The 144,179-nt window shown below is 40.1% G+C and overlaps 2 protein-coding genes across 3 annotated transcripts; one reads left to right on the forward strand and one right to left on the reverse strand.

Annotated features, from left to right (window-relative positions):
- Window positions 1-29,461: 29,461 nt before the first annotated feature.
- LOC125450585 (cysteine-rich hydrophobic domain-containing protein 2) lies at window positions 29,462-109,560 on the reverse strand. 2 transcript variants are annotated; one of them, XM_048526671.2, is made up of 6 exons: window positions 109,431-109,560; window positions 83,031-83,085; window positions 64,392-64,547; window positions 42,471-42,527; window positions 42,233-42,292; window positions 29,462-32,525 (listed from the first exon to the last, which is right to left on the reverse strand). In XM_048526671.2, the coding sequence occupies exons 1-6, from the start codon at window positions 109,526-109,528 to the stop codon at window positions 32,475-32,477; spliced, it is 477 nt and encodes a 158-aa protein (XP_048382628.1). In that variant the 5' UTR covers window positions 109,529-109,560; the 3' UTR covers window positions 29,462-32,474. The 2 variants fall into 2 exon arrangements, with proteins under 2 accessions (XP_048382628.1, XP_048382582.1); XM_048526625.2 differs by having other exon boundaries at window positions 109,383-109,560.
- Window positions 109,561-134,489: 24,929 nt separating this feature from the next.
- On the forward strand, window positions 134,490-136,295 carry gsx2 (GS homeobox 2). Its single transcript, XM_048526417.2, has 2 exons — window positions 134,490-134,906; window positions 135,413-136,295. Exons 1-2 carry the CDS (start codon window positions 134,534-134,536, stop codon window positions 135,751-135,753), a joined length of 714 nt encoding a protein of 237 aa, XP_048382374.1. The 5' UTR covers window positions 134,490-134,533; the 3' UTR covers window positions 135,754-136,295.
- The last annotated feature ends 7,884 nt before the right edge of the window (window positions 136,296-144,179 follow it).

Genomic DNA, 144,179 nt, shown 5'->3' on the forward strand with positions numbered 1-144,179 from the left:
GTCACTGTCATGTCATTACTTCTTCCACATAGTTCTGCATTATATTCTGCAGAATGCTGCACATTGACAAAATGAACCATTAACTCAATTATTAGACACAGGGTCTGATCAAAGCAGGAAAATAATTTAACACATTCAATAATTTGGGGATTTGATTGTAAGTATAGTTGAACAGTGGTCCCCACACACTGAATCTGAGACTGCTACAGCACAGAAACAGACTATTTGACCCAACATAGCAAATGTGGGGCTGGATCAACGCAGCAGGCCAAGCAGCATCTTAGGAGCACAAAAGCTGAAGTTTCAGGCCTAGACTCTTAATCGGAAAAAGGGGATTGGGAGAGGGTTTTGAAATAAATAGGGAGAGAGGGGGAGGCGGACTGAAGATGGATAGAGGAGAAGCTAGGTGGAGAGGAGAGTATGGGTGGGGAGGTAGGGAGGGGATAGGTCAGTCTGGGGAGGACGGACGGGTCAAGAGGGCGGGATGAGGTTAGTAGGTAGGAAATGGAAGTGTGGCTTGAGGTGGGAGGAGGGGATACATGAGAGAAAGAACAGGTTATGCAGGCGGGGACGCGCTGGGCTGGTTTTGGGGTGCAGTGGGGGGTGGGGATATTTTGAAGCTGGTGAAATCCACATTGATACCGTTGGGCTGGAGAGTTCCCAAGTGGAATATGAGTTGTTCCTGCAACCTTCGGGTGACATCACTGTGGCACTTTGCAGGACACCTACACTCGGTTCGCAGTAAACAACCGCACCTCCCAGTCGCGAACCATTTCAACTCCCCCTCCCATTCCTTAGATGACATGTCCGCCCAGGATGGACATGTCATCTAAGGAATGGGAGGGGGAGTTGAAATGGTTCGCGACTGGGAGGTGCGGTTGTTTACTGCGAACCGAGTGTAGGTGGTCTGCAAAGCGGTCCCCAAGACTCCGCTTGGTTTCCCCAATGTAGAGAAAGCCACACTGTTTTCAGCAGATGTAGTATACCAAATTGGCGGATGTGCAGGTGAACATTTGCTTGATGTGGAAAGTCATGTTGGGGCCTGGGATGGGGGTGAGGGAGGAGGTGTGGGGGCAGGTGTAGCACTTGCTGCAGTTGCTGGGGAAAGTGCTGAGTGTGGTGGGGTTGGAGGGGAGTGTGGAGTGGACAAGAGAGTCGCGGAGAGACTGCCCATCATGTTTTCATTGGCTTTCCAAATGAGCAGTTAACTTCAGTAAAACAAAGTACTGCAGATGCTGAAAATCAGAAACTAAATCAGAAATAGCTGGAAAATTTCAGCAGGTCTGGCAGCTACTGTGAAGACAAAGCAGAGTTAGTGTTTTGGATCCAGTGACATTTCTTCAGAACTAAAAGTGAAATTCTGTCCTCACTTTAGAATTCCAACACTAGCAATACTTATCAGGTTAGCAGTATTTAAGGGAAGAGAAAAATAGTTAACGATCTGATCAATTTGGTACAAGACTACTATATTTATATGATCTCACTGCAATCACTTCTGTTAAGAAATAGGGCTAATAAATGGTTTTCACTATAAACTTCAGCATTATTTCTAAAATTATTCAGTAAGCCTTGCACCATCAGTAGAGAGAGAAGCTGAGTTTAGATGTTATATTTTGAGTCAGAACCTCAAAGTCTGTGTGAAAATTCTGTCCATTAATTTTGCATTGCCTTTCACAGGTCTGAATTGTGGAGTATTTCCAGCATTTTCTGATTTTATTTCAGATATACAGCATCCTGCAGTATTTTGCATTCCCAGTGTATTCAGGTGTGCCAGCTTGCTGTCAGTTCTATTAACATAGGAGCTAGGAGCAGGAATAGGCCACTAAGCTCTTTGAATCTGCTCCACTATTTAATAGGATCATCGCCTATCCTCTATGTCAAAGTGAAATTCCCTCCTTTGTTTCATACCCCTTAATATGTTTAATAGCTATAAATGTATTAATTTAAACATTCTCTGCTGCTCCCTCCAATTCTGGACCACATTGGCCTGCAAGAGAGGGAAATGGCATTGGTGGCGTAACTAAATAGCTGGAGGTATGTGGATGCTGCAAGAGGTGGGTTTGAGGCGATCATCATTGTACGGTATAAGAGGATGAGTGAAGTATATGAATTGTTGGCTGAGTTTCAAGGATCTTTGCCGGGGAAATGATGGTGAAGTAGTCTACTGAGCAGAGTCTGGAGGTGCAGCAGGTTTGAGATGCCACATAATGATGTATTCAGTGACCTTGACCACCTTGTGAAGTGATTAACATTGCTCAACACTATTCCTCGAGCGTCAGGCCAAACTCTGGCCATTGATCTCCTATGATTTCTCTTCTATTGCTTTTGAGAGTCTGCGTTGTGAGTGTATTGATGTTTTAGGAAACATAGCCTCTCCTCTGTCCACCCTCATGACTAGGACCTCCAGTTTTACATTGGTAGATGTCAGGCATCATAATAGGAGAAAGATGTAAAATAGTTAAGACAATGAAAGAGGATTGACCTGACAGAGAGAGAGAGAGAGAGAGAGAGAGAGAGAGAGAGAGAGAGAGAGACAGAGACAGAGAGTACAGACAGGACATATAGCTTCTATTGCTGTAATTCTACAACAGGGGTTTTGGAAAGGCCTTGGTATGACACAACATTTGGATTTGTATGCAACCTAATTATTATACCCATTTATTATTATTAGAGTATTTAAACAAGTTGCAATTTTTAATATATGGATATGTTACCATCAATGTTTCACACATCAATCTCCAACATGTGGTAAAACAGCACAACAGAGCTTAAAATCATATACAAATGAACATCTTTGAAATAGGTACAAATCTATCACAGTGTTTAAATAAATGAAGTAGAACAAGTGGTAGAGTCATAGAGATATACAGCAAGGAAACAGACCCCTCAGTCCAACTCAACCATGCCAACCAAATATCCTAAACATATGGAGATAACAAGGTGTAGAGCTGGAGGAACACAGCAGGCCAAGCAGCATCATAGGAGCAGGAAGGCTGACGTTTCAGGCCTAGACCCTTCTTCAGAAATGGGGGAGGGGAAGGAGGTTCTGAAATAAATAGGGAGAGAGGGGGAGGCGGATAGAAGATGGATAGAGGAGAAGATAGGTGGAGAGGAGACTGACCAGTCAGAGGCGGGGATGGAGCCAGTAAAGGTGAGTGCAGGTGGGGAGGTAGGGAGGAGATAGGTCAGTCTGGGGAGGACGGACAGGTCAAGGGGGCGGGATTAAGTTAGTAGGTAGGAGATGGGGGTGTGGCTTGAGGTGGGAGGATGGGGTAGGTGGGAAGACAGGTTAGGGAGGTGGGGACGGGCTGGGCTGGTTTTGGGATGTGGTAGGGCAGGGGACATTTTGAAGTTTGTGAAGTCCACATTGATAGCATTGGGCTGCAGGGTTCTCAGGCAGAATATGGAGTCCCATTTGCCAGCATTTGGCCCATATCCCTCTAAACACTTCTGAGAGTGAAGAGATTTCAGAGAGTGATTAGGATTCAAAGTGTCCATGCAGATTTGCCTCAGGGCTGGGTAGCAGAGAATTAGAACAGTACCCATACAGTTCTTGGACTGAGTGTTAATGCAACCCCAACTCGCAAAACAACATTTTAATGAATGGTCACAGATCAAAGCTTTAGTTCTGGCTCTCATTTTGCACAGATCTGCCAAACATGTATTTCCAGTGCTTTCCGTTTCTTTTCCAGATTTTCAACAACTCCAATATTTTGCTTTTGTGGCAAAATAAAACATTCCTCTTCCAACTGAGGTTATTCAAGCCAATGTCAGTTGTAAGTGGCATGTCCTCTAAATATACCACTTTTTTTAAAGAAAAATGGCATTTTCACCTAAAAGCCGTAAAATATCTAACAGTGAAAATGGAAATATCAGAAAAAAGGCAACAGTTTGTGGATAAAACATATTTTTAAAGGAATAATGTCTTCTAGTCTTCCTCTTTTATACTTGAGCTCATTTCATAACAACACTGAAGTCTCAGAATTCCTGGCACTGGGAGAAATGATGCATAAAAATCTGGATATAGCGCAAGATATTGATGCTTTGTTTAATTCCTCATAAACCCTACGAGAAGAAGAATCACTTAATGTTTAAAACCACTCATTTGATTTTCCCTTGAAATGTTTTCAGTGGAATAGATGAATTCATCATTAACCTGTTCTTCTCTACTTGTTCTGACCACTTGTACCTGCCCTAGCTCGTCTGATGGTGGAACCCAGAACAAAACAGAATGTTGTTAAAACAAGAAAGTAGAAATTGCTGGAGAAGCTCAGCAGGTCTGGCAGTATCTGTGGGAGAAAGCTGAGTTAATGGTTGAAGTCCAGTCACCCTTCTTCAGAATATGTAAAGAATTGGAAGTTAGAAGCCATTCCATCAAAATTTGCTTCTTGTAGAAACTAGCAAATATGCTCCCAGGATCTGTATCTACAACGTATCCTATGGCAACATCATCTGTTTAGGCAGTCATGTGACATTGAATGTGACAAAAAGCTCCTATTAGAACCTCCCTTTATCTTTACAGCAATAAATGAAAATGTTATTTGATTATTGCTAACAATTTTGGAATGGATGCAAAGTATCAAAAAAATTACAAATGTATGTTAGAAGACACAAGACAAGGCGAGAGAAAAAAATGTCAAGAAAGGAAAAATAAGCTTCGTGGGATTGCAATAGGCTGAAATGTTGGTCTGCCAGGGCAGGCATGTTTGTAGATTTTGGGGAAAGGGTAGAAACAAACTGCGCACATAGGGTCTATGAGTTAAGAATCTCTGGGTCTGTGGATATTAACCAGGTTTTCTAAGGGAATAGAAATTCATTTAAGAAAAAAAATCATTTTCAGAGCAAAAGCCAAAGATACCTAGACAACTGAACGTGGAGGTGCCAGTGTTGGACTGCAGTGGATGAGGTCAGAAATCACACGACACCAGGTTATAGTCCAACAGGCTTATTTGCTCTGAAAACTTGTGTTTTCAAGTAAACTCCCTGTTGGACTATAACCTGATGATGTGTGATTTCTAAACAGCTGGAGGCACAGATTCCAAAGGCTTAGAAACAAGTCTCTCTTTAGCCCTGACCGAAGGATCTGGAAAACTGAAGGGTTTTATATCGATGTCAAATTGGACTTCAACTGTTAATTCTGGGCAGAATCCTCCCAGCTCCTTACTGATGTGGGCATTAGTGAATCAGTTGGGAAAATAGGTGAGATCAGCAGAAATGAGTTTCTTGACGTTGACAGAATAAAATCCAATTCTTCAAACAGGTTTTGAACAGTGAGATGTCAATCTCACTAGTGAGCTGCAAGAAGTCTAATTGCATGCAGGGGCATGTCAATGTTACCTAAATTCACTTCATTGACTTGCAGTTTCCCATTGTTACATCTATCTGATACAAGTTGGATGTCAATAATGCCTGACACGTAAGTCAGAGCAAACACCTGACAACTCACACTCACCGGTTGTCCTCCAGACCTCCAGCTTCGGCAGCAGTGCCCAACATCTCAGTGCATGCTCCATGAGCAGTAGCCACCCACAACCCCTATCCATGGGCAGGGGCACCATTCATGAATTAGCCTCTCCACACCCATCATGGTACATGTCTGATCCATTTACAATTTGGTTCTGTACTTCAATGCGTAACACCGTTGCCAGGACAATTTCTGTCCAAGGACAGGGACTCAACTTGAACACAGTACATCTCAAGGTTTGCTGAATGCTCTCTTAGCACTTGTTTACCTTGTGCCCACTTGGATGGTCAGGGCGTCTTTGCCTTTTTTCACTTTTCTGCCTCAGCCAGGGTTTAAAGGTTCATAGTACTTCTGCCTTGATTTAATATCTGCACTGACATAAAGCCAGGCAGCGTGTCACGATTGTCAGTAGTCATCAGTCGGGGGGAAGCCATGTCACTTTACCCATGTGTCTAACATCTGCATCATGTGCCAGGTGATGCAGGAAACCAATTATACATGCATGACCCCCCAACTAACCATTACTCAAAGTTTGAGAGGGCTAGTCCTTAATCAAATCAAGGGAGGCAGTCTTCAATCAGGGGGCCCCGGCACAATAAGACAAGGACAGTGTCTGGTATCAGTCCAGGGGCTCAGTCACAGTCAGTTGAGGTGGTCTATATCATAACAGTCTTGGGACTGGGTCACAGTTACGATGCAGATCAATCAGGGATTGTCTGTCCAAGTCAGTGCACTGTGGTCAGTGCTGGGTGTGCATATAAGAGGGTAGTAGTACAGGATTATTTTTCGGAGTGGAAGCCTGTGATTAGCAGTGTGTCACAAGAATCAGTGCTGGGTCCACTGCTTTTCATCATTTATATAAATGATTTGGATGTGAATATAAAGGGTATGCTTAGTAAGTTGCAGATGACGCCAATATTGGTGATGTAGTAGATAGTGAAGAAGATAACCTCAGAGTACAACAGGATCTTGATCAGATGGGCCAATGGACCGAGAAACAGATGGGCTTTAATGTGAATAAATGTGAGGTGTTGTGTTTGGTAAGGCAAACCAGGGCAGGACTTGTACGGTTAATGGTAGGGCCCTGGGGAGTGTTCCCGAGCAAAGAGACAGAGGGGTGTAGGTGCACAGGTCCTTAAAAGCAGCATCACAGTTAGACAGGCCGGTGAAAAGGCAGTTGGCATGCTTGCCATGATTGGTCAATGCATTGAGAATAGGAGTTGGGGCAACACGTTGAGACTGTACAGGACATTGGCAAGGCCACTTTTTTCCCCAGGGTAAGGGAGTCCAGAGCTAGAGGGCACAAGTTGAAAGTGAGAGGGGTAAAATTTAAAAGGGACTTGAGGGGCAACTTTTTCACACAAAGGGTGGTGCATGTATGGAATGAGCTGCCAGAGGAGGTGGGTATAATTACAACATTTAAAAGGTATCTGGATGGGTACCCGAATTGAAAGGGTTTAGAGGGATATGTGCCAAATAGGACTAGATCAGTTTAGGATATCTGGTTGGCATGGAGAAGTTGGGCCGAAGAAGTCTGTTTCCGTGCTATATGACTGTATGACTCCATAAGTCAAGGAGGTTCATCATGGGCCATTCCTTTGGTGGAGAAACTGGGGACCTCAATTGTGGGGACTGAGGCAGTATGTTTATGTGCAGAGGCGAGGCCGATTGTGACGGAAGGTGACTCACCATAAAAGGGGGCTGGTGAGATATTACAGCATGGAAGGGAAGGAAGTAACATAGGTGGTGGAGGAGAACATTAGCACTCAGCATCACTCTGGCTTCAACAGGGGTTAGTGCATTATTATGTTTGGCACAATGATGCAATATATCTCAGACGTGGGGTGGGGGGTGTAAACTGGGGAGTTGTATACTTCAATAAGTGGAAACCCGAAAGAACTGCAGATGCTGGAAATCAGAAACAAAAACAGAAAGTACTAAAAAAGCTCAACAAGTCTGGCAGCAACTATGGAGAGAAATCAGGGTTAAGATTTCGGGTCAAGTGACCCTTCCTCAGAACAGTCCTGATGAAGGATTTCAGCCCAAAACATTGACTTCCCTGCTCCTCGGATGTTGTCTGACTGGCTGTGCTTTTCCAGCTCCGCATTTGACTCTAGCTTCCAGCACCTTTACTGTCACCAAGTTGATCAAAACTACTGAATGGATAGGGAGAGCAATAGGAAGGGAATGTAACGATTTGGGGGTGTCATCTAGACTGACAGGCTGAGTCTAATCTCACTATGTGAAGCATGACTGCTATTTCCTTTCATTCTCATCCAAATCACAAGTGTGCAAAGGAAATGAACGAAGCTGTCACCACACCCAGAGTAGATGGAGTGAATGTTTCATTCCATGGGGCAAGGTCTTCCACTTTTGTGAAATTTGAGGCCCTTCAAAGCACAATAACATTAAACAGTCAGCACAGATGAAGACGCCTGTGACCACAGAATGCCATTAGAGCTTACAGCATCCCATTAACCTACTGCGTCAATAACAAATCCTAGCCTCAAGCAATCTCATCCACATCATGCAAGATGACAAAGCAGTTGCATTAATTATGGTGAGAATACAAGCCCAAAGTCACTCAATCCAAAGGTACAGGTTGGTATGTCATGTTATGATGTTCAGTGACTCTCCAATGAAACACTGGGGGCGGAAGGGTGTTTCTTTTTTGATCAGCTGCAGCGACATGGCAACAAAGTGCTCACCAGTGTACGTTCCTGGCTCTAATCTAAGAGCACCCACTGAAGAGTCTGTAGCTGATTTGGTGAAGGATGTAGCCAGCAGCTTTCCTGGTGCTTCCTTTGAGGAATTTGTGGCTTCTTCTTCAGCAGCACAGCAAAGGGCAAAGTCTTTCCTCCCACCTATCCCTCCTCCCACCTCAACTTCACAAGCTTCAAAATTTCCCCTCCCCCTACCTCATCCCAAAACCAGCCCAGCTCGTCCCTGCTTCCCTAACCTGTCCTTCCTCCCACCTATCCCCACTCCCACCTCAAGCCGCACCCCCATCTCCTACCTACTAACCTCATCCCATCCCCTTGAACTGTCCATCCTCCCTGAACTGACCTATCCGCTCCCTAACTCCCCACCTGCACTCACCTTTACTGGCTCCATCCCTGCCTCTTTGACCGGTCTGTCTCCGCTCCACCTATCTTCTCCTCTATCCATCTTCTATCCGCATCCCCCTCTCTCCCTATTTATTTCAGAACCTCCTACCCCTCCCCCATTTCTGAAGAAGGGTCTAGGCCCGAAACATCAGCCTTCCTGCTCCTCTGATGCTGCTTGGCCTGCTGTGTTTCTCCAGCTCTACACCTTGTTATCTCGAAGGGCAACTAATCTCTCCTACAGACAAAGCATGACCACAGATATGGTCACAGTCCTCTCCAGCTTATGGCAAGGGTCTTCTCCTTGTAAAGGATTAACAGAAAAATGTCAGGCACCCCATCACCTGTCTTAGCTCATAGTGTGTGCCATTTTCTGCTGCAATGAGACAAAGGGAGGGATTGAGTAGGATAAAAATGGCTGATACAGCTGTCAGTGTTGGTACAGGTGAGGAAAAGGTGGTAAGACGTCCCAAGGCAGTGAGTTGGCAGCGGAGATCATGCAGGGTTAGCAGCCTGGGTGCGTGAGAGCAGCAGTAGTGAGTGATAGACCATGAACGTTGGTGGAAGATGGATCTGCAGCTGAAACAAAGCAAGTTGCCTGGTATGGAGGGAAGGTCTCACGAGGAAAGGTTGAGGGACTTGAGGCTGTTTTCGTTAGAGAGAAGGTTGAGAGGTGACTTAACTGAAACATATAAAATAATCAGAGGGTTAGATAGGGTGGATAGGGAGAGCCTTTTTCCTAGGATGGTGATGGCAAGCACGAGGGGGCATAGCTTTAAATTGAGGGGTGAAAGATATAGGACAGATGTCAGAGGTAGTTTCTTTACTCAGAGAGTAGTAAGGGAATGGAATGCTTTGCCTGCAACGGTAGTAGATTCGCCAACTTCAGGTACATTTAAGTCGTCATTGGACAAGCATATGGACGTACATGGAATAATGTAGGTTAGATGGGCTTCAGATTGGTATGACAGGTCGGCACAACATCGAGGGCCGAAGTGCCTGTGCTGTGCCGTAATGTTCTATGTTCTAAGTGTGAGGTAGCAGAGAGAAGACAATGGCAATCATCCTTACAGAGCAGCAAAGGTCATTGATCTTCTTGCAGCACTTCAGGACATTTTCCAGACCACTGACTCTCATGGCATCTTCGTCATCATCTAGTGTGGCAAGGTCTGGTGGCCTGATCTCTTCCATCAGACTCAGAGGAAGGAGACAGCAGAGTGGTTCAGTGGTTAGCACTGCTGCCTCATGGCACCAGGGACCCAGGTGCAATTCCACCCTGGGGTGACTGTGTGGACTTTGTACATTCTCCCCGTGTCTGCGTGGGTTTCCTCCTGGTACTCCGGTTTCCTCCCACAGTCCAAAAATGCACAGGTTAGGTGGATTGGCTGTGCTATATTGCCCATAGTGTTCAGGGATGTATAGGTTAGGTAGATTATAGGGGAATGGGCCTCAGTGGAATACTCCAAGGGTTGGTGTGGACTTGTTAGGCCAAATGGCCCTTTCCACACTGTAGGGATTCTATTCTAAAATGAGATAACTCACCCTCTAGACCATCGCATCCACCAGGACATGGAGATTCATGTCAGAAAATTGGAGTGGCAGCTAGCTGCTATTCACCATCTCCAGGGCAATCCTTTATATACAGAAACCATAAAGGGCAGCTCCAGACTGGCAATGCAGACAATAAGGACTGCAGACGCTAGAAGCAAGAGTCTATATGTGTGAATCTTCTGACGAAGGTTTTCAGTCTGTAACTCTAACTTAGCTATTCCTATGATGCTGTCTGACCTGTTGTGCTTTGCCAGCCTCACACCTATAGACTTTAGGTGGACAGTGTCTGAATTGCTTGGCAACTGCGTTTCAAATATGATGTTGACACCTGGAATCCTGGCAGGTCCTGGTAGTAGTGCGTACTTGCCTCTCTGGTGAGCGACAAGATAGGACAAGTGTGGCACCTGCAGTGCATACGTAATGAATTGAGTTTCACAGAACAGTGCAAGAAATCTCACTCAGGCTCAAAGAAATAAATCCTCCACAAAACTCACCAAAATTGATTTCTGGTAAAATTCAGCTTCTTGTTTTTGTCAATCCACAGATGTTGCTAAATGTGTGGGGTTTCTCCTGGGTTTTGCTTTTATTTCAGATCACTGGGATTCACAGTACTTGCTTTTATTTTAATCCTTAATAGCTGCCTCTTTTATTTTTTCATGGGCTCACCTAATCTCTTTTTCTTTGGCTTGGCCTCTGTCTACTTCATGTCTCAGTCTTGGGATGGTGTTCTTCATTTGAACAAGTAAACAGCAATTTCCATTTACAAATAATTGAAACCTCAGAAATACTGAAGACAACAAGTAAGTCTAACTTCTCTATGATAGTACTATACCTCCCATAGTTGACAGATTTCATTCAAGTTTGTGACAGTTTTGGAAGGTATGGGCATGCTGGCTAAGGCTGTCTTTACATAAATATCTGTTTAGAGGACAGTCTGGGCAAATCAAATAAAAAATCCTGCAAAGCCAAGGATTGCAATATTCAAGCTCAATACTTAGACCAATGCTTTTTGTGTTCAGGTTTTCATAACGAGGGAATTCAGAAAGGTCAGGAGCATGTGGCTGGAATTCACTGTAACATTGGAGTTACATTAATCTAGTTCGCTTTTATGGAGTTAAGATTTACTTTTTTTCAGAAAGAAGGCACAGTAACATACAAACATGATTGAATAATTAGAACAGGCTTTTCTTGTTGTTGTGAACTGTATTTATAACTAGTGGGATTACTACCTATTATCTAAAAAAAAGAGCGCTTCGGTAGATTGTTGGTGCCACTTCGAACTACTGCGCTTGTACTGAGCCAGATATTAGAAATTCGACATCGTTCCCCCTTTAGTGAAAATAGGTTACTGTTATCTTACAAAGAAAGTCTATTCTAGACCCATTAACACATTTCTCACAATAATTTACAAGAAACCCAATTGAAATCACCCGAAAGAAATCAAAGCCCATTCTTTGTCGCAGTAATATTCACTCTTGGAAACATGTTAAGAGTGTAATGGATGGGTTCTGTTCAACTCTACTGAGGTGAGTTTTGTTGCTACCATAACACCATTTCACTTGATTCCTGAAAATGACTTGTATATAAACAGAGTACAGGTGAACGAAAGTGGCTGTTAGTAATGATTGTGTGCGAAGTTTTAGTGAGTGGGTGGTCGGGGCTGAAGCAGTTGCTCGTTCTCCTTTCTCCCCCCCTCTTGCAGCTGATTCTGCGCGCTCTCAACTCAACAACAGCAGCCTGCAGCTCACTTCATTTCTCACATGAGTGCCCTTCTTTAGCCTCTTTTCTCTTTCGCACTTTATATCGGCTTCATTACACGACCGATTCATTTGTAATGTAAATTCCGAAACTTAGGAAAGTTTTCCTTCGCCCTTGTCTGAAAGAATACTAAGAGGTATTCAATACGTATTAACACAAATCAGTGGTAACAGTAAAGCAAATCTCCTTAGCAACATAATCTTGATTGCAAAAGGAGAGCCCAGTGTCACGGCGAGAGCATTTAGGATCCAACAGCCCACATGGAATGGGCATTTATCTGCGCGAATGCAGCACAATACCTAGCAGGCAGACAGACTATGAAAAATTCAAAATTAACTCACAGAATTGTTACTCTTTTTCACACGTTAGACAATCGGCTATATTAAATCGATCGTGCAACTTTTCTTCTCAGCAACATAGTACCACACTCCGGCTAAATGGGAGCTAAGCTACTAATGAATGTGCCACAACTGCCTTTGCTTCCTAGCGTTTGATTTCCAGCAGAAGCAGCATTCAGGATATTTATACCAAAGACAAAACCTTCCACGCACTTCAAACAGAAGCGCCTACTTTACCTTTTATACGTGCACACCAATAACAAACTCTATTCCTTTGGTTTTATTTTGTCTTCTGTGCTCCCTCACAATGGTTGGGACCCTTATATTAGCTGGTGTTCTACTAGCTACTGTAAGGACAGAAAATAAAACGTGGTTCGTTTAACAAGCGTCTGCACTTTCACAACCTGGTCTACTCTGCAAATGCAGACACTCGGGTTTAAAGTCTCCAAACCGTGTCCCATTTCCTTTTAGAAGTCGCAATCATTTTAAGCACTTGGCGGAAGAATAGAGGTGCTCTAAGAAAGCATTCCTACGGATTACGTCTGGAAATAGGGATACCAGTGAGCAGATTAGTTTATTTTTCTGCGATTTTGGGTCACTTCGCCTTTCCTGAGATCACCCAGGTTTGAGAATTGCATGTTTAAATGAGCAGATTCCCGGTCAGGCTAATAGAGGAGGCAGCTAGCCACAGTGGGGAGAAATCTGCAATGAAAGAGTGAAGCCCCAGGGTCAAAAGAATTCACACACACAAAAAAACATTATTTCCGAGTAAAGCTACAGAAGGCAATTTAATTTCTGAAGGAGGATCTGGGCCCGAAACGTCAACTTTCCTGCTCTGCTGAAGCTGCTTGGCCTGCTGTGTACATCCAGGGCCACGCCTTGTTATCTCAGATTCTCCAGCATCTGCAGTTCCTACTATCTCTTAATTTCTCCAATCGTCCACTTTAAAAGTCCAACTTTAATGTACAACTGTGTTGACAAATATGCCACAAATAAATAAAAAGAAAATTCAATCAAGCGGACTGCCACTGGGCCACAGAAACTGCTGGCTTATACCACATTAAGCAGACTATATAACACTCAGCAATCACTGCTCGCCTCAGGCTGTGATGCTTTAAGTGTCCGAATGCAACTGAAACTCAAGGGTATCGGCACCCGCAAATTTACTTGTATTGCCTGTATTCAGTGTTGGGAGAAACGGGCTTGGGTTTGGGTGCTCAGAATCATAGTAATCCTGGTATAAGTCTAGACACAAGGGAAAGGTACAAGGTAAAAGAAAGGCGATCTGGATAACTGTGAAAATGAAACTCAAACAAATATACCCCCGGCGGGGCATCCGATTAAACGGAGTGATGATCACGCTGAAAAGGATCGGTCACTTTCTAACTGAGAACAGGATGAATTTCTTCTAAGTAATTATGAATTTTTGAAATTCACGACCGCAGAAAGTTGTTAATGTTCAGACATGGAGCACGTTCCAGACAGTGATTTTTTTTTGCGGCAAGGAAGTTTAGGAGGTAGGTATAGGGCAGGAAGTTGCATTTGAGGTATTTCAGCCATGAGCTTGTTGAATAGCAGAGGCAAAGAGCCTATGCTGGTTCCTATTTCTGCCATTATGAGAGGGGAAGGGGTGAGAGTGAAATGGATCAGGTATTACGGAAAACCTAGTCTCTTCAGAATGTTGAAAGGAGCGATTTCAGTCCCCCAGCCCTGCAAAGCCCAGTTGTACATCCTGCCCAAAATCTATCAACTGTGTCCACCAGGATGTCCTTAATATCAGTAATGGTCTTGCCCCATGAGACTAATTTCTCTTTATTCAGTTTCTGGTCACCTACATCTACAATCGTTTGATGTCCTCAATCAAATCAGCAGCATCTGGTTGCTACGTGTCTCCTTTTCACCACAAAAATCCAAACTATCTGCGTATTCGGCATGGTTGCTCTTTGTTAGTACTACTGCCTCTCAAGGATTGGGACCTAGGTTCGATTCTACACTCGGGCGTCTGTCTGTGTGGAGTTTGCGCATTCTCCCTATGACAGCATGGGTCTCCTCCCATAGCCACAAAGATGCGTAGGCGAGGTGGATTGGCAATGCTAATTGTCCCCAAGTGTTCAGGAATGTGTAGACTGGGGGATGGGTCTGGGTGGGATGCTCTGAAGGCCAGTGTGGACTTCTTGGGCAGAAGGGCCTGTTTCCACAGTGTACAGTGTACAGATTCTAGGATGGTCCAAGGTTTTGATTTATTGCTTGATTGAATTCCTCTTCTTCCTAGCATACGATGTTTTTGCATTAGATAACTTCTCATCTGAGTCCACTACATTTTCTGAAATGAAAAGTGTTGTGATGTTGACATTGTTCTAGTTCTATCTAGGTGCCTCCCTCACATCTTTTTCTGGTGCACGAGTAGTGATGCAGTTTACTGCTATGAACCAAAAAGTAGAAAATTGCGTGAACAATGCTTCAAACTGCCGCCCGTTCCCTATTTACACATGGCCCAACTTCATTTCTTTCCTTCCTTCCATTTCTGAGGCCAGGTTTTCAACAAAAAAAAAGCCACTTTCAATCCAAAAACTCCCACAGCTATCTTGACTACACCCCTTCTCGCCTTGCTACCTGTAAAGGATTTATTTCATTCACCCAGTTTTCTGGCTGCATCTATTCTGACAATGTCGCTTCCATACCAAATGCTGCTGAAGACTTATTCCATAATCGTTTTTTCCAATTCATTTTGGTTGGGCTTTCACCTGTGCTTGCTCCATTCTACACATTTGTTTTCAGCACTTCTCCCAACACCACAAAAGAACTTTTATGTTTCCACCTTCCACTTCACTAGACTCCACATTCAATGAATCCTCTTTCATCATATCTTTCCTTTCCATCATATGGTCATCACAATGCACATTAATATTCCACAGGAACAATTTCCTCTATAACACTCTGCAACTGCTACAGCACTTGCACTTGCATCACAACATCTTTCCCTGTAAGGATAGGAAATGCAATACTTGCTCTTTTATCTCCCCTGTTTACATGGACCTGGATACTAAACACTCCTTCCACTTGTTACACTTACTAAAAACTGGAGAAAAAAAGCAGTAAATTGAACTTGATACTCATGATGCAGCAGTTTCCATATTGACAACACTAAATGGAGATTGGATGAGCACAATAGAATATCTTTGTTCAGTCTCAAAACATAAGCTCATGATGGGGTTGGGGATGATTTATTAAAATAGATGACTGACTGCTTAAAGGGCACACAACAGAGGAGGAAAAAACAGGTTATTTGCAGGTTGATAGTTTGTCAGTGCTTGTGATACTCAATAATTTATAATCAGCTATTACAATGCACAAGTGATTTAAATATTGTGCTTCATCTCCTTATTTTAAGCTTTCTGACAATAGAAAGACAAGCAAAAATGTAGGAAACATGAAGAGGGCATTCGGTCCCATTAGACCATTCTACCATTCAACTAGATTATGAACTGATCTGTCTCAACACTATCTTCTTGCACTAATCTCTTGATATCTTTAATATTGAGGAATCGATAGATCTGTTTTATCTCTACTCAATTACTGATCCTCCACAGTCCTCTGGCTTACAGAATTTCAAACATTCACCACCACCATTAGGGTGAAAAACAAATTTCTATGTGCTTCAATTCTAAACATCATTTTGATGCTGTTGCCTGTACTAGACACATCCAGCCATTAACTTCCTCCCTACAATGATTTTGCAGAGCCCTGTACGATTTGGAATGCTTCAGTGAGATCACCACTTAGCATTCTAAACTCGAGATTATACCCTTTCTCTGCCAAGGTCAAACTGACATCCCAATGTCAATTATACCCTTCCTTAGGCTAGGAGACCAAAACAATACAAACTATTCCAGGTGAGGTCTCACCAAAGCTTTTATGCCAGTTGCAGCAAGAGTTCTTTCCTCTTGCATTCAAAACCACTTGCAAACTTCATGGAATTCACAGATTGTGCTGGATACCTAGACATTGAGTGAATTTAAGGAGGAGATGATCACTTTTGTAATTTATAGTGGGATGAAAGGTTCTGCAAAGCAGACAGGAAAGTGGGGTTGAGGAACTTGCATAGAGCTTTGGTGAGACTTGACTAGGAGTGGATTTGAGGCCAAAATGAGACCATCTATGATCATATTGAATAACAGAACAGGCTTGAGGGGCTGAATTGCCTACTCCTGTTCATAGTTTTTATAAAATCCTACATACTATTTTCCCTCATCATCGTTTTCTGCACCTACATGTTAGCTTTCAGTGTACTGTAGTCCTTTTAGGCATCAAAACGTCCCAATTTCTCACCTTTTAAGAAATACTTTTCCATTTTGATTTCCCTACCAAAATGAATATATTCATCCACGTTACACTCCAAACACAACGTTCTTGTCATCTGACTTAACTTTTCCAAATTTCCTTTGCATCCAACTCATCTCAGATTTTGTGCCATCCACAAATTTGTAAATATTGCATTTGCCATCCCCTTCCCCACTCATCCAAACCTCTGATCAGCATTGCAAATAAATCTTAAGAACTTTGTAACATCTAACTACTCACAGTAAGTCAATATGAGAATAATCCATTTATTTTTACCAACTTCTGTTAACCAATTTGGAATATGGCCCTTCTTGAGAAATGGGGGAGGGGAAGGGGATTCTGAAATAAATAGGGAGAAAAGAGGAGGCGGATATAAGATCGATAAAGAAGTAGATAGGTGGAGAGGAGACAGGCAGGTCATGGAAGCGGGGTTGGAGCCAGTGAGTGTAGGTCGGGAGTTAGGGAGGGGATAGGTCGTTCCAGGGAGGATGGACAGGTCAAGGAGATGGGATGACGCTAGTAGGTAGGGGGTGGGGCTTGAGGTGGGAGAACGGGATAGGTGGGAGTACAGGTTAGCGACGCAGATACGAGCTGCGCTGGTTTTGGGATGCGATCAGGGGAGGGGAGATTTTGAAGCTTGTGAAGTCCACAGTGATACCATTCGGCTGCAGGGTTCCCAAGCAAAATATGAGATGCTGTTCTTGCAAACTTTGGGTGGCATCGTTGTGGCAGTGGAGGCGGCCCAAGATGGACATGTCATCCATGGAATGGGAGTGGGAGTTGAAATGGCTGATGACTGGTAGGTGCAGTTGTTTGTTGCAAACCGAGCATAGATGTGGTTGCAGGCCATTTGGCCCACTGAGTCCACAAGGACCCTTCGAAGAGCATCCCACCCAGGCCCAACACCTCCCTCCTTATCCCTGAAACTCTGCACTTCCCACGGCTAATCCACCTAGTCCGCACATCCTTGGCCACTCTGGGCAATTTAGCATGGCCAATCCATCTAACCTGCAATCTTTGTACTGTGGGAGGAAACCCGAGCACCTAGAGGAAACCCAGGCAGACACGGGGAGAACGTACTAACCTCACAGTCGCCCAAGGGTGGAAATAAACACACGTCACTGACACCGAGAGGCAGTAGTACTTCCACGTTTCTTATTACTTTACTGTCACAACTTATTTTCACCTGCTTGATCATCTCTTTTTGGTCTTCCATAGCTGACTGTAAAATACTCCCAATTATCAGGCTTTATACCTTTTGGCAATTTTATAATTTTGATCTAATATAATTAATTCATCTAATTTAATTTCTCTTGTTAGCCATGATTAGGTTACTTGTACTCTGTATTTGAGTGCTTCAAAAGGAATATAAATTTGCTGTAAACCATGTATCAATTTTTCAAATGCTAGCCATTGCCTGTCTACTGTCATACCATTTAATATGGCTTCCCAATTAACTAATTTGACCTTCATATCTTTGTAGTTTCCTATATTTAGATTAAATACTCTAGTTTCAAATTGAACCACATCACTTTCAAACTTAATATAAAATCCCATGATATTTCAGCACACTTCCCTAGATGTTCCTTTACAACAAGTTGTTAATTAGTCCTTTCTCATAGCACAATTTAAATCTAAAATAGGCCATTTTCTAATAGGTTCCTCAACATGCTGTCCTAGAAAACCATCTTGTATACATTCCAGAAATTCCTCCTTGACAGCATTAGTGCTAATTTGGTTTATTTAGTCTATGGATTGATTGCAATCCCACAATTAAATTACTACCCTCATTATACAACTCCCATTTCCTGATTTATAATTTGTGCTGTATTTCCACATTATTTGGTGACGTATTTTATTAAAAATCCAAAAGTTTATTGCTCCTTGTTGTTTGTCAGCTGCACGAAAATGATTCTACATTTTGATTGATTTTTGAAACCTAATATCCCCCTCACGGATATACTAATCTCAATACATTATGAAATGTACACACCACTTCTTTATTTCCTCCCCTTTTTGCCCATCCTAAACACCAAATATCCTTGAATTCAGCCTTGGTCACCATGCAGCTGCTTTTCTAATGACAACCAGGGCAAATTTACCAGCAAATATTTGCTAGCAAATCAACATGCAAATGACATTCAAAGTACTCTTAATTCTTCTTATTTTCAAAACCACCAGCTACATCTGCTATTCTGCTCCTTCCAGTCACATATCACCAATTTCCTTCTTGCAACCTTGATCTCTTATCTTATCTCCCAAACTTATGAAATTTTTCTTCATGTTATCAACCCCACCCTGTATACTTAGTTTAAAGCCCTGTAAAGTGTGCCTTTTTTATATGAATGACCAGAACACCAGTCCCAGCAGGTTTCCAATGATGGCCTTGCTAATAGTTGTCCCTTCTTTCCCCTGTACTAGTGCTGTGCCCCCAGAACTGCAAGCCATTGCACAACACTAATTTGCTTGCGGTTCAGATAATATTCCAAAAATGATTGTTTTTAAGATTCTGTTTATTCTTTGGTATCCAGCTACTTAATACTCTTTAAGGAGAACGTCTTTCTGAGTCTTACCCATGACATGCATACCAACATGGATAATGACAATTAGATTCTCCATCTCCCACTGCAAATTTCCCTCTAACCTAGACCAGATGTCCCAACCTTAGCAGCAGGTAGCACAGCCATCTGGGACTCTTACTCTCAGCTGTAGGAGACTATGTCCATTACCCAACACCTACCACATCATCCCAGTAACTCCATTTGTTTTAATAGCTTCCTATACCACTGTGGGGTGATCAGTTGTAGCCTGCTGCTTTAATTTATACAGACAGCAAGGCACCATAGACATATTGACAGTTTGCAAAGGCACAGACTCCTCCACTTCTTCCTTGTTCATTCCCTTACCTATTTTGTTCACAGTCAATTCATACCTGCAGTACTGTGAATAGCTTTCTCTATACTTAGTGTGGAAAACATGTGTCTTAAAGTCTGTGCAGAAAAGTCCAATACTTTCCTGGGATAACAGTGTGTTCCTGTGAGGAGAGATTGAGTGGAGTGTATCAATACGCTCTATAGGTTAGAGTGATGAAAGATGATCTCATTGGGGAGGCAATGACCTAGTGGTATTATCACTAGACCATTAATGCAGAAACTCAACTGGAGACCATGTTCAAATCCCACCATGGCAGATGGTGGAGTTTGAATTCAATAAAGAATTGGGAATCATAGGTCTCATGATGACCATGAAGTCAGTATCAGTTGTCAGGAAAAACACATCTCGTTCACTAATGTCCTTTATGGAAGGAAATCTGCCATCCTTACCTGGTCTGACCTGAATATGACTCCAAACCCACAGCAATGTGATTGATTCTTAACTCCCCTCTGGGCAATTAGGGATGGGCAATAAATGCTGCCTGAGGTACAGGTGCCCACATTCCATGTTAGAATAAAAAAAATTAGATTCCAAGAAAGTTTGATAGGGTAGACGCCAATAGCCCATTTCTAGTGGCTTGCTTTTAGGATAAAGAGTTGGCACCATGTGGTTCTGACATTAGGAAAACATTTTTCACACAGAGGAATGCGAATTTTTTGAATTTCACCCTCCGAAGGGCTGTGGGATGTTCACTTGTTGAGCTGATTCAGTGCCAAGATCAATCAATTTTGGGCGGTAAAGGAACGTAAGCATTTGGGACAGGACAGGAAAGTAGAATTGAGAGCAAAGATCAGCCATAAGCTCACTTCACCAGACAAGGGGGCTACACTCCTAAAGCTTGTGTTTTCAAATAAACCTGTTGAACTATAACCTGGTGTTCTGCCCTTGTCCACCCCAGTCCAACACCGGCACCACCACATCATTAGCTTACGGCGAAGCATGCTCAATGACTGGTAATAAGACAGGCTGCCCATCTTCTAACTACAGCTGCCTGGTTTCTGGCCAGCTAACCATCTCTTTCCAATCACAAGAACGTAATGAGAAAATCCACTGATGCCACGCAGATTTACTGAAACAGAAAAGTCAAAACCCCTTTGCTGAATCGCCAGATTACTTTCATTATTGACAACAGTTAGTTCCAGGGTAAAATTGCAGACAAATAAAAAAGCTTAACTATCTTATGACTTAGTAGTGAGCAGTTTATGACACCTTTCAAATACCATTAGAAATCATGTCCTCAAGGCTGATTTTGCTAATGATTTTTGCGGCTGACTTAGGTTAGTGAACAGCTACATAGACGGCTTGAAATGCAGGACTTGAATTTAGCATGCTTACATGAGTGGCCTACCGGAAGACCCAATTTAAAACAATGACAAACAAATTTTATGCACAAAACAAAACTGGCAATCAGTTTTCAGTACCTTACTGCTCATTTTTTCAGCAGTGCATCTGGCATTCCCAAATTAAAAGTTTTGCTCTTGGTATATGGTCATTTGAACAGTGAAGTGGTTAAAGACTCTTAAAACCACTTCTGGTAAAAGTGGCCTTGCCGACCTGGTTGATTTTCTTTTAGCTCTTAGGTCAATTGATGGGGGTAGCCTGATTGTCCATTTGCAATGATCATGGATTTTTGCAACAAGCAACTGGCTTGTGTATGGAGTGTGGATTTGTTGCAGTTGTTCAAAAGGGAGCCAGACACCGATCCGCTTATGTGTGATATCACAATAATTGAAAGATGGGCAAATAGTTAAGGAACACCATTTTTATTAATCGTGCTGTTAAAATCTGAAATGTAGGTCCTCTAACCAAGAGTTTTAGCAAAGGATTAAGTGCCAATTTAACAACGAACTAATAGCACAAAGGTAATGAGAACACCTAGGATAATTCAGCCAAACACCCAATAACATTTATCAATATCCAACTCCTTCAAATTTACCTTCCATTTTGTCTACCCTTCTTTCATTTCACGTGCTCAAGCAAATTCCAAATGCAGTGGTTTACTTCCACATATTGTTGATTATGTAATTAATTCAGTAATAAATGTAGTGGATAGACTGTAAAATACTTTAATTAATAGTAGTTTCATACAGAACTGCAGTATTGCTCAGAGGACAACATTCATTAATGGTTTTTGTAAGATGTCTTGATGACTGCAAGACAAGTATATCAATTCAAAGGCAAAAATGTTATACTGCATGAAAATGTGATAGGTTGGCAAGTGGACTCAGATTAATAGAGACATTACATTACTTATATTGTGATCATGAGGGACTTCAATATGCAGGTGGACTGGGTGAATAATGTTGCCGGTGGATCCAAAGAAAGGGAATTCATGGAATGCTTATAGGATGGCTTTTTGGAACAGCTTGTGATGGAGCCCACAAGGGAGCAGGCTATTCTGGACTTAGTGCTATGTAATGAGCCAGACTTTATAAAAGATCTTAAAGTAAGTGAACACTTGGGAGGCAGTGATCATAATATGGTAGAGTTCAGTCTGCAGTTTGAAACAGCAAAGGCAAAATCGGATGTAATGGTGTTACAGTTAAATAAAGGTAATTATAGGGCATGAGAGAGGAACTGACGAAAATCGACTGGAAACAGAGCCTAGCGGGAAGACAGTAGAGCAACAATGGCAGGAGTTTCTGGGTGTAATTGAGGACACAGTACTGACGTTCATCCCAAAGAAAAGGAAGATTATCCGGGGAGGATTAGACAGCCATGGCTGACAAAGGACGTCAGGAAATGTATCAAAGAAAAAGAGACAGCCTATAAAGTGGCCAGGAGCACTGGAAAATCAGAAGATTGGGAAGGCTGCAAAAACAGAGGATAACAAAGAGAGAAATAAGGAAGGAGAGGATCAAATATGAAGGTAGGCTAGCCAGTAATTTTAGAAATGATAGTAAAAATTTCTTTCAATACATAAGAAACAAACAAGAGGCAAAAGCAGACACTGGGACGCTCCAAATTGATGCTGGAAGGCTAGTGATGGGAGATAAGGAAATAGCTGAAGACCTTAGTAAGTGCTTTGTGTCAGTCTTCACAGTGGAAGACATGAGTAATATCCCAACAATTAAGGAAAGTCAGGGGGCAGAGTTGAGTATGGTAGGCATTACAAAAGAGAAAGTGCTAGAAAAGCTAAAAGGTCTAAAAATTGATAAATCTCCTGGCCCCGATGGGCTACATCCTAGAGTTCTGAGGGAGGTGGCTAAGGAAATAGCAGAGGCCTTGGTTGTGATCTTAAAAAAGTCACTGGAGTCAGGGAAAGTCCAAGATGATTGGAAAAACACTGTTGTAATCCCCTTGTTTAAGAAAGGATCAGGACTAAAGAAGGAAATTTCCAGGCCGTTTAGCCTAACCTTGGTTGTTGGTAAAATTCGAGAATCCATCGTTAAGGATGAGATTTCTAAATTCTTGGAAGTGCAGGGTTGGATTAGAACAAGTCAGCATGGATTTAGCAAGAGGAGATCATGCCTGATAAACCTGTTAGAATTCTTTGAAGAGGTAACAAGTAGGTTAGACCAGGGAAACACAGTGGATGTTATCTATCTGGACTTCCAAAAGGCCTTTGATAAGGCGCCTCACAGAAGACTGCTGAGTCAGGTGAGGGCCCATGGTGTTCGAGGTGAGCTACTGGCTTGGATTGAGGATTGGCTGTCTGACAAAACGCAGAGTGTTGGGATAAAAGGCTCTTTTTCAGAATGGCAACCGGTGATAAGTGGTGTTCCACAGGGTTCAGTTTTGGGGCCGCAGCTGCTCACTTTATATATTAATGATCGGGATGAAGGGGCTGGGGTATTCTGGTGAAGTTTGCCGATGATACGAAGTTAAGTGGACAGGCAGGTAGTACTGAGGACGTGGGGAAGCTGCAGAAAGATTTAGACAGTTTAGGAGAGTGGTCCAGGAAATGGCTGATGAAATTCAAATGTGTGCAAATGTGAGGTCTTGCACTTTGGGAGAAAGAATACAGGCATGGGCTATTTTCTAAACGGTGAGAAAATTCATCAAGCAGAAGTACAAAGGGATCTGGGAGTGCTAGTCCAGGATTGTCTAAAGGTTAACTTGCAGGTTGAGTCCATGATCAAGAAAGCAAACGTAATGTTGTCATTTATCTCAAGTAGCGATGTGCTTCTGAAAGTTTATAAAGCTCTAGTTAGGCCCCATTTAGAATACGGTGTCCAATTTTGGACTCCCACACCTCAGGTAGGACATACTGGCACTGGAGCATGTCCAGTGGAGATTCACTTGGATGATCCCTGGAATGGTAGGCCTAACATATGATGAACGGTTGAGGATCCCGGGATTATATTCATTAGAGTTTAGAAGGTTGAGGGGAAATCTCATAGAAACTTACAAGATAACGTATGGCTTAGAAAGGGCGGACACAGGAAGTTGTTTCCGTTAGGCAGGGAGACTAGGACCCGTGGGCACAGCCTTAGAATTAGAGCGAGTCAATTTAGAATGGAAATGAGGAGCCATTTTTTCAGCCAGAGAGTGGTGGGCCTGTGGAATTCATTGCCACAGAGCGCAGTCGAGGCCTGAATGTTAAATGTCTTCAAGGCAGAGATTGATAAATTCTTGATCTCGCAAGGAATTAAGGGCTACGGGGAGAGTGCGGGTAATTGGAGTTAAAATGTCCAGCAGCCATGATTAAATGGTGGAGTGGACTCAATGGGCCGAATGGCCTTAATTCCACTCCTATGTCTTATGGTCTTATTACAGGAGAGAAGGTTGCTGATTGATTGGCAAGTAGATGCTGCTTGGTAGAGGTGTTGCCATAGAGAAGGCATCCAATAATGCTGATTCATAGTTAACTGTCAGACTTTAACTTTTAAACCCAACAGGCTGATTGGTTGGAACAATGCCCTGAGAAATAGGCCAGATAATAGTAGTCACCAACAAAAACAGAAGTTGCTGGAAAAGCTCAGCAGGGCCGGCAGCATCTGTGAAGAGAAATCAAACTTGCCATTCAGTTCCAGTGATCCTTCCCCAGAAGTAGTCACCTGTTCTGCTGAGATGACAAGGTGCAGAACTAGATGAACACAGTAGTCCAAGCAGCATCATAGGAGCAGGAAAGCTGATGTTAGGCCTGAAACGTCAGCTTTCCTGCTCCTATGATGCTGCATGGCCCGCTGTGTTCATCCAGCTCTACACCTTGTTATCTCAGATTCTCCAGCATCTGCAGTTCCTACTATCTCTGAAACCTGTTCTGCTGAGTTGAAACGTGCGCAAACATGTACATGCTTATGCTACTACTATCCAGCAGCCATATGAGTGGTGTTTGCCATTAACAGGATGCTGCTGTTAAACTAAAAAGATGTTCTACCTGTCACACAATTGAGTAATGTGATATGTGAATTTCAGTGCCGGTGTGATGCTGTCCCAAAGACTGGCAGATCATATCAAACAGCATATCCCTGCAGTCAAAACATTTTAACTGTAGTCAAACAGTTGAATTCATTCATTGTTTGAAAGCTTAATCAAGGTACTAGCCATAGCCAAACAGATTACGTATGCAAAACATGCACCCAACGTACATATGATTCTGCAACTGGACAACAATTGTTGGATAAATCTAAATGTGTGGAGAATCACATTGAACCGATTAAGAATCATCAGTCAGGGTAATGGTATGGCACTTGTATGTTTCAGAAGGTACTAGTACACAGGGTCCTACTCTTTGCAAACTCAAATAACATTTTTTCCTTATTCATTAACAGGATGAGGGCAGCGCTGGCTAGGAAAATTTTATTGTTCATCCCTAATTGCCCAGAAGGCAGTTTGGAGTCAACTACATTTGCTGTGGATCTGTAGTCACATGTAGGCCACACCAGGTAAGTTTCCTTTTCCTAAAGGGCATTAGCGAACCAGATGAGTTTTTCCTATAAGCGACAATGGATTCACGTCATCATTAGATTCTTAATTCCAGATATTTTATTGAATTCAAATTCCACCACCTGCCATGGCGGGATTCAAACCTGGGTCCACAGAATGTTATTCAAGTATCCGGATTAACAGTCCAGCGACAATACCACAAGGCCATTGCAAACACAACATACCTGCTTCAACTCACCAGAATTAATGATAGTTATTGGCTAACTCATTGCTCTGGGCAATGATTCACCAAAGTCAACCTGCTGAATCAAGCCTAGCAGTTAACTGTATTAGAAGATGCATTCTCCATGGAAACACCTCTACCAAAGTATCTACTTGTGAATCAATTGGCATTCTCCTCTCATGCAATATAAATGTTGGTTTTCCCCATGAATTGATCCCCTTGCAAAATGTCCCAATGGCTACAAGACAAAACGCTTTGGCAGAATGTGCCCAGTTTCATCAAATACTTCCATTAATTCCATTAGTAAAAGGTTTCTTTAAAAACTTCTGCGCATTTGCAATACCGCGCCAAGAAAAACTCTTCAGAAATATGTTTATGATGTCCTAAGATTCATAGTAGAAATCCTTCCTAAATGGTGATAGATCAGGAAATTGGGTGGTGCAATGAGACCTGGATGTCCTCATACACCAGTCACTGAAAGTAAGCATTCAGGTGTAGCAGATGGTGAAAAAGGCAAGTGTTACAGTGGCTTTCATAGTGAAGGGACTATAGTACAGGAGCAGGGATGTCTTGCTGCAATTATACAGCACCTTGGTGAGACTGCACCTGGTGTATTATGTGCACTTTTGGTCTCATTAGGATGGATGTTTGGCTATGGAGGTAGTGCAACAAAGTTTTACCAGACTGATTCCTGGGATGCAGGACTGATGTTATGACAACAAACTGAATATAAGACTACATCCATTGGAGTTTAGAAGAAAGAGGAGTAATCTCATAGAAACTTGAAAGTTTCTAGCAGGACTAGAGAAAGGAAACACAGGAAGGATGTTCCCAATGACCGGGAAGTCCAGAACTAGAGGTCATAATCTAAGGATACAGGGTAGGGCGTTTAGGAATCAACAGTCACACAGCATGGAAGCAGACCCTTCAGTCCAACTTGGCCATGCCAACCAAATTCCCTGAACTGAACTAGTCCCACTTTCCTGCATTTGGCCCATATCCCACTAAATTGTTCCAATCCTTGTACCTGGCCAAATGTCTTTTAAATGCTGTAACTGTCTATACCACATCCTCTGACACCTCGTTCCATATATACCCTCTGTGTGCAAAAGTTGTCCCTCATGTCCTTTTCAAATATTTTCCCTCGTTCCTTAAACCTAAGCCCTCTAATTTTGGGGAAAGAGCCTTGGTTATTCACAATATCAATGCCTCTCATGATTTTATAAACCTCTATAAGGTCACCCCTCAGCCTCTTACTCCAGGGAGAAAAGTCCTTGCCTATCCAGCCTCTCTTTTTGACGCAAACCCTCTAGTCTCAGTAACATCCTTGTAAATCTTTTCTACACCCTTTCCAGTTTAATAACATCTTTCCAACAGCGACGTGACCAGAACTGTACACAGTACTCCAAATATGGCCTCAATGTCTTGTACAGCCCTAAATATGACATTCTGCCTCCAAAACTCAATGCTCTGACCAATGAAGGCAGGTGTGCTAATTGCCTTCTTCACCATTCTATCACCCTGTGATGCCAGTTTCAAGGAACTATGTACCTGCCCAGGGATCTACCATTAGCTTTATAAGTCCTGCCCTGGTTTGTCTTACCAAAATGCAATGCCTCGCATTCATCTAAATTAAACTCTACTCCTCAGCCTACTGGCACAGTTGATCAAGATCCCTTTGTACTCTTTGATAACCTTCTTCATCGTCCACTATACTGCCAATTTTGATGTCATCTACAAACTTATCAATCACACCTCCTACCTTCTCATCCAAAACAATAACAGATCCAGCACCAATCCTTGCAGCATATCACTCGTCATGGGCCTCCAGGCTGAACATCAGCCCGCTATCACTATACTGTCTCCTACCGTTAAGTCAATTTTGCATCCAATTGGCTAGCTCTCCCTGGATCCCATGTGATCTAACCTCACTAACCAGTCAACCGTGTGGATCCTTGTTGAGCACTTTGCTGAAGTCCATGTAGATAACACATACCACTCTGCATTCAAACTTTTTTGACACCCCTTCAAAACAATTCAAACAAGTTCGAGAGACAGGATTTCCCATGCACAAAACCATGCTGATTATCCCTAATCTGTCCTGCCTTTCCAAATGCCTATAGATCCTATTGCTCATACCCCTTCTGACAGTGCACCCACCACTGAAGTCAGATTCACTGGTTTGTAGTTCCCTGACTTTTTCTTGCAGCCTTTCTTAAGTAATGGCACATGAGCCACCCTCCAAGTCTTCTGAGACCTCATCTATGGCTATCAATATACAAGTACCTCTGCTAGGGACCTTGCAACTTCTTCCAGAGCTTCACACAAATGTCCTGGGATACACTTGATATGGTCCTAGTGAGTTAGCTACCCTCGTGCATTTTAAGATCTCAGCAATTCCTCTTCTGTAATGTGAACTCTTCAAGACATCACTATTTATTTGCTGGGAGTTATTTCTTTACATACGCACAGTGGTGACCTGTGGAGCTCCCTGCCACAGAGAGCAGTTGCGGCCAAAACATCAAATGTTTGAATAGATACTATTCTTAGGGCAAAAGGGGTCACAGTGTTTTGGGAGGAATTTGGAACACAACATGGAGTTAGATTTTCAGCCATAATCAAATCGGTTTATTTGAAACCACAAACTTTCAGAGCATAGCCCCTTCATCACGGGAAGAGAGGGAGAAGCACAAGGTACACAGAATTTGTAAGTATTAAACAAATCTAAAATGCTGTTAAACCTTTAAAAAATTAGAAAGTTTTGACTGATTAATATGTATATATAAATCCCTGAATTTCTTTCAAGTCACTGCCCTGATTGAACTAAAGATTTTATCAGTGTAAAGAAGAGATAACATTTTAGGTCAGACAATGCATGATAGAAGTGAGGCCTTATTTAGAATCTGTTTGCATTTTGGTTTGGAGTTGGATTGGTTTTATTTCTAAAGTAGGAATTTATAAAACGCCACATTCACCAACTGTTGAGAAATTGTGTGTTTTTGGAACAAAATAGAATGCGTCTGCAAATACAAATTGCGTGTGTCTGTCTATGAGAGACAAACCGGGGGTGGGGGGGGGGTATTTCTTATAGAGCTAATGGTAGATCCCTGGGAAAGTACATTGTTCCTACAATGCATACACTCCCATCACTCTCTCTCACACACACATATATAAATAAATCTATGGAGTGAAGTTATATTTGCAGATACATTCTTTTTGTTCAAAAAGCACACAATTTATAGACAATGTGGCCTTTAATCAATTCCTGCTTTAGAAATAAAAACACTGACTCCAAACCAAGACACAAATAGACTCTCAACAAGGCCTCCCTCACACCTTACATTCATTTCTTCTTTACACTGATAAAACTTTATTTCTTCCAAGTAATTCCTCTGATTTACACATACATGTTAATTAATTAAACCCTTCTGATTGATTAAAGATTCAACAGCATCTTATTTTCAATTAATACCTCAATGGTGTGACCCTTTGGATCTTTTACTTAAAAACTCTGTGTTCTGTGTGCTTCTTTCTCACTTCCCCTGATGAAGGTGCTGTGCTCAGAAAACTTGTGGTTTCAAATTAACCTGTTGGAACATAACCTGGAATGAAATTTCTGACCATGTCCACGTCAGCCCAACACCAGCACCTCCACATCATGATAATCATTTGAAATGGTCGAGCAGGCTTGAAGCACTAAATGGCCTACTCCTGATCTCATTTGCCATTTCTATGTTTTTCATATTGCTAAACTGTTCACCCAGAACCTCAACTGCATTTGTCACATCTGTTAATTCTGCATTCACATCTGGACACAATGAATTTCAGTCAACACTTAAGTTATAACTTCTCACTAATTTGAAAATCACTTCTGTTCCAACACAAATCTAGATTATGTTGTTGTGGATAAAACACATTTAATTCACAAAATGTTTTAATACAAGTTGCATAATTTAAAATTTGCAGACAAATTACCATCTAGGGTCCTGATAATCTATAACAAAAAAATTAGCTACTGAACATTGCCAACGTACAGCACATTGAGGGATTTAAAAGCTTACTGTAGTTACACAATCCCTATACTATAAAGATGATTAAATAGATTTAATGTACAACTAGAAAGCGGTTGTTTCATAAACTTTTGTTAAATAATAACTCATAGCAAAACTAGATTTTGGCCAATTCAAAAGAAAATTGTGCCTCATATTACTCAAGTGTATGCAGTATGTATACAGAAACTCTGCTATTCAACCATGGTTAGAACACTAATCATGAGTGATTGTTAGGGACTGTTAAGAGATAAAATATGAAAGGCAAATTATTTAATATCAGTGTGTGCACGTATATATTCCTTTTATTAATATTTAGTCTTTTTCAGCAAGTTGATGGATTAGACTAAGTACCAGAGCACTCCATACCTGTCATTGATGTGTCTACCAAGATTTAGCTGGATAAAGTGTTTTTAACAATTTGGTTCTTCTGCAAGATATAACATTCAAGCACGGAGATAACAAGCCACAGGCCCACGAACAAACAAGTGATGAAATTCAATCCAACACAAAGATTGATGTAATTATAATAATAGAGTGCTTGATTTCCCATGAACAGAGATGTGTGTTCTAATACTTTGATGAAATCACAAAAATTTGTATTCATAGTTAAGATAAAGTAACATTAATATTACAAAGTTAAATATTTCTGACCAGTGTCTTTTATTTCGGAAATAACTTGCTCTCATTCAGCCATTTGTAGGAATTCTGTGTACATTGCCCTTAGAGAGTCACTTGCAGCAAGATAATCTAAGTGAATTTGAAGTAAACCATGAGCACAAACCGATATAAATGCAATATAAACAGCAAACATAACATCTGAACATGCATACGATCTGACTGAAACAATTAGCCAGCAATAAAAGGTGATTAGCTGGTGGCAGATCATACTTCCACAGAAACATTATTGCTTATAGAATGATACATAATTAATGAATTGACTAGGTAGTACTGATCCCAGGTTACAATAAATGGGTGACATATTTTGCTATAAAAAGAGAACAAATCAAAAATTACCAAACTGCTATCAAACAAAACTCCCATTGCCTTTGGTCTGTCAGGTTATTATAACATTTGCACAAGAGGGAAACATAATATCTTCTCCGCTCTATCAGAGCAGAATGAAAAAGCTTGTTTTAAAAACACAAAATGAAAAGGAATGTTAAGGGAGATCCTGATGTTTTCCCTTACTCCGTACTTTGGAATGGTATGTAAAATTAGAGTACTAGGATACGGCCTAGGATAGTATTACATTATCACCTACAGCAAAAAATTTCAAGTCAACTATAGAAGCTTTTTGTAATTCTGAATTTATAGATGATTGAAAGGTAACATATCTGATCAAATGTAATAATTCAATCTTCATATATTTCACAAACTGAACTTCATTGTGGGATATTCTGAACAAATGCAAGAGATAGATAACAGTTTTTTTTTAAAACCGGCAGGCAAAGGTGCTAACCCAACATATGTGAATTTAATTTCGAAGATAATCCCTAATCTTCCAGATTTTGTTTTAACAATAAAAATTGACTCTTAAAACAAGGGTCAACTTCTGTGAAATAACTGACTTTCTAAAAGTCTGAGCAAACCTATAATTTAAAAAAAAGATAAAAAATGAAACTCCAACCTGCACCATGACTCCTCATAGTATTCAGTGAACTGAATGGAAAGGAGCACCTCTTTGAATGCACTCAAAAGTTCCATTATCTGAGTTGCAAACATTTTTAAAAAAGGATCTAATCTAAAAATCTATACAATATACACATCTGAATAATTTGTTAACATCTATACAGCAAATAAACACATCTATATGTAAATCTAAAAACTGTACAGAAAAAAAAGTAAACAAATAAAGTAACAGAAGTTGTTAAAGCCACAATTTATGGCAGCTACCTGAAAAAAGTATCCATTTTCTGGCTGTGATACTGCTGCATTTTCCATGGTCCCAGCTTCACATGAACCACACAATGCATGCAAAGGCCTTCATCTGATTTTGTTACAATATTATTTCAAGGTACTGCAGCCGGTTTGTTCTGAGTTCAATGTTTAGCCTGAAGGCAGAGCGAATTGACCTTATTTCTTCTGTTTTCTTCATATGAATGTTGTACTTCCACAGCCATGGTAGAACGTGTTTGTGTGTATGTGCACTGTTGGTCTCAAGTTCAAATTTAAAAGGACAAATAAAAAAAAGTGGTGCGCTAAAGTAAAATGAGAGAATAACATAGCGCAAAGCAGGTTCTTCTGTTTGTTCTGCACATACTGTGTAGACAATATGGACAGAATCTGATTTTTTTAATAAATCCAACCAGTAATTTTAAGTTTTACCAAAAGCCTCTGGAAAAATGTGGCATGAATGACAGCCATTATTACCTAGCTGATTATTTTAGTAATTGTAGAACCATTACTTTAGTAAGCACTGTAAAGTTGCTGTGTACAAAAGGAAATTGGCATCAAGGATCACGATGACTATTAGAAGCATTTTAAAAGAGGGTGGTGAGAACCAAATAAGAGAACAGTAAGATAAGCATAATAGATAACAAAAAGTGTGAAGCTGGATGAACAGAGCAGGCCAAGCAGCATCTCAGGAGTACAAAAGCTGATGTTTCAGGCCTAGACCCTTCATCAGAGAGGAAGGTAAGAAGAGTAAGATAAGCATCCTAAGTGAACTACTGAGATGAGGAAGGTTTGGAATGCAAATTGAGAATTATATAGAAAAAAAGTTAATTTGAGCAAAAAAGTATGGACAAACTTGGCATGAAAAATTGGATAACAACATTAAGAATCTCTGAGACTGATGATCTTCACTAGGAGTACCAAGCAAGGCACCGTTGGAAGGACAACACACTTGAACCAAGTCTCTGTTAACAAAATCTGTTGCTAGTCTGGTCGAAATATTGGCGTCTTCGGTAAAAACTCTATTAAGATGACCTGAGAGGGAAGCAATTAAAAACAAAATGGTTACTAAAAAGAAAAGTACAAACCTCCTAACGATTATTTCCAAACAATATATCAATAATAGTAATGTGCAGGAATGACAGCCAACAGATAGGCCATAAATTTTGAGGAACATACAAACTGACTGTAGAAGTTTCTAAAGGTATGTGAAGAGAAAAAGGCTAATGAAAAATGGAGGCTCCCGATTGTCAGCAAGAGGGGAATATGTAATAGAACATAGAACAATACAATGCAGACCAGGCCCTTCGGCCCTCGATGTTGCGCCAACCTGTGAACTAATCTACCCATCCCCCTACACTATCCCATCATCATCCATATGCTTATCTAAGGACTGTTTAAATGCCCCTAATGTTAACTACATTGGCAGGTAGGGCAATCCACGCCCTTACCACTCTGAGTAAAGAACCTGCCTCTGACATCTGTCTTAAATCTATCACCCTCAGTTTGCAGCTATGTCCCCTCGTACAAGCCGACGTCATCATCCTCAGAAGAAGACTCTCACTGTCCACCCTATCTAATCCTCTGATCATCTTGTATGTCTCTATTAAATCCCCTCTTAGCCTTCTTTTCTCGAATGAGAACAGACCTAAGCCCCTCAGCCTTTCCTCGTAAAACCTTCGCTCCAGACCAGGCAACATGCTGGTAAATCTCCTCTGCACCTTTTCCAATGCTTCTACATCCTTCCTATAATGGGGCGACCAAAACTGTATGCAATAATTTAATTTCAGCCTTTTCCTGAAAAACCATCTCTTTCACTATGAGCATCAGGAAAAGAGGTCATCCTTTTTGTCAGAAAAATGTGTTAAGCTGAGGGAGTAAATAATTACAAGACTTTTTAAGACTGAGAAACCTGAATAGAAAGATAGGAAAAGCAGAATTTGATAATCAGCATAATCCAGATCTAGTTTGCAGAGCTGATCTATGCAGAATCTGCCCCGCCTCCCTAGACTATATTCCTTTGCCCTCAGTTGCTGTAAATAAATGGTTTTCTCCACCAGTATGAGAAAAGAAATGGAAAGGGGGAGACATTGCTTTACATTCGGATGTTGGTAATGGGGAACAAAGAAATGGCTGACCAACTAAATACATACTTTGGTTTTGTGTTCATGAAGGAGGATACAAATAATATTCCAGAAATGCCGAGGAACACAGGGTACAGCGAGAGGAAGAAATTGAAGTCGATTAGTATTAATAGGGAACTAACAACTCCCTACTTATTGGGGAAGTTGATGGGACTAAAGGCCATAAATCCCCATGGCCTGATAATTTACATCCTAAAGTGGTTACTAAAGTGTCCTTAGAATTGACACATGCGTTATTGATCATCTTCCATGTTTCCATAGATTCTGATGTGGAGGTGCTGGTGTTGGACTAGAGTGGACAAAGTCAGAAATCACACAACACCAGGATATAGTCAAAAAGGTTTATTTGAAAACACCAGCTTTAGTGCAGAGCCACTTTTGTCAGGTGAAGTGAGAAAGAAGCACACAGGGCAGAATTTATAAGTAAAAGACTGAAGGGTCACACAACTGATGAGAATGTATTAAACAAACCCCAGATGGCATTAAATCTTGAATCAGTTAGAAGGGTTTAACTGATTAATATATGTAAAATCTCTGAATTTCTTTCAAGTCACTGCCCTGAGAAAACAAAGGATTTTCTCAGTGTAAAAAGGTGACATTTTAGATCAGACAATGAATGTTAGGTGTGAGGCCTAGTTTAGAATCTGTTTGTGTTTTGTTTTGGAGTCAGACTGGTTTTATTTCCAAAGTAGCCACGTTGACTGACTGGCTATAAACTGTGTTCTTTGAACAAAATAGAATGTATCTGCAAATACAAATCCACCCTATAGATTTATATATACGTGTACGTGCGAGCATGCGCATGCGAGTGAGACAGACAGAGGGGAGTGTGTGTGTGGTAGAGAGAGTCAGTGTGTGACAGGGAGGGAGAGGCCGTGTGTGTGTATGCGTACAAGAGAGTGATTTTGTGTGCGTGTGCCTGTGTGCATGTCCGTGCGCATCTATGCATGTGTTAGAATGTATAGTGTGGTGGGATCACCTGTAGTAAGACATAACCCAAGGTCTGAGTTAAGGCCATTCTCATGGGTACCAAACTTGGCTATCAGCCTCTGCTCAGCAACTCTTTGTTGTTGTGTATTCCAAAGTCCACCTTGGAGGATATTTACCCGAAGATCTGAGGCTGAATGCTCTTGACCGCTGAAGTGTTCCACTACTGGGAGGGAACATCCCTGTCTGGTGATTGCTACGCAGTGTCTATTCACCTCGTTGTTGTAGTGCCTGCATGGTTTCACCATATACCCTGTACTGCAAGTCTTGCCTGAGGCATTTGAGATAAACAATTTTGGCCAAGTAACAAGTATCTAGCTGCGCACGTGTGGGTGATGCTCCCACTTGTGATGGTGGTAGCCATGTCGATGATCTGACATGTCTTGCAGAGGTTTCCATGACAGGGTTGTATACTGTTGTGGTTGATGTTGTTCCGAAGACTGCGTAGGTTGCTGCAACCAATGGTCTGCTTAAGATTTGGTGATTGTTTGAAGGTGAGAGCTGGAGGCCTGGAGATGATCTTGGCGAGGTGCTTATTGCAATTGATAACGAAGTGAAGGCCGCACAGAACATGGCATAGTTACTCCACTCCTAGGAAGTACTGGACGACGAAGGGTGACCTATCGGTTGTATCCTGTGTCTGTCTTTTGAGGAGTCATTGCGATTTTTCACTGTGGCACACTGGAACTGGCGATCAATGAGTTGAGCATCATATCCCGTTCCTCCTGAGGGTGTCCGTCAACACATTCAGGTGCAAATCGCATTCCTCCTCAGCTGACAGGGCTTGTCTGTAGGAGATGGCTGTTTTAATGTGTTTAGGGTGGAAGCTAGAGAAGTGCAATGTAGTGAGGTTATCCATTAGCTTGCGGTAAAGTATGTACTGAGGTGTCTGTTTCTGATGGAGATGCGCGTGTCCAAGAATGAGACTGATTCTAAAAAGTAGTCCATGGCAAGTCTGATGGTAGGATGAAACTTGTTGATATCACCATGTAGTTGTTTCAGTTATTCCTGGCTATGAGTCCAAAGGAAGAATATGTCGTCAATTAATCTGGTATATAGCGTTGGTTGCAGGTTCTATGCAGCAAAGAAATCTTGTTGGTTGCAGGTTCTAATTAATATTACAATATTAAATACTTCTGACCAGTGCCATTTACTTCTGAAATAATTCACCCTCATGTAGGCATTTGTAAGAATGTGTTGAAGGCTGCAAAGAACATGGCATAGTTTCTCTGGTTCTGGGAAGTACTAGACAATGAAGGGCACCCTTATCGGCCATATCCCATGCCTGTTTTCTGAAGAGGTCATTGCGGTTTTTTGATGTGGCATGTTGCAATTGGCGATGAGTTGAGCATCATATCCCATTCCTATGAGGACGTCCTTCAATACTTTTAGGTGTCTGTCATGTTCTTCATCTGAATAGTTCCTGTGTATCCATCATGCTTGTCTGCTACAGATGGCTGTTTTAATGTGCGCCAGGTGGAAGCTAGAGAGTGCAACATAGTGAGGTTATCCATTGGCTTGCTGTAGAGTGATGTACTGTATCCTTGATGGAGATGTGTGTATCCAAGAATGAGATTGATTCTAAAGAGTAGTCCATAATATGTCTGATGGTGGGATGAAACTTGCTGATTTCACTATGTAGTTGTTTTGGTGATTCCTGGCCATGACTTCAAAGAAAGAAAATGTTGTCAGTTTATCTGGTGCATACAGAGGTTCTATGCAACAAAAGTCGGCTTGTTTGAACCTGTGCATGTAAGTGTTGGCATACTGGGGTGTAAATCTGGTCCACATGTCTGTTCTGTGTGTCTGGATGACGAACACACACACACACACGCACGCACCCCCACTTCCTACATAAATCTATAGGGTGAATTTATATTTGTTCAAAAAAAGCACACAACTTATAGATGCTCAGTCAATGTGGCATTTTACTAATTCCTACTTTAGGAGTAAAACCAGTCCGATTCCAAACCAAAACACATACAAGGTTCTAAACAAGGCCTCATACCTAACATGCATTGTCTGACCTAAAATGTCACCTTTTCTTAACGCAGTTAAAATCTTTAGTTCTCTTAGGGCAGTGACTTGAAAGAAATTCAGGGATTTACGTGTACATATTAATCAATTAAAACTTTTTAACTGATAAAAGTTTAACAGCATCTAAGGTTTGTGCAACACAAACTCATCAGTTGTGAGACCCTTTGATCTTTTGCTTATAAATTCTGTGTTCTGTGTGCTTCCATCTCACCTCACCAGATAAAGGGGCTATGCTCCAGAAGCTAGTGTTTGCAAATACATCTGATGGACTTTAACTTGGTGTCATGTGATTTCTGACTCTGGAACAGTTCCTACAGAATGGAGGGTAACTAATGTAATGTCTCTGTTTAAGGAGAGGTAGAGAGTAAACCAGAAACTATAGACCAGTCAACCCAATTTCAGAAATGGGGAAAATGGGGAAAAATGGGGAAAAATGGGAAATTTTGAGCATTTATAACAGGATTAGACAGTGTAGATGCAGGAAAGATTTTCTCAATGGCAGGGAGTCCAGTACGAGGGGTCATAGTCTAAGGACATGGATAAACCATTTACAGATGAGGAGAAACTTCTTTGTTCAAACAGCTGTCGGCCTGTGGAATTTTGTATCTCAGAAAACAGTCAATGCCAAAACACTACGATTCCAAAGCGGAGTTGGATAGAGGATGAGTTAAAGGGATCAAAGGATACAGGAAAAAGTGGGAACAGGTTATTCATTTGCGCGATCAGCCACGGCCATATTCAATGACGGAGCAGTTTTGAGGGGTCGAAAGGTCTACTATGAGTCATATTTTCTAAGGAAACAATTTATTATGTCCTTCTTTTAACTTGACGGTCATGAGTCAACTATGCTTCCAGCATTATGACTAACAATGTCTGCAGATTACAATACCCTTAGATTATAATTAGTGCTGCACAAATACCTGCCTAATATAAACAGAAACTGCATTGTAATTAAGAAGTTGCATGTTTGACCATAACTCTTAGTTTGTTTGTAAAATATTACCAATTAAAAAAGCTGACCAATCATCATTTCAAATAGCTTTTCTGTAAAGTTCTGCACAGATGTAGCCTGGTGAATCTGACATTCGGAAACTTGCAATAACAGTAGCTTTCAAAATTAGAGTTGAAACTAATTTTAATTACATTCAGAATTTCACCCAGTTTCTGAAGTGTTAAGTGAAAGAGAATTAAGGCTTTTATGATGTACAGAGTTATGAAAAGTTATGAGAAAATAGCTGAGGGTCGGAGTATAACTTATTAAAAATTTCCCTTATATTTGTAACTTAAACTTATCATTGGCCAATGAGCTGAATGTTGATGATAGTTAAGGGTCATCATGTGGGACAAATTTTTACTCAAATGAAAATCCTAAAAAAGTTAATTAAGGAAAGCTAGGATAGTGTTACAGAAAGTAAGTCAATGTCACCCAAGTTTTTTTGTTACTTGAAAAAAATCAGAGTGCACTGATTAAAAAAAAGTAACTTTCAAGAATAATGGTTTTTACAAGATCCTATATCAGAGGTTTGCTAATAAAAATCGATATATAATAGAATGTGCTAGCATGGATAGGAAATTAGTTAGAAGGGCAGAGTACTGACCCCAGATACTTTCTCACCACTGAGAGTTGAAAAGAGTGATGTCACCAAGAGTTGGAACAATTGGTTGTAAAGATTGCATAAAGATCACCAAAATGGAAATTATAGTTAGTATGATTTGGATTGCAATTGACTAAAAAGAAAGAAAACAGGTTCATTCATAGATTAGGCATAAAGCGGTAAAATTAGATTAGTATAGAAAAATGAGAATTCCATTTGGGAAGACGAATAAGTAAAAGCTTCAAAAGACATAGGCCTACAGTGAGACACAGTGGAACAGCGAGACAAAGGGGAACATGTGAAATCTTTAAAAGTGGATGGACAACTTGACAAATCTTATGGGATGCAAATGTTTTTCCAAATAGGGGAATCAAGAGCAGACAAATCTCAAAAACATTTCAGACCAGTCTCCAGTCAGAATGCTTTGTCCCACACGTGTATCATACTTTTGCAAGATCATCAAGTCTATAGAAAGGGTGCGGAGAAGATTCACTATAACATTATAAGTAAGATATTAATAATGAGGAAGAAAGGAAATATGAGATCTTTTCAATATATTTCATTTAATTTCATAATGCAATGAAGTTTAAAATGGGATCTGTTAGGGTACTCAAATTATGGGGATGTTTTCATAATATAAATTTGGAAATATTATTTTCACAGGTTACCAATTCAGTGACTGAGGGCATAAAATTTCAGATGGCTAAAAATGAAAGAAGAGGTTCAGAGGAGGCTGTTCCTTTTTGAAAATACAGAATTGATATGACATGTGATGCCTCAACAGACAAAGAATTGCAATCTCTAATAAAGTTGAAGTGAATAACAGAAGTCAGTAAGTATTTGGAAAAGAAAAATTAAAGGACATGAAGAGTAGGGAAAGTGAACTTTCAAGGCATTATAGCAACACCAAAGAGACCTTTGCCATGCTAGAAAAGGTTATTATTCTTGAATCACGCCTTCAGTCACCTCTCAGTTCCTATTTTGAGTTGAACTTCTCACTGTTTCTGAGAAATGCCTTATTGTACAATACTGTGTTAAAGGCACCATATTTATTGAAGATGTTTTTGCTCTTTGGAGCAGGCTGCGCAGATTCAGAAAAATTTAGAAATATGCCACCAGCAATAGCCATTTAAGCTTGCAGCTCTGCTGGGAGAAAACACTTGGAGAACTCAAGTGGTCAGAGATACTGCTGACGAAGTTTGAAGAGCTAGTGCTGTGAAGGCTCTAACATAAATGAAAGATAATGTATCCTTTATAAAAAAAGTCACAACTCTGATAACTCTGGTGAAGGACAGGATCAAAATGATGGGTTTTGTTAAAAACTGAAAGAACTGTGGATGCTGTAAATCAGGAACAAAATCAGAAGTTTCTGGAAAAGCTCAGCAGGTCCGGCAGCGCCTAGAAAGAAAAAATCAAAGTTAACATTTCGGGTCCAGTGATCCTTCCTCACAAGGAAAACATTGGTTTATATGCAGAAGATAAGGAGGGGAAAGTGGTAAACGATAGGTGGGGGTACAACCCAAAGAGAGAGAACAGCAGTTGCATAGACGAAGGAGTTGATGATGACCTGGCTAGGAGAGTGAATAGCTGTTAATGGGGTCTGACAGTGTGCAGCAATAGGTGGTGTGTAATGACAGTCTATGAGATAACAAGGCTTGGTGTATGGGTGAGGGCCTAGTACATGGGAGTGTTTGGGCCCTAAAATTATTGAACTAAACATTGAGTCCAGAGGCCTGTAAGGACCCCAATTAGAAAATGAGGTATTGTTCTTCCAGCTTGCGCCGAGCTTCACTGGAACTCTGCAGCAAGCCTGAGACAGAGCGGTTGGCTAGGGAACAGGGTGGTGTCTTAAAGCAGCAGGCAACTGGATGCTCAAGGTCTTTATTGCGAGCAGAATGCAGATGCTCTGTGAAGTGGTCACCCAGTCTATGCTTCGTTTCCACAGTGTAGAGGAGACCACATTCTTGCTTCACCTGGAAGATATGTTTGGACCCTTGAAAACTGGGGAGGGAGGCCATAAATGGGCAGGTGTTACAACCCCAGTGCTGTGGGGTTGTTGGATATGTTGGGTTTTGTTATTTTTGTTGTTTATTAAATACTAAGTAAATTGCAGCCTTAATTCTTCCAATTTGTTTACTAGAAGTAATTTAAAATTGATATCAACATCGGTGCTAGCTTATGATGCCCCAAGCCAATTATTTTAAATTTAAAAACAACTGAGGAATTGATATATGTAGGGTTACTAGCTAATCTTAAACGGCAACTATTAATGAATCAGTTTGTACTAGCAAAGAATGAATCTTAATTCAAACACTTTGTTTGTTTGGAGACTAGGACATGACACTGCTATCTAAGAAGAGAAAAATCTTTAACAACTCACTCATGTCCTCTCTCCTTTGCATTACAAAAACCTCTTCACGTGCCTTTCACATTCTCATAAATCAACATGTTTGATATAGTTGCTGATGTTACAAATAATCTATAGCAATCAATTCAGCGAATGGGTGCTGTTCCACACAAAAAAGCATTTTGAAAGGCTTTTGTTATCTTGTAGACTTTGGTTTCAAATAGGGTTTTCAATAAGGTTAATGGAAGAAAGGTAATAAGAAAAGCTCATATTTAAATAAGACATTAAGTAGATGTTAAATAACGTGTGAAATTCCAAAAGGAGAAAAAGTATGAGAAGTTATATTTTCTAACAATAAAATGAAGAGTGAAAATCTACTAAAATCTGATGTCTTTCACAATTATAAAAGATTCTATGGAACACAGAGGAGACATAACACATAGAAATCCTTCAAAATTAATGTGCAACCTCTAAGAAAAATATCAATTAATGTAAATAATTTGGTAGAAGTTAGTGAGCAATTAACAAATTTGAATCGAGTTGAGGAAAAAAAAACTGAAACGTGAACATGTAACTATATGCAATGGCACAATGCAACCTCAGAAAATTTTGGTTCTACTTTCAATTAAAAAACACAGTAACGCATTTTGATAGCAGACAACATAATTTAAGTATTGCCCATCTGCCTACAGTAAATATTAGCAAGTTATCCTAAGCTGTTGTCCATTCCTGTCACTCCCTCCTCGTCTTCCTTTAAATTGAGATCATATTACCAGGCATTTAACAGTGACATCAAGTGATGTGCTGCTTATAATGGGGATCTCACATACACTGTATAACAAGAAATTCTCAAATCATATCTGAATGTAAATGATATTTGGTTGGTGAAGGAACTGTGGAAGATAAATTCTTATTCTACAAATGTGTCACAATGTGCTCAACCCTAACCCTAAATTTTGTTTCCCGACAAACGAATACTACGTTTATAAAATTCTCACAGAGCATTTCAGAAACAGTGAAACTCCTGACAAATGCAGTACAAAATTCAGTGACCCAAGCTGCTTTCCTTGAACCATTTCAAAGAAACAAGGAAACTGCAAGCATGTTTTGGTCACAAATTTATCTCTAGCTTTATGAGGTATCTACTCAATAAATAGCTGTTCTGTCTACTCACTGACCACAACAATGATTGTACTTGGTTCTCATGGGACCCGTCACTTCTCCATTACATTATTGTTCAGATTGCAGTGTGTGTGTGTTTGGAAGATAGATTACCATTTTACTTTGCACAGTTAACTAAAACAGGCTTCAACATTTTTGTGATGAACTTTAATAAAGATTCTTCTCTTTGCACAGACACACCAACCCCCTTAATTCATTTCAGTTCATTCATTCTGGCAATTAATTTATTATTTTCAGAACACAGTGCAAGCCTTGTTTTCAGGCCATTCATAACTTTATAAATCTGCCTTGCACGTGAATATGTGCATCTGTGGACCGTAATAAATTTTTCCACTCAAGCGACTAAGTAGGCTGACACCTTTCTGATTAATAACTGTTGAAAGAATAAGATCAGAAGCAAAATAAATGATCATTTAATAGAGAAAGTAACAAAACAGCCCTTTAACTTACATATTCCATCATGTTATTGGTTTCACATTTCCTTTTGCTCAGTCTCCAGTGCAAGCACAGCTGGAAAAGAAATGCAGAAAAGAAAGAAAAATGACTTCCATTTTACTCCTACATCCAGACAAACCCATTTATCCATCTTTCATATTTTTCTACCAACAAAAGCATCTGTTTCCATACTGTGCAATTCAGACCCCAATGGTCTGAACCCCATGCTAAAGTTGCTCCCTGCGGCACTCACCTTGTGGTATAACCTATTGTTTTCCCATTCTAATAACTTCTCGATCGATCTTCGTGTCTGGAAGACAAATGAGGTAGAATTTTACTCTTGACTGGCTTCTGAAAAACTTTGCAGTGCAGCTGCTTGTATGAATGGAACAGGCAGAGAGGTGTGGGGACAGTGACTGAATACAGGGTGGTCCTATACCACAGGCTCTGCCAAAGCACCTTTAGTGTTAAATAGTAACTAAAATGGTGCTCATTTCTCTTGTATACACCCAGTCCCCTGTGCCCAAACCAAGAAAGGAGAAATTTATTACCATTATGAAGTAATTAATTTTAATGTCACTTTAGTTACTAAGTTAATTCCAAAAAAACAGCATGCAACAAAATGTTAAATGCAGATGTATACAAACAAATAGCAAGATTTATCTTGGAAACAGTCAAATTCTACATAGTCGGAATATTTAAAAGCATTTGTATATACATATATTTGATATGGTATTTCTCAAATGGTGAATTGCAGGGTCTGCTCAACTTTAAACTAATTTTATACATCCTTGAAAAAATGTTTCACTGAGGTTTATTGTTTAAAAGAAACTATTAGTATCTAGTGATTTAGTTTCTAGATCCAGCTAATTGTAAATTGTAAAGAACAAATCAGTAATTCCTGTAGATTTAATCCAAATGCAGAAAGCCGACAGCCACATACATTTTTGAAGTCTGGCACTGCAAACTGTTTATTTATGTGACAAAATTATTTTCCCAAATACAGAGAAATGAAATCATCAGCTGGTGAAAATATGTTTTACTATTTGTTTATAATCTTCTGAGAACACACCCTCTACTTCATGTTGCTTCGTTAGATTTAATTGTGCAAAAAGAAAAGAATGGTTTACTGTTCAACTTCTTTAGGGATGCCTATGACTGGAAGCTAGTTCATGTTTCGTTTGAATCAGAGATTGAACGGGTAACACTGGCAATATTGAGTTTAATGGAGCAAGAGACACAAAGGAATCCCTACTGATTACCCCTTTCATATCACTAACATATATCTATATATCAACAGGAATTGGATTCAGATAGCAGAGAAAAAAAATGTTCTTTTTAAAAAGAAAGGGGGGGGGGGGTAAATAAGTGATGAAGCCAGGTGTCAAAATAAGGCTGTATAGCTGCAGGTGCAGAAAAGCCATTAAACATTGCCCCACAGTTCAACTGCATCACTGATGCAGCTGCTGCTCACAACCCAAAGTACATCACTGTTTAAAAGGATGTCAGAAAACAAAGCAAAAAAACAGGTATGAGGTACACATTTGTTCTTTTTTGTTCTAACAATTCAAACTTCATAGGATAGTTAAGTAAAGTTGCAACTTCTCAAAGTAAATAACCAGGTAACAGCTATCCCCACGGAAATTTGCAAGGAATAATTTCCCCCTAAAGTCTGAGATTTTAGACAAACCAGTGAAATTGTATTAGTATGGTAACCATTCCTGTTAATTTAGTGAGGCAAGGGTCAAACCTGTAACAACTTCACAAGAAATTAAAAACTTTTCAAATTTAATGCTAAAATGTGTGAGAAAATTCAAAACGTGAAGTGACACCGTTGAAATAAAATTCTAAAACCTAAAACTGCTATTGATGCTATAAGCCACTTGTTTTAAAGAATGTAACTGCTTGATATCACAACTGGAACATGGAAAATGTACAAACTGTTGAAAGTTTTCCATAAACAATGCAAAACATATTGTGCATGTTACAATCAAACAATACATTTAAGTAAACAAGTGAAGCTCCAAAATATCAATACTTTCAATATTTTAAAAAAAACTGAATTACTCAGAATCTGCAGAAAATGGAAATCCTGAGACTAAAAGAAATAAAATGCACCTTAAAAAAAAATTTCTCCAGTTTAACTTCAATATAAAGTTAAAAAAAACCTAAGACAATAAAATCCTTTTTTGAGATTATAGTCAAATTATATTCTCAAGTGATATTCTCAAGTTATGGTGAGTTTTACTTGGCAATTCAATAGCATTTTAAGAATTAGAACAGCAATTTCCTTAAGTGAAAATACCCTTGGGAGAGGTTTAATTTCATATTTAATGGTTACATCAGTCATCCAGATGTAGCACACTTTCTAGCTGCTAATAATATGCCAGACTACTCGTTACTTGTCAGATACATAACCATAATATAGAAGTAACAGGGTTGAAGTTTTATATTTGGTGAAAAACGTTTGTCAGATATATCCTCAAATCTAAAAACTTTGTGAAAGTGGCCCAGTGTCATTTGTGAAAAAAACATATGAACCCTCCTTTGCATGTAAACAACACAGCGGTTTATAGTCCCACTGCTTAATTTCATTTGCTAGTCAGTTTGAAATAAAAAGAAAATAAGTTTGCCGAGTGTAATTAACATTCAGTTCAGTCATTTTGGCCCTTGTCTAGCCCCAAAGCTTTGTTAAAATTTGCCATTCTGAAGCTTGAGGGAAATCGATTTGATTCTAATGGTACCATGAAAAGAACATGATCTAACTGCTTTCAGCCCTCCGTAAATCTGTACTTGGTCTTTATCACAATGCTACCCCAATTTAAAAAGCACTGAATGTCTCGTCAATGACTTTGTGAAACAGACAAGCAGCGGACATAAAAATTCCAATAGTTGTTTAAGCAGCAAAGTTCATTTGCATCACAGCGAATTTGAAAAGGCCTGACCTCTCAAACCGCCTCTCAGGTCTATGAAGTTGTAGCCTTGACAAGCTTGCATTGACAGAGCTCATTGACTCTGAAAGGCTACTTTATCAATGGAAAAAGACGGACTACGTTCTTCTACTTCAAACTGGCATCTGCCTGCCCACCCGCTGCTGATCCGAAGGTGACACTAATACAAAACTATGGATTTTACTCCCCAATATCCCTTCAGCACTGACATGAAGCACAGGATATACTTCATTTTTGCTTTTCTTCCCCCCCGCCCCCCCACCCCACAATGCTGGCTGGCTGCATTCTACAGTGGTTGTACTTCTTAACAAAAGCAATAGAACTGCTGGGTGTAATCCCATTATAGGCTAGAACAAAAAGTCTGAACACAAGCTGGAAAACTGCTCACCCTCAATACCAGAAGCTGCAGAAATTTCAATGTCAGACTCTCAAAGGAAATTTTATAAATTTCCTAGTATTCTACTTCTAGCAAACGCAACAACACTTATTCCAAAAACTTAAAAAATCAGGAAGAAACTGCCAAAAATGTGATGTCTTTTCGTAATCAGCACATCTGAATATAGTGATGCATTTCTGTACTTTCAAGCAATGAAATATTCCTGAAATGCATGCAAATCTTATTTTTATTTGTAATTTCCTGCTTTATCCATCCTTTCTAAAAGTATTAATTCATTTACAGGAAATACTTCTACAAATATTGGGTAGCCCTCTGATAGTTTTCCAAGTTGTCAGCACAGTCCAATCTTATTCTACTAGACCACAACACATCTACAAGTTTAAAAGGGGTCACTGAATAGTGAGTGGGTACGAAGGGCTACTTTTAGGTTGGTCTAGTTGAAATCAGAAACCACCCCCTCCCCCAGACAGGATAAGTGGCACTTTGCTTTATGCAGTTGTATACATTCAGTGAGGTAACGAGGAAGTTCACCTCACGCATTTAAATACTTTAGCTGTCTCTGAAGTATATAATTAACTCGGACATTGATGTTTGCCGAATACAAAGAAATTTCACCAACAGCAAATTATTTTCCAAGTATTTCTGGTATTTGATAAAGATGGAAAATAAAAAATTGCAAGCTAACAGCTCATGGTGTTGGGAGATGAAATATTAGAATGGACAGAGGATTAGTTGTATACCATAATGAGGGCTGATGTAAGGCTCAGTGCCGGGACGTCAACTAATTTCAATCTTTTTCTTTACATTTATTCATGGAATGTGGGCATTATTGGCTGGGCTAGCACTTACTGGTCATCCATTGTTGCCCCTCATGATGGTAGTGGGCTGTCTTCTTCAGCAACTACAGTCTGTTTGGTGTAGGTTGACCTACAATGCTTTAAGGAAGAGAGGAAGATTTTGATTCGGCGATACTTAAAGAACAGTGATACAGTTCCAAAGTCATAACGGTGTTTGGGTTGGAGGGGAACTTGCAGGAGATGCTGTTGTATTTGTTACCCTAACCTTTTAGATGGCAGTGGTTATGGGTTTGGAGGTGCTGTCCACGGAGTGTCAGTGAATTTCTGTAGGCATCTTGAACATGATGAACCTAGCTGCTGCTGCAGGAGACGGAGTGAATGTTTCTGAATGCAGTGTCAATCAAGTTGTCTGCTTTGTCATGGATGGTATTAAGACTGTCCTGAGTATTTTTGGAGCTGCACTCATCCAGGCAAGCAAAGAGTGTTCCATCTAACTCCTGACTTGTGTCTTGTAGATGGTAGACATGCTTTGGAGAATCAGTAGTGGCGATTAGGACATGGTAGATAACAGGCAGCTTCCTTACTCATATTTCACTTGTCAGAAGATTTTGTAGGATCTGGAGTCAATATTAAGATATGTCAAGCCAACTCCCTCCCGAACGTATACTATTGTACCATCACTTCGGCTGGTATGTCCTAGCCTACTGGCTGAACAAGGATGATGTTCCTGTCAGGGACATGGTCGTACTGATGAAATCATGTCTTAAAGCCAATGTCAAGTTTTGGCTGAACTAGTCTATGAGATAGTTCTCCCATCTTTAGTGCTAGGCTAACTTAGATGCCGCTGTTGATACCAGTATCTGTCTGATTTCATCTAACTGATTTTTTGGGAGTTGACACAACTAAATGGCTTGATAGCAATTAAAGAGTCAGCCACATTGCTCTGTTTTTGCCACATGTAGGCCAGATCAAGCAAGTGTGGCAGCTTTTCTTCCCTGAGGACTTTTACAACAAAGATGACAATGGTTCCATGGTCAACATTAGACTTTTAATACAGATTAGAACATAGAACAGTACAGCACAGAACAGGCCCTTCAGCCCACAATGTTGTGCCGACCATTGATCCATGTATGCACCCTCAAATTTCTGTGACCATATGCATGTCCAGCAGTCTCTTAAATGACCCCAATGACCTTGCTTCCACAACTGCTGCTGGCAACGCATTCCATGCTCTCACAACTCTGTGTAAAGAACCCGCCTCTGACATCCCCTCTATACTTTCCACCAACTAGCTTAAAACTATGACCCCTCGTGCTGGCCATTTCTGCCCTGGGAAATAGTCTCTGGCTATCAACTCTATCTATGCCTCTCATTATCTTGTATACCTCAATTAGGTCCCCTCTCCTCCTCCTTTTCTCCAATGAAAAGAGACCGAGCTCAGTCAACCTCTTTTCATAAGATAAGCCCTCCAGTCCAGGCAGCATCCTGGTAAACCTCCTCTGAACCCTCTCCAAAGCATCCACATCTTTCCTATAATACGGCGACCAGAACTGGACGCAGTATTCCAAGTGCGGTATAACCAAAGTTTTATAGAGCTGCAACAAGATCTCACGACTCTTAAACTCAATCCCCCTGTTAATGAAAGCCAAAACACCATATGCTTTCTTAACAACCCTGTCCACTTGGGTGGCCATTTTAAGGGATCTATGTATCTGCACACCAAGATCCCTCTGTTCCTCCACACTGCCAAGAATCCTATCCTTAATCCTGTACTTAGCTTTCAAATTCGACCTTCCAAAGTGCATCACCTCGCATTTATCCAGGTTGAACTCCATCTGCCACCTCTCAACCCATCTCTGCATCCTGTCAATGTTCCGCTGCAGCCTACAACAGCCCTCTATACTGTCAACGACACCTCCGACCTTTGTGTCGTCTGCAAACTTGCTGACCCATCCTTCAATCCCCTCATCCAAGTCATTAATAAAAATTACAAACAGCAGAGGCCCAAGGACAGAGCCCTGTGGAACCCCACTCACCACTGACTTCCAGGCAGAATATTTTCCTTCTACTACCACTCGCGGTCTTCTGTTGGCCAGCCAATTCTGTATCCAAGCAGCTAAGTTCCCCTGTATCCCATTCCTCCTGACCTTCTGAATGAGCCTACCATGGGGAACCTTATCAAATGCCTTTCTGAAGTCCATATACACCACATCCACAGCTCAATCCTCATCAACTTATTAAATTTAAATTTCACCATCTGCCATGGCGGAATTTCAAGCAGGGTGTTCAGAACATTTTCTGGATCTCTGGATTACTAGTCCAGAAACAACACCTGGGGTTATTTTCGCTGGAGTGTCGGAAGCTGAGAGGTGGTCTTACAGAAGTTTATAAAATTATGAGGTGGTGGGATAGGGCATATAAACCAAGGTCATTTCTCCAGGTAGGGGAACCCATAACTACAAGGCAGAGAGATGAAAGAATTAACAAAGGGTCTAAGAGGCAACTTTTTCACAGACGTATGGCATGAGCTGCCAGAGGAAGTGGTAGAGGTAGGTACAATTACAACATTTAAAAGGCATCTGGATGAGCATATGAATAACAAGGGTTTAGAGGGAAATGGCCCAAATGCTCGAAAATGGGGCTAGATTAATTTAAAATATCTGGTTGGCATGGACAAGTTGATTTGAAGAGCCTGTTTCCGTGCTGTATTTCTCTATGACCCCCTGAGCCTTTATCCCTCTTTTTTCAAACCCACAGTAATGATTTGATGAAAAGCCTGAGTATTGTGGCCAAATTTGCTCTTAATACAAAGATAGGTGCACAGGAACTAGGAGCATGAGTAGACAATTCAGCTGATCGAATTTGCTCGGTCATTTCACATGATCATTGCTGATCTTATTTCAGCTTCAACTCCACTTTCCTGCCTGTTCCCTATAACCCTTTAATCTATTGATAGATTTTTAAATTATCTATCTATCCTCAAAATTATTCCATGTCGCAGCATCCACTGCATTCTACAATAGTGAAATCCACAGATAAATGACCCTTAATGAGAATATATTTCTTACCTGTGTTAAGTCTGTCATCCTTTCACCTAAAACTACTGACCTCTCCATCGAGATTGCCTCACAAGAGAAAACATCCATTCTACATCTATTTTGTCAATCTACTTAGCATTTTATACGTCTCAATTAGATATCTAACCTTTCTAAACTCTAGCAAGTATCAGCAAGCAAACAAGTTGCAAGGAAAACAGAACTTGCAAGAATCCACAAACAAACGGGGTGGCACAATGGTTAGTACTGCTGCCTCACAGCACCAGGGACCCAGGTTCGATTCTAGCCTTGGATGTCTGTCTGTGTGGAGTTTGCACATTCTTCCTGTGTCTGCATGGGTTTCCTCCGGGTGCTCTGGTTTCCTCCCACAGTCCAAAGGTGGATTGGCCATGCTGAATTGCCCACAGTGTTCAAGGATGTGTAGTTAAGGTGGGTTATAGGGGGATGGGTCTGGGTGGGATACACTGAGGCTTGATGTGGACTTTTTGGGCCGAAGGGCCTGTTTCCACACCATAGGGATTCTAAAAAACATTGGTTGTTGAGCAGGCAAACATTTGCAGATGGAGTACAACGTGAGAAAATGTAAAGTTGTCGACTTTTGGAAGGAAGAATAGAATAGCAACATATTACTTAAATGGAGACGGACAGCTGAATGCTATGGGACCTGAGTGTCCATGAACATGAATCACAAAAAAAAACCAACATGTAGATATAGCAAGTAATTAGGAAAGCAAATTGAAGGTTGGCTTTTATTCTAATGATTACAGAGTGCAAAAGTAAAGGTTTGCTACAGTTGTGCCATGCATTGGTGTGACCGCATGTAAAGTTCTGCCTCCTTACCCAAGGCAAATTCATGTATTGGAAGTGGTTTAGAGGACAGGTCAGACTCTTTCCTGGGAGGAAGAATAGCTTTGTGAGTGAAGTTGAGCAGTTGGATTCAAACTTATTGGAGTTTACAAAAATGAAAGAATATCATAATGAAACATAATTTTTGGGGGTGATCGGCTTGGCTTGGTGTGGCAAGATAGATTTGGAGAAAGAGGTTCCCCCTCTTGGGGGACCTTAAAACCAGCAGGTGGTGTAAAAATAAAGGCTCCCCTATTAAAGGCAGCCGAGAAAGAATCTATCTTCCGAGAAAAGAAATACTTGTTGGAAATCTTTTTTGCAGAGAGCAGTGGACGATCATTGAATATATTCAAGGCTAGTTAGATTTTTGACCTACAAATGTAGTCGAGAGTATTGGGGAGCAGGGAGGAATGTGGAGTTAAAGCCACGACCAGATCAGTCATGATCTAATTGAATGGTGAAACAAGTTAAATGTGCCGAAATGCCTACTCCTGCTTTTATTTATGATAATCTCCAGTAATTGAATACAAAAGAACTTGAAGTGATACTTGCTACTAAAATATACAAGAGAGGCAATATAAAATTAAGTAAATAAAACAAAACTATTGATGCTGGAAATCTGAAACAAAAACAGAAATTGCTGGAGAAACTCAGCAGGTCTGGCAGCATCTGTGGGGAGAAAGCAGAGTTAATGTATCATATCTGGTGACTCTTCATCAGAATTGAAATTAAGAAAATTTAATAAATATACAAAAGCAGAGGGTGGGAAGCAAGTACATACACAAAAATTGCTGAAGGTGGGAGGGCAGGTTAATGATGCTAATAAATTGTTTAATAATGGCTGTAGATCCTGGGCTTTAAGAGCAGCAGAGTATAAAAGGCAAGGAAGTTATGGTGAACCTTCATAAACATTGATTTGGCCTCACTGGGAACCACACTTTAGCAAACGTAGGAAAGGACTGGAGAGAATGGAGAAAAAAAAGTCACAAAAATGGTTCTGAATAGATTTAGAATGCAGAGGCTTTTCCCCTTAGAGAATTTTGAGTGGCAGTTTGATAAACACACTCAAAATCTTGAGGAGTCTGCATTGAATAGGTGAGGACAAACTGTTCCTGGTAGTGCAGGAGTCAAGAATGTCAGAACAACATTTTAAGCTTACTGGTATAACCAGAGATGATGTGAGGAAAATCATTTTTACAGAGTATGGTTAGAACTGGAATGCATTGCAAGAGAGAGTAATGGAGACAATTTCAAGCTGGGGGGTTTGAATCCCACCATGGCATATGGTGAAACTTAATTTAATATGCATCTGGAATAAAATAAATCTAGCCTAATAATAGCCATGCAACTACTGTCAATGCTGATTTAAAAACCCACATGGTTCACTGAAAATCTACCATCTTTACCTGGGCTGACCTATATGATTCCTGACCTACTGTAAAGTGGTTGACTCTTAACTAAGGAGACAACAAAAGCTAGCCTAGCCAGCAACATCTTAATTCGATAAACAAAATAAAAAGCATTATCCTGTGTTATGAGACTTTTGAACAGACCTCTCATTAAAATTGATCTTTTTCTGCACAGTCTTTGTAACCGTAACACTATATTCTGTTCTATGACCCTGATGTATTTAGATAGTATCATTTGCCTGCGAAACACAAAAAAACAATATTTTTCACTGTATCTCAGCACATGACAATAATATCAAAGTAAATCAAATCCTACTTCAAGCTAGATGATATCAACGGGAACTCAGTTCCTACAAGTAAAGGCATCTGGATGGGTACATGAAATGGAAGGCATATGGTGGCATATGGGACTAATTTAAGTTAGGATATTTTGTCAGCATGGACGAGTTGGGCTGAAGGGTCTGTTTCTGTACCATACATCTCTATGGCTCTACGTCGATGGAGGAAGCAAGCCTAGGACTAAAGGTTTGAATAATTAGGCATAACTCTGAAGTTTCACTCAGTGACCTTAAGGAAGGTTTGTGTACGAAAAAAAAATCACTGTTGATAGTTTGGAGGCAAGATTTGTTTTTTCAGACAGCATGCAGCTAACTTTACTTGGCAAAATATGACGGGTGCATTTGACCTCAAATTTACAGGGTTAATGTAATGGCTTTGCATATTAGTAAGGAGCTGCAGCATTTGACAGTATATAGTGCATACTGAACTGAGCAACATTTTATGACAATTTAAACAATCGGAATGACATCAAAAACAAACTTTATTTTTGAGGTAGTCTCATGGATGTTAAGCAACCAAAGTTAGAGAAATACTAGTTAAGTGACCCATAAAGAAATTCAAGTTCCAAGCACTGATGCAAGTTATCTTAATGACTTACTCTATATTTTTACGATGAATTTCATTATAATTTGATACAGCCCAGCAGCCAACCACTTAACAATTTAAAATGAGAGCTTTATCAAATTAAAGAGCTTACTTTTATTGCACATTTCTTTCTTTTTAAACTTTAAAAATAAAGAATTTCAGTCAGTAACTTCAGGTACTAAAAGCAAAGCAGAAAAGTGAGAGTAAGTTGCTCCCCATGTCCACTGAGAAATTCAGTGAATGAAGAGGCATTGTAATCTCTAATAATGCATCTTCTTTACAACTGGACAGGTGACATAAGGCACTTGCACGTGCGACCAAATGAATCACTACACTTGATGCCTCTGTGATTTACAGTGAGAAGCAGGTGAAAAGTACAAAACAAAATAGGAAACACTTGATTTTGTTTTAAGTCAATGGAGGGAAATGGCATTAAATCACAGCCAAAATAAAAGGGATACTGAATTTAAAAGATTATCTCCGGACTCTAAAATGATACCAAAACAAAACTACAAAGATTGTTATATAATAGATAATGAAACTGCACTACTCTTTTAAAATAGTGAAATATTGAAAAGCAAATTCAATACTGCTGTGTTCTAGACACCACGAATGATAGTGGTTTGCCAAGTATCCTTTTTTTATTTTGTAAAGTTGTTCCAATACAAATGACTGCTACAATAGTTGTTACTTTTTCTATTTTTATCTATAAACAATAACACAATCTCTCAATATTTGGTTTCATATCAATCACCAAGATTCTTAGCAATGATATTGAAAACAAAGATATGTAAATTTTTGATGGAAGGTTTATAATTCACTTAGTTGCACATTTCAACCATTGCAATATTTCCTCCTAACGTTAGAAGTGCAGTTTTAACTTGAGAATTTAATCTGAATGTCTTAACTTGTATATGTAAGGACAGCTACCCTATATAATATTGGTATTTACACAAGTTTCTTCTTTCACTAAACACAGTTTGTAAAATCTTGTACAGATGGATTCATGGTTTTCAGAATAAAATATCGCACTAATGGCCTGGGAGGCATTATGGTTCAGTGGTTAGCACTGCAGCCTTAGCATCAGGGACCCAGGTTCGATCCCACATTTGGGTGACTGTCTGCGAAGTTTGCACATTCTCAGTGTCTGCATGGGTTTCCTCCAGGTCTTCTGGTTTCCTCCCACAGTCCAAAGATGTGCAGTTTAGGCGGATTAGCTATGGCAAATGCAAGGTTACAGTAGGGTACTGATGATGGGTCTGGATGGGATGCTTAACTTGTCACTATCCCTGCTAAGTTGATACTCTGGCACATTATGCTGCAGAATGGAAAGTTACATGTTTATGCCTATATTTACCCAAATTGTGAGGTTTTTGGTCTTAGATATACCACCTGGAGGGGGTGTATTTTACTGTGAAGGTGACAGTGATGATATTGGACAGGACAACTGGAATTCAGTTTGGAAGGTAACCAACCATTGCTACCTTTTAACTGAGAAATGGTGTATGGTGAAAAAATAAGAGGAAAAAAATCCCCATCCTCAAATTTTTTAATTCATTCATGAGATGAGGGCGTCGCTGGCTAGACAGCATTTATTGCCCATCCCTAATTGCCCAGAAGTAGTTAAGAGTCAGCCACATTGCTGTGGGGTCTGGAGTCGCATGTAAGCCATACCAGGTAAGCATGACAGAGATAATGGGAACTGCAGATGCTGGAGAATCCGAGATAACAAGGCATAGAGCTGGATGAACACAGCAGGCCAAGCAGCATCTTAAGAGCAGGAAAGCTGATGTTTTGGGCCTAGACCCTTCATCCGAAAAGAGGGATGGGGAGAGGGTTCTGAAATAAATAGGAAGGGAGGGGGAGGCGGATCGAAGGTGGATAGAGGAGAAGATAGGTGGAAGGGAGAGTATGGTGGGGAGGTAGGGAGGGGACAGGTCAGTCCAGGGAGGAAGGACAGATCAAAAGGGTGGGATAGGTTAGTAGGTAGGAAATGGAGGTACGGCTTGAGGTGGGAGGAGGGTGTAGGTGAGAGGAAGAACAGGTTAGGTAGGCAGGGCGAGCTGGGGGCCTCCTGCAGTGCCATAATGATGCAACCCGTAGGTTGCAGGAACAGCAACTCATATTCCGCTTAGGAACCCTGCAGCCCAATGGTATCAATGTGGATTTCACCAGCTGACCTACCTGCTGTGTTCATCCAGCTCCACACTTTGTTATCTCAGGTAAGCATGGCAATTTACTTCCCTCAGCGACATTAGTGAACCAGATGGGTTTTTCCAACAATGAACAATGGATTCGCAGTCATCATTAGTTTCATATTTCCAGATATTTTATTGAATTCAAATTACACCATCTGCCATGGCAGGATTCGAACCTGGGTTCCAAAGTGTTATCTTAGTCTCTGGCTAATAGTCCAGTGATAATATCACTAGGCCACTGCCTGCCCACAGCTACCTTGCAAGCTGCTTTGTTATCCACGTCCAGAAAGTTGCAGCCATGAAGTGAACTGGATTTTGTCTTAACATTTTTTAAAATATATATAATTTGCACTGAGGTAGGGTGAATTAAACTTTTTTTGTGAAAAATACAAGTGTCAATAAATTACTATTCTAATCTATGGAAGTATGCATTCTACACGAAGAAGCTATTTTAGAAAGGGCCAGACTGACATTATTTCAGCCCAAATAAGCTTCTTGCATTTTTAGAAAATAATAGCAATGATTCGCATTAATATCGTTCTTTATGACTATCAAGTCATATTGTTGAATAGAAGATGTTTGACATTACATTCAACTGCTGTGTGTAGACAGGAAGGAATGATTGATGGATGTGAGCAATAGTTACTATTTGTAAGAATTCCATTAACAAAAACCAAAAGTATCTCTTTCTACCGCTCCCACAAGAAAACATCAGTGCCTATGCAAACTTCTATGAAGGTGCACCAAAGTAGTTGAAGGTACTCCTGAAATTTAGGATTTTCTATTTTTACTTCAATGTCCAGCATCCATTGTATTTTTCTTTCATGAAGGTTATCCTAATTTTCTTTATTAAATCTTAAGTCCAGCATTGCTATCCAAGTTCATGTTAAAATGGAAATGGTCAGAGTGTCAGTGTTATAATGCACGTCTAGATCTGAAAATTAAGAAACAGGTTATTGTAGTGCATCTTCTGTTTTGAGAACAATAAAAACAAGTAAATACGTTGGGAACAGACAGTAAAACAACAAATGAACACTTTGCTATATGTGAAGAACCATACAGGTCTACATAAAGTTTTACATTAATTAATTCACACTTGGGACACTCCGATCAATCTACTTCCATCACAAACATGACTTAAATGCTCTGGAAGGGTGAAACAACAAGAATGACGCCAACAGGTACGGGGCTGAGCACTTGGCTGGCAAAATCCTAGCTGTTAAAAACCAAACAATAAAATGTACTTAAAAAAAGAGAGGTTATCGAAGCTAAACAAATTCTTTTGGGGATCCTGCCAACCCATCCAGAGTCAGTGAAACAAGCCTCATTTCTAAGTGTCACAAGCATTGGCTTCAAGTATTTTTTCAGTACTTTCAAAACGCGTGGACGGCTTCAAAAGCTTTAAAGCATGAAGAAATTTAAACTTCGCTATCATTTCTTTTGAACGTGGAATATTCAGACACAGCCTTGAGACTTAGGGGTCGGAGACTTTGGTAGCCCAGAAAAGTTGCACTGATGAGAATCAGGAGGAGAAAGAGGGGGAAGCAATGATGCAATATTGAGCAAAAGATCAATCTGGCCAGCTCTAAGGCAGGTACCACTATGAACAATAACAGCACATATCAGGGTTGAGAGGCAGCTGCTAAAGGGAGGATAAAATAATTCACCGAAAATTGAGAGTGTAAAAATGTAGAGGAAGTGATTTGACAGTTAAAAGGACTATGCACAACAAACAGGACTTGGACAGTCAGCTTTGTAAAAAGAAAATATTTTGTGGAATGTCAACACTGACTCGACCGTTGTTTATTGCATATCCCTAACTGTCCTCAAGGGGTGGTGATAAACCACTTGCTGCAGTTCACATGGTGTAGGTACATCTAATGCTGTTTAAAACACAGTTCCAGGATCACAGCAGCATTTTATGTTTGGTAAAATTATGTATTAGCTATTCTAGGAGTCATTAAGAGTTGTCGTAAAGCAACAAGTTCTTCTAGTTATCAAAGCACTTCTTGGCACAGAAATAACAGTAAGTAATTTACAATGGTACAACTTCTTGGCTAGGTGTGAACTGCATAATGAATGATGACTACATTAATATATTTAAAAACATTTCAGTCTCTGTATACTTTATTGTATTGAGATTGCTCTCAGTCTTTCAGGTGGCAGGATTTTATGAACTGAACCAAATGTTTAAAATAATTCAATGACATTCTCATGCAGGTTAGCTTACACAAAAGTCAATTAACAAATAAATTGTTAATTAATTAAGTCAATGTATCCTGACAAGCATGTTATATTTCAGCAAAAGGCACTATCAGAATTTTAGAACAAAACTTCAAAACTTTAAGTAGAGGCTGGTGAATGAAAACCGTTGTGATGTGCATAGTTATCTGTTTGAAAGATTAATTTTCTCATGTTTGACGATCACATTAAAAACAAATTTTCTATTTGATATCATTCATATTTTAGCTAAAATTATTATCACCATGTATTTGTATTAAAAAAAAATCAGCATTCACAAATAATCAAATTTTCAAAACCATCTTTAGCATAATAAAATTAAAATATTTTTAAGGCACAACATAGAAGCATTATAAAACAAACTACACTGATCAAGTTTTTGGTCATCTGAGAAAAGAGTATAGATTAAGCCCTTTTTAAAACATGTATCTAATTAGAGAGGCAGAGAGAAGCAGCAAGGGAATTGCTGAGGTTAGTGTCTAGGCAGCTGAAGCCACAGCCAGCAGTCACAGAGTGATTAAAATTGGGGATTCCAAGAGGCAAGAATTGATGAGTACAGAGATCGTGGAACATTGAGGATTGCAGCACATTAAAGTTGGGTGGAGAAATGGCAGATGGAGTTCAATCCAGGCAAATGCGAGGTGATGCATTTTGGAAGATCCAATTCAAGAGCGAACTAAATGGTAAATGGAAAAGCCCTGGGGAAAATTGATGCACAGAGAGATCTGGGTGTTCAGGTCCATTGAACGCTGAAGGTGACCATGCAGGTCGATAGAGTGGTCAAGAAGGCATACAGCATGCTTTCATTCATCGGACGGTGTATTGAGTACAAGAGTTAGCAGGTCATGTTACAGTTGCATGGGTCTTTGGTTTGACCACATTTGGAATACTGCTTACAGTTCATGGTTGCCACATTACCAAAAGGATGTGGATGCTCTGAATAGGGTGCGGAAGAGATTCACCAGGATGTTGCCTGGTATGGGGGACTCTAGCTATGAACAGGGGTTGAGTAGATTTGGATTATTTACATTAGAAAGACAGAGATTGATGGGGAACCTGACTGAGGTCTACAAATTCAAGACAGGAATAGACAGGGTGGATAGCAAGAAACTTTTTCTCCCAGAGTGGGGGACTCAGTTACTAGGGGTCACAATTTCAAGGTGAAAGGGGAGAAGTTTAAGGGAGATATGTGCAGAGGATGATGGGTGTCTGGAATCCATTGCCAGCAGAGGTGGTAGGGGTGAGCACGATTGTGTCATTTAAGATGTATCTAGACAGATACATGGGCAGGGAGCAGAGGGATACAGATCCTTTGAAAACAGGCAACAGGTTTAGATAGAGAATCTGGATCGGTGCAGGCTTGGAGGGCCGAAGGGCCTGTTTCTATTAATTTTCTTTGTTCTCTGTAAAGGAGATGAAGAGGAGCAAGCCACAGAGGTTTGAAAGCAAAATAGAACTTCACATCAAGACGCTAATATAAATCGGTGAGTACTGGGGTGATAGGTGAATGAGAAATGCTGTCAGTTAAGACATGGGTAGAGTTTTGAACAACCTCAAGTTTAAAGATGGTACAATGCGGCAAACCAGAGAGGGCAGTGTTGTTACAGTCAATGTCAAGAAGTAAGAAAGGGATGGATGAAAGCTTCAGCAGCAGCTGGGCTGACACCAGAAAAATTAGGCTGTGCTACCAAAGTGGAAATAGGCAGTCTTAGTGATGGTGTGAATATGTGATCAGTATCCCATTTCTTGGACACTCATGACACTAATTTTGCAAAAAAAGCTGATTTGTTCTCATACTGTCAGGGAGAAGATCGGGTCGGTAATTAAATAACAAACTTTGGTGAGAGGGTTGAAAACAGTGTTTCAATCTTCGAGATTTTAATTTCTGCTCACTCAGATGTAATCTGATCATTTAGCAACAGTCGAAGAATTGAGAGAGATGGTGCTGAGGTGCAGCTGAGTATCATTTGTGTACATATGAAAACTAACTGTGCCTTTGGATTTTGTTGTTTAGGGACAGCATGTAGATGAGAAATAGGAGTGAGACAAGGATAGCTAGCATTAACAGTGTGACAGTTGGAAGAGCAGCCACTGCAAATGATACTGTGGCTATGATTAAATAGATGACAATGGAACTAATAAGAACAGATTCATTCAGCTAGATTAACAGTTGATGGGGACTGAAACAGTCAACCTTTTAATGCGGTCAACCACATAAAAAGCTGCAGACAAGCTGAGGAGGGGAGACAGTTTGCCCTTTGTCTCTTTGACAAGGGCTGTTTTGATACCGGGGCAGTGACAAAAATCTGATTGGATGGATTTAAACAATGAGTTTCACGAAATAGAGGCACAGATTTGGAAATTATAAAACATCTAAGGACGTCAACAAAAACAAAAAAAAAAGGTTGGAAATGGGGTATTAAATGGCAAGAAAAATGCAGTTTAGGGCTTTTCTGTTTTGAAAAATGGCAAAGCCAGAATGACAGGAGAGATGGGTAACGGCTAACAAAAGCAGGAAGGAACCATTAATGATATTGGTTATCGAGGGCCCAGGCAGAGAGGTTCAGTGGTCAATGGTTTTGTGGGAGCAGGATTAGTGGGGGTGGGTTTCATGGTCAGCAAGAGCTCAGGAGGAGGCCAGGAAGTCCCACAGAGAGAAAATAGATTAAGTGACAATTCAGGGTCAAGAGACGAAGGAACATTGGAACATTTGGCCAGGTAGACATGCAAATGAATGCATACACTCCTTAAAATCAGAACTATTCCGGTTGTGGTTCCACCAATAGCCTCTAAACGTTTAACTAGACTTCCCTACTTTATATTTTGTTGCCCATGGCAATAAAAGACAAATTTCCATTTTCTTTTTCTAATTACTTGTTGTACCTGTACACTAACTCGCTACTTCAGATACAAGGATGTCCAGGGTTCTTGTGTGTTAGAATCCCTACCTCTGAACCAGGTGGCCTAGGTTCAAGTCCCACTTGCTTCAGAAATGTAATAACATTTCCAAACAATGTCTGAATAGAAATTATCTACAAGGACATCCAAATCTCTGTACTCCAGCATGGTGTTGTTTCTGCCCACTTAAATAATGTTCTGCTATGATGTTCTTCTGCCAAAGCAGATAAACTCAGATTTTCCCACTTTATACTCCATCTACCAACTTTTTGTCCACTCATTTAAGCTATATCCGTTGGCAGATTCTTTGTATCCTCTTTACAACTTTTTTTTCTATCTATCTTAATGTCATCAACAAATTAAGTCACAATAGTTGTTCCCTTCATCTAAGTTAATAATATAGATTGCAAATAAACAAGGCACCAGTACAGATCCCTATGGCACTCCACTAGTTACAGTTTGCCAACCTGAAAATGATTTATTTATACCAACCATCTTCCATTTGCTATTCAAACATCTATCTATGCCCACACGTCACCATCAAAACAGCGAGCTCTCATCTTACATATTAAACTTCAACTTGTTACCTTATTAAATTGTTTTTCAGAAATAATTGGGAAAACATGACAATGAAATTCTCTTGCACCTGCAGCACTTTTCCTCCTAGGCAGTAGTCACAGGTTTAGGAGGTACTGATAAAGATGGCTTGGCAAATTGATGTACCACATCCAGCAGATAGTTCACAGTGCATCAATAATGGAGCGAATGGAAGTTTAAGATTGCAGATTGGATGTTGTCTAGGCAGGCTTCTTGAGTGTTGTTGGATGTGCACTTATCCAACAAGTCGGTGAACATTTCATCACAATCCTGACTTCTGCCTTATCGTGGGTGGAAAGACTTTGGAGAATGAGATGAATGATTCATCATAGAATATCCAGGCTCTCACCTGCATCATATTAATGGAGAAGAACTTGCCAACATGTTCTTATGTTCACGTTTCATTCTTCCAGAAATCTTCATAAAATGTGTAAAATCCTGATTAGACCAGCAAGATGACTAATTTGACTGAAAACCCCCTAAATACATTTACATTCATTCTTGATTAATATAAAAAAAGACAAATGATCTGACAATTATTAAGGAAACAAATATAGACATTGAGCAATATTCTGAACATCAAAAGTCCAGATCTCAAAAGTGGTTTAAGATGTCTCAGTTCCTTTTCACTTCAGGAATGGCTACACATTGCTGTCTGTAAAGTGACAGTCGTCCTTCACTTCAATAAGTAATCCAGTACACCTAGGTATTTATTTGTTAGAATTCTCTCTCTTAAGCGTTCTTGTTTTTTTTTCTAACTTTACCCTCCTCTCCCCTTGTGATTGAAGTGAAAGATGTCTTCTATTCACAAGCTCAGGATACCTGAGGCTGCTCTGTATTTACAGATTTGTCGCAAACTGTAATCCACCGATGGATTAAAGTTAAAGTATGAACTCATTGCTTCAACAGCTAAAAGTGTGCACCACTTGCTTTTTCTATGCTGCAAAATTCTCTTGGTATTTCAGCTTAATAGCAGGCCAACTTCCATTTTGTTTACAGTCAAAACAGGAAGAATGTGGTCTCTTACACTTGTTCTTCAGCTGCATTTTTATGGAATCAGTCCAGTTAAGTTGCTGATCGATGGCAATCTACAGGATGTTACTGGTGGGTGCTTAGCAATGGCAATGCTTTGAATGTCAAGTGGATGTGGTTAGATGCTCCTTTGCTGACGTTGGTCATTACTTGGCACTTATCAACTCAAAACATTCTGTAAATCATCTAAATGCAGCCACTGACGGTTTTATTATTCGAAGAATTGCAAGCAAAATTAAACAGCAAGTAATTACCATCATACTTCTGGCTTTATAATGGATGAAAAATCATTTATGAAGCAGCTAAAGATCACGGGGCCTATGGCATCTTAGGAATACCTGCAGCACTGCCTTGGGTTGAAAAGAAAAGAATTCAACAACGTTCCCTATCTTTCTTTGTTGTAGTTACAGCTATTGGGAGGGCTTTCAAATTCTCATACAAGTCAACTATTCTGCTCCCCCTGCCACCACACTAAATGTTTAGTCTTGTGAATTGGTAATTAGTCACAGACTATATTAACCTATGAGAAGGATATTCCTCACAAATGAAGCATTATAAATTTTAAATAAAATGTTGTTTATTCAGCACTGTTAATTCATTCATATTGCCTGAAAATAGCTTCCTAAATAAATCGACAAACAGTTACGTCAAGAGTGCATTAAAGGCAGTGCCATGTCAAAGGTGTTAATTGCAGCTGATAAAGCTGTTCAATTGGTTTGATTTGTGATATTACAGCCAGTTAAAAATTCAGACTTAACACTTTTTATAGAACAAGCAATCTAAGGAATTTGTGAAAAAGAATCAAGTTTTTTTTATTCTCGTTTATGCCTGTAACATTGGCTTTTATTTTAAACTGCTCTCATCTCGTTAAGTTACTGGAACATCTGTGAAGCTAAGACTCTACCATAGACTACTTTAATTACTGAAACTTTGCTAGGTACTTTGTCAAAGAAATTTCTTAAGGCAGCTCACAAACATACGATTAAAGTCAAAGATCCATTCCAGGAACAAAACGAGCTTGTTTAACTGATAATCAGAGGTGAGTTTTACATAAAAAAATTCAAACTCAACTCCATTCCATTTAAGATAATGGGAACTGCAGATGCTGGAGAATTCTAAGATAATAAAATGAGAGGCTGGATGAACACAGCAGGCCAAGCAGCATCTCAGGAGCACAAAAGCTAATGTGCTCCTGAGATGCTGCTTGGCCTGCTGTGTTCATCCAGGCTCACATTTTATTATCCTCCATTCCATTTAACTCTGGGTTTAGCTGAGACAGGGAAGCAACAGCTAACATGGCCTCAGGAACTGAGTTCATTATTTCAACATTTTAGCCTAGTTTGCGGATTCAACCTTGGTCAGTTGCGTCTCCAGAAACCCAGCAACTGCAGGGCATTGGGAACAGCTTCAAAAATAAGGGATATGCATTTAGAACATTGCGTGAAAGAGTAGGTTTTTCCCCTTTATCCAAGTTGATTTCTTACTTGGATAAAAGCTTTATCCCCGCCTTCTCTCTACTCTTCCAGAAGTTAAGAATCAGAACTTTTCCCTCGAGTATCAAAGATCAGATACCTCTATTCCACCAGTAACATCTGTTGTTACAACAATTTCTACAGCATTCCATGGCAATTGCAAGCCAAACCTGGTCAGGCTGACTCCCCAGTGTGGATCCTTGTAAATTAAAGTTCATGCATGCTATGAAACCCAAACTCCACAAAGCACAAAAGACAGTGTAGCACAGGAACAGGCCCTTCAGCTCACCAAGTCGGCGTTGACACATGATGCCTTTCTAAACTAAAAACATTACGCCTCTTTGGTCCCTATCCCAAAGTGTATGGAAAAATACAAATTTCTAGGTTTATCACCAGGATCAAAGACTTCAAACAGACGTTTCCCCAAGTTTTCACATTAGCTTAGTCAAACATGCCAATTAAGCTTTTCAAAAATTTAAAAATGATCCTTAAAAATTATTTTTACACTTATAATTATTAGCTAATCCTATGAACATCGTGTACACCAGTATGTTAAATGATCAAATCATTTTCACAATCAAGATAATTTATAATTTGGATTAACTATGCAATTGCACACCATGAATCTTAAAATATTCAACTACCGATATGCAGTGGGACAACAATATTGGAGCAACAATGAGCGTGCAAAACAAAGTAAAAGAAAATCAGAAAACTAGAGTCATTAACATACACTGTGATAATGGGAACTGCAGATGCTGGAGAATCCAAGGCAACAAAGCGTGAAGCTGGATGAACACAGCAGGCCAAGCAGCATCTCAGGGGCACAAAAGCTGACGTTTCGGGCCTGGATGAAGGGTCTAGGCCCGAAACGTCAACTTTTGTGCTCCTGAGATGCTGCTTGGCCTGCTGTGTTCATCCAGCTTCACGTTTTGTTATCATTAACATACACTGATGTTTTAATGCACTACAAGGATTAGAATGAAAATTCAAAACCACATTGTTTAAACTACAGCATATATTTCAGAAGCAAACACTGCACACAAAATGTGGTTTTTAAACTGCTTTTATATGGTGACGCACAAAGAATGGTATCATTAGTTTAGAGGGTACCTGAATAGAGACTTTCTGCTGACTGATTTTCGCTTCAAAACTCTAAAACAGAAAAATTGTCTAAAACCTAATAAAAGATTTTCTCCACATTTTATCATGCTATAATAGAACTGGAATTACTTGAAGCTGACTCATGAGATCAGTTCTAATTAGTAGGTAACATTCTTCCCTTACGGTGCAGCATAAAATTCAACATTGGCCAGGTATGTTGAAGATTTATATTAAAGACTTTTCAAAACTTACTCGTTTACTGAGACAAATTACTGGCCACATGCTGCAGCCCAAGGTACAGCAACAGCACAAGCAGCCACAGAGCAGCCATCGCACATTGACAGGAAGATTCTTCTTTAAACAGCTGTTAACCCGGCTAATGCTGGCCTTGAATTCCTCTGGTGCAACCTGTTAAAGTGAAACATTTGAAAACATAATGGACTGATTCAAAAGTTTTCCATGTACCACAAATGGTAGCAATTACTGCATTATACATGCTAGTTGTTAACCCATAGGCACCTTGCAAGATCAAGCAAATTACATCTTCCTGAGTTAGACAGTTTTGTAAGTTTTCGGTTCATATTGGTTAATACTGAGTGGCCTACACTAATATAATCATTCAAATAATAGAATACCTTTATCATAGTAAAGTGAATTCTAAGCACCAGCCCAAAATAAAACAGCAAAATTAGAAGATTTTTGTATCATTCCAGAAAGATTTTCTATTGTCAGCAGTCACAGAATCAGTTTATTCAGACCAACCATTCATTTTGTTATAAAATCCTGCATTTACATACTGACTCAGCGTGGAAAAGAAATAAGCCAAGGCACTACTTCATGGAATTGTAATCGGAAAAAAATAAATGCCAGGCCATGGAGAAAACACATTCAGGAGTGTGTGGGGGATGCTGCTGAGGCAAAGGGCAAAAGCCATGTCAAAGAGTTGGTCTTTTAATGTTTTAAAAAGGAAGAGGGAAGAGAATACATGAGTATAGGCATTTAAAAGGGGAACTCCAGAATACGTGGCATTGATTAGCACCATGTGGCACAGCCACCAACGTACAGGAGGGTGCATAAAATGGCAGAGGATTGTTTGGCAACAGCAGCAACTTGTAATGTCATTAACAGAGTAAACATGTCAAAGTGTTGCCCAAGAACATTTGACACCAAGCTACGTAAGGAGATATTATGATAGATGATCAAAAGCTCAGTTAAAAAAAATAACTTTTAAAAGGAATATCTTCATGGAAAAGGAGAGAGAGAGAGGGAGGGAGGGAGGGAGGGAAGAGGTTTAAAGGGGGAATGCTGAAGTCTGTGACTCAACCAGCTGAAGGCAGTGCCACCACAGTGGAACAGTCAAGAGGTCACAGGTGCGGGAGTAGAGAGTACCTTGGTTTTTGGTGGAGGTGGGGGCGGTGTTGGGATGAAGCTGAAGATGAGGAGAACAAAAACAAAAAGTTGCTGGAAAAGTTCAGCAGGTCTGGCAGCATCTGTGAAGGAGAAAACAGTTAACGTGTTGGGTCCGGTGACCCTTCCTCAGAACAGAGGAGAAGTAAGGTTATTGAGTGCATCGAAAAAAAATGGGATTCTTAAAACCAGAAACATCACTTAATAAAAAGTTTAATAAAGGCAAATAGTCACCGTATTAACAGATGAATAATTTTGACGTGAGTTAAGACAAGGACAATAGAGTCTTGAAAGCCTTTATGCTTATACACAGTACAGCAGACATCAAAGATAGGAATGAGGACTTCAGAATCGTAAGGAAAGACAAGGACAAACTGGGCAATGCCAAGGGTGTGGAAATTGGTACACTGTTTTTTGAAAGTTCAATCTTGCATTGTGAGCGTCACTACCAAGGCTAACATTTACTGCCCATCTCTAGTTGCCCTTAGGCAGCAGTGGTGAGCTGCTTTTTTCAACTGCTGCAATCCGTTGGTATTGGTCGACCCACAATGTAGTTAGGAAGTGAGTCCCAAGATTTTGAACCAGCAATACTGAAGAAATGATAACATATTTCCAAATTAGGGTGGTAAGATACTTGAAGGTGAACTTGCAGATGGTAATTTTCCATATATCTGCTGCCCTTGTTCTCCCAGATAGTAGTGGTCATGCCTTTGGAAAGTGCTGTGTAAGGGGTCTTGGTGAATTTCTGTGCTTCGTGCAGATTGAACACACTGCTGCTACTGTGCATCAGTGGTGCAGGGAACTTTTGTGGATACGGTGTCAACAAACCAGACTGCTTTGACCTGAGGTATCAAGCTGCCTGGGTATTGTTGGAGCTGCACTCATTCAGGTAATTGGAGAGTATTCCATCAGATTCCTGCCTTGTACCTTGTTCATAGTGGTCAGAATTCAAGGACTCTGAGGGGAGTTATTCATTCAGCATTCCTGGCTTCTGACCTTATCCTCACTGCCACAGTAAGCCTAATGTTTGACTAGTCTGGGGGACTGCTGTGTTAACTTAGATTTTTAATGAACATCTGTGGTCCTTTGCCATTTGCAGGGCTGACAGCATTGCTTCTAGTGCCAAGCAGTCTGTCCAATTTCATTCTTTTTTGATAGCTTTGTCTAAATGAATAACTTGCTAGGCTATTTCAAAGGGCAGTTGAGAGTCAGATACATTGTTGTAGGCCTGAAGTCACATGTAGACAAGACTAGATAAGGGCAGCAATTCTTTTTAGCCCAAAAGGACACTAGAGAACCAGATGTGTTTTACAATGGTTTTATGGTCATAATTAGACTTTTAATTGCAGATATTTATTGAATTTAAACACCATGATCCATCGTGGTGAGTTTTGCAACTTGGCCCCCAGATCTGGGTATCTATATGACTAATCCAGCAACAGTGCCACCACATCATTGCCTCCCCTCAATCTCAGCGATATACAGTCAGAAGCTCATCTTGGGAGCATGTGGAGTTGAAATATGATAATCTCATTCAGCACCAGACATGTGACAGGAGAGGGACGCTAGATGGCTAATCAGTGTACGAAGCAGGGATGAAAGATAATGATATTTTCTCCCAATATTCATACAGAAAACTGCAGATGATTGTATGACTTTAGAAAGCATTAACTTTCATAAAGGAATTACATTAATGCAGTCCTACACAGTCAGAGGGCAGTATAAAACATGCTGCAGCAGAATGGTGAGGTCAACTCTGTCAAATGTTTCACAGATTACAAAAGGTCACGGAATAGTTACAGCCACTTAGAATGCTTTTTCCGACTTTGACAAAAGATGCTTCAGTACTGAGGTTGAAGTAGGCATGATTGGAGGGATTCAGCCATGTAATTGGGAACAAATTCTGAAAGTTATATGAATTCTAAGCCAAGATAAATAAATGCCTCTACGATCTCCTCATTTCCCATTGTAATTGCTCCCATCTCAGCCTCCATTTTTAAAAATGAATTCCTGGGGTATGGACACCACTGGCTAAGTCAGTATTTATTGCTCATCTCTACCTGCCATTGAGAAAGTGGTGATTATCCATCTTGTTGAACTGCTGCAGTCCTTGGGGTGTAGGGATATTTAGAGATGTTAGGAAGGGAGTGCCAGGATTTTGACTCAGTGACAGTGAAGGAATGGTAATATAGTTCCAAATCAGGATGGTATGCAAATTGGAGGGTAAGTCCAAGTGGCGTTTCCAGATATCTGCTGCCTTCGCCTTATAGATGACAGATTTCTTGATATGGGAGATGCTGTCAAAATCATCATAGTGCATTTCTTAGATAGTATACACTGTTGATTGTGGTCACAGGAATGAATGTGAAAGGTGGTGTACAGGTATCAAACAAGTCAGTGTTTTGTCCCGAGTAGTGTGGGGGTTGAGTCTTGCTGGAACTGCAACTGTTGAGGCAATTCTGGAGTGTAACTTCCACTTGTGCTGGTAGATGATGGACAAGCTCTAGCAATAAGAGGTGAGATATTCGCCCCAGAATTCCAAGCACTGACCTGTCCTGTGTAGCCATAGCACTTAATTTTGGGTTGGTCCGGTTCAGTTTCAAGCTGATGGAAACCACCATCCACCACCTCCTCATCCACCCCGGTGTCAGCAAATGAAATGCAACTGAACGTTATGGGAAGGCTGCTGAAACATCTCCCACATTGCCAGGTGAATTCCAGTATTGTAACTAATTGAAACAGTGTCCTGATTCAGTTCAGCAGTACTAGAACATGTTAACCCTGGAGGTTAAGCTTACAGTACTATTGGTAGAATGTCAAGTCCCATGGCCTTATCTACAGCCATTTTCAGTATGACACTCAGTGAACTGAACTGACTGACGGCAGGCTTCGGTGATGCTGGGAACCTCAGGAAGAAATTTACTTTTGTATGTGCTTGGTGGCACGGTGGCTCAGTGCTGAGCATTGCTGCCTCACATCATCAGGGATCTGTGTTTAATTCTATCCTCAGGCAACTGTCTGTCTTCTCCCTATATCTGCATGGGTTTTCTCCAACTGTCCAAAGATTAGCAGCTTAGGTGGATTGGCCACCTAAATTTACCATAGTGTCCAGGAATGCACAGGCTAGTTGTGTTAGCCGTGGGAAAAGTAGAGTTACAGGGATTTTTGGGAGGGTGGGTACTGGGTGGGATGGTCTTCAAAAAGGTTTGGTGTGGATTCGATGAGCCGAGAGGCCTGTTTCCACACTGTAGGCATTCTATGATTACATATATAAACATTCCTCAATCTATTTTCATATTTATATTTTCTCCACTTACCTTTTTTTGCCCGTCCTTTATTAGTATGTGCCATGCTCCCAATCCTCAGGCTTAATACTTTTCTTGCAATATTGTAAGTCTCTTCTTTTAAACTAATGCTATCCTTAACTGCTTTAGTTAGCTAGGAGATGGATCACTTCTGGATTTTGTTTATTTCTCATCATAATGCTGCTTAACTGAGATCTGTGAAATATTCCTTGAAATATTCATCATTGGTCATCTATCAACATTACTTTCAAATATCCAATATCTCAGCTCTAATTTAACATTCTTAACTACATACCTGTGTTTAAATTCAACACTCCAGTTTCGTACTTACATATTTTACAATGAAGCAAGTGAAATTCTATTTTACTGTTCATTTCTTACTATCATTACTGATACTTGCTGTTCAACTGATTGCTACTTTATAAACAATGCGGCTCTTACATTTCTGTTTCATTGCACAAACAAGACCTAACAGCCCCTTTCCTAGTTGTTTCAACACCACATTATTCCAGGAAACACCCTCAAACGCATTCCAAGAACTTGTCCTCCAAACCACTTTTGCCAACTTGATTTTCATTAGATCATAAGATCTATGACCAGGCTATTGGACAGACATAATTAAATTGGAAAGGGTGCAGAAAACATGGATAAGGATATTATCAGGACTGTAGGGCTTGAGTTATAAGGATAGGCTGAAAAAGTTTATACTTTTTCCACTGGACGATTGGAGGTTGAGAGACGACCTTAAAAAAAAGTTTACAAAATTATAAAGGGCACAGTTAAAGTGAATAGCAAAGGTCTTTTTCCTAGGGTTGTGGAGTTCAAAACTAGAGGCATAATTTTAAGGTGAGAGAAGAAAAATTTAAAGGGACCTGAGGGACACCTTTTTCAGAGTGGTGCATGTATCAACTGAACTGCTAGAGGAAATGGTGGGTGCAGGCACAGTTACAACATTTAAAAGACATTTGGACAGGTACATGAATAGGAAAGTTTGAGAGATACGGGCCAGATGCAGTCAAATAGAACTAGTTTAGTTTGGGAAACCTGGTTGGCACGGATGAGTTGGACCAAAGGGTGCTGCATGAGTATGTAATTCAGCCACATTAGCTTGCTCCACCTTTTAATAAAATCGTGGCTGAACTCATTTCTGCCGCTTCTCAAAAAAACACTAACTTGTTACAAATTTATGAAGTTGTGTATAATACTCAAGAATTGAAAAACAGTGCATGGTCCCCTTAAAAGACTGTGTTTTCTCTGTGCTTGTCAACAAGCACACACAGAGCACCCAAATGGAAACATTTGGTATTGAGAAGCCAAGCAGCATTTTTACCAAGACAACAGTTTTCAAATTTAGCCGATCAATTTAAACCAAGTCTACTAAATTTAAATCTGATGGTGTTGACAACATTGAACCAATCCTACGTAAGAAAGATTGTTATGTCATCACAGACATACAGATGAGGGCATTTGGAAAGCCATGGAGATCCAACTGCCAAAAGACAACACCTTTTAGCTCTCTGAGAAAGCACCATGTAATTAAAAGGTACCATGGCATTTCTAGCTAAAAGTCCTCAACTAAACAATTAGAGAAAAACAACCCTAACAGCAGAATCAACAGAAGAAAGACATCTGTGACATGAGTTTGACAGAAACATGGCTGCAGAAGGCAGTGTTACAGTGCTCCAGAAGACAGTCTGTGTGAACTAGAGAGATCAAGTTTTAATTTATCGCTGCTTTATTAATTGGATTCACGTAAGTGGGACTTGTGTTTATTTGAACAGCATTCCAGGGGAATTTAGGTCAGTCAGAGAGTAGTTAGTAGTCTGGGGGGAATTGCTCAGTTTGTTAGTAATTCTGTTAAACTGTTCACAGTTAGGGTTAAATAAATTGTTTCTTGTTATGTATAAAGTGGATCAGGGATTTTCTTTTAAACACTTAAGATTTTGAGGGAAAAGGCGAGCTTCTCTGGGTGTTTGGGGGTAACTATTAGAAGGTAATCACTTCTCCACTCATAACAGAGTGGGGCTTGTGTTTTACTTTAATTATCAGAGGGGTTTGGCCATATCCCTGCCCCCCCACAACCCCACCCCCATCCACCTGCTGTAATAAATTAGGGGCTGATCCAGGATCTGGATGGTCCACGTAAGGGATTTGAATTGATCTAAATGGATTTGGGCAGATTTAAGCAGGTTTGGAGATTAGTTTCCTAGGTCTTTGAATAAAACTGGTGAGAAAAATTTGGTTAATTTCAGTTACTTGTCACTAGTTAAAATTAAAAGCGAGGGAAATGGCACTTAACAATGCTAAAGAGGTTCTGAGGTTTGAGGTGCTTCCTAAACTTGCCAAGAAAGTTTAGGAATACAGAGGAAGGATATATTTCTATAATTGGCAAACAGGTTAGAATTGGGTTTAACTAGGGATAATAAGAAAGCTGAAATTGTCATAGACAGAGAAACAGGCAAGTGCAATGGACTTAGAGAAAATTAAATTTAAAATTTGACAAATTGGCATTAGAAGAGAAAAAAATGAAAGAACAGCCATGTTAGAAGATAAAGAAAGGGAAAGAATGTTCGAGTTGGAACAGATTAAGTTGGAACTTGAAGCAGAAAGACTTCCAATGGCAAGTAAAAATACAAGATAGGAGGATGAGCAAACTCATGGTAGCCATCAGCCAGGTAGGGATACATACAAATATATCCAAACATTACCAAGATTCAATGAAAAAGATCTAGAAGCCTTTTTCATTTCCTTTTAGAAATTGGCTAAATAGTTGAACTGGCCAGAGGATATGTGGGTAAAGTTAATTCAGACAAGGTTGGTAGGCAGGGCCAGTGATGTGCTTGTAGTGCTGTCAGATGAAGTGTCAGGAGATTATGAAGAGGTTAAACAAGCTATTTTGAATGTCAATGAATTGGTACCAGAAGCATATAGACAATGATTCAGAAACATAAAGAAGGAACCAGGTTAAGGTTTTGTACAGTTTGAAAAAATTAAACACAGCAACTTTGATTAATAGACAATAGCGTTAAAGATAGAAAAGACGTGAGGATCTTAGGGGGATTATTCTGCTGGAGGAATTTAAAAACTCACTTCCAGAGATGACAAAAACTCACACTGAGGAACAGAAAACTACCAAACTAAGAGGAGCAGCGGAGATGGCAGGTGAATATGTATTAGTGCACAGATCAAAATGTAGCTTCCGACAGCAATTTCCTTTTGTGAGGGATTGAAATCTGGGAAAAAAAGAAGATTCTTCAATGAAAAATAAAACAGTAGATCATACTGGGAACGGTTTACCACAAGTGGAAAAAGAAACCCAAGTGGGTGAAAGGGAGGTGAAAGGCCTCAGGTGATTTCACTGTAATAAGATGAGACACACAAAGTCACAGTGCTTGTAGTTTAAGAATGACACTGGGAAAAAGGATGTGATAAAAGATGCTAAACCAGTGGGACTAGCTGAAGGAAATCCCAAAAGGAGGAGCTGCAATAAAGTGCACAGCCTAGCAACGAACGAGCTTGATGGCGAGATTGCGCCCAATCTCTACAAAATCTTCACTCCTGTGGGTAAGGTTTACTCTGGAAGAATGGGGAAAGAGGTAAACAGGTTACAATATTGAGAGATATAAAGGAGCTGGTCAGTATTTAATAGAGAGAGATGAAACAATTTGCATTCCTTCTGAAATGTTATCCAAGAGAGAGTGGTAATCTGTGGACTAGATGACAGAGATTTAGCATTCCCCTTTGTAAGATCAGGTTGGAAAGTCCAATCAAAACTGGAGAGGTGAAAGTGAGAGTAATTGAAAGAGTATCAATTCTAGGAAGCCAGGTTGTTCTTGGAAACGACCTAGCAGGATCAAAAATGAGAATGACGCCCCTTGTAGTGGAGAAGCCAAAGAAAAACCAGGGAACTGAAGAGTTAAAATTAAATTATCCTGGAATTTTTCAAGATTATGTGGTAATAAGATCCCACAGTCATAAGTTAAAGCAAGACGGGAAAACCAAACAGGGACGAAGGAGCCGAGGTCCAGTTAGCTGACACCATGTTTGAAGTGGTAAAGGAAAAACCTGAACAAGTAGAGGATCAGCGAGAGGTGTTCAGTTCAAAAAGATTATTGAAGTTACAATAAAAAGGTGAGACAAGAAAACATCTATATCAAAATGTCAGTTAGAAAAGGAATCAGAATGTATTCCCAAAGTGTTATTATCTCAAGGACAGAATCATAAGACGAAAATGGAGACCTTGACAGGTTAGTGTAGAGGAGGAATGGGCAGATGTGCACCAGATTGTGATCAGAGATAATGGCAACTGCAGATGTTGCCGGTAGCAATACTGACAAGTCGTATTTCGCAGAGCACATGATTTACCAGTAGGTGGTCATCTAGGAGTAAGGAAGACTCAGGTTAAAATACAACAGCACTTCTATTGGCCTGAATTGCATAAGCATGTGGTTCAATTTTGCCACACTTGTCACAGGCAGTAATAAAACCAGTACCTTTGATACTAATTCCTGCATTTAAGGAGTCCTTCATGCAGGTTACAATTGATTGTGTAGGTCCCATCTCTAAAATCAGAAGTGGGAATCAGTATTTGCCAAGTGTAATGGATAAGTCCACCAGATTTCCAGAGGTAATTCCATTAAGAGTGTCAAGGCAAAAGTGGTTGTTGAAGACGGCTTCTTTCTTTACCCGTTATGGTAGATTCAGTCAAACTATTAAGGAGGTCACTGATAGTTTAGGCATCAAACAATTTGAATCAAATTGGGAGCATCGGAAAGGTGGCATCAGACCCTAAAACACATGCTGAGGGCTTATTGCCAGGGTTACTCAAATGTTCGGAATAAAGGAATCCTATTTATATTGTTCATCTATTTATATTAGAGATGCCCCAAATGAATTGATTGTTTACTCTATTTGAGTTGATATTCAGACATAAGAGGGTCTTTAAAATTAATTAAGGAAAACTTGATACATCCGAAGTCAGAGATCTCACAGTTGGATTATGTATCTGAGGTGATAGATTAAACAGAGTCGGTGAATTAGCCAGACAACATTTGAGGGTGGCACAGCACCTAATGTAGCATGAGGTACCTAAAACTAAAATTCAGACATTTACCCATGGAGATAAAGTATTGGTGTTGTTACCAGTGGTAGGAGATGTCTTCTACAGAAGATTTAGTGGTCCTTAGCAGATTGAGCAGAAGTTGAATCAGGTGAATTATCTGTTAAAATTTTTTCCTATCTGGCATCTATCAGCTATGTCATGTGATTACATTGAAACCCTATTATGACAGGGACAGGGAATCAAAGAAACAAGTATTAGGTACTACCCCTCAGAGTGAGGAATCAGAATCCAAATAATTGGATTTTGATGTGCCTCAAAGTAAACTAAATAACGAAAAAGCCCTTACAGAATCGGATAGGATAGTGAGCTGTCTCAGGAACAGAAAACTGAATTGGAAGGCCTGTTGTAGCAATACGAGGACATATGTGGGAAAAAAATGGAGAGGACTAATAGTATAGTGCATGAGGATGTTACAAGGAATGCTGTCAGATAAACTAACATCCCTACCAAGTTAATCCTCTAAAAGCCACACATGTACAGAAGGAAGTGGAGTCGATACTCCAAGAAAACATCATTGAGCCAGGTCAAAGTGAGTGGGGTTCAATGATCATGTTGGTTCCCAAATCTGTGATACTCAATGCTTCTGCATGGATTAGCGGAAGGGCATTGGCACAACTAAAATCAGACACATACCGAATTCCAAGGCTGGAGAACTGTGTGGAAAAAGATGGACAAGCCACTCAAATCACAAAGTTGGACTTACTTTGCAAGTACCTTTGTCAGACAGAGTAAAAACGTTTCTGCGTTTGTAACCCCACATGGGCTGTATCAATTTAAAGTAACGCCCTTTGGTATGAAGAATGCACCAGCCACGTTTCAAAGACTCATGAACAGAGTTGTGGCAGAATTGACTAATTGTGCCGTCTATAGAGATGACTTAGTGATCTTTAACCATTCACGGAAAGATCACATGGTGTATTTGGCAGAGCTCTTTCAAAGACTGCAGGAGACTAAAATGGTTATAAATTTACCAAAAAACTGAATGCACGAAGGCGCATCTGACATTCTTGGGACATAACGTCAGACATGGAAGAATGACCCTGAGGAACACAAAGATGAAGGCCATTGAGGAATTTCCAAGACCCTCCTCGAAGAAAGAGGTGCTTTCATTTTTGGAACTGTATGGATTCTACTTGACATTTGTGCTGAACTTTAGTAGTATGGTGGCACTGCTGACGGCTTTGCTAAAGAAGAACGCAAAACTTCGGTAGACAGAGCAATGCTAGGAAGCATTGTTGAATTTACAAGCTGTATTAACCACCACTAACTGGTTTTAGCCACTAAATTTCTTGAAACCCTTTAAAGTTGCTATCAACACTAGAAATATAGGGGTTGGAGCTTTGTTGATGAAAGAGGAAGATGACGGAATTGGAAGGCCAATTGGTTATTTTTCAAACAAACTCAATGCTCATCAGAGAAAATACTCCACCATTGAAAAAGAATTACTGAGCTTATGTCAGCCTTACAACATTCTAATGTTAATGTTACAAACAATATTTCAGAGACAATTGTGTATACAGGCCACAACCCTCGCATCTTTGTGGAACAATGTAAGGACAAAAATACAAGACTGTTTCGTTGGAGTTTTATGTTACAGATTTTTAATTTACAAATTGTACATGTTGCAGGTCGTAAAAACATTATTGTCGATGTGTTATCGCAGATTTACAAGAAAATGTGTCGATAAGATAGAACCTCTATGGTCCAATGTTATATATGCTGAACTAGTACGAAAAGGTATAATTTTAAATACTGAGCCATGTATCTTGACAAAAGTCTTAAGATATAGGGAGAAAAAAATTAAGCCATCTTTTCATAATAATGGTTCATTTTTTAAGGAGGGGGTGGTGTTTGAATGACAGTGCATGATCCCTTTAAGAGACTGTGTTTTGTCTGTACTTGGAAGTTTGCAAGTAGGCACACACAGAGAGCACTCGAATGGAAACATTTTGTATCTAAAAGCCAAACAATATTTTTACCAAGATAACAATTTTCAAATTTGGCTGATCAATTTAAACCAAGGCCTTAAATACTAAAAACTATTAAATTTAAATCTGATGGTGTTGACAACATCGAACCAATCCTACATAAGAAATCTTATTATGTCATCATGGGTATAAAGATGAGGGCATTTGGAAAATCAGGGAGAGTCAACTGCCAAAAGACAATATCTTTTCACTCTCAGAGAAAGCACCCTCTAATTAAAAGTTACCATTGCATTTTTAGCTAAAAGTCCTCACTGAAGCAATTACAGAAAAAAAATCCCTGACAGTAGAATCAATGGAAGAAAAACATTTGTGACACGAGGGCGACAGGACAAAGGTAGGAGAAGGCATAGTCTTCCAGAAGACCGTCTATATGAACTTTAAGTTTTAAAATTTATTTTTGTCCTATTAATTGGATTTATGTAAGTGGGACTTCTGTTTATTTGAACAGCATTCCAGTAAAATTTAAGTCAGTTAGGAATAGTTAATAGTCCAGGGGAGAATTGGATGGTTTGTTAGCAACTTAAGAGTTAAATAAATAAATTGTTTCTTGTTATTTATAAAGTGGAATTTGGATTTTCCACTTTTAACCATTTTTCAGCAGATTATGAGGGGAAAGGCAAACTTCTTTGGGTGTTTTGGGGGTAAATTATTAGAAGGGAACCTCTACTCTAGTCATAACAGATCGGAGCTTGTGTTTTGCTTTAATTATCAGAGGGGAACCAACCATTTTCCCCTCTGTAACGCTTCTCTTTAAATTTGTTCAGTGTCCTAGCATTGACCTCGCACTGGGGTAGTAAATTCCACAGATTCACGACCCTTTGACAGAAGTAAATCTTCCTCAGCTCACTTTGAAATCTGCCATTCCTTAGCTTAAAACTATAATCTCTCTTTCTAGGTTGACCCACAAGGCAAAGTATCTACTCTACATCTATTTTGTTAATCCTGTCACATTTATTTACCTCAATTAGATCTCCTTTCATTCTTCTAAACTCTTTCAAACTCTACTACTAAACCAGAGTATGAACCTAAACTGCTCAATCTCTCCTTATGAGAAGTGCCTTTCATCTCTGGAATCAACCTCCTCTGAATTGCCAACAATGCAATTACACCCCTCAAGTAAAAGGATCAAAACTATATGCAACATACCAAGACACCAATGTCTTGCACAGTTATGGTAATACCTCCCTACTTTTGTATTTCATTCGTTTAGCAATAAACAGAAAATATATTACCTGCTGTACCTCAGGCTAGCAGATCCCTTTGCAGCAAGGAATTTTGACGTTTCTCCCCATTTAAGCAAGTTGCCTTTTCATTTTTCCAACCAAACTGGATAACCTCACACTTATTCATAATAAATTCCATCTGCCAAATTTTGGTCCATTCACATAACATACCTGCCTCCATTTGTAAATTCCTTATTTCTTCATTGCAACTTACTTTCTCCCTTATTTTTGTCATCTGCAAATCTGGCTGTAGTATATTCTATCCCTGCATCCAAATCAATAAAGGTTGCAAATCATTGGGACATGAGGGCCAAACCCTATAGCACCCTACTTATTAAAGCCTGCCAACCAAAACAAAAGACAGAATTATCCTAACTGTCTGCTTTCTGTTGGGTAGCCAATTTTCTATCCAAGCCCTAATCTATATTACCCCTCACACAGTGCGATCTTACCTTGTGTATTAGTTTTTTGTGTGACAACTTAAAAACACCTTTTGGAAGTCCAGGTAAATGATATCTACAGGACTGCCATTAACCACATTGCCCGTTACATCTTCAAAGGACTCTAGCAAATTGGTCAAACACAATGTGCCTGTTATAAAATCCATGCTGACTCTGATGGATTGTGCTTTGGCATTCCAATATCCTTCTACTACTCCAACAAGTTCCCATTGACAAATATTAAATTAACTGGTCCACAGTTTCCTACTGTACTCCAAAACCTTAGTATCCTATTTTCTGCTTTAGCATTTTTCTGACCCACTGGTATCTCTCCAGAATCCAAGGAATATTAGAGTATTATAACCAATGCATGCACACTTTGCGCTGCTATTTCCTTTTACACTATAGGATGTAGTCATCAGGCCCTGGGGACTTGTCTGCCGTTAATCCCAATAGTTCACTCAGTATTTTCTCGTAGTGATGGTAACTGTTTTAAGTTTTTTTTCCTGTAACCTCTGCATTACCTGTTACTATAGGGTAGTTTCAGTGTCCTTCATCATGAAGACTGAGGCAAAATACTGATTTAGTGTCTCTGTCACTTCTGTCATGCACATTATTAACTCCTCGACCTGTTGTCAAAGGGACCAAGATTCATTTTAGCTACTTTTTCTTTTTCATATACTTATAGAAACTCTTGCTATCAGTTTTTATATTTTGGTCAAGTTTTCTTCCATAATCTGTTTTTTTAAAATTACTTTTTTTAAAAAGCAACCCTTCGTTGGTCTTCATAAATTTCCCTATCCTCCTGCTTGCCACTGATCTTTGCAATTAGATATGCCTAGTTTTGCCTTTACGTTATCTTTAACTTCCTACTAAGCCATAAATGCATTATCTCGCTTTTACGTTTAGACAGTCTACATGAAGATTACATTCACCATATCTACTGCACTGCATCTTTCACAAATCCCTTTCATTGCTCAATTATTACTGAATAACAGTAGGGTTACTGTTCCAGAGACGCATAAACTACTCTTATCAGTGTTTCTGATCCCAGTTACGTCACATTCCTACCTATACCAATTCTACTTCTGGCTCTCCAAGCCTACTCTCACCAATATCTTTATCATACCATTTATTATCATGGCAATTATACTTTTTAAAAACAGACAGAATAGCTTTATACTCAATTCCCAGTCTTGGTCACCATACAAGCACATCTCTAATAGCCTAATTGCTATTTATTTTTAACTAATATGTTGTTACATATCACTGAGGCGGACAGAACTTGAGCCTAGGCCTCTACGTTATACCACAAGAACCCTCCAGTATAATGGCTATTAGATCAAATCAGTTTATCTCTAGTTATATCATTAATTCATCTACCTTGTGAAAAAACCTTCAAGCATTTAAATGAAGTCCAGTTCTTTTACCCACCCTTCTCTTTAGGCACAAAAGCTCAATTTAATGGCACCTACACACATTATACAATTAACACAACACTATTTTGCTAATGTTTAAATCAGATGGATAAAACAACATTTAAAAGTTAAAATTGCAAAGAAAAAGGACAGAATTGAGTAAGGTAGTGGACAAAAGAAGCTTTAATTCTAGAATTTTCTAGATACTGGCCAATTATGTGCCAATAACCTAAGCACAGTTGTGAATTTGCTGCATGTCCTCAATTTGTTAACAATCTGAGTAAAATGAATTAAAAAGGTAACAATGTCCAGGAACAGAGAGAAACCCAATCATCCAAGATGACTACACCTGTATTTCAACCTTTCAGTTTGGTCAGAATTGACACAGTAAATGTTTTAAGGCACAATCACAACCTTATTTTTTATACATGATGTAATTATGCATAGCCATAAAAATGGTGCTGTTCCTACATATCTTTATGATCGGCTAATCAGAAAGGTTATGATTCTTGCACTTGGGTTAGCTGTCTCATATTTGGCTGTTAAAAAATGTGGCTTTAATGCAACTTTAAAGAATTCTGTTATAGATTCATGTACTCATACAGCATGGAAACACCCTTCAGTCCAACTCATCCACATTGATCAGACATCCCAACCTGACCTAGTCCCATTTGCCAACATTTGGCCTATATCCCTCTAAACTCTTTATTCATGTACCCATCCAGATGCCTTTTAAATACTGTAACTGTACACACCTCCACCACTTCCTCCGGCAGCTTGTTCCATACGTCGCATGGAAAAGTTCTCTCTCAGATCCTTTTTAAAATCTTTCCGTTCTCACCTTAAGCCTATGCTCTCTAGTCAAGGGCTCCCTCAACCTAGGAAGAAAACCTTGGCTATTCACCTTATCCATGCCCCTGATAATTTTATAAGCCTCTAAGTTCAACCCTCAGCCTCCAATGTTCCAGGAAAAAAAGCTCCAGGCGATTGAGCCTCTCCCTATATTGCAAACCCTTCTTTCCCAGCAATATTTTTGTAATTTATTTCACCTTTTCAAGTTTAACATCCATCCTATAGAAGGGCTACAAGAATTATAGGCAGTCTTCTAAAAGTGATCTCACCAACGTTCTGATTAGTAGCAACATGATGTCCCAACTCCTATACTCAGTGTTCTGACTAATGACGGTAAGCATGCCAAATGCCTCCTTCACCACCCTATCACTTGAAAATCCACTTTCAAGGAACTATGAACCTGTACCTCTAGGTCTCTTTGTTCAACAACATTCCCCAGGGCAATACCATTAGCTGTACAAGTCCTGCTCGGTTTGCCTTACCATAATGCAATGCCTATCTAAATTAAACTCCATCAGCTACTCCTCAGTCCACTGGCCCATCTGATCAAGGTCCTGTCATACTCGGAGTTAGTCATTTTCATTACGCACTACAATACCTATTTTGGAGTCATCTGCAAATTTACCAACCACGCCTCCGACATTCACATCCAGATCATTTACATAAATGACAAAGCGCAGTGGACCCAGTACCAACCCTTATGGCATGCCACTGCTCACAGGCCTCCTGTCTAAAAAGCAACCGTCTACCACCACTGTCTTGTCTCCTACTTCTAAACCAATTTTGTATCCAACAGGCTAGCTCCCACTGGGTCCCATGTGATCTAACCTAAACCAGTCTACAATGCAGAACCTTGTTTTGTTTTGTTCAAGTCCATTTCGACAATAATGTACTGCTATGCCTTTATCAATTTAGTTTGTTACCTCTTCAGAAAGCTCAATCAAGTTAGTGAGACATGATTTCCTACAAAGACTGCTTACTACCCCTAATCCAAATGCATGTAAATTCCATTCCTCAGAATTCTTCCAACAACTTACCCACCACTAACATCAGGCTAACTTGTCTATAGTTCTGGCTTTTCCTTACAGCCCTTCTTAAACAATGGCACCACATTAGCTGACCTCCAGTCTTCTGGCACCTTGTCCGTGGTTGTCAAAGATACAAATATCTCAGCAAGAAGCCCAGCAATCTCTTTCCTAGCTTCCCACAAAGTTCTGGGAAATACCTGATCGGGTCCTAGGAATTTATCTACCTTTATATGCTTTATGATGTCTAGAACCTCCTCTTTGGTAAAATGAACTCTTTTCAAGACATCACTATTGATTTCCCCAAGTTCCCAAGCTTCCACGTTCTCGCTACAGTAAATATTGACACAAAATATTCATTTAATATCTCATCTGTGTCTTGTGGTTCCACACATAGACAGCGACGTGTATCTTTAAGGGGTCCTGTTCTCTCCCTAGTTTCTCTTTTGGCTTTAAAAGTACTTTTGGAATCTCTTTGGATTCTCCTGAACTCCACTTGCAAAGCTACCTCATGCCCCCTTTATGCTCTCATAATTTCTCTGAAATATTCTCTTGTTGGCCTTTTAATCCTCTAAAGACCCACTCCAATGCCCACTGTCTATACGTGACAAATGCTTCCTTCTTCTTCTTAGCCAGAGGCTCAATTTCTCTAGTCATCCAACACTGCCTACACCTACCAACCTTGCCCTTCACACTAACAGAAACATAGTGTTTCTCAACTCTCATTATCTCATTTTTGATGATCTTCCACTTCCCAACCATCTCTTCTTCTGCAAATAGCCTCTAATCAACTTTTGAAAGTTGGCCTTACTCCAATTTAGAATTTCAACTTTTTGATAAGTTCTATCCTATTCTGCAACTATTGTAAAACTAATGGAATTATGATCACTTGTCCCAAAATTATCCCCCAATGACATCTTAGTCACCTGTCCTGCCTTACTTCCCAACAGAAGATCAAAGTTTTATTACTCCTTCTCCAGTAGGTACATCCATATATGAATAACAAAGTTTTCTTATACACACTTAAAATTCCTCCCCATTCAAGCCCTTAACACTACGACAATCCCAGTCTGTGTTTGGAAAGTTAAAATTCCCTATCATTACAACACTACTTTTTTTTTAACAAATATCAGATTTCCTTACATATTTGCTTCTCAATTCCCTGCTGTCTATGAGTGGGCTGATAATGCAATCCCAACAAGGTGATCATCTCTTTCTTATTTCTCAGTTCCACCCATATAACTTCACTGGACGATCTCCCAGCAATATCCTTCCAAAGTACAGCCGTAATATTATTCGTAACAAAAAAATGCTACCCCTCCTCCTCTCCTGCTCCTTTTTCTAACCTTCCTGTAGCATCTACAGTCTTGGTCATCCCTGCGCCACATTTCTGTAATAGATTTGACATCCTAGTCCCATGTTCTAAACCATGCCCTAAGTTTGTTCACCTTACCTGTCAGGCCTCTTGCATTGAAGGAGATGCAGCTTAATTTATTAGTGTTACCTCATTTTTTGCCTAGCTCCTGTCTGCACTATTTGACTTGGTCTCCTTAGCTACTGTACCAGCCTGTGTCTTTTCTCACTATCGCTTTGGTTCTCCTCCCCTTTACTCGTTTAAAACCTCCCAAACAACACTAGCGAATCTTCCCGCAAGGATATTGATTCCCTTCCACGTCAAGTGGAAGGTAAGTCAAGCTCTTATGCCACTCGTGAAGGGATCGCAAATGGTCCAACTGTGAATCCCTGTTCCCCACACCAACTCCTCAGTCACATACCCTTCTGTTCTATCCTCCTATTCCTACTCTCACTAGCAGCAGTCCAGATATAACTACCCTCAAGGACCTATTTCTTAACCTCCTGCCTAGACAGTCTCCAGGAACATTCAAGTTCTCCATGATCTCCCACATCGGACAGGAAGAGCACATTATCCAACTGAAAGCCATTTCTGCCCATTTAACAACCTACAGACCTGTTTAAAAAAAAATTGATAATACTCCCATTTAATGTACTTTAAACATTCCTAGCTTTGAAAAAAAAGTGTTCAATTACAAGATGTACCTCAATTGTCAACAAATGAAACCGTGGCTCAAGAAAATAAATTAATGATTTACCTTTCCTGTTAACGATGAAGGGAATTCTGATTCAAATTTGTTGCTTAATCCAAACCTGAAATTGCAGAACAAAGAACACAGAATCTACACAACTGTGAAACACTTATAAAAATTTACAAAGTGAACTTTAAGTTAACAATAAAATATTTCATATCTGTAAGCCATCATTACAATGTATAGAATAAATTTTGTATCATAGAGAAAAAAAATCAGTTCTGTCAGTATCGAGAACTCTTTCAACAGTACAACAAAGGTTCACCAATCTCAGAAAAGCATAACTACAGCATGTCTTTATGAACAAATGCAGTTTGTAATCCTCGAGTGCTGAAATACAGCAATTTATGATTTAGAAGTTGTTCCACTAGGGAGTGGATTGATGGTGCTCAAATTTGAAGTCATTATAGTGAAAAGCAAGAGTACATTTATAGAATCACATCATAGAAGCAGTATTAAAGTCCATTTCACCAGACGAGTCGACAGCAGTCTCAAACAACTACATTGCTTGAGTAATCTCCAGCCTTTATTGCAGCTTTTTATTCCTTTAGCTAATTATCAAATTTCTTGAAAGACAATTGAATCAACCTCCAACACTTTTTGAAGCAATACATTCCAGTTTGTTATCACTCACTACAGGGAAAAAAAAATCTTCACTTTATGTTGTCTTTGATTCTTTCATCAGTTCTCAAGCCATCTGCTAACAGGAGAACCTCCTCTCTATATAGAACCCTCAACTTCCTCTAAGTGGAATCACAGTTTCACAGATCTATCCCCTCAACTGAAAGTCCTCATCTCTAGAAACATTTCTGCAATTCATTCATGGGATGTAGGCATCATTGGTCAGGCCATTTATTGTCAGACACATGGCTGTTCGTCTGGAGTCACATGCAGGCCAGACTGGTTAAGGATGGCAGTTTCCTTCCCTTCAAAGGACCTCAGGGAACCAGATAGATTTTTCCCGACAGTCAACAAAGCTGCATGGTCACCACTGGACTCCTAATTACAGTTACTCATTGAATTCAAATTTCACCATCTGCCAAGGAAGGATTCAAACCCAGATCCCCAGAACACTGCCAGGGTCTTTGATTAACAGTCTAGCAATATCATCACTAGGTCATCACCTCTCTGTAAAGCCATCACATCTCTTCTAAAATAGGCCATTGCAAGGTACCCACCACCACCTCCTAGTTCCCTTCCAAGCTACTGATCATCCTGAACTGGAAATACCACTGTCCCTTCACTGTTGCTGAGTCAAAATCCTAGAATTCCCTCCCTAAAAGCACTGTGGTTCAACCCACAGCAGGTGGACTGGAGTGACTTAAGGCAGCAGCTCACCACCACCTTCTGAAGGACAGATAGGGATGAGTAATAAATGTTGTCCAGTCAGCAATGCCCACATTCCATGAATATTAAAAAAAAATCAGACGTTAATCTGGAATGAAAGTCCGACCACTCTGCAGCAGTTTTACCAAAGTTTGGCAACTTGGAAAAATCAAGTGGTGCATATTTTGGCTGTGTAAGACAAAGTTGTTTTTTGAAGCTGTGAGGGGGATACTTTGAAACAAAGTGACAAAGAGTTTGTGAATTATAGAAAGACAGTATGATGACAGCTCTTGCATTGACCAAACAGCAGTTTGCTACAAATCTCAGAGCACAGCATCCAGATACCTCCATAGCTGGCCAACTGAAAGCATCTCCCTCTCCCTTCTTCTCCAGTGTAAGTGACAAAATAAAAACAAAGAAACCTTAAAAGAAAGGTTTCTAACAAGAAAAGATGTAGATCCATCAGATCAATTAGTAAACCGAAGAACAACAACTGCTTTACAGTTCACACCATTCCCTGAAAGATACCATTATTATTTGTAACTGACCACACGAAAAGCTGAGGGAAATAATGTGCATTTTACCATGCACAGTAACTGGTGGTCCAGGGCGCCAATCTAATTAAACACAGAAGAGTTATTTTGCAGATTTTTTTGCGCAGACAACACGAAATAACATTCCTCACCAGATAACAAAAATTACTAACTTTGTTTAGTAATGTGTAATTTCCTCAAATTGTCTTATCCTAGTCTGTCTTCATAATTTCTATCAGTCCTACATCCCTTCAAGCTATGTGTATTGCTCAAATTTCAGCCACTTGCACATCCTCAATTTTAAATAACTCCAGCATCAGTGACTGCGCCTTCACAACTGCCAAGGGTCCAAGTTCTGGAATTCACTCTGAAGTCTCTCCACCTCAACATTTCTCTCTTCTCTGCTAATATAGTTTTGGCCATTTGTCCTAATATCTTATTATATATACCTTGGGATGTTTTATGTTGGGAGTATTACATCAGTGCAAGCTGTTGAGAAGAGAATTCATTACAATGCGGAATGAAAATTTCATATGACCACTGATTCAAAGAGTTGTTTTTGTCCTATAATTAACAGATTGAAATGTGTTATCCATGAATCTCAGAATTTTACAGCTAAATCTGCATTTAAATGGACTAGTACCAATGTTCCCTTGTAACTGTGCAGCTGCACAGCATCCTGAAAGTTCATCCACAGGCCGCACACGAGTTGGTCCCTTCAAATTATAGTGCAGGCATGGCTGCGCAAAGAAGAGGAGCTGTGCATTTAAACAAATCTCACACGTTCAAAATGACCTATGCTCTCTCAAACTATTAATGCGGTCGCCATTCTAGCTTGATCTAAATCTTAATCATAAGCTCCTCACTGTCAATGAACTTTGCACAGTTTCTAATTACATGGAGTGCATCAGTTAGGGCAGTGAAATCTATTTTTAAAAATTATAGGCTTTTGGTTTACTTCAAAAAGGTGGAAACATTCACATTTAGATAAATTCACTAATTCAAAACAAGGAGAACTCTACCCTAGACAGACAAATATTGCCAGAAGTCTCCAAAAGAACCAAAATACAACACAGACAGGCTCATATCAGGCCCACTCTACAGTTTCTAATCAAGCTGCATGGAGAAAGGACAACAAAAAGCAAGGCACAGTGGCTCACGGCATCGGGAACCCAAGTTCAATCCCACCCTCGGGTGTCAGTGTGTGTGGAGTTTGAACATTCCCCATGTTTGAACAGGTTTCCACCGGCTGCTCCAGTTTCTGTCTACAGTCCAAAGATGAGCAGGTTAGGTAGACTGGCCGTGCTAAATTGCCTTATAGAATCCAGAGGTCTCCAGGTCAGGGGGATTAGCCATGATAAATACAGGGTTACAGGGATAGGGTGGGGGTTTGATTCTGGGTGGGATAGTCTACACAGGGTCAGTGTACACTCAATGGGTTGAAAGGCCTCTGTCCGCACTGCAGGGCTTCTATAAAATTGCTCCCAGCAACAAAATATTTTCTCAAAATATCTGGCTTGAAATCAGCATAGAGGACAAAAATTGAATGGCATTTCTTTCCAATGCATTATATTATTTTTGAAATAAAATATCGAATAAAAATCAGACCAAATAAGTAGAACAAGGCAAATAACAAGTAAAAAATGTACAGAAATAAAATACTAAAAATAGAAATAATGATCCAATGATAAGCAGTGAAAATTAGTCTGAAATTTTTTTTAACAAGTATCTTACTCGCACAAAACTCAAGGCTTCAAACTACTTGCAAATTTTCTTTTCTTTTTAGTTTTCACCTCTCCTCAGTAAGTATAAATTATACTTTGGATCCATCTGCTAACATAAATGAAGATACCTGCTTTAAAATGAACTTCTAAAATTCAGGATAATTTACAGATGAGGCTCTGAGTTAATTAAAAATAAATTCTTCTCCCTCATGACCTAGACCTAAATAAAAACTTGCTTTATTTGAAGATTTGAGGAAGCTAAACAATTCCTCAAAACGTATTATATGGGCTCATGCGATGCTGTGCTCACCAGTTGACTTACCCTAGCTCAGCCAAGTAACCATTGTTCTTCTTTGATGAACCAGGGCAATAAATATTAACCATACCTTCCCATCTCAATCAACATGCTTCAAAGTTGAGCTGGTATCTGTTCTTCACCGATGTCTTCGTTTCCAAAAGGTGACACAGTACAGCAATTAGGTATCTCAAGGTTGATTACTTTTCTAAAATGGTCCAACAACTCCAAGCACCCAATGAGACTAATATCATTAGCTAGTTTTACCTTGAAGGCCAACAGAATAAGACTAAGTGCTTTACAGCAAACAATAAAATTTCAAAAATTCACTGCCCTGATTGCGGTTAAGCCTCAAACAGTCCTAAATAGCTTGCCTTTTATTCTGAGGCAGTGTACCCTTGTTCTAAGCCCTCCCTAAGGAACCATTCTTTCTGCATTTACTCTGTCTACACCTGTGAGAAATTTGTAAGCTTTTATGAGATTGTCTCTCATCTTCCAAAGTCCAAATAATACAGGCCCAGTCTCATCAACCTCTTCTTTTACAACAGTTCCACTATCCTTGTAATTGGTCTGGTGAATCTCTAGCAGACTCTTACGGCGTACACCTTTGCTTCAGCAAGGGGACCAGATTGCAACCAATCCTCCAAGTTATCAGTGTACCAGACAATTGAGGCAACAGTTCATTGTCCCTGTGCTCACTTGTAATAATTCATTATTACCCTCTCCAGAATCAATTATTTTAGTTGAGCTGGGGTTGAATCCAATCTTTTTCCATTAACAGAATTTTCAAAAGTCTTGTTGATTGATTATACACTAGATTGAAGTGTACACAGCTTCCAGCATCTAACGAGTTAGTCAGCTGCGATAACAGATTGTTGAATTCAGTGGTTTACTCATTTTTCAAACCTTTAATAAAAAGTAATAATAAGCACGTCTACCAATGTGTTAATGCGGTTGAGCAAACCATGCTTAGCAAGATCAATGTATTACGATATTTCTGGATAATTGCGTGTGAAGCTAGTGCCACTGCCACTAATGAAGATCATGTTCTACATAAGATTTACAGATCAGAAAGGGTTACACTGTAAGTGGTAAAGTTATTTCCTATATTGTATGTCAACAGTACTAACACAAATAAATACGTGTGGTTCTTTCTGCCCCTGCTTTACTTATCAATTTTATCGTGCCTTGCTTTCTCTACAAAAAAGACACAGCACAAAGAGCAAATAAACATTCTGCACATCTCTTTGTACTATTTGCTTGAAGTAAAGGGAACGTGGTTTCACATTATGCCCATCTGTTAACATTCACTGAAATGATGCTTGCTTATTCCAATCCAAGTCAGTTAAGTGGGTTTAATTATATAATATCAGTACTCAATTGTGAAGGTTCTTGACATTTCAGAATAAATAGATTATTGATTAAAATTTACACTGCAAATTAATTTTATAAGTTTTAGTTAGAAACCAGGAAAAATAGTTTGCATATATTTGGTTAAAAAGTTTGATTATCTTAATCAGTTGATATGACTACCCAACAGTGTTATACTTGCGCTTGTCTAAAATTTCCCCTTTGACAGAGTTTTGTAAATCGAGATGAATTACTGATGATTTTTATTCTCTTTGGGGAAAAGAAAATGAGCCTGGTAGATTGAAGAATGACAAGTGCCTTTGTTATAGGTTTTAGTTTCAATTCCTAGTACTCAATGTCATTTCTTCCTTCTCTTACGTAATGTACAAATAATAATGTTAACAGCAAACAACAACCTACTAGCAACTACATAAAAACAAGAGTACTGATTCAAGAACAACATCTTTTGCATGACTCCTTCCAGAACTATAGCTGAGAGGATGAATTGATGACATGTCCATCATGGGCCTCCTGCACTGCCACAATGATGCCACCCGAAGGTTGCAGGAACAGCAACTCATATTCCGCCTGGGAACCCTGCAGCCATATGGTATCAATGTGGACTTCACCAGTTTCAAAATCTCCCCTTCCCCTACTGCATCCCTCAACCAGCCCAGTTCGTCCCCTCCCCCCACTGCACCACACAACCAGCCCAGCTCTTCCCCCCCACCCACTGCATCCCAAAACCAGTCCAACCGGTCTCTGCCTCCCTAACCGGTTCTTCCTCTCACCCATCCCTTCCTCCCACCCCAAGCCGCACCCCCCGCTACCTACTAACCTCATCCCACCTCCTTGACCTGTCCGTCTTCCCTGGACTGACCTATCCCCTCCCTACCTCCCCACCTACACTCTCTCCACCTATCTTCTTTACTCTCCATCTTCGGTCCGCCTCCCCCTCTCTCCCTATTTATTCCAGTTCCCTCCCCCCATCCCCCTCTCTGATGAAGGGTCTAGGCCCGAAACGTCAGCTTTTGTGCTCCTGAGATGCTGCTTGGCCTGCTGTGTTCATCCAGCCTCACATTTTATTATCTTGGAATCTCCAGCATCTGCAGTCCCCATTATCTCTGAATTGATGATCCGACTTTTTCACAGCCCTCACCAGTACTGTTCTTTTATTAGCTGGTGAGTGCTGTGTAACAACTTTATGACCTATAAAGCTTGTCATGTTTGAGGAGAAACATCACTTCTTATAGATGAACGAACAAGTTATGTGGTAACTGCAAACTCCATATATTTTTCTTTCCAAAATAAATCAGAGAGGCAACCAACTAAGTTAGATCAAACACTAATATAATACCTTTCAGGTGCTAAATTGACAAGCTATATGGCTCATGGTCAAACAAAATACATCTTACTACATATCACAAGTCACCTTCCAACATCTAAATGGGGAATAGCAAAAAAGACACAAATGTTCAAGTACACACATCTTTGAGGGTACAAGACAAATTGATTTGACTGTCATTATCTCATTGCTATTTGTAGGCATTAGCTGAATGAAGATTGGTTGCTGTGTTTCCCTACACCATTGTTTAAAATTACTGTGTTGGTTATACTGTATTGAGTCATTAAAAGGAGCAAATGAATGCTTTTTTTTAAAAACATAAAAAAAGTATAAATCCGTGACTTAAAGGCAGTGTGAAAATGCATGAAAATAATGCTGAACCCTTTTAATTCACTCCTTGGTTGACTTGTTGTGTACATTCTGGGCTTCACATTTTAGAAGGGATGTTGATACCTAGGAATGGGCACCAGAGATTATGCTAGAGAAGCACCAGGAATGAGAGGCTTCAGTTAACTGCAGAAGAGCTGCAATTGCTACCGTTATAGTTGTTAATATAGAAACAGTTAAGGGAAAATATAATAGAGGTGTTCAAGATTCTGTGGGCTCTCTTAGAATACACAGAGAAACTTTCATGGCAGGAGGGTCAATAACCAGAGGGAATAAATTGATATAACTGCAGAAGAACAAGGGAAGATGAGTATTTTTTTAAAAAGTACAAGGAACTACGGTGTGATGTATGCACCACTTAGCAACTCTCAAAAGGGAACTGGATATATAATTACAATGGAATCATTCACAAAGCTTTGGTGAAAGAATGGTGGGGGGTGTGGGAAGTGGGTGGAATTAATTTTACAGCTCTTTCAAAGATCATTAATAAGCTTGATGGGCTGAATGGTCTTCTTTCACAGTATAAGATTCTCTGGTTCACAAACATTAACCTCTAAAGATGTGCAACAGTATTAGAAATTGTTTGCTGTAGTTTTGATTTCAATTTCAGTTTTTAAAACATCACCCAACAGTCAAACTGGCTGTATCAGGAAATTGTTATTATTGATCTATTCAGCATGTCTTCCTGCAAGACAAGCTGGCACATATTTCTTCAACTTTCCCCTTGTAAAATTTTACAAGCATGCAAATTTGCTGACGTTTAGCACTAAGACAGGACAATACCAGCCTTTTCAAATATTTCAAACTAAATAGGAATAATATTATGTGGCAGCATGAAGCATTAGAATCACAGGGGATGGTTAAATACATTTTAACAACCCTATAAAAGCTTTAATCTACTTGCACTTAGATGGTGTTATATGAACCAAAAACACAGTAATGTGAGATAATAAAGTGTGAAGCTGGATGAACACAGCAGGCCCAGCAGCATCTCAGGAGCACAAAAGCTGACATTTCGGGCCTAGACCCTTCATCTAGGCCCAAAACGTCAGCTTTTGTGCTCCTGAGATGCTGCTTGGCCTGCTGTGTTCATCCAGCTTCACACTTTATTATCTTGGATTCTCCAGCATCTGTAGTTCCCATTATCTCTGATACGCAGTAATGTGATTTGAATGCCACTACTTTTTTCTCATGTGGACCATTCAGATCCTCACTTGATGTACTCTATAAATACAGCATATGTCCAAAATAATGTAATTTTCTGTCACAAAAATCTGCTTTGAAGTGCTCCGCAGTAATGCAGAAGCCCTTTGATAGAAATAAGCTTCAATATCTATAAAATATCTTGCAGCATGGAACATTTGAAATTAAACATGTCAGACAATTTGCTGGTGAAAATAGACGATTAAGCAAAAGAATCGTTAAGATTGACAAAGATACAGGGCATTATGACAGCAAAATGTAGCATATAAATATGCTAGTCTTCTGAATTATTGAATAATTGTTAATTGAATAATTTGTTTTGATTTTGAGATCTGTCCTCTCCAGTCTTGATTACCACTGCTCACTTTCTAAATTTGGAACGAACTGTGCTCAAAGCTGTATTTCATAACATTCACCAGGGAATAAGAGTTGCAAAAAAAATCTGATTATCAATTCATCCTCTCAGATATACTGCTGGGAGGAATCATGCAAAAGATGGTGTTCTTGAATCAATATTCTTGTTTTTATGCAATTGCTAGTAGGCTGTTGTTTACTGTTAACATTATTATTAGGGGTAGGCGATGGCTTAGTGGTATGATTGCCAGTAATGTGAGATAATAAAGTGTGAAGCTGGATGAACACAGCAGGCCCAGCAGCATCTCAGGAGCACAAAAGCTGACATTTCGGGCCTAGACCCTTCATCTAGGCCCAAAACGTCAGCTTTTGTGCTCCTGAGATGCTGCTTGGCCTGCTGTGTTCATCCAGCTTCACACTTTATTATCTTGGATTCTCCAGCATCTGTAGTTCCCATTATCTCTGATACGCAGTAATGTGATTTGAATGCCACTACTTTTTTCTCATGTGGACCATTCAGATCCTCACTTGATGTACTCTATAAATACAGCATATGTCCAAAATAATGTAATTTTCTGTCACAAAAATCTGCTTTGAAGTGCTCCGCAGTAATGCAGAAGCCCTTTGATAGAAATAAGCTTCAATATCTATAAAATATCTTGCAGCATGGAACATTTGAAATTAAACATGTCAGACAATTTGCTGGTGAAAATAGACGATTAAGCAAAAGAATCGTTAAGATTGACAAAGATACAGGGCATTATGACAGCAAAATGTAGCATATAAATATGCTAGTCTTCTGAATTATTGAATAATTGTTAATTGAATAATTTGTTTTGATTTTGAGATCTGTCCTCTCCAGTCTTGATTACCACTGCTCACTTTCTAAATTTGGAACGAACTGTGCTCAAAGCTGTATTTCATAACATTCACCAGGGAATAAGAGTTGCAAAAAAAATCTGATTATCAATTCATCCTCTCAGATATACTGCTGGGAGGAATCATGCAAAAGATGGTGTTCTTGAATCAATATTCTTGTTTTTATGCAATTGCTAGTAGGCTGTTGTTTACTGTTAACATTATTATTAGGGGTAGGCGATGGCTTAGTGGTATGATTGCTGGACTATTAATCCTAAGACCCCAGGAAATGTTCTGGGGACCTGGGTTTGAACCCCACCACAACAGATGGTGGAATTTGAATTCCAATAATAAGTTGGACTTAAGAGTCTAATGTTTTGGAGATTTGTAGCTCAGGTTAGAACATAGAACATAGAACATTACAGCTCAGTACAGGCCCTTCGGCCCTCGATGTTGTGCCGACCTGTCATTCCGATCTCAAGCCCATCTAACCTACACTATTCCATGTACGTCCATATGCTTGTACAATGACGACTTAAATGTACCTAAAGTTGGCGAATCTACTACCGTTGCAGGCATAGCGTTCCATTCCTTATTACTCTCTGAGTAAAGAAACTACCTCTGACATCTGTACTATATCTTACAAGATTAACACCAGTTAATCTAGTTGTCTTTCTCCTGTAACATGGCCGATTTAAATAATATTTCCCACAGTCAAAGTTTTTTTAAAATTTGTTTTTAAAGAGAGAATTAGCAGATCAGAGCAGCACAATGACAGGACATTTAGAGTTGTGGCTGTTGAGGTTGGTTGGCTTGCTGAACTAGTTTCTTGTTTTACATGATGGTGTAATTATGCCCATGACGTTGTCAGTTGTCAGGAAAAAGCCATCTGGTTCACTAATGTCCTTTAGGGGAAAAAAAAATCTGCTATCCTTATCTGGTCTGACCTACATGTGACTCCAGACCCACAGCAATGTGGGTGACTCTGAACTGCCCTCTGGGCAATTGTGGATGGGCAATAAGTGCTAGTCCAGCCAGTGATGCCCACACCCCATGAATGAAAAAAAAACTGTACATTATGTAGAAGGAAGAAATGACATTGTGCACTAGGAATTGAAGCTATAACCTATCACTAAGGCACATGTCATTCTTAAATGTACCAATCTCATTCTCTTTTCCCCAAAAAAGTGTGAAATCATCTGCAATTCATCTGGACATACAATGTTTTGTTTGTAAAAGAGGAAGTTTTAGACAGGTTCAAGAACAATACTGCTGGGTAATCATATCAACTGATTAAGATAATCAAGCCTTTAACCAAATATCCAATAATTGGTAACCACTAATAACAGTAATAACAATTTCTGGTGAACAGGGCAGTGAAGTTGTTACATTCAACTTTATTGAAGCATTTCCTGCTTTTGAATGCTAGATCTTTGTCCTACATGAGCCCTAATTCCTATGCTCCAGTACCTGACTTCCAAAGTACTTAATTCACTGTAGAGCACTTTTGAGCATCCCAAGATCATGAAGGATGTTATACAAATGCAAGTCTTCATCTCCTTCTTTCACGACAGATACCAACATAAACTTTTAGCTATACGTCCAGAATAATTGAGAAGGACCCTTTCATTAAATAAGCTTTAACTACTATAATTATTTCAAGCCTCCACAGAAAATCACTTCATCTATAATAAGCTTCACCACTTCAGCCCTTCTATTAAAATAAACTATGCAAATTTATTTCCTAAAAGATAATTTAAATAATAGCCATAAATTCCATGATAGTTGTGGGAATTTAAATATCCAACTCTTATAATCAAACAAATGTATTAATATATGAACTAAGTTACCCTTGTGCAGTATTTTTGTACATAAACCTTTTTAAAACTCCAGGCTTTAATAAATAAATTTATAAAGCTCCCAAATCGTTGAAAAAAAATTTACTAACTCCATTAGTGAACAGTTCCTCCAACTTAAATTGCATTTGCTTGGTTACCTAGGCCTATTCAATTTTAATGAGATCTGCATTCAAAGGTTTGCAGCAGTCACAGACAAATAAACTTAAAAGCTTGGATATAGTTCAAAAACAAAGAATAAACTGCTCTGACTTCACAAACAGCAAAACAAGTCTTGAAGCAATTGCACTGCATTAAGTTTAGTACAACTGTTGCCAACTGTTGTGTAAAAATAAACTTATTAGATTTTCAGTGACAGCCACAAAACAACACCAAATTTTAAAAAGAATTTCTTGTGTCAAGAGAAAAAAAATATCTTTGACAATTAGGCTGATACATTCCCTACCTCTCCACATATGTCTATTATTCTACCACAGCCTGCTTCTATACACGAACAAATAATACTCCCATAGAGACTTTTAAATGCCCTCGTTCATGGCACACTGTTCAACTTCAATAGTGTTATAAGCAAAATATTTACGTTTTCTTTTTCGATGTAATAATTAATTCAATATCAGTTGCTTTTGTTGGACGTTTCTTCCCTACATTCATAATCTGGGGCATGAGGCGTGGATGAGAGGAGAATTCCAAACTCACTTGCAGCTTGTCCCTTTTAGCTTTTGTGCCAGCAACACTGTTACTCAAACCAAGATTATGTTATACAAACCCCTTCACATTTTGAAGCCCGAAATCACATCTTCTCTCAATCATTTCTTGCAATTAAATATTTAGTTCCAAGTGCTTATAGCTTAAAGCCAGCGGTCCCAGAATCAGTTTCAATACAATAGGTACCTAGTGCAATATCTGGTGTACACAAAGTTGTAACAATTTTTCTGAGTTTATATTTAAATGCCTTTCAGTAAGCTCCCACCAATAATTGATTAGCTACCTTAATACTTTTGTATTAGACTGTGCTTAATTGTGGATTAAAGTTTTTACACAGCATTGCTGTATAAAAGATTAAAAGAATGAGAGCTCATGGGACGGAAATATAAAATGTGTGAGAAAACAGCCTATGGTTTTCTTCTTGTTCTCAGTACCTATATTCTTGAAAGGTAAGCATCATTATCCATTACAATAATTATTATTTGTTTGTAAAGATCAGTATCAATTCGACGGCAAGCATCATTATATCTTTACGAGTCAATGTTTCATTGCACAGCAATATTACTATGAATTAGCAACAGTAGGATTGTTTTCAGCCACAATCTGTAACCTCACAGTCTGGCAGGAATTCACCACTATCTGTACCACCAAGTCAAGGATCAACTGTTGTTCAATGAGAAGTGGGCAGCAGGCCAGGAGCAATACTCAAAAAAAGTGAGATGTCAATCTGTTAAAGCCACAAGACTTATATGAATGTTAAAAGGTAGAAACTGTGATGCAATAGACAAAGCTAAGTAATCCCCCAACTGACTGATCTGTTCAGAAATCTGCAGCACTGCACAAGCCTCAAATGGACAAGTGGTGGACAACAGAACAACTAACCAAAGGAGATGGTTCCATAAACACATCCATCTTCAATTATCAGGAAGCCCAACACATTTGTCTGAAACATTGGCAACCATTTTCAGCTAAGTGAATGATCCATCTTGCCTGCCTCGAGGTATTCATTAATGATGCCAGAATTCAGCCAATATAATTCACTTTAAATAATATCAAAAACAGTTGGAGAAATCAGATATAGTAAAGACTCTATAGTAAAGTCTCTGACAATAGTACTCAAGACCTCCAGTCCACAACAAGGTCCAGTCAGTTGTTTCAGGACAGCTACATATTGTGAAAAATTGCTCAGGTACATCCTGTGCACAAACAGCAAGACAGATCCAATCCAGTCATTTTCAATCCGATCAGTCTATTCTCAATCATCAAAGTGATGCTTAGTGTGGCTGACAACACTTATACCGCACAAGACACTAGTCTGCTCATCAACGATCAGTTTTAGTTTCTGCCACAACCACATTGCCCTGACTTCATTGAAGCTTTGGTCCAAGCACAGATTAAAGCACTAATTCAAGAGGAGAGGGGAGAGTGAATGTCCTTGACATCATAGCAGCTTCTAATCAAGTGCATAATTAAAGAACCCGAGAAAAACTGAAATGTATGGCAATTAGGGGGAAACTCTATAATTGGAGTCATATCTAGCACAAGTTGGCTATGGTTACTGGACACCAAACATCTCAATACCAGTGCATCAATACAGGATTTCTCAGGTTAGTGTCCTAGGTCATCTTCAATGAACTTCCCAACATCACAATGTCAGAGGTCTGGGTGTTAGCTGATGTTGTATGGCATTCAATGCCATTCAAATACTTTCGGTACTGAAACAGTCATGCCCTGATCAACAAGACAGAACAATATTCAGGATTGGGCTGACAGATGGTGAGAAACATTCATGCCACACAAGTGCCAAACAATGCACCCTTCTAACAGGAGTGAATCAAATCATCTCCTCTGTCATTCAGTAGCATTACCATCACATACCCCCCACTACCAACATCCTTGTTCCATAGACCTAAAATTGAACTAACCATATGACACTGTCGCTACAAGAACAGATCAGCAACTGCAAGTTCGAAATTCCTTAAATTCCTCTAATTCCCTAAAGTTTGGCCACTGTCATTAAGGCAAAAGTCAGGAATGTGATGGAGTATTCTCTACATACCTGGACTCATGTGGTGCCAACAGCACACACACAGTTCCATACCTCAAAGGAAAAAGTAGCCAGATGAACAGGCCGCTATCCATCATCTTAAGCATGATGTATGTGCCATGTACAAGATGGACTGAAGCAACTCTTCCCTCTTTAGGAGCCTCTTTACTATAAAACTGTATCCTCTATCATCTGCAAAAGGTGAGGCCAGCAGAATCTTAAGAACACCACATGTGCATTCCCTTCTTGACCTGAAACAATGTTGCAGTACCATCACTGGGTAAAAACCTGGTTTTTTTTCTCCCCTAACAGCGTTCAGTGTACTTATATGGGTTGAAATATAGTGGTTCAAGAAGTGGTTATTCCTCTCATGAGAAATTAGGAACAGGCAACAAAAGCTGGCCATGTTAGCAACAAACTCATCCCATGAAATGAAACATTTTTAAAACTTCAGAATTTTTTTCAGCAAATTACTCACTGTAAATTATCACTCAAATTAAAATCATATTAGGTAATGGGCTGTAGCATTAATGTCATCCAGTTAAACACCATAAAGGAAATAATTTCCAGTAAAACAAAGAAAATGCATTCCCAGCCTCTACAACACACAATACAGGTACTAGAAAGGCTACAGAAGGAACAGTCCTTTCCTTTTTGTCAGTGCTAGTTCACCACATAGTAGTGGTTTCCTGCCACCAGTTATTACTATGTTTTATAGTTGATGACAATAAAGGTGAGACAGTTCAGTTCCAGAAATATTTTGAGGATGAAAACTGCGCTGCTAGAGTTTTTAAACAAAAAAATGCCAGGAATCTACCTCAGTTTGGAACACTTCACTAAGACACATGTTTACAATCATTTAGCTTTACAACTTGCAGAAAGTAAAACTAAAGAATGCCTTCGTTCTTTCTCATTATTCTTCACTGATGGACAATTTTCCAGTAAGGCAGTGCAGATTAAACTCGATTAATCTCAAAATTTAATCTTTCGGTCAAGATCCTGCAGAACTATATGAAGCATCATAATTAATGGGCCTCACTGTTAAATATGTCATCTAACACACTGCTCATTTGACTTTATAATTACAATACATACAGTGATAGTTGTACCACCTACGAGGTATTCTGCAGCAATTCACCAAGGCTCCTTCAACAGCCCCTTCCAAAACCTGCAACTTCTATCATCAAGAAGGGCAAACACAGTAGATTCAATGGGAACCCTAGCACTTGAAAGTTCCCCTCTGAGCCAAAAAGCATCTTGGCTTGGAAAAATTATCATTCCCTCACTGTCACTGGGTCAAATTCATGGAACACCCTTCTTAACATTACAGTGGCTGTAGCTGCCCTAATGGGCTGCAGTGGTTTAAAAGTTCACCTCATCAAGGGCATTTAGTGATGGGCAATAAATATTGTCTTTTGCTAATGACATCTATTTGAACAATTACAAAAATTGCAAAAACAGCTGTGAAAGATTGAGCACAGTGAAAATAATTTATTTTTAAGGTTTTTATGATAAAATGCTCAGAAGTTGTTAGAATCATAGAGTCTCTCCTATCCACAATTTTCCACTCTCCAGTTACTGATATTTTCCAATGTACAACTGTACAGTCTCATAATAGAACTGCATGGATAGACTACGATAACTAACACGTACATGGACTACATAGGGCTCAACATTTACCAATACGCTCAAAAAGCAGGATGCAATATGTTAAAACAACTTGCACACAAAATAGCAGTTATCTTTCCTTTGACAGACCAACTTGCAACTTACACAGTACTTTTCATGGTCACTGAACATCTCAAAATATTTTACAACTAAAGAAGTATTTTTGAAGTGTGGTCATTATTGTACAAAACTGAAAGAATGAATGTCATCTAGCATTTCTGTGGTACCCTTTTTGTTTTACGGTCATCAAAGTGTTTCCACAGACAATGGATTATTCTTGAAGCATAAATCACTGCTGCAGTGTCAAACACAGCCACCAATTTGAAGACAATTAGATGCCACAAATACCAAATATGGTAGGTGACTTGGCAGAGAGATAAATGTTGACCAAGATACAGGGAAAGCATCCTCTTCTTCACTGAATAGTGCACTGAACACTTGCATCATCCTAAACAGGAAGACCTTAATTCAACAATTCATTCTAAAGACAACACCTCTAATAATGCAGCACTCCCTCAACAGAGCACTGAAGTTGCTGGCTAAATTCCATGCTTTCTTTTCAAAGAAAAATATTTTAAGACATTGGGTGGCATAGGCCTGTGGTAGGTGGGACTTGAACACAGATCTTTTGGCCCAGAGATTGGAACACTATCATATGCTAATCAGAAAGCAACAACCATAAAAAAAAGCTTAACCAACTGAAGACTCGGAAAATAATAGCCACACAACACAATCGCAACTGTGGCTAATTATAAAGTTTAGCTGTTTGGTGTTAGTCTAACAATGCTAAGCCAAGAACACAATGGAGAACTGATGAAAATTTGCCATCACCAACAGTCTTTAGATATTTCGTACTTTTGTATTTACAAAATGTGCTAAAACATCTGCAGGAAGCTGTGTGCCAATTTTAACTCGTTGAAAAATAGGTGAGTGAGTATAGAGAAACACAAGTAAGTTCAGGTAGTACAAATGTAGTTTTCCTTTACTTTGATATTTGTTAAGAGTTAATTGGCTCTCAGTAATAATTTATACAGATTGCTGAATTTGGAGCATCTTTTTAGGTGACCTTGGTATTCACACAAAAATTAGTTTTGCAAACTTGCACATATTTCTGTTCCAATGATGTAATTATGCACAAGATTAACTTTGGTTTAAAATGCACGTTATTGGTAACTTTTTAAAAAAAATACATTTTGTAAGGCTGAAACTTGACTTGTCTTTTTCTTGCAAATTCTGAAATCACTACTGATCAAAAATGATCTAGCGTACCATACATGTGGATTTTTAAACTGCGGAGCTGACAGGTTTATGAATTCAAGAATAAAGAAAAATTAAAATTTGGGCTAAAATGACAAGCTGCATTGACTCGATGAGTACTCCTTTGCATACAGAAGATTACGGTATGATTAAATTCAGGTGTATAAGATGATCAAAAGAGATGTAGCAAAAATATTTCCTCTGGTGGGAGACTCCCAAAGGAGGCAGCATAATCTTAAAATTAGAGTTAGGCAGTTCAGAAATAATGCCAAGCTGTGTTAAGGGTAGTGAAAATCAAAAGCACACTCCACCACAAAAGCAGTAGAGGTTTGTTTTTCAGATGTGCGCAGATGTTAAAACAGAGACGGGCAAATACCTGACAGGTAAGTACATCACACGGTTATGAAAGTGGGTTAGTCAGTTATAATTGAATTGAATGATGGATTAGGCACAAAGGGCTGATTGCTTCATCGAAAGAACTGGTAGTTAAGAATAGGCCAATTGACACCAATATCTTCAGAACATATGTACATAATGTAAACAAATCTTACAATCAACTTGTTTATTGATAATTTCAATGTTTTTCTTTTTGGTAGATTTGTACAGAATTAAAGTAATTCTAAACAGCTGTTAATATCAAAAGCGTAAAGACTTAAATGGGAAAAGAGGAAAATATGAATGCGTCTATTTTAACAGAAAGATTAAAGAAGCATATAATCTAAACAGAGAGGTTGTAAAACTCAAATAGAGAGATCTGGGTGTCCTAATAAATGAAACACGGAAAGTTAGTTTGCAGCTACGGCAAGTAATCAGGAACGTTAACTGTGTTGCGTTTAATTGCAATGGGAATTGAAGGTAAGAGTACGGAGGTTATGTTTCAGTTACACAAGGCATTAGGGAGATCACATCTGGAGTACCGCATACAGTAATGGTCTCTTTACATAGAAAAAGATGTTATTGCATTGTTCATTTGAAAATAAGGGGTAACTTATTTAAGAGACAGTTGAGGAAAAAAAATTAGGGTTGAAAGGCTTTGGAATACGTTTCCTCAAAAGGTAGTGTATATCAGGTCTTTAAATATTTTTAAAGCAGTTACAGACAAATTTTTGATGACCAAGATCATGCTGAAAGCAGAGTAGGCTCAAAAGGCCATGGCCTACTCTCATTCAATTGTTTCAAAGTTAAACTACTTGAAAAAGAATGTTCATCACACTCTGCTTTTGACCGATTTACTGATAGTAATTCAGCTGCTGAGCTTAGTGACTATATCAATAAATAAGGTTACGATACAACATTCATTTTATTAAGAATAGCCAAAAAAATCTACACGATTCAAATGGTGACAGTTAAAAACATAAATGTTGTCATACTCAATCTCTGGTAGAACTCTCTCCTCATTTTTCAATCCCAGGAAGATAACGTCTGGAGTGTTTGCCCCTGAACTGTCTATCTCTCTCTCTATATATATCGCAGACACACAGTTCCACTTGAACATGTAATATTAACTAACTTTATTTCATAGCACATTCAAAACATGAATATTCATTCCCTCTTACAGTGCTATCAATTTTGAATAAACACAATTATTGTGTATTCACACCTAGTAAGAGGATAGTGACAGGGAACTGGAAATTGCAGGCAATTTAATAATGAGACACATCAACTTGTTTATCCTAACATTCCTAATGCAAAGATCGTGACCCGTTTTGTATGCGTACATGGATTTAGATAGTGCAATTAATGTAACAAAACAGCACATAATATTTCACAGGAACACAGAATCCTTACAATGTTGAAACAGGCCATTTGGCCCAACAAATCCACACTGACGCTTTGAAGAGCATCCTACCCAGACTCATCCCCTATCCTATCCCTGTAACACTACATTTCCCATGTCTAATCTACCTAACCTACTCATCCCTTGTCACTATGGGCAATTTAGCACCCTTGTTCCCTTGTTTTCCCTTGTCCCTGCTGCGCTTTTGCCTGCCTTGTCTATTTAACTTGCCCACTTTAACTTCCATACCAGCCTGAAACTTCTGTCTTGTTTCACTGCTTCAGCCATCCCTGCCAAACTAGTTTAATCCAGTTTAAACTAGTTTAAGTTCTAACATATAGACAAACATTTAAATTGTAAATATTATGATTATTTAAAATAAAAGTTTTAATTTCCTACTCATCCTTCACCTTTGGAGACCTCCAATATACCTGCAATCCTCCAATTCTGGCCTTTTGATCCCTGCATTCTTTGACCATTCTTTCAGCTATGGAAGCTATCGGCTCTGAAATTCCCACTCAAGGCCTGTGCACCTTTTTACATCTCTTTCTCCCTTTCACAGTGCTTCGTTTTGGTCAGGTTTTGGTCATCTGCCCTAGTATCCCCTTATGTCATTCAATGTCAGATTTTGCTTAATATGAGGTGGTATGGTGGTTCAGTGGTTAGCACTGCTGTCTGACAGCACCAGGGATCCAGGTTCACTTTCAGCCTGGGGTGACTGTCTGTGTGCAGTTTGCACATTGTCTCAGTGTCTGCGTGGGTTTCCTCTGGGTGCTCCAGTTTCCTCTCAGTCCAAAGAAGCGCGGGGTAGGTGGGCTGGCCATGCTAAAATTGCCTGAAGTGTTCAGGGATGTGTAGATTAGGTAGGTAATGCGGGATGGGTCTGGGTGGGATGCCCTAAGGGTCAGTGTGGACTTGTTGGGCCAAAAGGCCTGTTTCCACACTGTAGGGATGCTATGAGATAACAAATTAAACTGCACTCATTTCAAAGCAAAAGGCTTGACAAGCAAGGCAGATGAACTCAGGGCGTGGATGGGTATACAGGACTAGGACATCATAGCTATTACAGGAATACGGCTACGAGGAGGGCAGGACTGGCAGCTCAATGGGGTATAAATGTCAAAGGAAGGACAGAGGTGATGCAAGACAGGAGGAGGAGTGATGTTTTTGATTTGAGAAAACATCACAGCAGTACTTAGGGAGGATATTCCTGTGGGATCATCCTGTGAAGCTATATGGATGGAACTGAGAAATAAGAAGTGGGTGATCACTCTGATGGGGTTACATGATAGCGCTCCCCCCTGCCCCAAGTGAGGACCAAATATTTAACAAGATTGCTGATAGCTGCGAGAATAAGAAGACTGGAATAGTAGGGGATTTTACCTTTCCAAACATAGACTGGGGCTGCTTCTTGTTAAGGGCTTGGAAGAGGAAGAATTGGTTAATGCGCTTCAAGAAATGAAGCTGGCCCTACTTCAGAAGGGGAAGAAACTTAATTTCAGCTTGGGAAATAAAGGAGAGCAAATTACTGAGGTGTTAATCGGGGAGCACTTTTGGATAAGTGACCATAATTTTATTAATTATAAAATAATTATGGAAAAAGGAGCAAGCACATTCCTGTTAGTGTGAAGGGCAAGGCTGGCAGTAGTAAACTGGATAATTAGCGATATTGACATTCTCGTAAGAAAAAGGAGGACATAAGTCGGGTATCGACCGCTGGGATTGTGTGACTCCCTTCTGGAATACTGGAAATGTAGACATACACTAATAGAGTCAGAGGTTCGTACAGCACGGAAAGAGACCATTCGGTCCATTCGTCTGCATTGACCAGACAGCCCCGTCTGACCTAGTCCTATTTGCCAGCATTTGGCACATATACTCTAAACCCTTCCTACTTGTATGCCCATCCAGATGCCTTTTACATGTTATACCCCCACGACTTCCTCTTGCAGCTCGTTCCATACACATACTATCCTCTAGATGAAGAATTTATCCCTCAGGTCCTTTTTAAATCACTCCCCTCTCACCTTAACACTATGCCCGCTAGTTTTGGACTCCCTCAACGTAGGCAAAAAGACGTTGGCTATTCACCCTATCCATGCCCCTTACGATTCAAGAAGGAAATTAGGAAAGCATAAAAGGGGACATGAGATAGCTTTGGCAGATAAGGAAAAGAAGAATTCAAAGAGATTCTATCATTATATTGAGTACCAAAAAGAAACTAGGAGAAAATAGAGTCCCTTAAAGATCAACAAAGCCATCTACATGTGGAACCACAGGAGTTGGGTGAGATCCTAAACAAATATTTCTCATTAGCATTTACCATGGAAAAAGATGTGGGAGCCAGGGAACTTGGAGGGGAAAAAAAGTGATATCTTGAAAAGAGTCCACTTTACAGATGAGGAGTTGCTAGAGGTCTTAAAACTCAAAGGAAGATAAATTCCCAAATATACCTGGTTCCCCATGGTAAATTGGTTCGTGAGGCTAGGTCATATGGGGTCCAGGGACAGCTATCCAACTGGATACAAAATTGGTTTGACAGTACGAGAGAGCGCTGTGTGGGAGTTTGTTGTTCAGACTGGAGGCCTGTGACATGCACTCGTGCTGCATGGATTAGTGCTGGGTCCACTGTTGTTCATCATCTATTTAAATAATTTGGATGAGAATACAGGAGACAAATGTTAATAAGTAAGTTTGCAAATGACATCAAAATTGGTGGTACAGTGGACAGTGAAGGTGGTTATTCAAGAGTGCAACAAGATCTTGATCAACTGGGCCAGTGGGACTCGGAATGGTAGACGGAGTTTAATTCAGATAAATGTGGTGTTGCATTTTGGTAAGACAACCAGGACAAGTCTACACAATTAAAGGTAGGGCCCAGAGGATTGCTGTTAAATGGACAGACAGGGGCGCAGGTACATGGTTCCTTAAAAGTGGCATCACAGGTAGACAGGGTGGTGAAGAAGGCATATGGAATGCTTGCCTTCATCAGTCAGAGGACTGAGTACAGGAATTGGAACTTCATGTTACAGCTGTACAAGATATTGGTGAGACCACATTTGGAGTACTGCATACAATTCTGGTAGCCCTGTTACAGGAAGGATATTATTAAACTGGAAATGGTGCAAAAAAGATCTACAAGAATGTTACCAAGATTGGAAGGTTTCAGTTGCAAGGAGAGACTGCAACGTTTTTTTCCCCCTGGTGCATTGGAGGCAAAGAGGTGACCTTATAGAGTTTATAAAATCATCAGAAGCACTGATATCCCAAGTATTTTCTTCCAGGGTAGGGGAAGGTCTAAAACTACAGCGTGTAGGTTTAAGGAGAGAGCGGAAAGATTTAAAAGGGACTTGAGAGGCAACTTTTTTTTAAAACACAAAGGGTGGTGTGTTTATCGAACGAGCTGCCTGAGGAAATAGTGGAGGCTATTATGATCTATAAAAGATATTTGGACAGATACATGGATAGGACAGGTTTAGAGGGATACAGCCAAATGTAGGAAAATGGCACTAGTTCAGTTTAGGAAACCTGGTACAACATGGACGAGTTCAGCCCAAAGACTTGTCTCCGTTCTATATGACTAACTCTATAATTACTTCAAAATGAGTAACAAAGCTAAGTAGTTGAAGAAAACAAGCGAGTGTAAAAATGCTTAAACTACTCGAAACTCAATATTGTTGCAGAAGTTGAGGGAAAAGGTCATAGAGGAATTTGCATACAACAATAAGGACACTTGGAAAGCAACTGCGATAGGGAATTCTGAAATTTAGGGGAACAGTCAGATGATTCTGCAACAGCAAGCATGATGCCAAGATGGTATATTACCTCCCTTGCTGTCAGATTGCATGTTGTCACTCAGCAGCTACACAAAAGGCTGGTGGGTATGGGAAGGCAGAACAACCAAAGGTTGGAGTAGATATTAGTACCAGCTGCATAGTTTGAAAGGAGAAGATACTACAGCTAGATGTTAAGAAACTAGAAAACAGTCTTATGATATCGCGGTCTTAAGGATGACAGCATTTAGAAACAGGGTGTCCTGGAGGGGTCAAGGATATACTTGGATTGATTTAAGAAACAGAGATAACAATGACTGAAAAAGGCAGAGGAACAAATTTGCAAGGAAATTACAGACAACAAAAGGGGTATTACAGTATAGCAGTCACATTATTCTGCTAGCATTCGAGGGATACCAATTAATTCTCTGGAGATACGAGTTCGAAACCCACCACAGCAGCTAGAGAATTCAGATTAAATACATTGGAAATAAAAAGATAGTCTCAATAATCACCATGAAACTACTAGAATATCATTAAATTCCATGTGATTTCCTTCAGTTCTTCAAGGAGAGAAATCTGTCATCAATCATCTACACTGCCCCAAGCAATTCCAGACTCTCAGCACTTTGACTGACTCTTAATTGCCCTCTGAAATAGCTTAGCATGCTACATGCTCATATTCAAGTCAATGAAAGCTTACCATCTCCTTCTCAAAGGCATTTGGCAAGGACAATAAATACTGGTTTTGCCAGTGAACACCGACCTTCCCATATATAAGGTAATACAGAATAATGATACAGTGGGGAAAAAAAAATCCTGGACCAGTCATCAAACAATTTCAACAAGGAGAATAGTGTCAGATCCATACATGAGCAAACATGCAAAGCCAGTGCTTTCAGCCAACCCTGTAACAGTAACATTATGTGTTACAGTTGCAATCAGATCTGCAAATCAAGATTTGGTCTAATCATAGAATTCCTAGAGTGTGGAACCAGGCCATCCAGGACATGTAGTCTATGCTACTCATCTGAAGAGCATCCCACCTAGATCCACTCCCCTAACCAATCCCTGCAACCCTGCATTCCCATGGTTAATTCACCCAGCCTGCCCATCCCTGAACATTACGGGAAATTTAGCATGGCCAATTCACCTAACCTGCACATCTTTGGGCTGTGGGAGGAAACTGGAGCATAGACATGTGGAAAATGTGCAAACTCCACACAGACAGTTGCCTGAGGCTAATGAACCTGGGTTTCTGGTGCTGTGAGCCACCATGCCACCCACATCACATGAAACACCAACTGTTCTACTTTTGAACAGTCATACTGCACTGAAGCAGACCCTTTGGTCTCACCAGTCCATGCCGAACATAATCTCAAACTAAGCTAGACCTATCTGCCTGCGCTTGGCCCATATCGCTCCAAACACTTCTTATCCACATGCAGTATTTAAAAAACATTTGGAAAAGTAACTAAAAATCTTATACGGCTGAAGTGTAACAACTATATTACACCTAGAAACAAGCTTGCAATCTCAGGAGCAGCTACAAGATCCACACTACTCTCAGTCCACCGTTTTTTAATTCCACTCAAAATTATTTGAGAATCCAGAGTTGTCATAATGAAGGGCTTTAGTTAATCTATTATAGACTAAAATAGCCGCGTAAAGCACATCAAGAGTCAGGAGATTCTGAAGCATGTTTCAGAGAATCTACTTGGCCAGTATATTTTCAGTCCAACAAGGAATTGTGCAACGCTTGATGCAATTCTAATCATCCCAACATGGAGCTATATTACCATTCCTTCATTGTCACCGAGTCTAAATCGTGGAATTTTTTTCCTAATAGTATCGTGAATGTTATGATAGTAGATGAACTACAATAGTTCAAGGCAGCAGTCAGTATGTTTGTAGTAAATGTGGGCCATGCAAGCAATGCACACGTCCAAGAACATTTCTTTTCACAAGTTGAAGAAAATCTATTGAACTTTTTTGATGACGGCAAACTGGTTGATGTGGTCTGCATGGCCTTCCAAAAAGCATTTGACAAAATACTACATAATTGGTTTGCCAGAGCAGTTGAAACTGAAGGAGTGAAGATGTGAAATTGGCCAAGTAACAGAGAAAAGAACAATTTTTTTTGGACTTGGAATCCCAAGGATCAGTACAAGGATGAGTGTTTTGTTTGGCGTATGTCAGGACCTAACAGAATACAAGGTTTCAAAATTTGCAAATGATAAAACCTAGAAGTGAACTACAAGGAGGGAGAGAACACAGGCAGGCTGGTGGAATTAGTGGACAGACTATAGATAACATTCAAGTTACAACAGTGTGAAGTGATGCATTTGAACAGAAGAACAAAGAGAAGCAATATAAACTAAAGTATCCATTCTTTGCAAGAACAAAGAACTGGGGAGCCAGGAGTACAAATCATTGATGCTGACAGGGCAGGTTGAGAAAATAGCTACAAAATAAAGCATTCTGGATCCTGGACTTCATAAACAGAGGCATGTAGTATAAAGACAAGGTTTTTTTTAAATGGTAGAGATAACACAGCGTGCAAGTGGAGGAATGCAGCAGGCCAGGCAGCAAAGGAGCAGGAAAGTTGATGTTTCGGGTTGGGACTCTTTTCTGAAGGAGGATCCTAACCCAAAACTTTCCCACTCCTCAGATGCTGCCTGACCTGCTGTGTTCCTCCAGCTCCACACTGTGTTATCTTTGACTCCAACATGTGCCGTTCTTACTATCTTTGTTTTTCTTAAATGGCAAATCTTTCAACAAGATGATGAAACCCAAGATGCACTGAATTTTTGCAACGATATGGAAGTTTTTAAAAAGGGCATGAAAAAGAAATCAGAATGGCTCCAAGGATGAGAAATTTCAGATTGGAGAAATTGGGTTTGTTCTCATTCAAGAACATTGAGAGGGTATTTAGCAAGTGTGTTCAAAACCATGAACAGTCTAGACAGAGCAAAGAGAGGAAAAGACATTTCATTATTAAAAGATTGAGAATAACAGGGCAGTTTCAGTGTGAATAGCATAAGTAGCAAAACCAACACAACAATTTTTTCTTAATTCAGCCAGTGTCTGTAATCTGGAATGGAAGTCATGAGGCATGGCGATCTAAAATATTCTTCGTGGACAACTTCGAAAGTGAAGAATTCATCAGGCTACAGGGTAAGGGCAGGGGAGTAGGTCTTATTCTGTTCTGTGGCGATTCTAAGAACATACAGAACTTCACACAAACAGGCACCATGAATGGGGCTCTAAAATTTGCTGACATGCCTGCAACACAATTTTTCCTCATACCTGAAACTACAAGTATATATCCAATAAAATTAACAATGCTGCCTTCATGCATATTACGATAACATCCATAAATGATTACTTTAAAAGAATACACATGACATAAACCATAATGAAACCAAAAAAGGAAACATGCAAAGAGCACAACATCAGGATCCACCACAACCTGGTAATGATCCTGCATCTTTACTCAGCTGTTCCACGCAGCTACAAGGAGGTGAGCTGCATTATGCTGAGCATCATTTTACAGGATGCTATCTTCTGTCTGTCTTTCTTTTGAAGGATGCTGATTTACTGTCCTCATCACTTGCGGGGGTTGGGGGGGGGGGGGGGGGGCGGAGAATGCTCCTCCGCTCGCAGTTGACTTTGACCGAGTCAGACTGTTAGCTGCAAAGCAGCAATGTTGGATATACCATCAGCAGCAATTTATCCGGGCGAAGTACCAGGAAGTGCGACAGTCACCCCGAGCGGGCAGTCACTGTCACTGTCACTGCCCATCAGCACGGTGTCAGCCGGCCAAAGGGGCTAGACAAGGCGGCTGTGTTTGGCCCCGCTTGCCGGTGCCTCCCGCCGCGATCTTTCGGCCGTGCTTACACAGTGACGTGTCCTGATCCTCGCACTACCACCGGGTCGGGCGCATACTTCAGAAGCTGCTCCTCCAGCGCTCGTTCCTCGTCTTCTTCTTCCTCGTAAATTGCATCAAAGTCCGCCATGATCATCCCAGAGGCCGCAAGCTCCATAGAGACACCGCGCGCCGGCCACCGGCCTGCCCTCAAACATCGCGAGAACGCCCTCTCGCCTCACCGCCCGCGGAAGTGACGTCTGCGTCGAGCGTTCATTCTCCTATTAAAAAGGAACGTTTGGGTGACTTGTTACATCTTCATGTTGCAAGTGCAGTTTAATGAATGGCCATTAGTGCTCAGGCATGCAGCACTGAACAATATCTTCCAGCCTCATCGCGGCTGCTCCCCTATCTATTTCCAGTCCTGTTGGCCCATTGCTATGGCGCTTCAAGTGCCCGTCAAAACATTTCTTCCACGTTGTGTCGGTCTCCGTCTCCCCCACCATTTCAGGTAGTGAGTTCCAGATAGTTGAAGAAAAAATCCCATTTCACCCTTCTGCCCTTAGTCTCAAATCTATCCTCCTCGGTTACTGGTGCCTCTCCGAAGAGGAAAAGTTTCTTCCTATGTGTGTGCCCTAGTAGTGGAGCACTCTCCAGCTTTATCTGCTCTCGTGAAAACCACCCCACTCCATCGAGTCTCTCCGCATGCCTGAAAGCACTCCAGGCCCAAAACATCTTTGTGAATCGCCTGTGCACCTTCGCTGGTGCAATCACGTCCTCTCTACACCATGGCAACCAGAACTGCGTATAGTACTCCAGCTCGGTCCCAATTTCAAGTAAACCAAAAGATTTGTAGACGCTCACAAACAAAAACAGAAATTGCTGGAAAAACTCAGCAGATCTAGTATTGTGAAGTGGCGACAGAGTTGTTTCGAATGTAATGACTCTTTTCCTGAACCGATGGTAGTTGAGAGAAGGTAGATATGTATGCAGAAGATCGTGTGGGGGAGGAGTAATCGATAAGCGGAGACAGTGCCCAAAGAGAAAGGAAGGAGAGTTGGACAGACAAAGGAAAGGTCAGTTTAGTGGAATGAAACACCTGATAATGGGAGACTATTGTTACTTGACAGTAGGTTGTGTATGGTAGCAGCCTATGTAATGACAAGGCCAAGTATGTGAGATAACAAATTGTGGAGCTGGATGAACACAGCAGGCCAAGTAGCATCTTAGGAGCACCTAAGGTGCTGCTTGGCCTGCTATGTTCGTCCAGCTCCACACTTTGTTATCTCGGATTCTCCAGCTCCCATTATCTCTGATCCAAGTGTGTGAGGATGGGTTATGGACACAGGAGGAGGTGCTCAAGCTCTGAAATTATCGAACTCATTACTGAGTCCAAAAGGCTGCAGGGTTCCTGAGCAGAAAATGAGGGACTTGATCCTTATGGGCTGCTACCACACACAATCCATTGTCAGCCAGTAATAGTCTCCCAGGCTGATCTTTATGCAGTATTCTGTCTATCCAACTGTTTTTCTCTTTCTTCAGGGTCAATATCTATTGTTTACTCTTCTTCCGCATCCCATCTTCTGCATAAATGCCAACCTTTTCTTCGCTACTGTCAGTTTTGAAGAAGGGTCATTAGACCTAAGTATTAAGTCTGCTTGTTATCCAGGGATGCTACCAGACCTGCTATGTTTTTCCAGCATTTTCTGTTTTTGTTCCTTCCTAACCTCCTTGCACTTGTAACAAAAACAGAAATTTTTGGAAAGGCTGTGCGGTTCTGGCAACATCTGTAGAGAGATATCAGTGACCCTTCCTCAGAACAGGTCCACGACCCTTCCTCTTTGCTGTTGTACTCACTTATTGCTTTATACAAGTAAGCGCTCTATATCTTTCTCAACTATCTCATCAACCAGTTGCCTAGAAGGATCAATGGACATGTACACCAAGGTCATTCTGGTCTTCTGTACTTTCTAGGATCCTAGCATTCATTGTGTACTCCCTAGCCTTAGGAATTAATGCCAAGGCATTAGTGAAATCACAGCTGAAGTAGTGTGTATAGTCTTTGAACCCATACTTAAGGAGGGATGTAGTTGCATTGGAGGCAGTTCAGAGGGGCTTCACTAGATTGATTCTAGAGATCAGAGATTTGTCTTGTGAGAAGAGATTGAGCAGTTTAGGCCTACACTCCCTGGAGTTTAGAATAATGAGTTGGCTGCCAGTGAGGAAGAATGTCTTAGGTTACAGAAGGATATAGATGGATTGGTCAGGTAGGCGAATCAGTGGCAGATGGAATTTAACCCTGAAATATATGAGGTTATGCACTTTGAAAGTAACAAGACAAGAGAGTACTCAATGAATTGCAAGACACTAAGAAGCTCAGAGGAGCAGAGTGATCTTGGAGTGCTTGTCCATAGATCTTTGAAGGCAGCAGGATAAGTTAACAAGAAGGTATTTGGGATGCTTGCCTTTTTCAGTCATGACATAGATTATAACAGCAGGAAGGTTTCTATTGGATTGTACAAAACTTTGTTTGGCCACAGCTCAATTACTTGTGCAGCTCTGGTCACCAAACTATAAGAAGGATGTGATTGCACCGAAGAGTTTGCAGAGGAAATTCGCCAAAATGTTGCCTGGTGCAGAGCATTTTAACTTTGAAGAGAGGTAGGTTAAGCTTGGGTTGTTTTCTTAAGAGCAGAAAAGGCTGAGGAGGGACTAATTGATGTTTATAAGATTTTAAAGGACATGGACAGCTTGGATAGAAAGCAGCTGTTCCCCTTAACTGAAGGATCAATAAAAAGGGGCATAATTTTAAAATGAAAGGAAGTTTGGAGGGGATTTGAGGACTTTCTTCACCCTGAGTGTAATAGGGATCTGGAATGCACTGCCTGGGAGGGTAATTAGGGCAGGAAACCTCACAACTTTTAAAAGTACTTGAAAGACCACTTAAAATGTTATAACATTCAAGTCTATGGGCCAGGTGCAGGAATGTGGCACTAATGTATATTTAGCGTAGTTTAGTTGGTGTGGACTTGATGGGCCAAAAGGCTTCCTCTGTACTGTATGATTCTGTGATCAAATCAAGGTATGTGGATGTTAAAGGAGATTGACAAAGTAGCAGTAGAACAGATTTTTTTTTTCCCTTGTGACACAATCTAGAACTAGAGGTTATACTTTTTAAGATAAGGGATAACAGATTTAAACCAAAGATAAAGAGGAATGATTTCTCTCAAAGTGTCATGAATTTGTGGCATTCACTATCCAAGAGTTAAGGAGGACATAGGAAGATTTTTCATTTCTAATGGGTTATGGGGAGCAGGCAGGAAAGTGGAGTTGAGGCTGAGATGAAATCAGCCATAATAGTGCAGGAGGGTCAAGGGACTGAGTGGTCTACACTTGCTCCTAGCCCTTATGTGCATATTTTCCTGATCAACCTGTTCAGAGATGCTATTACACACCACTCAAGCAGGTGAGACCTGAACCCAGATCTCTTGGTCCAGAGGTAGCGACACTGCCACTGCAGCACAACAGGGCCCAGGTCTTATGTCCACATGTACAGTTAGTGGAGATTTTCACCTGATCCCAAAGTCAGTCACTGTTATTTCTTCTCCGAAACTCATTTATTTTGTGCATATTTTGATCAAGTCTGTGTAACAAGGTTTGGAACCAAGAGGCCCAGAACCAAAACTAAACAGATTTTTGGTGAGAGGAGAGAGATAATGGGAACTATAGATGCTGGAGAATCCGAGATAACAAAGTGTGGAGCTGTATGAACACAGCAGGCCAAGCAGCATCTTAGGAGCACAAAAACTGATGTTTCGGGCCAAGACCCTTTGCTGCTTGATGACAAAGTTAACAACATCCTTCCTCACTGAGTTGATGATTGAGAATAGTGGAGTTGTCCTGATTTTTGTTCAGAGGATATAACTGGAAAATGTAGATTCGAGCATTGCAGCTGTACTGAAATAGCTTGGCAAACAGAAGGTGTCAGTAATATTGTCAGAAAGGTATGATTTATTGTTTATTCAACGTAGAGGAAGCCACAACGGGTACAGCAGATGTAGTATACCACATTGGCGGATGTGCAGATGAACATCTGCTTGATGTGGAAAGTCATCTTGGGGCATGGGATGGGGGTGAGGGAGGAGCTGTGGGGGCAAGTGCAGCACTCCTGCGGTTACAGGAGAAAGTCCTGGATGTGCTGGGGTTGGAGCGGAGTGTGGAGTGCACAAGGAAGTCATGGAGCGAGTGGTCTCTCCGGAAGGCAGACAAGGGTGGGGTGGAAAAATGTCTTTGGTGGTGGGGTCGTATTGTAGATGGCGGGAAGTGTCAGAGGATGATGCGTTGTATCTGGAGGTTGATAGGGTGGTATGTGAGGACTAGGGGGATTCTCTTTGGGCGGTTTTTGCTCGGCAGGATGTGAGGGATGAGGTGAGGAAATGCAGGAGACATGGTCGAGGGCGTTCTCGACCACTGCGGTGGGGGGGGGACGTTGCGGCCCTTGAAGAACGAGGACATCTGGGATGAGTGGAAGTGAAATGCCTCATCCTGGGAGCAGATGTGATGGAGGCGAAGGAATAGGAGATGGAATTTTTGCAGGAAGGTGGGTGGGAGGAAGTGTATTCCAGGTAGCTGTGGGAGTCGGTGGGCTTGAAATGGACATCGGTTTGTCGGTGGTTGCCTGAGATGGAGACAGAAAGGTCCAGGAAGGTGAGGGATGTGTTGGAGATGGTCCAGGTGAACTTGAGGTTGGGGTGGAAGGTGTTGGTGAAATGGATGAACTGTTCGAGCTCCTCTTGGGAGCCTGAGGCAGAGGTGATACAGTCATCGATGTAACGGGGGAAGAGGTGGGGTTTTGGGCCAGTGTAGGTGCAAAAGAGGGACTGTTCCACATAACCTACAAAGAGGCAGGCATAGCTTGGGCCCATGCAGGCACCCATGGCCACCCCATTAGTCTGTAGGAAGTGGGAGGAATCGAAAGAGAAATTGTTGAGGGTGAGGATGAGTTCAGCTAGGCAGATGAGGGTATAAGCATGGTCATAAACGTTTTTGGTGTGTTTATTGAGTATAATATACTTTTGGGTTTCTAATTACTGATTATCGCCTAAAATGGGTGCAACATGGATGAAAACCATTAATGGCATTCAGTCACTAAAAACATAAGAGGCCAGGGGGTGAATCAACTCCATCTAGTTTGTGGAATAGACATTCACAGCCATCACTCTGATAAAATTATAGTACCATTTGCATCTGTTGGTGAAAACATAGCATGCTATCAGATATTGTGGCATAGTGGTTATCTTGCTGAACAAGCAATCCAGTAGCATGAGCTCAAATCTCACCATCACAGCTGGGAATTTCAAACTTAGTTAAGTAAGTAAACCTGGAATTAAGAAAAAGACATTTCTAGTAATGGTCACCATAAAACTGACCAGATTGTCATAAAAAACACATCTAGTTCACTGACATCCTTCACAGCAAATTTATCCATATCTTTACTTGGTCTGAATTGCATGTAACTCCAGATCATGGCAATGTAATTGACTTTTAACTGCTCTCTAAAATTACTTCAATTGTATCAAAGCTCTATTAAAAACTTTAACATGATTAAAAGCAGATGACAACTTGCTCCAATGAAGGCACTGATTGTGACAAAGACAGTTGCTGCGCTATTGGTCCTGAAAAGTACAGCTCATTACTAAATGGGCCTTGTGCCAAGACTTGGAAGAGCTATCTCACAGACTAACCAAGCAACAAAAAACAAAAAAAAACTTCCACAAGTTAAACCACTACAGGATTTATGTTTCCATACATCAGGGTGTCACTGCCTAGGCCAGCAATTATTGCAAAACTCTCTTTGCCCTGGAGAAGCTGATGGTGAGTTGCCAGCTTGAATCAACTTGAGGTATAGGGACTGTTATGGAGAGAATTACAAGATTTTGACCCTATGAGTAATGAAGGAATGGTGATATATTTTGAAGTCAGGATTATGGGTGGCTTTGAAAGGAACTTACAGATGTTGATGTTCCATATATGTGCTGCCCTTGTCTTTGTAGATGGTAGTGGTCATTCGGGATTTGGAAAATGCGGTATGAGGAACCTTGGTGTATAACTATAATGCTCTTAGAGACGGAAATCCAAACTTCTGCCACTACTCATCGGTTGGAAAGTGAGTGAATGTTGAAGATGGTGGTTGGGTTGTGAATCAGGCAGATTCCTTTGCCCTGGATGGTGGTGAGAATCATGAGTGTTGGTGGAATTTCACCCAAGTGCACAGTTGTACAGTATTTTGTACAGCTGACTTGTAACATGTAGATATTGGACAGGCTTTGGTGAGTCAGGAGACCTGCTGCCCTGCTCGTATAGCCATGCAACTGTACCTTGGTGCTGTTACTAGTTTGCCCTCCTGCACTCTTCATTGAGCTAGAGTCGATCCCCTGGCTTGATGGTCATGGCAGTGTGGAGACTACATCAGAACAATAGGTTACACATTATAAATTAAAAACTGAAAGAACTGCGGATGCTGTAAATCAGAAACAAAAACAGAAATTGCAGGATAAGCTCAACAGGCCTGGCAACATCTGTGGAGAGAAATCAGAGTTAATGCTTTGGGTTCAGTGACCCTTCGTCCCTTCCTCTTATGTTAGCCATCAAAGTCCATTCTGTATGTCTATTTTATTTGCCTATCTCTATTCCATATCCCTGTAATGTTTACCCAAATGAAAATTTGTTAAACTGAATCCTTAAATTGAGTCAATATCCTCCTCCTTTTGAGGGAGAGAATTCAAATGCCCAGTCCCTTTGTGTGATGAAGTGCTTTATAGTTTCATTCCTAGAGTGCCTAGGTTAAATATTAAGAATATGCATGCTTATTCTGAATTTTCCCACAAGAGTAAATAATTACTGTGTAATTATTTTGTTGAATTCCCTTATCAATTTAAACACCTTGATTAAGTCACTGCTGTACTACTTTAAACTCAGTGGAGTACAACAATTTGCATTTTTGTTGCATCTTTAATATGATAAACTTCGCCAAGATTTTCCACAGGATCATAGACAGACAAAAACTGACATCAAGTGGGCTTTAAGGCAAATCATAAAGGAAGACAGAGAAGTGGAATGCCTGAGCAAATTCCAATGTTTAGGGCTTTAATAACTGCTAATGCAAGAAAGGACACTTGCAATATATGAGATGTTAAATTTGGAGGAACATAGAATTCTTGGAAAATTGTTAGTAAGTCTGAAGGAGGTTTCAAACTCAAGGTAATGTGAAGTGTTTTTTGAAAAGAAAGTTGAAAATGTTGCAATTGTGATGTTAGCGGACAGGGAACCAATGCAGGTCAAGGTGCTGATTCTGAAAAGGATTTGGTGCACCTTGACAACTGGGCTGGAGAGTTTTGGATGAGCTAAACTTTATGGAAGATGGAAATTGGAATGATCATTCAGGGGAGGATTGGAATAGTCACATCCAGAAATAAGTCTTTGAGCAAAGACTTCAGTAGCAGATGGAGAGAAGCAGGGGTGAAGATAGCCAATAAAGTAGAGGTGAAAATAGATGATTTTACGTAATAGAGAAAACATTGGATCAGAAGACCATTGTAGGATTAAATACGATGCCAATATTGAAAAAAATCTTTTTGTACTTAAGAGTATTATCAAGGAAAGAGTTAGAATTAATTACTTGCTAATTTGTAGAACTGAAGACAAAGCTTTGGTCTTTTAATATTAAATTGGAGGAAGTTTGTTGGCGGAATAGTCAGACAAATCTGAAGCACTGTTGGGATCAAGTGTGGTGGTAATGGTGAGATTAAGCTCTGTGCTGTCAACTTGCATATAGAATCTGATACTGTGTTTTTATTTTTAACATGTGGTATGCAAAATTGAAATGGGAAGGAGCCAAGGCTGTATCCTTAGGAAATTCCAAGTTAATCATGTGGGGTGGGAAGAGAACCCTTTTTTAATGGTTTTACTCATGGGATGAGGGAATCACTGGCTAGGCCTCCAGGGAATCTAGCCAATTAGGGATGGGCGAAAATGCTGGCATAGCTTTTCTCATCACAAAGTTGCAAGGATTCTTCTGAAATGAGTTTTGATGTTTCACACTAATTTTTGGTGTAGTTCTGCCCTTGTATTCACCTGCATTTGCATTAAGCTAGAACATAGAACATAGAACAATACAGCGCAGAACAGGCCCTTCAGCCCTCGATGTTGTGTCAGCCTGTGAACTAATCTAAGCCCCTCCTCCTACACTACCCCATCATTTTCCATATGCTTATCCAAGGACTGTTTAAATGCCCCTAATGTGGCTGAGTTCACTACATTGGCAGGCAGGGCGTTCCACGCCCTTACCACTCTCTGAGTAAAGAACCTGCCTCTGACATCTGTTTTAAATCTATCACCCCTCAATTTGTAGCTATGTCCCCTTGTACAAGCTGAAGTCATCATCATCGGAAAAAGACTCTCACCGTCCACCCTATCAAATCCTCTGATAATCTTGTATGTCTCTATTAAATCCCCTCTTAGCCTCCTTCTCTCCAATGAGAACAGACCCAAGTCCCTCAGCCTTTCTTCATAGGGCCTGCACTCCAGACCATGCAACATCCTGGTAAATCTCCTTTGCACCTTTTCCAATGCTTCCACATCCTTCCTGTAATGGGGCGACCAGAACTGCATGTAGTATTCCAAATGAGGCCTGACTAGCGTTTTGTACAGTTGCAGCATGACATCACGCTCCAGAACTCAATCCCCCTACCAATAAAACTTAACACACCATAAGCCTTCTTAACAGCACTATCAACCTGGGTGGCAACTTTCAGGGATCTATGTACATGGACACCAAGATCCCTCTGGACATCCACACTACCAAGAATCTTTCCATTGACCCAGTATTCTGCTTTCCTATTATTCCTCCCAAAGTGAATCACCTCACATTTATCCATATTAAACTCCATTTGTCACCTTTCAGCCCAATTCTGCAGTTTATCCAATTCTCCCTGCAACCTGCAACATTCTTCCACACTGTCCACCACTCCACCGACTTTAGTGTCATCTGCAAACTTGCTAACCCATCCACCTATGCCTGCGTCCAAGTCATTTATGAAAATGACAAACAGCAGTGGTCCCAAAACAGATCCTTGAGGCACACCACTCGTGACCTGACTCCAGGCTAAATAGAGACAACATTGTAGATGCTTAGGGGACTATCACAAGGTTTGTGACCTGAATTTCTGCAGTACAAGAAATTGGAACAAGAATGGACCCATCAAATCTAATTTGATCATGCATGATCTTATGCTTCATCTCCATTTTCCCACCTCTTCCCCTTGATTTCCTGAGAGGCCAAAAATTTGGTTAACATAGCTTGGGATCCAACAAGGGATTAGACTAGTTTGGAATTGTAAATAAGCAATGAGACAGGTTTAATAAATGAAATTAATAAAAAGATGCCTAAAAAATTTGAAAATAAAGTTGAAAATGTTGCAATTGTGATGTTAACAGAGTGGAAACTAATGCAGGTCATAGTGCTGATTCTGAAAAGGATTTGGTGGACCTTCACAATTGGGCTGGAGAGTTTTGGATGAGTTAAACTTTCTGGAAGATGGAAATTGGAATGATCATTCAGGAGAGGATTGGAATAGTCACATCCAGAAATAATAAGTCTTTGAAGAAACACTTCAATGGCAGATGGAGTGAAACATAAAAGGAGTACATAGGAATGAAGGCAGAGCAGAAAAAGTGTGAAAAAGTTGCCCATCAGGTCTCTTTTAAATCTTTCCCCCCTCACCTTAAACCTATGCCCTCTAGTTTTGGACTCCCTTTCCCTGACAAAAAGACCTTTGCCATTCACTGTATTCATGCCCCTCATGGTTTTGTTAACCTCTATAAGGTCACTCCACAACCTCTGCACTCCAGGGAAATATGTCCTAGCCTATCCAGCCACTCCTTATAACTTAAACTTTCCAGTTTCCATAACATTGATTTTGCAACCTTTCCAGTTTATAACACCCTTCCAAGAGCTTGACAACCAGAATTGTATGCTGTGCTCCACATGTGGCCTAACCATTGTCTTGTACAGCTGTAATATGACATCCCAGATCCTGTACTCAATGGTCTGAGCAATGAAAGCAAGCGTGCCAAATGCCTTCTTCACTACCCTGTCTCCTGTTGATGCCATTTTCAATGAAATATGTACCTGCACCCCTATGTCTCTCTGTTCAACAACACTCCTCAGGCCATAACATTAACTGCGTAAGTCCTGCCTGGTTTGTCTTACCAAAATGCACAGCTTCATGAAGGAATCATGCCTGAAATTTATTAGAATCATTTGAGGCAGCAAGCAGGATAGATAAAGGGGAGTGAGTAGATGTCATATTTGGATGTTCAAAAGATGTTTGGTGAGGTATTGTAAATAATGCTTCTTGATATGAGTGCTGGAAGTAATGTATTAACATGGACAGAGGATTGGCTAACTAACAAAAGGGTAGGGAGAAAAGGAGTATTTTCAAGATGGTAACCTGTAACTAGTGGAGTATGACAGGCATCAGTGCTGAGGCCACGGTGGCTCAGTGGTTAGCACTGCAGCCTCACAGCACCAGGGACCTGGGTTCGATCCCAGCCTTGGGCAACTGTCTGTGTAGAGTTTGCACATTCTCCCTGTGTCTGCGTGGGTTTCCTCCGGGTGCTCCGGTTTCCTCCCACAGTCCAAAGATGTGCAGGTTAGGTGGGTTGGCCATGCTAAATTGCCCATAGTGTTCAGGGGTGTGTGGGTTATAGGGGGATGGGTCTGGGTGAGTTGCTTCAAGGGGCGGTGTGGACTTGTTGGGCCGAAGGGCCTGTTTCCACACCTTAGGGAATCTAATCTAATCTAATTTACAATATTGATGAGGAAAGTAAAGATACCATTGACATGTTGGCAGATGGGAGAAAATAAATGGAAAGACAAAGTTGTGAGGATGACATGAGTACGGAGGGATAGAGAAAGGTGAAGCAAGTGGGCAAAAACTTGACAGATTTTACACAGAGTACGCTGTGGAATGTGTGGAATGAAATTCTTGAGGAAGTGGTGGATGTGGGCCCAATCACAACATTTAAAAGACGTCTGGATAAGTACATGATTAGGAAAGGTTTGCAGGGATATGGGGCAGGAGGTTAGTTTAGTTTGGGATTATGTTCGGCATGGCCTGGTTGGACCTGTTTCCGTGCTATATGACTCTATGAATTTAAGATTATATAGCTATCATTCAATAGGGAAGCGTAGATCCTGGTGATAGCAGTTTTAGCTGGGCAACAGAGAAGTGTTGGAGAACGATGGTGCCTTGTTTATCCAACTTGTATTCATGACCTAACCTTTTAAACAATAGTAGAATTCTGTTAAAGGTGTGTGTCTGCCCTTCAAGCTCAATAAATCTATATGTAAAATGAAGGCAGTTCTACAGATGGGCTTCTGTACAAATGAAGTAACACTGCCTCACTTTTGATTTACCGTCTCCTTGAGACAAAAACCACCTTTTGCTTAACCTTTTTGATTACGTTTGGATGCATGCACAAACCTTTTGTGATTTGTTTAAAGGAAACCTATAATCCACTTCTTCCTCCAAAAATCATACTGTCTTACATTTAAGAAAATATTATGATTTCTCTTTCTTGAATTCAACGTGAAATGTTTCATCGGTTCTTTTCTCTAAGACAGGTCCAATCTACAGCACTTCAGTCTCTACCAGGTAAGGAGGCAGGTCTCATATAAACCCAAACAGAACAGGAATTAGTTCCCATACAGTCTAACTTGGCACCAATTTGCTGGCCACCCAAGAAGACTGAGACACCATGGTCACATGCACATTATGGTCCAGTGCAATGAATATTGATGTCTGAGGCTACAATTTTCATCACATGGCTGACCAGAAATCTTCCCACTCTTATTGTCTGTCATTGGTGTAGGTTGGAAGGATTTACAGTGTATTACTCAGCCTTTTTAGCTGCATTATGAACTTGCCTTCCGTAATCATTAATTCTTTAAGTGGAACTTGAATCCAGAACTTCTGACAGAAATGTATCCACTGTATCACAAGGCTGCTTATTTCAAAAGGTTCCACATGAATCTCTATCTGCCATGGTTTTTTTATACTCATTTGATCTGGTTATGTCTCTGTAACTTCCTCTTCCCATCTGTAAAACCGATGTGGCCTCCTTATGGAGTCAAGAAATTCTTCGCTTAAAAGCACAATTAACATTAGGCCTTTGTGGTAAGGTAGTGGAAGTGGAAACTTTACAATCCATAAAAAGCAGTTGCATGCTGTAAAGGAATAGTCTGTAGGTTATTCTCTAGACTTACGATGGATAGAATCTCCTTAACCTATCTTGTAATCCAATTTTTAATTGAAGGATGTGTATAATTTAATTTAAAAATTCTTATTTATATAGTTGTTGACATTGTCAAGTCTTTGGCTGTGACCAAAAAGGGGTTAAGTTATCTTGTGCCAAGTATCAGGCTGTCCTTTGCCATGTAAGTGAGTTGTGTGACTCTGTAGTTGAAACATCTATAGTTGCTGATGCAAAACAAACCATCCACCTACACCACATAGCTGTAGTCTCCTCTCCACAGTAAACATCTGGAGAAGATCAATTCTTTAGAATGTGTACAATTACACAGCAAGATGCTCCTTGCAGTGGTGCGAAAGTTGCATGATGCATTTGATCAAGTCACAACATCTGAAGCACCCTCTGTGACTCTAACCTGAACAAACCTCCTACACAAGTACACAGCATTTCAAATCATGGACACACCAATTCACCTCACGTCAATCTAAGCATACGGAACAATGGCAGGAAGTATGCAGTAAAAGAGTAAGTCTTTGTCCTTACGAACAATGTTCTCTTCAAACGGCTGGATAGAATCAATATGAAGCAAATGTGTTTTTTAATGTATTGTCCGTTTCTAAGATCATTCAGTAGAGAAAATAAATTAAATAAAGGTTGATTTCCATGTCAGGGCAAAAAGATGATTAGTGTTTTTGTAAAAATATTTGTATTTGTCCCTGTAATCCTCACCAATGCTATTCCTCATATAAACTATTGAGTACGCTTTTGTTATTTCAAGGCACAGAGCTACACCCAAATTAATCTAACTACCACTACTACTGCTACCACAACAACAACATACAAACATAAAAATTAGCAGTACCTCGAGTAGGGCCCATCATTTGATAAGATCATAGGTGATCAGATTATTGTTTCAACTTCCCTTAGCTGCCCACCCACAGTATATTTAGTTTGAGACCCATTGTCTCACACACTCTGGTGATTTTGTTGACCATAGTTTGAAGTTTAGTCTCTATTTGTGTGTATACATAGGACATGGAAAACAAAGTTTCTATACCAGACCACTACTGCCACACAACACTGCCCTACTACCACCAAAATCCACAGTCAGCTGCTGGGTAACGTGGATCATTTCTCAAGAGCAGTTTTGAGCAGACATTGACAATGAAATCTAATATTGACTTTAATGTACCAGTGTAGCCTTGGAACATCTGGGCTAGAGGATGTTTAATGTCCAAGACTTCAAACCCAGCACCAAGCTCATGGTTTACAGTGCAGGTGTGGTCCACATGCTCCTGTATACACCTGAAACATGAACCGTGTACAGTAGATATCTCAAATCACTGGACAGTTATCACCAGCTCTGCCTTTTCAAAATCTGTAAATCCACTAGCAGAATGGGCATACCAAAGTGATCATTCTTTCCCAGACCAGTATCCCCAGTATTGAGGTGCTGGTCACATATGAGCAGCAATGGGCAGGGGGCATTGTCTGCATGCCCAACATAAGACTCCTTAAACAAGTGCTCTACTCGGAGCTTTGCAATAGGTAGCCATCACCAGGGGAGCAGAGGAAACAAAACAAGGATTTTCTGAAAACATCCCTAAACAAATGCAACATCTCCACCAACTCCTGCAAATTGTTTGCCCTGGGACCAATAACCTGGGGAAGAAGCAATACGCAAAGGCACCAACCACTTCGAGCATCACTGAGTGGAGCACACGGAGACCAAGCATAAACAGCAGAAACAGCATGAAGAATCCAGAGTGTCCCATCCACTGGCCTAATCAAGCACTGCATGCGCTTCCTGTGGCAGAGTCTGGCCTATTCAACCACTGAGGAAAACACCTCCCTCTGAACTGGAAATATGTTAACATTCACCCTGAGGACTGCCGAAGAAAAGAAGGCCTCATATGTCCTTTGAATCCCTTATTAGAATTATACAATCCCTGCAGTGTGGAAGCAGGTCATTTGGCCCATCAAGTCCACATTGACCCTCCAAACAGCATCCCACCCAAACCCACCTCCAACCTTATGTTTCCCATCCACCTAACCTGCACATCTTTGGACTACGGGGGGAAATGCACACAGACACAGGGAGAGCTTAGAAACTGCACACAGTCAGTCCCTTGTGGAATTGAACTCAGGTCCCTGGCACTGTGAAACAGCAATGCTAACCGCTGAGCCACTGTGCCGCCATTTCCAAAATGTATTAATCAACAATTTATCCACTTCTATCTTAAAAACATTAAAATGATGTAGTCTCCACTGCTCTGTTCTTTTTAACAAGTCAGCATTAACCAACTCCAACCTTCATTGTATCTCCAGTCCTGCTCTTGGACAACTCACACACCACTTCAGCCATTTAGGACTTTGGAGCTTTGGGACACCTACAACTTGTGTGCTTCAGCCAGGTCACTTTGCACAAAGGGATGCACGTGCATCTCATAGATTGACACAAGATGCAACTTGTGACTCTTAGATAACAAAGTATGGAGCTGGATGAACACAGCAGGCCAAGCAGCATCTTAGGAGCACAAAAGCTGATGTTTAGCTTGGTTTCTTAGTGGTCACTCACTATGCTGTTACTTGGAGATTTGCAGCCTTTGTTGTTTGCATTACTTTTTAGTGTAAAGGAAGAGGCAGACAACTTGTCATGATTTGGAGCACCTACAGTCAAAGGGGTGGATGTGTTGCTCCACAGCATTATGTTATGTCAATTTCACAACTACAATATGTGGCAGACCAAAAACTGGTAAACACACATGTGCTTCATGTAAACAACCATGTGTGAAAGTCAAAGGGGACCAGTCTTTAGCAGGATCAAGGTGGATTATAGTCAGTCAGAGGGTACTGCTACAATCAGACCATGGGCTCACCTGATTCCAGTCCAGATGGTTGGTCATGGTCAATCAGGTGCTTTATCCCACCATGATCGTAAATCTTTTGAATTCTCTGTCCCAGAGAGTTGTTAAGTTTCATTTATTGAATATATTTAAAGCAATTATTTAGGTCTTTCAGGAAATCAAATAATATGGGGAGGAACTAATTAAATGATTTGGAAGCTAAAGAATAACCACATTAGTATTGGGCATTGAAATGGGCTCTAAAGGCCATGCTAAATATAAGCCAAAAGCCGATGTTGTAAATCAAAACCAAAAACTGAAGTTGCTAGAGAAGCTCAGCAGGCTTGGCAGCATGTGAAGAGAAATCAAAGTTAACGTTTCATGTCTGGTGACCCTTTCCTGTATGGCAAGATTGCAACCCATTGAGAGTTACACTGTTAATAATGCGCTTAACACATAATACTGAGCATCAACTGAGAACTCATTACTACCTGGCAACAATTTCATCAAGTTGCTTGAGAAAATTGTACAAGAGGCAGCAAAATGACATCAACATCAAGATGGACTTCACCGATCATTGCACTCAATCCTGCCACACATCTCGGCAAGACCCACATCGCTCAGAAACTGATAAGATTCACCCTCAGTCAACCTGTGCTCTCTTTGGAACACTGATGTTCTGTTCCAGCTCTGTGTGCGACAATAATAATAATGGGAGCATAGAAACATAGACCTAGAGGATAGGCACAGGGGGAGGCCATGCAATTTTCTGCTCTTTGATTCATTAAATATGCAACCTGTCTCAATGGCACCTATTTCATAGAATTGCATGGCAAGAGAGGCAAAAATTCTCACTCCCACTAAGACTTTATAATATAGACATTGTTGTGTATATATAACCACTGCTCTTAAGCACTTCAGACACTGCAAGCTAGGAATTGCAGTTAACAATGTGGTCCTGCATCATTATCCTCAAGCAAATTGCCCAAAAAGGCAAGTTAGCTCCTTGGTTTGATGACAGGGACTTGGAGGTGCTATGAATGGGGTGATGGAGCAGAAGCCAGTGCTGTATCCTGCTGACTGCTAAAGGAGGCCATGCCATCAGAGCCAGCCAGCCTGGACCAATATAGTGACCCAGATCAATGCAATGTCCTGGGCAAAATGCAATGTTCAGCAGAGCAGGAAGAAGCTTAATGACCTGCAATGCTCCATGAGGATAGGTGACAGCATTTTCTCTCTGATAACTCACACTTACAAATTCACCACTCACTGTAACTCTGTCATTGTGCAAGCTTCACACCAAAGCTTAGGAACTACAACTCTCATTATAGACGTCATGTCCACTCAACAGCTCTCCACAGCTATCCTCCAAAATTACAAGCCTTTCTTGCTTTCTCTGCTTCCTACTCACATGTTGGAAGTTTTACTATTGAGCAAAATAAAAACTTTAGTCAGTTTTACAATAGCAAAGCAAATAGTAATTTTTATAGTATATCTTCCAGTAACCCTTAGATTCTGGAAAAGTCCAAGAGGATTGGAAACTGCCATTTGGCATCTTTTTTTTTAAAAAGGAAAAGAAACCTTACACAGATAAATAAAGGCCAATTAGCTTAACTTCTGTCATTCAGAAAACATTAGGGTCTATTATAAAGGATGAAAGAGCAGAGCACTTGGAAATACGTAATATGGTGAAAACAAAGTCAGCATGGCCTCATGAAAGAAAATGAAGCCTGGCAAATTTATTTTAATTCTTCCAGCAGGTAACAAGTAGGACAAATAAAGGGAAACCAGTAGCTATAATACATTCGGATTTCAAAAAGGTATTCAACAAAGTATGGCACATTAGGCTAACCTAATAAGTTAAGAGCCTATGGTGTTGAAGCTGTTACATCAACATGGATAGATTCTTGGCTAACTATTAGAAGACAGAGGATTTCAAAGGAGGGGGGGGCGGTGATGGGTGGTATATTTTGACATTAGAAACCTGCATACAGTGGAATGTTACAGGAATGCCACTGGTGCCACCACAATAATGATCAACATGTTTTAATGACTTGGATGAAGAAGTGAATGTACAATTGCCGAGTTTACAGATGACACAAAAATAGATAGGATAGCAAGTGGTGAAGATGACGCAAAATATTTGCAAAGTGATATTAACAGGTTAAGAGAATTGGCAGAAATTTGTTAGATTGAATATAATGTGGGGGAAAGTGAGGTAATGCGCTTTGGCAGGAAGAATAGAGGAGCAATTTATTCTTTAAATGAAGAAATACTGCAGAAAGCTGCTACTCCGAGGGATTTGTGGTTCTCACATACAAATCATAAAAAACAAGCAGGAAATAGGGAGGGCAAGTGAAAAGTTGTTATTTTTTATTTCGATGGGATTGGAGTACAAAAATAGGGAAGCCTTCTAATGTTATGTAAAATACTAGTTATATCACACCCGGAATGTAGAATGCTACAAAAAAATTTGGTGCCTAATCTAAGGAAAAATAAACTGGCATAGGAGGCAGCCCAGAGAAGTTCACTAAGTTGATCCCAAGCATTTATGTGAGGAGAGGTTGAGCAGGTAGGGCCTTTGCTCATTAGAGTTAGAAGAATGAGTGGTGAACATTATTGGAACATGTGAGATTCTTAGGGTCTTGATAATATAGACGCTGAGGGGGGTTATTTCCTCTTGTGGGATTTTAGGACCAGAGGGCATAATTTGAGAGTAAGGGAGTGACCCATTTATAACAGATGAGGAGGATTCTTTATCTGAGAGGGTGGTGAATCTGTGGGGTGATTTAACACAATTGTCTTTAAACATTAAATCTTGTCAAATGATTAATTTATATTGGTTATTTGAGAAATTTATCAATCCACAATTTCCTGAATGTCCATTAGGGAAGAAAATGTGCCATTACTTCATGTGGCCTATATGTCCCTCCCATGTGTCTAACACCTAAAAAACCTGTGAAGTGAAAACTGAAAGAACTGTGGATGCTGTAAATCAGGAACACAAACAAAGTTGCTGGAAAAGCTGAACAGGTCTGGCAGCATTTGTGAAGGATAAGACAGAGTCAACATTTCAGGTGTGGTGAGGAGTCCATTCTGAGGGAGGGTCACCAAACCTGAAATGTTAACTCTGTCTTATCCTTCACAGATGCTGCCAGACCTGTTCAGCTTTTCCAGCCACTTGTTTTTGAACCTGTGAAGTGACCTGAAAAGCCACTCATTTGTATTGGGGGAAAAAGACACTATCAGTGGAATTATGCAACATGCATGGTGCTTATCAGTGACAAACCACATCCTGAGAACAAATAATAAAAAAAAATTGACTTGGCTTTTCATTTCTGTTATAAGAGATTCAAATATATTCAGCAATGCCCTAGGCAGAAATATGAAAAACCACACCATTTGTTTTAGCCATTTGACTAGTTACAGTTTGCTTAAAATCATTTGTCTGTCTTTAATGCACTTCCTACCATAGCTGGTCCGCAAATTTATAGTGAAATAACATTACAGTGATACAAGCAAACAACACATTTTTTTCCTGCTCTATACCACCTTCAAAATTTCATACCCAGGTTGTTTTTCCCCTCGGTAAAACTACACTATTCTGTAAATATTTCACGAATATTCAAAAACTTTAGGACTTTCCAGCAGATGCTTTAAAGTCTTTTTAAAACAACACTTACAAAAGTTTGCTTCACACTGGCGTCCCACCGCGCTTCTATGCCGATTCTAAAGCCGAACGTATATTACAATGTAGGTGTAAAATCAACTGCTTTGCTGGGACACAGTAACTTTAAATTGCATACACCTTTGGTTTTGCATCATCGGAAAGCAAATGACATGACTCAAAGCAAGCAGCGACACTACCCTGCTTCAAAATTTGAAATACCCGAATAAAGCAAATAGAAATTTTCTACACTGTAATCTACATGAGTCATCTCTGTTTTATCGCTTCAAAATGGTCTGAGCTCCTCTCCCTTAACTTTCTGCATCAGCAAAGCACAGACACCACCAGGTGCACGGGAAGGGTGTAATCTCATCCCTCATTGTCTTATTTCGTGGAACCGATTTTAAAAGCAGACTTCACGGTCACTTTACCATCGATTGCACTACAGCTGTGAATCTATCATCAGTCTGCAGCTGATTTACTCGTGGAAGTGAGGAAGGGTGAATTCGGAGTAACATTTCCCACCTCCCAATGTCAAAAATAAAGGCGGCCATGAATAAGAGGGCGTCTATGAAATCGGTCAGCTGCTTTTTATCTACTGCAAAGATAATGAAGAACACATAACGTTTGGAACTTACTCATGAATATAGCGAATAGGTTGCAGAAACCACATCAAACTGCAAGATTCCATTCAATACTGGTCCAAATCTAATATGACTTTACGCTGTTATTGGACATCTATGTCTCCGCTCTATCGAGCATGGTTGTACAAAATTTTGGACTTTAATCTTTGAACTCATTCAGATACAGCACTTGAGGATCGACATTGGAAGCAAACTATACTAGGAGGAATGCCGGCGAATGAATCAGACTCGCTGGGAATCAAATAGATTGTAGCGTTTTGCATGCAGTACATTTAACATTTTGATGATATTGCTGTGGATACGCTCTTATAAGGTGTTAACTGGCGTTGGAGTTAATGTTTTATTTTTGCTAGTCTCGATAATGCCAAATAAATCCACAATGAACCTATGGAGAAATTCCGGCAATTGAAATGAAAGGCAACCAAATTTAAGACTGTTTGATGCCTACAAAATAGGGAGATTATGATTTCACTTTTCCAGCAACTTCTTTTGTTATGATTTCACACGTTTAGTTATCCGCATTCTTTTAAAAAAGCAATTAAGTTTGCTTTATAAACACATTCCATGGGGAGTGGGGGAGGGAAAGAGATCTCACTCGTTTCCAAAAATGAGCTGTCTGAAATTAACACGTTTACAACCGTTCCCTGTGTCACGCGCTCTCCACTTCGTTTGTTTCGTGATTCTTTTGAAAAGTTTCAATAGACGATCCGCCCAACGTTGACACTTCAGGACAGATCCCATAACGCCTGACTTCATATTTTCGATCTTAATTATACTTCAAACAAGTCTTAACGCCCATGTTCTGCCCGTACCTAGTATGTTTATGTGCAAATCTGAAACTTTATTACCCAAACACCATTTTTTTCATGCAAATGACCAGGGATGAGCATAATAAATACAGCAAAAATAATAATATGGGAGCTGCTTTTTTCTTCTGAACGGATAAATGAAGAATAATTGCTTGTGAAAAGTCACCCCAGTGGCATTTTGTTGTCTCTTCCATCATTGTCCTTTTCCGCTATTATTGAAGACTTTTTTGAAGTTTAAAGGACAGCGGACAGAGCGGTTCTTTTCACTTTTTGTTATTCAACGACTGTTGCCTGGTTACAAATACTCGACAAATCACAAGTGTGATTTGCTTTAATCGGGAATATTCCAGTGTATCATTGAGAACTTTTTAAAATAGTGCAATGCAAATTACTGAAGTCCATTCCTCTGTTCAGTTTGAGCAATGTTTACTGAACAAGACAAATTAGTAACTGGAGACAGTTTCATTAAATTACACGTGTGAGTGCATTCATTCATTCCAAGCAGAAATTTAGTCGATTGTTGTAAGTTTTGGAGAATAGCGTTGCATTTTTCTTCGTGTCATGTTCATATAAAATAAATGTTCATTTCAAGTTCTTTTATAAACTGTGACTCTGAATGGCTGTTGTAAAGTTAACAGACTAGGCTTGGTGTGATATATAATGGCTTTAACCGAGTGTTCCATACTCTACTTATACCGTGGTAATAGATTCAAGTCGCAATTTGTAGAATGGGGAGATACCAAATATGTCTCCCACTAGCATTTTGTTATTTTTTTTAGCAAATGTTTCCATGATCCTGTAGGGAAAAAAATTGTGATAATTACGTGCAAACCGAAAGGAGTGAAAGGGAAGACTCGCCACCATCCCCTGGTTATCCATATGACAGCTTCATCAGTGAATCAGTAGTTAGAATTACAAGCATGGCAAACATCAGTGATCTTTTGGGGGAAAATTAATTTGTATTAAGATTTTACATTAATGTAATACATTTGATTCCAAATAGGAGTCACACGCAGCATTTTGCAGTAACAGATGGATGTGTTCTAATTCTCTCCTTCAAAAGATTTTCCAAAAAGATGAGAGTTGTATTCCTGGTGTTGGACTGATTATATAGAATGCATGGAAAATAGGGGAGAGAGATCTCCAAAAATAGCCAGCAGACCAGACCAGTGTGGCACACTATTGTTGTCTTTTGCTCTTTAGAAATTCGAATCACAAAAGAGCAATTTTGTTGCATTCGCATTTTTTTAACATCGACTTAAGCAACACAGACAAGGCACTTTGTCACCCGAGTAGAATAAACGGATTCCAATGATTTCCCTTCAATGGACTGATTTTATACTTGAGTTATGAAAGTAATGTTCAGGTAACAGTCGGTGCTCTGTACCCAGCCGCTTAATACCCCTTAAATCCTTACACGTGTCTCGGCTAGTCGAAGCAATTTGACCTCATTATAGGCTCATAACCACTCTCATTCCCAGGATTACTACATGAACAATGAAATTTTATTGGTCATAATTATCGAAAATCATATTGTAACGAGGGCCATGCGATATGGGCGCGCGCCTTGCATCATTCCGCCTGGCTTAGACATTCTTTCATTTTGTTTCATTGGAATCACTGGCTTCTTTTTTTCTGGCTCCCTGCGTCTGTAATATCGTTCACTCGCTTTATTAGTGCAATTACAAAGCTGCTTGGTGATGTGATTGAGGCTGCCTGACCTCCATTCAGCTAACTAGCTGAAGAGCTTTCCAGCTTTAAGTTTTATTGCAGAGGCGCCTGGCTCTTTTGAGTAACAATTTCATCTGCTTTTCCCACCACACCCCCATAGAAATCTATAGAATCCCTACAGTGTGGAAACCCACACAGACAGTTAACCCAAAGTGTGGAATCAAACCCTGGTCCCTGGCGCTGTGAGGCAGCAGTGCTAACGACTGGGCCGCCAGTCAAGGACGTCAGGTAATCTGAGATGGAGATAAATATGAACACGTTATTTTTATCGCATTTCAGCTGGGAATATGGTTGCGCGTTCGACTACTCGAAGTAGAATTTTAGTGGAACACAGTGGTATCTGTTTAAGGAGACATGGCTAGGCCGAGCTAGCTCTGCTTCTAGGTACATCAAAACTCAGATCTATTATTTAGACCTGTATGAGGTATCTTATGATCTTGCCTTGCTGTTGAGTGCAGTGAATGAAATTGACCCGGGAACAAACCTGCCCTGCTGTTGACTTCATTCGTGGAAACGCTGAACAATACTTTGGGGCTTTCAAGCTGGCGAAAAAGCACATGGACCTTGTCTCAGGACGGTGGGATGTTTGAAAGAAGCATTGACCAAGTTGTGTCTTAGTGACAGGATTGAAATGGTAGCAAGCGGTAGTTACGTTAAACTATTGCCATGAATACGTAACGCACGCAAGGCATAAGGACAACATCTTAAGACTAGTTTGAGAGTTGAGGAGCAGTGTTTAAAGCAGCATTACGTGAAGCTTCGTGGTTGTACTTAAAGACGTGAGATACACATGTGTGAACCTGTTAAAAATGAATAAATTACTATGCGCTCATCATTGAAGACTGAACTCCAGCATGATATTAGCGCATCGATTCGAGTGTTATCGAGTAAGGACCTGATTTCGATCATGAGATTGTATACCTACATTTCAGCCAATTGCAGAATTTCAGACTGGAGGTCCTTTCATAAAAGCCGTACAAAGCCCTAAATTGACCCGCGAGGTCCCTGGCACAGACCAAAATTGTTAATTATCGTCACAAGATCTAGGATTAACGCATTGCTAGGATATTTAACTGCTTGTTAACATACACTAATCCGGTGCCTGATAAACACTTTTACTAATGGAATGATAATCGCAAACAAATAACGTAATCACTCTGCTAATTCATAAAAAATGAATTGTCGACCATAATTGATCTTCCTATATGGTGTGTGCTATTGTTGTTGAAACAAATCACAACTATTTAAAGTATCGCGCTTGTTAGCTTTAATGTTAACTTGAGTATTTGAAAAGAGGTGTAGTAATATTAAATGTTAAAGCCACTGGATAGGATTACAAGGGACAATTGTTTGCTGTCAATCGAAAAGGCTGAAGTTGTACAGCATACCGCAGTGTCTCGTCCCCAATATTCAGACTGCGAGGCTAGAAGGGTTCCTTTCAAAAAGACTCTTCAAAACTCGATAGTTCTGCTATAGCTAGATGAAACAGTTCCACTCAAATCGTATTAGAGTTTCTCGTTTCTGGGCAACACCAGTTGTTAGTAGACCGGCTCAGCATGCTTTCCAGGGAGACAGAAAAACCCGTCTCGTTATTACCAATGCCTTGCGGTTTAACCGTCAGCTAAACAAGCGGTGCGCTTTTTCAAAATAGTATTTTGATCAGGCAACGGTGAATTCTTCTGCATTTCAAAAAAAATTACAAAGGGGGTTAAAGTGGAATTTCAGTAGTCACGGCTAAGTTCCCATAAGACGCTTGTGTTGTTTTACAGACTGCGCTGTATACATCAGACTTTCTCAGATCAGTTCTTACCAGTGATCATTTCTTTGGCAATAGCGGGCACATTACTTGTATTAACCTCTGGGAAGTTCATTACGTCAATCGTTCGCTCACGTAAAATCGACTTCTTTCTCTTTATTCATTTTATTCAAAGCCGCTCGAAGTTGTACACACGGGACCAACACGCTAAAGTCACCTGCAGCACCCGGATTACATATACAGCTGGCGGGCAATAATCTTTCAGTGGCGCTCAACTCGGCATCAAGTCAGCGGAACAAAAGCAGAAGTTGCTGGAAAAGCTCAGAAGGTCTGGCAATATCTGTGGAGAAAAACGATTCCAGACCCAACATTTCGGGTCCCGTGATCCTTCCTCAGAACCCTTTCTCCAGAGCTGCTGCCAGAGCTGTTGAGCTTTTCTAGCAATTTCTGCTTTTGGTCCTGGTTTACCTTTTCAGTTTTTATCAAGTCTTCAGTGATTGTCACGAGATTTCAAATTACTTTCAACTGACTCATTGTGGAAGGATAGCGTTCATTGCAGTCACACTCCCTAAATGGTTGTGAACTGCGCTAATAGGAAAGTGGGGAAGAACCCGATGCCTTGCTAGATGCCAATAACTCTTCATGAATTTCACATCCTCCGTTTTTCAAATACTCCATTCTTCATACCGACCGTGAGGAACCAGCTTTATGGTCAGCTATTTTGATTTTCTTTTGTGAACATTTTGCTTTATTTTCGGTGGGGATTTTCCGAGCATTTAATTGGGGATGAGAGGAGGAGAAGCATGTTGCAACAAAACTTTACTAAAGAAATGATTTGCGAAAAAAAAAGCATTACGATTACAGGAAATGCAAGAGATATAAAGGACTTTCTAGGATACAAGGGAATTACTTCAATGTTGGTCTGTAGTCATCTGCACATCTCAAAAAAAAACAACCAAAGAGTCAAAGTTTTCGCTGGAATAATCCATTCCCTTTTCCAATCAGTCAATTGAAAGTGATTTGAAATCTCATGACAATGGTGCTGTTATCCGCAGCTGGTTAACTCGCGCTGTGGAGCTTTGCTTTACATACTGAGCAAAATTACAAAACACTCACTTAAAAAGTTTTTTGTTTCTTGTTTTGTCAGACTTTGATAGTGTGTCTCAAGGGGTTGCCTGACAAATGGGGAAGTGTTGATCTCCGGCTCTTTATAATCACGTGTTAATAGTTCACTTGCAACAGGAAAAAAAGAGCCCTGGAGCAGGACGCACACGTGGGTGACGTTCAGACCAACCATCGCCAGAGACCCTTTTGTTTAGCCTCCAACATAAGTACCTTCTGACTCTCTCCCTGCCGCAGTATACACTGAACCCAGCAACCAAGAAATCCAGGCAGAGCCAGGAAGAATACACGAAATGTCTCGATCGTTTTACGTTGATTCCCTGATCATCAAAGATTCTTCAGTGAGGCCTGCTCCTGTCTTGAACGATCACGGCCAAGACTTTTTGATTCCCATTAGCGTGCACTCTCCAACTATGATGTCAGTTTCTGGTCCCGTCTGTCCGTCCAGAAAGACGGGTACTTTCTGTGTCTGCCCTCTCTGTGTCACGTCCCACATCCACTCGTCCCGGAGTGGAATCCCGCTGCTGAAAAGCCAGTTCCCAAATGGAGACCCCCAGTACTGTCAACGAATCAACCAGCAATCAAACCCCGGTCTCGGGCATCCACCTGTTTGCACACCCACTTACAGCGTAACAGACCCTAGGAGATACCATTGTCTAACTGTGGGTATGTACAACTATTCAAACAGTGAACGGATCAGACACCTGAGTACAGTTGTTGTTGTTTGTGCGAGTTTAGCCTGATTGATATATTGAGAGTGGTGTGTGCCAGGAACACACTGATATTTTATTGCAAGTTTAATGATTAGCACAGAATAACCGTACTTCATATTTGATGTTGATTTGAAGAGTTTTTCTGAACTGACCATGGACAGCAGTTATCATGTTTAAAGAAACAAACGGTTAATAAATGATCCCGCGCCCCAGGCTTTATATAATGAAATTATCTATCCGAACGAAATAAGCAAGTTGAGAATTTAGTTGACAAAAAACAACAGTAATTCCAGACGCAGCATTTCTTTGCAGAGGCCCAGTTTCTTTAATATCTCTGAATAATGTCTATGTTCGAGGTTTGGGTATGAGATATATTACATCCTGCTATTGCACCATAGAGGATTTTTCCCCCGTGTTATCCGCCTTTCCACAGTTGTTAATGTTGCATTGTGTTCACAGGTACTGAAACCAACAGTCACCTCCAGAACGGCAAAAGGATGAGGACAGCTTTCACTAGTACGCAACTCTTAGAGCTGGAGAGAGAGTTCGCCTCCAACATGTACCTGTCGAGGCTTCGCAGGATTGAAATTGCAACCTATCTGAATTTATCTGAGAAGCAGGTTAAGATCTGGTTCCAGAATCGGCGCGTTAAACACAAAAAGGAAGGCAAGGGGTCCCCGCGAAACGCGCACAACGCCTGCAAGTGTAGCAGCCAAGGGCACTGTCTGCGCTCAGAGGATGAGGAATCCCTCTCACCTATATCATCGGGCAAAGAAGACAAAGATATGTCACCTGCATAGTGGTCAGACTTGCAATGATTAAAAGTTTACAGACTTGTTCATTTCTGTATTCCTTCAACGCACTTACTGTACTTCACTACTTGCTTAAGATTTTCTAAAAAGGTCCCTTGGTGCAGCGTTGTTGCTGCACTTGATTGTGTGCCTGCTGACCGTCCTGGTGTGTTTGAATTCATTGTAGAATTATACCGAGATGGAACACCTCATTTCCATCCCGGTCACAATATATTCACACAATATGGTTAAGAATAGACAAACATCAACTTACCTTAATGCCCAACATCATTTTGTTTGATGCCCTCAGTCGTTATTTTGCTCTAAAAGCAGTTGAATAGCAATATTCGCGCAATTTCTTTTATAAAAATAAAATTATCGAGCATTCTGTATAAATAATGTATTTTCAAACTCTGACTTCTGTAAAACACAAAAAAAAGCCAATGTAAATGCACCAGCCCATTAAAAACAATTGTAGGTCGAATAGAAGAAACTGTAAATAGCTAGTTGCTTGGTACATTGCTGTAAAACGTCACGGTTAAAGTTCACTTATTGTGAATAGTTTTATATGACACATATTTATATTTATTTAAAATAAAATGATGTTTGAGGAAATTACATTTTGTTAATCTTTATCTCTGCAAATTTAAGCCTAGCAGGAAATAGTAAAGCATTCCAGAAGCACTGAGACAATTTTCACGATTTATTTCTTCCTTCGTTCATTTCTACCGAATTTTGCTCATTATAGGATTAATGGTTTCCAGCAACTCCAGTTTCATTAGAACGTCCTATTTAACGCAGTCATGGGCCTGGGAAACTTACCACTTAATAAAACTCGTGTAAACAAAAGCAAATCAAGAAAAGTATTCGGCTAATATGCTATTTGTTTATATGATAAATGACGACGGGCTTTCTCAGAAAAAGTTTGGATATGTTAGTGTGTCGGGGTCACATGAATCCACCGACTGTAAAATACCGATGAGCTTGTTTGTAAAAGTTAATGTGTAACATTCAAAGGACTCTAACAAACTTACTGTTTCTTTGCATTTCATGATTTGAACGACGCTGTTAGCGATGGAGAGACAACGAATGGTGGTCCTTTACTAGATAACGCCATTATCGGGTAGATAATAGACAGAAATCATCTCAGAAACAACTCAAGTGCAAAACCGCAGACCCTTATCAAATGGCATATGCTGTACGTAACGTCAAACATGGTGAACGCAACGTAGACAGCGATATTATTTTCTTTTACAGTCGAGTAAAGAAAATAGATTTGTTCCTTTGACCCATCCCGCCGCACTCAAAACTATCATTGATTGCAGGCCGGGGCTAGTGATTGATGGACTGCCTCCAGCTCGTCTGAATGTCGAGAAGCTCGTTGACCTCGACCATCACTTGTAACTTCACACCTGTGACAACAAACATTTCGGACCATTTTGTTCCTTCTGGGTGTTTTAACTAGGTGACACACACATCGTCAGTTCCTATTCTCAGAAAGAATTAGAGCAAGATTCTCGATGAACATGAGTTAAGGTATAGGGGGAGAGTTCGAATGATCCAGGAAATGTCTGTTTGTTTTCACAACTAGGATAACATCAATTGCAAGTTGATCCTAATGCATCTATTTTGTTCGATGTGCTAAATAAAACCCCTAACTTTATATGAGGTAACGTGCGTGTATATCATTCTTTCAAAAGGAAACCAATAATTTATGGAAACGCGGACTGAGTTGGGAATAAGACTTTCACGAAACAACCTACAGTAGAATTACAATCAATTACGTTTTTCCCTCCATTCCCAAAACCCCCTTCCCCTTAACTTGTTTCCAGTGGAAAACAATATTTACAAAGCTCAGAATCATACTTAATCTTTATTTTGTGTCAATATCAAAAAGATCACTTGAGCACGCTTTATAACAAGCAAGCGTTACACAAGTTCCACTCCTCCTACATATCTGGCGGCACACACAATCACCGTTGCTGGGCCAGTGCGCATCGAAAAGGTTTCTCTAACATGCACTTGGACTTTTTGTGGCTTTTTTTAGGGCTAGCCGCGGCTCTGGGTTGAATGTCGATTGTAAATTTCAGCTGAGAATAGGCTATCAGTTCCTTGAATTTTGTCAGCGCCCAGACAACAGGCAGTCCTTCGGGCACTCGATGGAATTGTCAGGGCAATAAGAGAAGATAAATTGGAATTTTATTCAGTGGGGCAGTAGAGGGAAAATAGCCACAGATTAATGAACTATTGACAATTTCCATCTGTTGAAAGGCCGAAGTTGGCAATGCCCGGGCCTGAGCGCGGGGAGCCCGGCTGGGCTCACTGTGGCGAAGGGCGCATTGTGTGTCTTTTCTATGGAAGCGACAATGATGGATAGGAAAGCATTGAGGAACCCAGAGGAGTGATTCAGCAACTCGTAAACCAGTGTCACTGTTAGACATGGCCCGAGGTGCTTTTATGATGCCTTATTAGCCGGATCCATACAATATCGGTCAAAGATATATGACTTTCACGTCCTTTTAATTGACTTTAAAAGCAAATACAGTTGGGTGCACAATTAGCATCTGTCTTTTCGGTGAAATGGGTGATTCTCATTGGCAAAAAAAATCCTAAAAGCAATCATTTTGAGCCATTCAATCAATAAATGTACAAAATGTTCGCTTACAATGGAAACAATGAGAGTTACTGTTATGTTGGAAATAATAGGCACCTAAAATTGACACTTTTCATAGTCTCCATAGATTCTTTCCAATTCGTACCTCCTCCACCACTCCCCTCCCCCTCCCATGCAATAAGCACGTTATTTCTAGCAGAACTAGTTCAGAAAACAACGGCAGTGTTACGTTTCTGGTTAGGTTTTAGATGAATTGGTGAAAAGTCCATTTGGATTATGTTTCACTGAAAGCGATGCATTGACTGCGCTCTTTTGAATCTTCCTCTTCGGCAACGTAATCTAGCAGCCTAATTCTTTTCAAGTTAACGTGCTAGTTGTTGTTCATTGGAATATTGAAGTCATCGCGATCACAGCTTTGCCCTCCGATCGAGATTGAGTTTACATTTTTACACAGATTAAGGCTAAACCCACTCTACATTATACATTCATCACACGTTTGGTGCAATAGAATACCGGAGAGATTGGTAACTTTCTCCAAACGATGCCGTTCATTTTCAGTTTCAGCACACTAAAAGTTTATACATTCTCTCTCTCTCTTTCTCTCTCGGAAACTCTGCAGAAGCAGAGAGAGCGAGGGGAAAAAGGACTATGTTCGCCAAGGGAACGCTTTGACAGGTATTCTGCTGCCAAAGACTTGCATTGCATTGAGTGGGACCCCCGACGGATGCAAACCCAGAGCCTTTGAACGCGGAGCTGAAGGGCTCCAATGTCGGCTTAGTGAACGATTTAGTCACTGTTTCATTAAGCACTATTTGAACCTTACAACATGTGGTAATTTCTAGGGGCAAGTTAACCGCCGTGTAAAAGAAGGATTATGTGGTAGGGACACAAGAAAATTAGCGAACGGTTAATTTAACTCGTTTCTGGCAGAATTTTCGCTACATTCCTAATTGACTGGGGAAGCAGGTGAGGTTGAAGCCCAGGCGCATTCAGACTCGCATTTAGGGTGAGAATAAATAGGTCCTATTTAACTCGCTGTTGACAATCTATCATTGCAGAAAGACACAGAATAACTATTAGTTTAATTTTTCATTAATTAAGTTAGACCCTGTCTCGCAGGTGGAGAGATCAAAGCCGCCCCACCAATAAGTATAACCAAAAAAAAAACAACTCCCCCAGCCCCCTACACTGAGTTGTGGGCCACGGTTTTAAGACTTCAGACCAGCTGCTGGGACTATACTGGTCTTTGTAGGCAACAAATGTGAACCGCAGAGAATGAGGAAAACTGTCAAAACAAGACACAGAGGAGAAATTCACCACTGATTAGCGTCAATCAAGCAGCAAAGACGGAAAATAATTAATAGCAATTATTTCCACTTTCTCTCTTTTTTATGGGCTTGCAGTTTAGATACTCATAAATTTTATCACAGTCGGTGTCATACACCTGATAAACGCGCTGTCTTTATTGACTCTTCTCTGCATTGTTATTGTCACAGATTTTTTTCTTTCCTCTTTGTGTTTTATAGAAACTGTTCCAAGAAGAAACAAAATTGATACTAATCCCGCAAAGCAGGCTATTGACTCCTTTGAATTTTACATCTCCAAGCCACTGAGAGGTGGAAATAACAATAATGTAATTATTTAACTGCAGCTTGAGCGAGCAGCGCCTCTCATAATGTGGCCAAGCATACCGTTCATTTCACAGCACAAAGCGCAAAACGCACCGCGTCTCCCTAGCCCGCTACCCCGCTTTCGGCCTTGTTTTGTTGAACAATATTCGGATTTTAAAAGTTTCTCAAACTTATAGTGTAGGATTGAAAAGGCAGCTTGTAATAAATCAGGCTCTTTTGGTTAATAAGGCGACGGAACACACAAAAGAGTCGGAACTTAGTACCTGTGTCTGGTAGACGAGGTGAAAGATGCAAATGACGGAATATTCGCAAGGAAAAATACTCGAATCCTCCAAATGGCTCTTTTGTGAGTTTCTTTAGAAATCAAGCAATTCTGCATGACAAAGAACAATTAATAAGCCGTCTTTTCACGAGCTGGCAGCTGGTACCCCGCCGGGAAACTAGGGGAAAATCAGAGATGAATGCGCGCAAAAGTTTTGTTTTGCGCACCGACATCTACTGTTTGGAAGTGCGGCCACCTGAACAATGTTGATGAAAAAGGATACTTGTGAAGGATCAGGAGCTTTTAATAAACATAAAACATCTCCAATCAGTGATGCTGGAGCTTTCGAAAGGCCTTTGGTTGGAAGTGGTGATGTTGGAGATGGTTGGACACGTGGCAGATCAGTGTCTTTTTTGGAGACTGAATTACGCGGCAAGCGTCAGGCGAGCACAGTATGCCTCTGCTCGCTTTGTCACCCCTGTCAAACTAACATTATTTCTTTTTAAAGTGTCAAGCAGGTTGAAGAATGCCATCTTTGTTCCATTAGCGTGTGCCTCATATTGGTAATATAGCTGATTTTTTTTAAAAAAGTTACTTTTTTGTGACTATTTGTCTGGAAGAAGCCGGACCTGGAGTCTTAAGGGGCCCAGTCAACGGAGCTGTTTAATGTGATTTATACTTTTATAAGAACCGAAGGTTTCTCCGCTCTACCCTGGATATCTGTCGCATACACCGAGCAACCTGTGTTTATTTCGGCTAATGTGTTGACATATAGCAAATAAATCTTTTAAAAATAATTCTGTCAGATATTCACACGGTTTTCAGAATTGGGCGGGAGAGGAGCTTATTTTTGGAGGGGAGTTTCGACAAATAATTCATGCTCTTGCGTGCAATTAGTTTCCAGTCTGACCGATCTCTAAACACACAAGTACGTGAAATGGATTTGAACGAGTATTCCGACGAAAATTATATTTTCATGAACTTGCCGTTAAATCCAAACATTATTCAAAGGATTGCAGAAAGCATTGGGTAGTATTTGGGTTCGTTAGTGCAAATGGTACACAGGAATGCAGGCGACTATCCTGCAAATGTTATCATCGGTGTATTATTGAAATAACTTTACTTGTTGGAAGATAGAAAATGCAACAGTAAAAGATCACGATCCCAGGGTCATTGAATTACCGAATGGGATAAATTGGGGTAATATCTCCAGAGATGCGCATGGGTGCATGTGTGAGCTTTTCTTAAATTTTGGAACCTATAAATTATACATCCATTCTGATTCTGTGATAGTAAATGGTAGAAACGTGCGAATACATACAGAGTGGCACCACAGTGCTATCGTTAATCCTTTGTGGCTTATTAGTGCTGCTGATTAACCCTGTCTTATCAGATTTGGCTTTAATTGGATATAAGCTACAGCCGGGAAAGATGACGAATCGAAATTGCATCATACTGTCAGATTTGCCTTTTCGAAGCTTTAAACGGCGTTCTCCAGTGCACAATCATTCCTCCCACAAATAGCTGTGGGCCATAACATAGTGTTTGCAGGGTGCACTGTATGGCACCGCCACCGGTTCCCTTTGGAATATCTTCAGCAACAGGCCAGGGTCAGAGATTCCTAACAGGAATCATGGTAGGGTTTTTTTTAAAGCCTGGTTTAACAGATAAAAACAATTTACTTCCAATGTATCGCCAGAAGTTCGAATTCCTGTTGTCCCTTAAAAACTGATCCCAGACTTAATCCTCGGAGATCATTGCATGTTGTGTGAATTGCAGTCATAATTTGAAAGCATGCTATAAATATATTTACATACATACCTAATTTCAAACAAATACGCTTGAACAGCAAAGATATCGAGACAGACAGATATCGAGAAAACTTCATTGTGCTAACGGGAAAAACCATGGAGTACCTCGTGGGCTTTGTGTATCGCTAATGTTTAGTACTAAATTCGTTTGTGAATGTGTTTGATTTGGCATGAATGACTTTGAATAGCCATGCGTTAGTTACTAGTGCACGTCATTATAACTTGTTTGACACTGTTACCTATATTGCAGGACCAGTGTAAGAGAAAGGATGCAGGTTCGTGACGAAAAGGTCTTGCTGGTTTTTATTAGAAGAGCAAGAAGACTTCGAAGGGATCGTCCCGGTCTGCGAAAATCATGTTTAACATTGATATGATGTTCCTCCTTTACTCGTCCATGAAGACAAGGACTACCCAAATGCAAAGCCATTTTAGATATGCACCAGGGAAGGTAAAGGCGAGGTCGCCATAGACCCAAAGGCCCATTGTACGGCTATCTCATCGGAGAGAGACGACTGGTGGGAGTTTAACCTGATGGTCACTCCGCCTCAGGCGAGAGGGCGAGGAGGGTTGAGAATTGGGGATCTTCATGGTCGTCGTATCGTGCATCACTGTGATTGACACATAATGATGTCAAGGGGTTGTGACTCGCTCGCTCCGATTATGCCAACGCAGTGTAATTAGAGTTCTGTGCAAAGTCGCTGACAGTTGTACATCTCAAATTCTTAATATTAGCAGAACGTAGACGATCCCAGCTAAATAAAACAGACTCATTCAACTGGGATGCAGCTCATTTACCGCCATGCATAGAATGGCCTCGAGCTGTTAGTGCAGCTTGATCTCCAATGGACTGAACTATATCCAGTTGCTCTTTTCAAACCTACAACATGCCTCATCCTGAAATCTTTTTAGAATGTAGTACGATAAAAACTCTAGTCCATAGCCTCGTTATCTGAATCAGCAACATCTACAGGTCAGTTTGAGTATGCAAATAAGAAATTATGAATTTAGTATGTATTTGTTTAACACATTCTTGTCATATTCCACTACAAAACGATAAGCTTCTTTAAACGTTTATTTTCGCACGTCCACGTATTCACTTAAAACAGCTGAGGCATACGAGACTGTCACGGTGGTTAAGCACTGCTACCTCACAGCACTGTGGCCCTGGGTTCGATTCCAGCCTGGGGCGACTATCATCGTGGAGCTTGCACATTCTGCGCGGGTGTGCTCTGGTTTCCTCCCACAGTCACAAAGATGCGCAGGGTAAGTGGATTGGCCATTTTAAATTGCCCATAGTGTTCAGGGAGGTGTAGATTAGGTGGGTTAAAGGGGGATGGGCCTAGGTGGGAAGCTCCCAGGTTTAGCGTGGACTTGTTGGGCCAAAGGGCCTGTTTCCACACCGTAGGGATTCTGTTACAATGAAGTCATCTCAAATTTGTCCTTAAAAAATTACGTATTATGTTTTCATGAGGAATAAAAAGGTTTTGTGAGACCTAAATTATTTATTTGCCTCTTCCACCGTTCAGTAAGAACATGGTCTAACCCGTTGCCTATATTCCTTCATTTCCTTGGTAACAGAAATATAAAAGTCTCAGTCTAAATTCAAAGACTGGCCCAACATAAACTGTTGTTTGCTGCAGAGACTTGCAAGATTCGATCATCAGTTATTGTGTTTTTAATTGCATTCTTATAACACCTGATTCTAATTTTTATACAATGTCACTAACAGTAACCAGAAAGTAGGAAAAGGTATTAAGAAAGGAATAATTTGAACTTTCAAATGGGTATGGTGATTTTCATGGGGGATATTAACCAAGACATAAGACTGGAAAAATCAGGTGAGAAAAAATAATCTAGAGAGGAACACATTGAATGTTTTCAGGACAATGTTTTGGACTTGTATGTTATGGCACCAACCAGATAGTAGGCCATACTAGACCTGGTTTTGACCAATGAGATATGATTAACGGCTGACCAGGAGTTGAAAGTAGCAGTGAACATAATATGATTGAAATTTACACATAGATTAAGGGAGAGAAATGTGGATCTGAGACCACTACTTTGAATTTAACAAAGGCAAATATGAAGGCATGAAAGTAAACTGACAATTTGGGGGA

The sequence above is a fragment of the Stegostoma tigrinum genome, chromosome 1 (assembly GCF_030684315.1).
Source record: "Stegostoma tigrinum isolate sSteTig4 chromosome 1, sSteTig4.hap1, whole genome shotgun sequence".
Classification (NCBI taxonomy): Eukaryota; Metazoa; Chordata; class Chondrichthyes; order Orectolobiformes; family Stegostomatidae; genus Stegostoma; species Stegostoma tigrinum.

Excerpts from the sequence above, each read along its gene's own strand:
- gsx2 (XM_048526417.2), top strand. The coding sequence starts at position 134,534 with ATGTCTCGATCGTTTTACGTTGATTCCCTGATCATCAAAGATTCTTCA. Across the intron at positions 134,907-135,412 it reads ATACCATTGTCTAACTGTGG|GTACTGAAACCAACAGTCAC; the intron begins GTATGTACAACT and ends TTGTGTTCACAG.
- LOC125450585 (XM_048526625.2), bottom strand. The coding sequence starts at position 109,528 with ATGGAGCTTGCGGCCTCTGGGATGATCATGGCGGACTTTGATGCAATT. Across the intron at positions 83,086-109,382 it reads GGATCAGGACACGTCACTGT|GTTTGGATTAAGCAACAAAT; the intron begins GTAAGCACGGCC and ends CTGCAATTTCAG. Across the intron at positions 64,548-83,030 it reads CTTCATCGTTAACAGGAAAG|GTTGCACCAGAGGAATTCAA; the intron begins GTAAATCATTAA and ends TCACTTTAACAG.